At 34.9% G+C, this 144,179-nt stretch overlaps 8 protein-coding genes, 1 long non-coding RNA gene and 3 pseudogenes across 9 annotated transcripts; 4 read left to right on the top strand and 8 right to left on the bottom strand.

Moving 5' to 3' along the window:
• Positions 1-416: 416 nt before the first annotated feature.
• LOC122304040 (cytochrome P450 71AU50-like) lies at positions 417-4,023 on the top strand. Its single transcript, XM_043116068.1, has 3 exons — positions 417-1,445; positions 1,647-1,971; positions 3,554-4,023. Exons 1-3 carry the CDS (start codon positions 555-557, stop codon positions 3,844-3,846), a joined length of 1,509 nt encoding a protein of 502 aa, XP_042972002.1. The 5' UTR covers positions 417-554; the 3' UTR covers positions 3,847-4,023.
• Positions 4,024-8,533: 4,510 nt separating this feature from the next.
• On the top strand, positions 8,534-10,702 carry LOC122304567 (protein FAR1-RELATED SEQUENCE 5-like). Its single transcript, XM_043116829.1, has 4 exons — positions 8,534-8,614; positions 8,841-8,969; positions 9,083-9,960; positions 10,180-10,702. Exons 1-4 carry the CDS (start codon positions 8,534-8,536, stop codon positions 10,700-10,702), a joined length of 1,611 nt encoding a protein of 536 aa, XP_042972763.1.
• Position 10,703: 1 nt separating this feature from the next.
• LOC122305638 lies at positions 10,704-12,581 on the top strand. Its single transcript, XM_043118224.1, has 5 exons — positions 10,704-11,320; positions 11,410-11,484; positions 11,645-11,722; positions 11,811-12,059; positions 12,327-12,581. Exons 1-4 carry the CDS (start codon positions 10,841-10,843, stop codon positions 11,871-11,873), a joined length of 696 nt encoding a protein of 231 aa, XP_042974158.1. The 5' UTR covers positions 10,704-10,840; the 3' UTR covers positions 11,874-12,059; positions 12,327-12,581.
• An 18,089-nt stretch (positions 12,582-30,670) lies between these two features.
• On the top strand, positions 30,671-33,542 carry LOC122305701. The gene is made up of 3 exons (XR_006241208.1): positions 30,671-31,402; positions 32,414-32,528; positions 33,172-33,542. It is a non-coding gene; the product is annotated as an uncharacterized LOC122305701 (long non-coding RNA).
• Positions 33,543-34,749: 1,207 nt separating this feature from the next.
• LOC122303549 (cytochrome P450 71AU50-like) lies at positions 34,750-36,789 on the bottom strand. The gene is made up of 2 exons (XM_043115375.1): positions 35,741-36,789; positions 34,750-35,520 (listed from the first exon to the last, which is right to left on the bottom strand). The coding sequence occupies exons 1-2, from the start codon at positions 36,707-36,709 to the stop codon at positions 34,906-34,908; spliced, it is 1,584 nt and encodes a 527-aa protein (XP_042971309.1). The 5' UTR covers positions 36,710-36,789; the 3' UTR covers positions 34,750-34,905.
• A 12,900-nt stretch (positions 36,790-49,689) lies between these two features.
• Positions 49,690-51,767, bottom strand: LOC122303550 (cytochrome P450 71AU50-like). The gene is made up of 2 exons (XM_043115376.1): positions 50,777-51,767; positions 49,690-50,575 (listed from the first exon to the last, which is right to left on the bottom strand). Exons 1-2 carry the CDS (start codon positions 51,665-51,667, stop codon positions 49,961-49,963), a joined length of 1,506 nt encoding a protein of 501 aa, XP_042971310.1. The 5' UTR covers positions 51,668-51,767; the 3' UTR covers positions 49,690-49,960.
• An 11,562-nt stretch (positions 51,768-63,329) lies between these two features.
• Positions 63,330-68,791, bottom strand: LOC122303551 (annotated as a pseudogene).
• A 4,598-nt stretch (positions 68,792-73,389) lies between these two features.
• On the bottom strand, positions 73,390-75,713 carry LOC122303552 (replication protein A 70 kDa DNA-binding subunit B-like). The gene is made up of 8 exons (XM_043115377.1): positions 75,584-75,713; positions 75,225-75,495; positions 75,049-75,145; positions 74,825-74,949; positions 74,666-74,744; positions 74,425-74,557; positions 73,948-74,105; positions 73,390-73,845 (listed from the first exon to the last, which is right to left on the bottom strand). Exons 1-8 carry the CDS (start codon positions 75,665-75,667, stop codon positions 73,590-73,592), a joined length of 1,203 nt encoding a protein of 400 aa, XP_042971311.1. The 5' UTR covers positions 75,668-75,713; the 3' UTR covers positions 73,390-73,589.
• Positions 75,714-75,988: 275 nt separating this feature from the next.
• LOC122304568 lies at positions 75,989-79,863 on the bottom strand. Its single transcript, XM_043116831.1, has 4 exons — positions 79,302-79,863; positions 78,028-79,220; positions 76,791-77,863; positions 75,989-76,271 (listed from the first exon to the last, which is right to left on the bottom strand). Exons 1-4 carry the CDS (start codon positions 79,861-79,863, stop codon positions 75,989-75,991), a joined length of 3,111 nt encoding a protein of 1,036 aa, XP_042972765.1.
• Positions 79,864-104,493: 24,630 nt separating this feature from the next.
• Positions 104,494-106,561, bottom strand: LOC122303553 (annotated as a pseudogene).
• An 8,171-nt stretch (positions 106,562-114,732) lies between these two features.
• Positions 114,733-118,779, bottom strand: LOC122304569. The gene is made up of 2 exons (XM_043116832.1): positions 115,730-118,779; positions 114,733-115,519 (listed from the first exon to the last, which is right to left on the bottom strand). The coding sequence occupies exons 1-2, from the start codon at positions 118,777-118,779 to the stop codon at positions 114,733-114,735; spliced, it is 3,837 nt and encodes a 1,278-aa protein (XP_042972766.1).
• Positions 118,780-125,092: 6,313 nt separating this feature from the next.
• LOC122305597 lies at positions 125,093-127,179 on the bottom strand (annotated as a pseudogene).
• Between the last annotated feature and the right edge of the window lie 17,000 nt (positions 127,180-144,179).

A 144,179-nucleotide genomic window follows, 5' to 3' on the forward strand; every position in this document is an offset into this window, starting at 1 on the left:
TTTTTAAATGATTAATGAATAGAGGCAAAAAAATAAATTTTAGCAAATATTTTTAGATAATAATAGGTCGGTAAATATGATAATTACATATTTGGATACATTAGAAAACAAACAGATTAGCTAAAAATTAAAGTCAAGATATATTAGAATAACATAGATAAATAAAACTTATCAAAAAAACATAGATAAATAAAAATAATATCATTACCACCACAATAAATATTACTACTATACTAAAAGAATGCATGACCAAGATTTTAACGTCCAAGCATAAAGTAATTAAATAAATATACAAAATAATTACAATCTCTTCGTAAAGTAGAAAGTGCAATAGTATAAAATTAGGAAAAGTCTAAGAACTTATCCACGAATCCACTCGTACGTGGTTCGATTGTCACCGCCTCTACATAACATTACTGTTTGTGAATTCGTGGAATGGTATGAATCTTTTAGGAGTGTTTAATTCGTATATATATCAGGAATGAACAGAGACTCCAGTAGCAGCTGAATCTGCCTCTCCTGAAACTCAGTCGTTTACCGCATCTGAATCAAACATGGCCGCCGTGTCTTGGACATGGAGCATACTCGCCCTTCTTGTGCTCGCACATCTCCTGCGACAATGGGCATTGAAAAGCTGGAACAAGAACAGGAAATTACCACCTGGCCCAAGAGGGTTCCCCATCCTTGGGAGCCTTCTTAGTTTGGGGGAATTCCCTCATCGAAATCTACAGCGACTAGCCCAGAAATATGGACCCATCATGCACTTGCGCTTAGGTTTCGTGCCTGCTATTGTTGTCTCCTCGCCTCAAGCTGCCGAGCTGTTCCTTAAAGCACACGACCTTGTGTTTGCTTGTAGACCACCTATGGAGTCTGCAAAGTACATCTCTTATGAGCAAAGGGGCATGATCTCTGCTCCGTACGGCTCTTATTGGCGCAACATACGCAAGATGTGCACACTCGAATTGCTTAGCAACGTTAAAATCGATTCTTTCAAATCCATGAGAAATGAAGAGATTGGCCTACTGGTGAAGTTTATTCAAGAGGCCGCTAGTAATTGTGTTGCTGTAGATATGAGTGCTCAGGTTACATCTCTGACTGCGGATATGTCGTGCCGTATGGTTTTTGGGAAGAAGTACGAGGACAAAGATCTTGATGAGAAGGGATTCAAGGCTGTAATCCAGGAGACAATGTATCTAGGAGCACTTCCTAACCTAGGCGATTACATTCCTTGCATCCGTCCCTTTGACCTTCAGGGGCTGACACGACGCATGAAGGGTGTTAGTAAGATCTTTGATAATTTTTTTGAGAAGATCATTGATGAGCATATCCAGTCCAAGGATGAAAATAAGACCAACGACGACTTTGTTGATGTCTTGCTGAGGATCATGGGATCAAAAGAATCTGAGTACACAATTGAAAGGTCCAACATCAAAGCCATAATTTTGGTAAGTTTTCATACCACTTGCATTCATGTATTGATTTAGCAAGGAATCAAAGTATAAGTAAAAAGTCAAAAAAGTTTTATAAAAACTGATAGTTTCTTAGGTAGTTGTGTAATACTTAACGTAGTTCAATACTTTCTGTATGCGTAAAGAACAGAATTATGTGTAACTCCACAATTTACCCGATAAAAATTTTGGTGGCAGGACATGCTTGCAGCCTCGATGGACACTTCGGCAACGGCGATTGAGTGGGCACTCTCAGAATTAATGAAGCATCCACGAGTAATGAAGAAACTTCAAAAGGAGTTAGAAAATAAGGTGGGCTTGAAGAGGATGGTAGAGGAAGCAGACTTGGATAGATTGGATTACTTGAGCATGGTTGTAAAGGAAACCTTCAGGCTACATCCAGTTGTACCACTTTTGCTTCCTCATGAGGCCAGGGAAGATTGCACAGTTAATGGTTTCCACATACCTGGAAAGTCCAGAATCATGATAAACGTATGGGCAATCGGTAGAGACCCGAGTGTTTGTGTTGAAGTTGTGCTCCTTTTTGTCTCACATCGGTGAGATTAAAGGAAAGAGCCCAGATCCTTAGCTATAAATAAGAGGCTAAGCCTCTTAGTTTAAGGGCACCAGTTGAAAGCTTATCTAGTAACTTTTGACTTTAGTTAAATTCCTCTATTAACTTTTTGTAAAAGGGAAAGAGGTGTAGAATTAAAGATTTACTAGTGGGGTAGCTTTGTGGGTGTGGTGAGGAGAAAAATTGTGTGATTGTAACAATTTTTTACATAGTAAATTTTCTTCTCTGGGTCTGGTGGTTTTTCTCCTGTTTTGGAGTTTCCACGTAAATTTCTTGTGTTGTTATTATTTCTCTATTTTTCTTGTTATTCCTGCAAATGGTAGATCCTAGGGGGTGAATTTGGAGATCCAAATTTCCAACAATTGGTATCAGAGCCACTAGGTTCTTTTTTGTGGGGTGGAGCTTTGGTGTGGTAGTGTGGATATGTACAGTCTAAGGAGGTTCTGTTTAGGAGATTGGAAATTTTAAGTGTGTCCATTGTGACCCTCCAATCTTTCCTGGGAACTGACTTAGTGAGGTACTATTCATTTCTACGGTAAATTCATCAAAGCAATATCAGGAAGTAGGACTTCAAATCTTGTCAGATTTGAGGTGGAGAAATTGGTTTACACAAGATGTGGAAGGGCATATCAACCCCTGAAGTCAGCAGTGATTCTAGTGACTGGTGAAACGGCTAGTACAAGGAGCGGATTCGGCAAGTGGCTCCAAGTCAGTAAATGGAGATACTGGTATTGATGCTAATGTTGTGTCTCTCTCCATGAAAAAGGAGACATGTACATCTTTATGGCATGTTGCTAATTCTCAAAGTTGCCATGATAGAGGATGTGTTAATATTAGCAAGTCCACAAGTTTGCACACGGGCATTGGTTTGGCATTAATGCAGGGTGTGTGGTGGAAATTCATGTCGATGGCTGATGAACTTCCAGGAAAGCCAAACGTGGAAGTTACACCATAATTTTCAGCAAGGTTGTTTTCGACATGGGCCGAAGTAAAATGCTTGGAATTGATTTATTCTAAGTGGATATGCTTTTATGGTGAAGCATGATAGCAGAAGCTATGAAGATCTTCATTGAGGTGGAGTTTGGCTGTGGGACCAGTCAAAGTCGCAAGGTGGAGATTGTTGAAGTTGTGCTCCTTTTTGTCCCACATCGGTGAGATTAAAGGAAAGAGCCCAGATCCTTAGCTATAAATAAGAGGCTAAGCCTCTTAGTTTAAGGGCACCAGTTGAAAGCTTATCTAGTAACTTTTGACTTTAGTTAAATTCCTCTATTAACCTTTTGTAAAAGGGGAAGAGGTGTAGAGTTAAAGATTTACTAGTGGGGTAGCTTTGTGGGTGTGGTGAGGAGAAAAATTGTGTGATTGTAACAATTTTTCACATAGTGAATTTTCTTCTCTGGGTCTGGTGGTTTTTCTCCTGTTTTGGAGTTTCCACGTAAATTTCTTGTGTTGTTATTATTTCTCTATTTTTCTTGTTATTTCTGCAAAGGGTAAATCCTAGGGGGGTGAATTTGGAGATCCAAATTCCCAACAGTTTGGAGTGATGCAGAGAAGTTCTTCCCGGAGACGTTTGTTGGGAGCAACATAGATCTCAGGGGACGTGACTTCCAACTAATCCCATTTGGTGCCGGCAGAAGAGGCTGCCCAGGAATGCAAATGGGTCTGATTGTGGTCCGGCTTGTGATAGCACAACTTGTGCATTGCTTTGATTGGGTTCTTGCAAACAACATACAGCCAACTGAGTTGGATATGACTAAGGTGTTTGGTCTTACTGTTCCAAGAGCCAAGCATCTACTTGCCATTCCTCGTTATCGCCTTCACCATTGACAAATTTATATTTTCTCTAGTTTTGGTTCCTGATGTCTGTAGACTGTACTTGGAATGCGTAGATTTGTATGCGCGGGAATAATTTAGTTTTGTAGAAGAAAATAGTATATATAACTAAGTTTGCTTGAATTCACTATGTAATAAATAAAATCTAATTGCCAATATTAGAATTTAGCACATTGATTTACAAACTTTGCTTGATTAATGTAGAGTAAGATATTTATTCTGCTAGAGTAATTTTTGTTGTTTTCCCGTTTGTATTCCGTTACTTGTAATTAAGTCCGTTACTTACCCTTCCAGTGCACCCATTACTAAGACCAATCATGCAACGGAGACGTCCATACCCAACGAGAGTGGAGGAGTGGCGCGAAGAATTGGGAGGTGGAGAAGATTATGTCGACAAGGTGGCGGTTGAATACCGAGAGATAGAGAGAGAGTGATGAGAGAGAGATCAACTAATGAAAGAGAGAGAGATTACGGGAGGAAAGAAAGCACGGCATGAGGGAGAGAGGGAACTCATCGTGAGACCGTGTGAGGCGTGCGACGGAGATGAGTGACAGTGGCAAGTAGCTGAAAAATAGAGAGAGAGAGTGATGAGTGGGAGAGCATGGAGAAAGAGAGAAATGCTTTGAGTGGCCGAAACTTACCCAGTGATGGAAGAAGAAGAAATGGTACCGCGCGACGAAGTTTTGAGTTTATGGTACCTCCAAGCTCGGCTAAGAACGGCGGCCAATAAGTTTGAAATCATCGGAGGCTGATCTCTAACAGGTTTGAGTTTATGGTTTGCTCTGTTTCGAGAGTGGGAAAACAGGGGATAACAGGTTGAGGAAAAAGCCGTAAAGTTACTGGGCTGTCCACCGTCATCTAGCCACCATTGGCTAGCCCAGCTCCGTCGCGTCACTCTCCCCACGACGAAGCTGCAGCATCGAGCCGCTGCCGTTGGAAACTTGCACGTCCTGTTCATCACGGAAGCCCAACTGAATACGTCCATCCTGACATGAGCTTCTTTGTGCCTTCAAAGCAGCCAACCACCCCAAGCCTCCTTACACCACCACCCTGCGTAGACCTCTGTAAACCACCTAAGCCCCTGTTTTCCCTACATCAAAACAGAGGAAGCAAAACTCCTCCCCAAGCTTTCAGTTTTCAACCACCTTGGCTCCGTCGCATGGTTCGCTTTCTTCTCGGTAAGTCTATGCCGCATGGCCTATTGTTATTCTTGATTGAAGGTCTGTTGCTTGTATAGGTTAGCTTGCCCTTTTTTTTATAGATTTTTTTGTAGCCTTTCATAAAATACCTACAGACTTACATTATTACCAAATAAATAAAAATAAATGCTATTTTTAAACCACCGTGGTATATTTCTAGTCCTTTTTTTTTTTTCTTAAACGATCCTTGAGACTTATATCTTCTATATATAAAAAGTGTGTATGAAACGGAAAATCTTGTTTTAACGGTTTTTCTTATTTTTCCGTTAAAGTTAACACCGTTTATTTTAACGGTTTGGCACATAAAATGAAGACATAAATGTTGAGAGAGATAACATTCAATGTTGTTATATGATTTATTAATCTCAATAATTATAATACTTAATAGTTTATATAATAATAAGTAATTAAAGATTAGTTATTATATTTTTCTCTTTCTCCTTAACATATACAAGTGTATTAGGTGCATAAGACGTGAATCCCTAAGTATAATATATGTGTATTATACGTTTCATTAACTCAGATTATTGAGTATTCCAAATTTAAAAATCTCATATAATATATAATACAAGTGTGTTTAATCAAAGTGTTTTTTTTTTCCCCACGGTAGTAGGACGTAACTTCCGTTAAGTCATATTCCATACGTGGACTTGCTATGATAGGCACGTGACAAAGGCTGTGATCCTTAAGCTAATCAAGAAAGAGTAAATTCGGCTAACAATTTCAAAATATATTTTATGATTTATATATATGCTATATATAGAAAATATTATACCACAAATTTTATAAAAAGATTATATTTTAACTTTATGTTGTCCCTGATCGACTCAACCAACAGCAAAATAAGAATTTCAATGTTGTCTCTATTGATTGTCTACAGGATGACATAAATTGATGAATTATAATACAAACATCAAACGACACATATTTTAAACTACCGTTTGTGTTAGACTTTTATTAAATTTTTTGTATACATCTTTGCTAAAATTATAGATGTTATAAACATATTTTGGATTATATGATACTTTGAACTAATTTTTTTTATTTTCTCCAATATGCCTTAAATTATTAAGTAACATCAATAATTTTTATAAAATATATATTATTTTTTACAAATAATCATTTCCTAAAATTAGACAAACGTGCTTTGCACGTTACTCCCACCTAGTATATATATATATATGTAATTTATGCCTTAGCTATAAGTCCTGACCAAATATGATTTGCACTTGCGTTGTTTTTATTTAAAGATATATTGAACTTACTTGAAGTGTCAGAATTTATACAAATAATATATATAATTTCGGGTTTTTAAATTATATTACTAAGTGATATTTTCTTTACGACTAAATTCAATAGAATAAGATTGTAATTTTGTTCTAAATGCTTTAAATTCAATTTAAATATATCTTACTAAACGATTTTCCGTTGTTTTAACAAACTGTGTTAAAAATAGTATTTTTATGGTCTTTAATTCCCACAAGTTAGTTTTCAGAGAGGGCTTTTATTTTAAATTGGGTTGGTGAATTTTTTTAGTATAACTGGGTTTGAATTAACTGGTTTATCATTGAAAGCCATATGGTTTGAATTAATTACGTTTGTTTTAATGGTTGCTTATTTGCTAAACTTGCATCAATTTATGGTCTGTTTAATTTTATCAATAGTTCTACGTACAACAAAAGGTGCATAACCATTGCGCACCCAATGCTGAGGTGGCGTTGTCAGGTGGCTAGTGTAAAAAAAAAAAAAAAAAAAAAAAGAGGAAAATCGAAATAGAAAGACATAAGCATAAGTTGTACTGCTTTTCTGCTTTTCGTCCTTGGTTCCTTCTTTTGTACACCGAATCCATTTTGGTGGTTTTTTTGATTTCTCGTTGACGCAGAACTGCTTGTTTCTTTTTCTTTTTTTATTTTTCCTTCATCTCTCCCAAATCTCTTCCTCTACTTGTTGGCCGGTTTGCTCTACAACGACCAAGTCCTCTGCACACGACATTATCTTCTGCTTCATACGGTCTCAGGTAGTGTTTGCTGATTTCTAAGTGAGTAGATATTTGTGTATCATGTATTTCAAGATATCTAGATTTCTCTTTTTTTGTATCCAGCAATCCACTGAATGCATTTGCTTTTGTTTATACTAGATAAAGTCATTAACAGATATAACGGGACCTTGGACCCAACTTCATGAACGAATAGTTCTGAGGTAGTGTTTGTTTCCTACAATATATCTCTATTAAGTGGTCTTAGCCCGAAATAAATATATTTAAAATTTCGTTAAGTTTTAATGTCGATGAAATATTCTCAAAAATGCATGTTCTGAATGTGATTTAGATAAAGTCGTTATTTTTAGGCAAATGATGATTCTTCCACTATTTTTTTTTTTTTGTTCAGAATTTGATTGGTCAATAATTCATTACAGTACAATATAAGTATGAAGAAATAGTTGTTTTAATATTTTTGTCAACTATTCCTAATCGATATTTGATGCTTTTATCTAAGTTATTGTCAAGAGAATAGTTAAGAAGGTCGAGTAGAGTGAAAAACAAACACTACAGACTACACAGTTAGCTAATGGGCTGGGAACTTGACAACCCACCTTTCTTTATGGCATGAAAAACAAAAGAAAAATTATCAATCCCATGTCCAATAAAATGTACTGGTTAGAGAGATGTTGTATTCCAACCACTATGGTTTTGTTAACTTGGATTGTGATGAGCATTGTTTTACTAGATACTAGACTGGTGATTATATATACTTAGGTATTCCATATAAGATAAAACGAATGCCCATGGTTTCTACATCTATCAGACAACTTAGGTAATTTTCTAAGATGTAGGCTTTAGAAGTCTGAAGGCTCTTGCCTACAGTAGTCTTTCACATTCTTCCAAGTGATATCTGTAGACAATCATTCCTCAATTAAGTGGGCAGAGTTTTTCAAGGAGAAATGTCCAATGGGGTTTAAACAGTCTTATACATTAATTAGCTGCCCCTTCCATTATTTTTTAATATTCAGAGTAAGCTACACGAGGAAATTCCTTGCGGAATTGGGAATGATTTCATTTAGGATAGACTTCCGATGGGTGTCTATGTAATATGAATGGCCCACGTTGATGATACTCATCAGTCTACCTAAACTCGAATCTACCAACTGGTGGGTTTGAATGTAGCATAGCTCAGATGCTTAGAACTGAAGAAATTTCTTCAAGTAACCAAGAGAACATGAATCTCAACTGTGAGAAAGACAACTATTTCAGCTCAACAGGCTATCCTAGATGATGAAGCAGCTCTGGATTAATCGAGTGGTAATAATCAGTTGGACAAAAAAAAAAAAACTGAAATGCATGTTCTAACTCATTAAAGTCGTTTTCTTTCTTGATGTTATATATCATGTGAGTAATTTCATTTAATTGAGTTGCTTTTTTTACATATTTTTTGTCACTCTTAAAAGTTATGATTTGTTCTAAAATACAAGTAAATACCATGTAGATGGAGAAAGGGAAAGGGAAAGAGCATGCATCTCCTATAACGCCTCTTGCCACTAATCCATCAATTAATTCATCAACTCAGGTATGTGGAGTTTCTCACCTCTTTCAGTTTTTTTACTCATTATCATGACATGGTTGTTGACATCTTAGGTGATACCAAGACCATTTTATACATATTTGTCAACACCTCCTACCACAAATGCATCTATCAATCCAACAACCTAGGTACTTTAAATATTAATTTGACACTAATGTCTATATTTATTACTACATCTTTACTTAATTTTCATTATTGATCTATATGCTAGGTGATACCAATATCATTTTATCCAGATTTCTCAAGTTATATGCATGGGGGCCATGCACCAATGCCACATGCTCTGTTACCACCTTTCTTACCTTGTCCTAATGCCAACCCATCGTCATGGACTTGTCAGGTGATGAATTAATTTTTCGAACTAGGGTGTGTATTTATAAAAATGTTTATATCGATTTAAATATTGGTTTTTATTGTTATAAACTGTAGGAAAACCTTATGCCAGAATTTTAGTCATCAGCTCCCCCCTCTTTGATTGGTATTCCATCTGCAAGCTCCAGCCGTGTTGAAGAAATTCAAGAGCCCACACCTGACTCGAGGGAGGTTGAAATCTTCTCTACATCCTCTGAATCCGAAGATAACAATGAGGCCGAGATAGAAAATATAGTGCATAATGAGGGGGCCGATATCATTGAGGAGCCGAAGGTGGGGATGGTCTTCAAATCTCAAGACGAGTTAGTGGCATATTATAAAGGTTATGGGAAACAATGCGGTTTTGGGATAATGACTCAAAGGAGTCATAGGTTTGAGGATGGGAGCCTCAGATATATCATGCTTTGTTGTTCTCGTGGTGGGAAGGCACGGAACCGTATGACAAATGTTGCGAGGCCACGTCCGACGTCAAAGACTGACTGTAAGGCAAAGATAAATGTTACGTTCATGGATGGAGTGTTCAAGTTGTTGAGTGTTCACAATTCCCACAATCACGCCGTAAGTCCACAGAAGTCGAGATTCTTTCGCTGTAATAGAGAAGTGAGCGAGTCTGTTAAGAGAGTATTAGATACAAATGATCAAGCTGGCATTAGACTAAACAAGAGTTTTGCAGCACTTGTGCAAGAAGCAGGTGGGTTTGAGAACTTGCCTTTCAGTGAGAAAGATTGCAGAAATTATATTGATAAGGCACGCCACCTTCGACTTGGGAAAGGTGGCGCTGAAGCCCTTCGTCAGTATTTTGCTAGGATGCAGCACAAAAATGATGGATTCTTTTCAGACATCGACCATGATGATGATGGAAGGTTGAAGAATGTCTTCTGGGCAGATGCACGGAGTAGGGTAGCCTATAAATATTGGGGTGATGTTGTGACATTTGACACCACATACCTGACAAATAGGTATGGAATGCCGTTGCACCGTTTGTTGGTGTAAACCACCATGGTCAGTCAATCCTTCTGGGGGCAGGATTGATTTCTAACGAGGATACGGAAACATTTGCATGGCTGTTTCAGACTTGGCTAAACTATATGGATGGGGAAACTCCAAAGGCCATTATCACAGATCAAGATAGAGCTATGAAGAATGCAATTGCTCGTCTTTCCCAATACACGACACAGATATTGTTTGTGGCATATTCTAAAAAAAGTACCTGAGAAACTTGGTTCCCATCATGCATACAAAACTGGGTTGAAAACTAGTTTGATGAAGTGTGTGTATGACTCTCAAACCATAGAGGAGTTTGAAAATAGTTGGAATGTGTTAATTACCACTCACAATTTGCAAGAAAATGCTTGGTTGCATAGTTTATATGATGAGCGTGAGTTTTGGGTACCAATATTCTTGAAAGAAATCTTTTGGGCTGGGATGAGTACAACACAACGAAGCGAGAGCATGAATGCTTTCTTTGATGGCTACGTACACTCAAGGACAAACTTAAAAGAGTTTGTCGATCAATTTGATAATGCATTGCGAAAGAAGATTGAAAATGAAAATGGGGCGGACTTCCATTCATTCCACGTCACAATTCCCGTCGTCTCGATCTCTCCACTTGAAAAGATATGTCAGAACATATACACTAATGCTAAATTTAGAGAAGTTCAAAAAGAGATAATCGGGATGGTTGGTGTTCTTCCAAGTTGACATCGAAAAGATGGTGTAATCGCAACGTATCATGTAGAAGATGAAGTTGCTGTTGATGATTTCATCAAAGAGGTGACCCAAACGGTGTACTTCAATGAGGCTGAATGTGATGTGAAGTGTTCATGCGCACTGTTCGAAATGAGAGGGATATTGTGTCGACATGTATTGGCTATTATGAGAGTTAACAAAGTGAAAAAAGTGCCAGAAAAATACATATTAGATCGATGGAGAAAGGACATTAAAAGGACATACACTCTTATTCGAAGTTCTTATGACTCAGTTGATGCGAGGCTAGAAGTGAGTAGATATTCACGTATCATGAAGGTATGCTACGAGGTTGCCACAAATGCAGCGTCATCTGATAAGAATGCCGAGGATATGATACATAAGTTACGTGAAATGAACCTCAGCTACCTCACCAACAAGTTGCCCCTTCAAACTTCTTTCAACGTTGCAGTTACAACTGTCAATACCACTATAGAGGGGAGGTCAAAAAAAGTACTAAGTCCCCTTCCAGTGAGAGGGAAAGGCAGACCACCATTTCTCAGGAAGAAATCAATGATTGAGCGGGTCAGACCGACAACAAAGAAGGCTACTCAACAGAGAAAACATAAACAGGTCGACTCAATACTCCATGTTGATAATTTCAGTTTTATCTATGTTGGTCAATTGTTTGTTATACTAAACTTATTTTTAATGATTTATAGCCATATGGAGGAGAAACATGCAGAAGTTTATTTGGACATGTAGATATTGGGACTGAAGAGAGTATTCACATTCAGGTATCATACATTTTTAGATATTTATAGCCTCATGCATTTTTAGAGTGTAAGGTGGCGCTCTAAAGTAATCTAGTTTTTTTTTCCTTTTCTATTATTTGCAGCCATTGATTTATTTATATCTTTGTTATAAATTAATCTACTTGTTTGTATCTATTATTAGCAACCACAAAATACTACAGAGGTGTTGGAATATGGTGGAACCCAATTTGGTTTTGCAATGAGTGAGACTCAAGAAAGTGTAACTTTTTTAACTTGGTCACTCTCTTTAAAGTGCCTTATATAGTTACATGTGGATATTTTTTTAACCATTATTTAATGGTTCACAGGTTCATATTGGGGTAGATGGAATCCAATTGGAACCGTTGTCTGGGACACAGCTATGGTTATAAGGACTACTATAGTTGGTGAAAAGTGGGCCAAATATTTTGTTGTAGTGTTGGTTTGTTTTGTGGGTCTGGTTCAGACTTGGCTATGGCGTGGAAGGGGTGGGTTGGCCTATTTTGTGTGGCATACAAAACCATGCATTTTGTTGCATTTAAAACAATGCAGTTTTATGCTTTGGTTGCTTACTAAAGGTGGGATATTTATTTTATATGAATGCATAATTAATACCTTGATTTCTTGTTAGATTACTTTACAAGGAATATATTAATCATTCTAGATGGAATCCAGTTATGTTTTAAGCCTTGACTGAAGTTAAGTTAGATAAGTATGAATGGTTGTTTGGCTTTTGCAGGAATTGGTTTTTGAATAGCATTTTCACCATGGTGTTTTATGCTTTGCTTGCCTACTTCCAGTGGATATTTATTTTCTTGCTTACCATGGTGTTTTATGCTTTGTAGGAGTTGGTATCATAAATATTCTGAATTTATCAACTTCCCCATGTTTATTTGGTCAACCAAGGAGATTGATTTGAAATTCCAGTTGATGAAGATGCATCGGGCCTTTAATGCTCTGTTTTTGTGTATATACGTACATATCTGAAAAGTAGTTTTTGGTCAACAAGAAAGTATGTATTAAACGTTTCTAGGATTGGACGTTAGGTTTGGAGACTGCCATGAGTATATATTTATATGTATATTGTTTGTTGATACATACGGGGGATACAATTTTTTGTAAAATGAATATATGAAGTTTGATACAAAAATGATGGGATCCCAGATGGAAGTTTGTAGCACTTCTTGTATAAATATTTAAGTCTTAATCATGCTACGGAAACTATGCTTTAAATTACAAGCATATGCTTTAAACTACAAATAGATGCTTACTAAATCTGTCACTCAGGGAAGTCAATGGTCCCATTGCCTGAAATATACATCATTGATTACGTGGAGGAGCTCTGCTTCAGTTGGAAAATGGGGCCGAGTGACCTCATCATAGTCCTAAGATGGTGTGGGTAGTGATGCAACCTTCTAATCATTAAGCTCAAATATTAATGGTTCAAATTATCTTGTCAACACCTCAGTTCTCAACGACATAGAGGTTTGGGTACTTGCCAAGTTCTCAATCACCCACACCATTGTCTGAAATATACCTACCATTTTCAACACCTAATAGATGTTTCAACACATAAAACAACAATACAACAAGATGATAAACCACTGTCTGAAAAACATGCAGCAAGAACAAGGCAGATTAGTCTCTTCAAATCTTTCGAACACTGCTATATATAAATAAACCACAATACATACAAATCTGGACAGCTAATCTGTAACTCCACTTACAAAATCCAGTTCCCAGCTACATACAGAAGGTTACAACATACTAAGGTCACTATGGTGACTACATACACATGGATCTAATATATACATTTTCTGAGCTTTTGTCCAACTACATTAATATATATATCAAGTTGCCTTGATCAGTGGGTATTCACTATGATCGTACGAAGTACAATAAAATTAAAATTAAAATCACACAATAGATACGAAGAAGTGTGCGTTCATGTCAGATGTCTGCTCGTTGCTTTTGAATATCTAGTCGATCATTGTGGACTTCCAACTCCCTCCTCAAAATCTCTTCCTCTCTTCTTCGAAGCTCTTGCTCAGTTCTTAACCTCTGAATTTCGATCTTCATACGTTCTATTTCTATTTCCTCACTGATATCTGCCCATTTGAAGTAGTTGCAATGTGGTAATCCCTGATAAAACCAAAAAATTAAGTATGTAAATCAAAGAAACAAACCACATGCTCTGTAAAATAAACAAACTTTCCATAAAACTTTCCACCTGTTTATTATACTTTGGACACCCAAAGAATGATCGTCCTGGATTTTTCATTGTATTTGAAGTTCTAAGTGAAGCGGGTTGGCCACAAGTGCATATTGGGTTGTTCACCAAAATACGATTAACAAGAGAAGATGAAGAAGTTGATGTTGACATCCTATCAACTAAAAGCAAACACAATGAGTGGGCCTTGGCTTTATGAGCTCTGCTGTGTGGACATATGTAAAATTATGTCACTGTATTTTGATATGATATACATGTGCCAATAATAAAAGAGCTGACTTCATTACTTGGGTCAGTTTATTTTATAAATGGCAATTAATGGAATTCCACGAATTCCAGGCAGAAGTGCTGTTTGCAAGCTCTCATGAATGTAAATGTCATAATCAAGGCAGAAGTGCTGTTTGCACTTTGGGCATGAAACACGAAGGCCAGGTTTGTTTCTTGTGTCAAAATTAGGTAATTGAAAATGGGTGAGACGAGAAGTGTAGGACATGCCATACACTCATAGACAAATATAGAACATAAAAACTTCAGGAAAGAAAAAAATAATCAGGGGATTTTTTAAAATTTAATAGCTAGCCACTTCAAAGATTCCAGTAGCTTAGCTCATATTAGTCTATCAGCTCTTTCTTTCCTTTCTTTCTCAAATACAAAATCGTTCCACAACTTGTCCAATCCTAATTCTTGTTTCTATATGTTAGACCTGACCCTTCTGCCCATAGGCTATAGTCTGTGATGCTACAGTACGACAAAACTGGGGAACTACAGCACTATCCTAAGGGTGCAAACTACTTAAGACTTATCTCATCCTTACCATTACCATCTAATTAATGGAATTCCACGTGGTTACCATCTAATTGAGCTTAGGAGTCTGATCGAGATACAAAATGAAATGATTATACACAATATTATAAATGGTAATTAGCCAAAAGCAAACACAAAAAAATGCATTTTGTTTGATATTGAGAATTCAGATGAAACTTCTAATTGTGCACGGCCCAACCTCATTACTCATGTAAAAAACATACTCAACCAACAAGAAAGTTTTAATTATATTAAATTAAAAATTATGAATTCAGACACTTACAATAAGTTCTTCACGTTTTGGGATCTAGTTCTTTCGCTACTCCTTGCTTCAATTGCCTTCAAACTAAGAAATCAACAAATCCACAGGGCAAGGAAAAAAGACAAAATAAACATTAGAACATCATCAAGTAAAGTAAATCCCATCAAGTAGGCATAGTCCGTAGACAAAGGGCAAACTGCACCGTATGTAGCTATGCTTTTACTTGAAATGATGCACTGTAGAGACAAGGCTTTATGCCTTGTTGCGAAGTGGTACAATTTTGCACGTAGCAAAGGAATACTTATAACTCTAATCTCTAATCTTTATCTTTATCTTACAAAATTGTGACACTGACACACATTCAGCTCCACTTCTCCTGCTTCAGAATCTCAACCCCACACGCATGTGAATCTGACGTGAATCTGATGGGTCTCACAAAAACTGCAAAAAAAAAAAAAAAAAAAAACAGATGGGTCTCACAGGATGAGTTAGGGTTTTCCTGAAGGGGATTTAGGAGAATGGTGCGGAATGGATGAAGGAGAAGGTGAAGGGTGTTCGAATGGTTGAAAGAGAAGAGAAATCTAAAGAAAATATATGAAAGGGAAGGATTTTTAGGAAGGAGAAGGGAGGAGAATGAGAAGGAGAAAGGGAAGGGTGCGGGAGGGGGAGAGGAAGGGGAAGGAAGAAGATGATTCCTCAAACTGCACCGTTTTGATATTAATGAATTCAAAATTTTCGCTTACCGCTTATTTGCTGATTTCTCAAACCGCACCGTTTCATTTAAGATGGTCAATACTGACTTTTGACTTGCCACATCATATGGGTGCGCGATGGTTGCGCGGGGATGGTTACGAACAGAATTTTCCTGCGACGGGAAAACACTTTCCAGCTAAAAAATCTACCGACAAAATCTATTGGTTGGAATTTTTAAAGTATTGTTTAATAAATTTATGACTTTTTTTTATAGTTTTTAAAAATATTTAAAATGTTTTAAATTTTATTAAAAAATTAAAAAAAAAAACTTTTAACCGTTGGGTGCACCCCCACCGTAGCAATATACGTTTGTAATAAAATATTAAACTTCATAATAAGAAATCTAATGTGAAAATATAAGAAAAGTTATTTAAAGTTGATAATTTATATAAAAAGTAGTTGAGAAATTTTATCCTTTAAATTTTATTGAGTAAAAAAAAATTATTTAAACTTTGAATTATAGCAATATATATTTAATGTGATATGAAAATATTTAGATTTTATATAAAATTTGATAAAGTAGGTTACATACTAGAGTAAAATATGACAGTTTAAATGATTACTTGATAGATTTCAAGAAGAAAATAAGTTTTAAATATTTTATTCTAAAAATAATAATAGATGAATATTATTTTATATAACAATCTTGTCAGAAATTTGAAATATATATTAAGGGCAGGTATGGGACTTCAAATGAAACACAAAATAAAATTATCATATGATCTCATTTCATCTCATCTTATTTTATTTCCAAACATAATTCAATTGCAAGATCTCTAAACTAATCATTACAACTTTACAAACTTTTAAATAAGAAATAAAAAAATAATTCAAACTTTTTCAAATCTCAAAACAAAAATAATATCATAAAACTATATTCTTACAATATTTTAACTTTATAATATTTTTTTATTTAACTTTTTATTTTTTATTTTTCAAAACCTAAAAAATACTTAACTTAAACTATCTCACTACTTCTATTTAAAAATATATATATATCTTACTACTATTTACAAAATTCTAATCTCATCTCACTCCCCAAACCTCCCATAAGTTGTATTTTTAGAATTTTATATTATGCGTGTATGTAATAAATTATCGAGATCTAATTTTATATGTAGTTATGTTTTTATAATGTTTCAATTTCTTTTTATTTTGAATAAGATAAATGATGTTTGGTGTGAAAAAAATATTTTTTAATAACAGGCAATACTTTTTCAAAGGAAGTGTGCAAAGTTTCCATATTTTAAGACTGTATTCAATATTACTCTTTATATAAATATATCACATAATAGAAAAACTGACCCCCTCAACAAAATTGTTGGTTTCACCACGGGGTGCATACTAAATGTGCACCCCATATACGTACACCAATGCAATTGTAATGTTTTTTTCTTTTGCTTTCAACATTTCTTAAACATCCATAATTATTAAAAATATATATATACAAATTCAATCGTACTCACTTCCTTAAACATTACGTTAAAAAAAAAAAAATACAAGAGGACACATTTGGGGGCATATTGGAGAGTCATCCAAGCATTTTCCTAAAAATAAAATCATGTTATCATATTAAGTCGCCTAGCCTGTACTGTTGGGCGTGCTTTTAGTACAATTGTATTTTTTTAAATATTTAAAAAATATTTTTTAAAAATATATATACAAATACACTATTACTAACATATTTAAACATTTTTAAGAAACTAAAATACACTAACAGTCAAATTCAGAGACCAAAATATGGGGAAACTAGCATTTAAAAAAGAAAAAGAAAAACACTATATGCAGTCACTTGGTGCAAGCGTGGGGTAAACGTGTCTGGCGTGGAAAAATAAAAATACACCGTTTCATCTAGAAACAGAGTGCCCATCCCCCTTCTTCGAGACTTTGATTCCCCATCTCTTTCTTTTTTTCCCTTTTATTTCTAAGAAATCTTCTCCTCTTAGATCATCAAAGCACGATCTCCTCTCCTCAACTAGTGCGCTTCGGATCTGCAAAGTTTATTTTTAAGAAATTGGTTTTAGTTCAGATCATGATTTGCTCAAAGATTCGGCTTTAGATCTAATTTGACCAAGCAGCAGACTTAAAACACGAAACCAATCTCAAGCCTGAAGTGATTTTCGGCTCCTTTGAAAGAGAATCAACATATCATCAAATCAACATAAATGTGAGATTTTGAGGAAGAAAAATAGCTAAAATCTGTTTCTAGTTCTTCCTTAGCAGAAGATTTGAAAACTGTCTAGATTTGCATTATGTCTTCCTCTGTAAATTTATCAACGTCGCTTGCTCAGATTTGCAAAGTTTTCTTCAAAAAAATTCTTTTGTATTCTGGTTGCAGCCTGGATCTTCATCTTAGGGATATCAACTAACTGGAGTTGATCCTTACTGCTACCGACGAGGAAACTCGTTGTGTGATACCTCAAAAAATTGTGCAAACTAGTGCTTGGAAACTCAAATTCGTTGGTTTGGTTATTTTTTTTTTCGATTTTATGGAGTCTATCTTTTTTTTAAATAAATAAATAAATCAGTTGCTATCGTGGCATAATATATTAGGAGACTGCCCTGCGGTTGCATCTCATGACTGTCCGTAGAAGAATTGTAAAAAAATACATTCTAAGCTAGTACAAAAGATCAATGGAAGTTTTCCAAGTTTATCAATGAGCTAAATAGCTAAAGCATGTGCCTAAATGATAATGATTTAATATGATTTTATATGGTATATCAGATTGTAAAATTATTTTTATTATAATGTAGATCAAATATATCATATAAAATTATATTAATTTATAAATTTATTTTTATAAAAATATCATAAAAATATCTCATGACTGCCGGCACCAAATGTTATGCATGATTTGTTTCGAAGATAAGTTCTTGACTTTTCTGAAAGAACAAATTTTGTCTTCATGTGCGTTGGGAAAACACTTTGCAGCATAAAAATCGATCGATAAAATCAATTGATTGGATATTTTTTAATAGTTAAAGAAAGTATATTTTTTAATAATTTATGATTTTTTAAAATATTTAAGAAAATGTTTTACATTTTCTTTTTACGGTGCACTGAGAATCTTTATAGCATTATCTAAAATTATTTATCATCTTAATTATTATCATGTTCTTATCATTCTATGATATAATATTAGATGATGGAAGATTATTTATTATATTTTATTTATTAATTTATTATTTAATATTAGTATTAGATGATTAGAGGATAATAAAAAAGTAAATAATAAATAAATTTTTTCTATTGGAGTATAGGCATAAAAAAAAAAAGTTCAATTTGCATTTAAATAAAAGGACAATGCTAGAAATTAAAGCACACACAGTAGTAGACGAGAGGATAATAAAAAAATAAGTAATAAATAAATTTTTGGGTAATGATATACTTACCACTATTTTACTACTATTTTATCACTTGTAGTGTATTTATTTTTTTATTATTTTTTTGAAGTATTTTTTTAACATTCTAAGCCATTAAGAAAAGATTTTAAAAATATATAATTTTAATGATAGTCACTTACTTAATCATTAAGTAAAAGAAAAATTTTTAAAAAAATTAAAAAATTAAAAAAAGTGGTAAAAGAGTGGTAAGATAGTGGTAAGGCTATAATTATTCAAAAAGTTAATGCTAGAAATTAATGCACAGATAGTATTAGTAGACCCACGATTGGACTGGCGGCTATGGTCCCTTGAGATTTTTTGTTAAAATAATAATAGATGAATATTATTTCATGAAATAATTTTATTAGAAATCTGAAATATATATTAAGTTGTTTTTTTAGAATTTTATTTCTACATATATATATATATAGCAAATTATTGAGATATAATTTTATATGTAGTTATATTTTTATGAATTTTTAATCTCTTTTTATTTTACATAAGAGAAATAATATTTGTTGTTCTAATATATGTAAATCTCACGTGCTCATTTTGAAAAAAGTATGTAAATCTAGAACTCACATAAAAAAATATTTTATAATGATAGATATCACTTTTTTAAAGAAAGTGTATAAAATTTACACGTCTTAAGACTATATTTAATATTACTCTTTATATAAATGTATTATATAGTAGAAAAATTACCCATCGACAAAATTGTTAGTTTTGTCGGTAGATGCACACAAACTGTGAACCCCATATATGCACACCAGTGCAATTGCAATTTTTTTTTTTTTTTTCTTTCATAATTTTTTAAACATCTTTAATCATTAAAAAATATATATACAAATTTACTAGTATTTACTTCATTAACCATTAGGTAAAAAAATACAACGGTCGGGGCAACATTTGGGGGCATGCTGGCGAGTCATCCAACCATTTTCCTTTAAAAAAAAAAGATCATGTTACTATATTATGCTGCCTGCCATATATTGTTGGGCGTGCCCTTAGTATAATTGCATCTTTTTAAAATATTTTTTAAGCATCTTTAAATATTTTTAAAAATATATATTCAAATACACTATTAGTACCATGTTTGAACATTTTTAAAATAAATAAAATACACTAACGGTCAAATTTAGAGAGCAAAATCAGGGTAAACTAGCATTTAAAAATATTGTTCTAAGCTAGTACAAAAGATCAAAGGAAGTTTTCCAAGTTTAGCTCAATGAGCTAAAGCATATGCCTACATGATATGATTTAATATAATTTGATATGGTTGTTAAAATTGTAAAACTATTTTTATTATAAAATAGATTTAACGTATTATATAAACTAATATTAATTTCTAAATTTATTTTTATAAAAAAATCTTATTGATTATAACACTTCTCTTTTAACTTATAGAAGCAGAAAACATACATTGGCATTTGCTCAATAGTATTTCATCAATTGATCGAAACTTTACATCAGCAGAAGGAAAGTAAGGCTAAAAGACCTAGCAATCATGCCTCTGCTAGTAATGTTCTCAAGAAATGGGAACCTCCTCCCTTTAGAGTACTTCAAGATCAAATGGGACATTGCCATATATAAGAACCAAGGATGCATTGGAATTGGTATTATAGTAAGGAATTGGGAAACTAAAGTTATAGCTACTACGAGGAAGAAAAGAATTTTCTTTCCTAATCCCCTATTGGCAGAAGCAAATTGTGCTCTTCAAGCAACCTTGTTTGATTTGGAACTGGGACTCAGTAATATCATCTTGGAGAGTGATTCATTGCAAGTTATTCAAGTTAGTTCTAAGGATGAGGAGAGTTTGACCGGCACGAGATTGCTTATAGCTAGGGAACATCAAGAGTTTTACTCTTCTTGCATCTAATGCAATTGTTGGTTTGGAAAATTTTCCTCCATGTATTCTTTCTTTGCTTTAAAGGAATTGAGTAATAAGATTATCTTCCTTTTTTTTAAAAAAAAAAAAGAAGAAAAAAAGAAAACTAGAATGCTTTTTAATGTCTTGTTGGTATCAATGAAATTGAATACGTAACGTAGGGATTCATTAGTACTACTTTTTTGATAAAGCAAATTCTCATTAAACTAAAATATACCAGTAAGAAGAGACCGTGAGAGTCCCAAAAAAAGTCTCATTATAATATTTGCAATATTAAAAGAAGGAAAATGACAATGGATCGATAGCGTTGTCTTCTTTTGACTTTTTTTTTAAGTCTGATTTGATAATTGAGATAAGATAAGATGAAAAATTTATAAATAATTTAAATTAATATATTTTATAAGATTTTTAGAAATAAAAAAATAAAAAATAAAAAATTATAATATTATTATAATATAATTTTTATTTTGAAAAATGATAAAAGGGGAATTACCCTCCATGAAATATTTATGGGCTTAATCCTTTAAAAAAAATAGAATAAATGCATTTTTTGTAAAATAAAAAAGTAATTAAAATTCTTAGGAATTAGCTAGGTGCATGGTAATAGGCTAGTGCGCCCTCTTTAGGTTCAAGATTCAATCTCTTACGTGCTGATAATTTCTAGACTTATTGGTGAAAAGATGCTTAGCTAATGTAAAATGTATGATGGGTAGGTGTTATAAAGGTTTGGCATCTAATAATGTATGCCTTACATGATGGGTAGGTGTTATAAAGGTTTGGCATCTAATAATGTCAAAGGCATATTACGTACGGGTGTCATGGTCCAGTCCATTCGAGGGGTTATAAATAGAAAATTTCGAACGATCATTTTTGCCATATTGAGCCATTAGTTATCTGTCCAATCAGTTTACGATTTTTTTTTTTTTTTTGACAAAAAAATTAATAAAATGATTAATTAAATTAAAATGAAGTGATATATTTAATATTTATAAATTATTTCATTATATATATAATTAATGGTGATTCCTAAGATGAAACTTATATAATTAACTTATATAATTGTTATCTAAAATAATATATCATATATATAATATTTAAATATATATATATATACACATTCGGTCCAAAAAATGACATCTCGAGACCAACAAATAAGACTTTCGGTCCAATCCAAACTGAAAGTTTTACAGTCTTCATATTACGTTTATATGATTTTTGAGATCCCTTATCTTAGAAAATATTAATAATTAGAGCAATATCAATCAACCACGATAAATAATTACACGTCAGATTGAAATTATATATCTAAACACTGTGCATTTAAGTCAACAGTTGCAATACAACTTGATAAGGTAGAATGTGTTGAAATAAAAAGAGATCTTCTTGCACCCCAAACGGGGCCTAAGGGGTTTTGCTACAAGTAAACTTCATTTTGAACCACTCCAAGTGGCTAGCTATTTCTTTCTACAATTCCGTTATATACAGATGATTTGGTGCAAGAATTCGAGCATCCCAACTGATGTGGCGGCTTGTTTTATTAGAAAACCCACGAAGAGAAGATAGACGAATGCCGACCAGATTTCTCACCCCACACCAGATTTCTCTCACGTACCTCCCCCTAGCATTTGGCTACTCTCTCTCCACTAGTACAACAACTACAACCTCACGTCTATGAGGTATAAATCCAGAAAAGTCATCCCAAAAATAAAACTAAAAACCAAAAAATAATTCCAGAAACTCATCCATAAAAACAACATCATGTCTGAATAATTCAGAAAATCATCCAAAAAATAAAACTAAAAAACCAAAAAACAATTCCTGAAAGTCGTCAAAAGATAATTCCGGATAGTCATCCACGAAAACAATCTCGCGTCTGTGAGGAATACTGCAAACTGTGACCTTGCTAGTACATTTGTTGTAATTTTTTTAGTTCGGTAAAAATAGACCCCAAAGATGATGTTGTTTCTAAGCCAGCCAAATGCAACACTCTAATATCGCAAGTAATATGATCATCTGATGTGTTATACACAAAGCCTCCCGCCTCCGAATTAAACTAACATTGCACCATAATAAATGATTTATACCGTAGAAGATAGATCTATCTACGGAGGATTGCGATGGGATTTGGCTATATATGGGGGATCGGGCTTTGTGTGACGGATCTGGCTGGGGTTTGAGATTGGAGAAGAAAAGAGATTGGCTTCATGCAGGGAATGAAGAAAGCATCTTTACAGTTCAGAGATTAAAGAAGAGAAGATAAGGGGATGCTACGAGACGTGGTTCAGTCAATTGAAGAAGAAGAGAGTAGGAGGTTTGGCTTAGGGAGGAATGAGAGAGAAGGCATGGAACTCAAAGATTAGTCCCACACTAAAATGCAAAATGCAACGTTTTTGTTTTCCTAGCTCACGTTCCATGCGCAAGGGTGTGCCAAAATGCTTGCATTCAGACTTTTCATTCTTTGTAATGGTGTTTATTTTACCTTAGCAATTTTTATCGTATACTGTATATGTAAAATAATCAAGAATTTAGCTTGATTAAGCACTTTTATATGATCCTACTTGATGCAGGTAGATGATTTATTTCATTAGAAATCAAATTATGTCATGTAAATATTTTATTAGACGTGACTACCTTATGAAGAAAGTGCACCTCAGTCTGTTGTGAAAGAAGAGATTTCTGAGCTTTTACATAAGTATGTTAAAGTTTTTGATGAACCTAAAGGGCTGCCTCCACAGAGATCTAGAGATAATCAAATTGAGCTAAAAGAAGAATCAATGCCAATCAGTGTTCGACCTTACAGGTTTCCATATTTTCAAAAGACAGAAATTGAAAAAATAGTTGCAGATATGTTGAAGTTTGGGATCATTAGACCAAGTCAGTCACCATTTTCATCTCCAGTTTTGTTGGTAAGGAAATCAGATGGGTCATGAATAATGTGTATTGACTATAGGGTTTTGAATGAGGCCTCCATTATAGATAAATACCCTATTCTAGTCGTAGATGAGCTATTTGGCTCTATTGTATTTGCCAAGTTAGATCTCAGATCAGGCTACCATAAAATTAGAATGAAAGCTGAAGATGTCCATAAAACAACTTTTAGAAAACATGAGGGACATTATGAGTTCCTTGTCATGCCCTTAGGACTCACTAATGCTCCCTCCACATTTCAAGCACCTATGAATGATGTGTTCAGGCAGTTGTTGAGACATTTTGTCATTGTTTTTTTTTATGACATTTTGGTCTATAATAAAGATTGACAATCTCATTTGTCTTACTTAGCAACTGTGTTGGAAACTTTGGAGAGAAACCAATTGTTTGCAAAGCAATCAAAATGATCGGCTTGCCTCACTAGAGCTTAGCAATGCCCTTCAAAAAATTGTCGCGGGCATTATGGCATGGACAAAGTTGGATGCTAAGATGTACGAGGCATGCAGTCAGAGAACAGTAAAGGCGAGGGTTCAAATCGTGAGTCAGATGCAGCCTTTAGTAGTATTGCATAATGTATGAAGTTTTTGTAAGAAATTACCCCTCTATTACCACCGGACGTTCATCTTCGTGTAGTGAAAGCTTTTATGGATTATAATATTCTAACTGTGTTCTAGCACATGACTCCATAGTTGAGATTACAGTGGGGTTGGTCGCTAGTCTGATTGGGACCCCACCATTTATTTTATCAAAACATTTTAATAAGTTGTAAACTTTGGTGTGTTGCTTGATTTTACTTTTGCTAGTCTAATTTTAGTTATCCTGATTTCCAACACTTATTTCGTGTTTGCTAATTTATGTTCAGACATTGCATATTGCGTTTAATGAAAGTACTTGCTAATTTGATAAAAATATTTATTTCATTGTTTCTAGTATGTTAAATAGATATAATATTTTTTTTCCTAAAATTTTTTGCATGGACATTATTTTCAAAAGCGCAGAATGAACAATGATCGTTGGTGGAATGATGAGGTAAACACTGATATCAACAAAGAGGTAAACATCGAACATAATGAGGTGAGTGAGGAGGGCTTCAATAGTAACTCCTTAAATACATTTGAGGTAAATAGATGGGCGGAATGGGACGCATAGAGAAGTTGTGACGTTGATGTCCATGAACGTGTTGCCCTTCTAACTCTTGCTGCTGTGGATCAGCAACTTAACACCCAACCACTTATGCCCAGGCCACAACATAACATTGGGTTGCGTGGAAGGGAGTACATCATCACAGTCTTGAATGAACATCCTGGCAACTATTATGATATGTTTCGAATCGAGATATATGCATTTCGGGCCTCATGTGATCGGTTAGGTGGAGATGTGGCCTTGCATGATTCATCACGAGAGGTCACGGTTGATGAAGCCTTAGGAATGTTTTGCTACACTGTTGGACTTGGCGTGGTTTAACGAAATGTGGCTAATCTTTTTCAACATTCTGTTGAAGTAAGTAAATCGACATGTTGACATAGTAATGCGAGCATTATATTGCCTATCACCCCAAGTGATTACACCAACTTAGATGATTGGGATGATGCCTTATATCTAAGGAAATCTCGAATATTATCTATGGTTTAGGATATTATTATTATTATTATTATTATTATTTATTTTTTTTTACATTTGCCACTTTCATAGGTTAATCCATGTAGGAAGTGCACTTTACAAATGTCGTTTCCTGTAATCAATACATGATTTTTGAAGCTTATACAAATTTAACTTAAATCTACAGAATTGTCTTGGTGCAATGGATGTGGTAATGATCGATGCAATTGTACCCGCTTTAGTAACTAACGCGTATCTAAATCAGTTTCACTGAATTGTCCAAAATTTCTTGTATGTCTGTGATTACGATATGAAATTCACATTCGCATTCGCCAAGTGGGAGGGTACAGCCCATGAAGCTTGCATTTTAATCGAAGCATTAAGGCTTCCTGGGAACAATTTTCCATGGCATCAAACAATAAGTTGTACACATTATTTAATTTTTATCTTCCAAGTTTGTTGTAATTTCTATATTCCATAGTTATAAAAGATTAATATTCTACTAAATTTTCAAGTTATTATTATTTAGTAGATTTTGTATTTCTCTGTATCGAGGAATTTATGCCATCGTATCCAAGGGTGAGGTACCACATATCATAATGTTATGACAATCATACATTCGAAGGATATAAAGATCTATTTAATTATCGACATTCATTCCTTCAGAATGTCATTGAATGAACTTTCGGTGTGTTGAAGAGAGGCTTCTGAAATTTAAATTTAATGCCCCCATACTTTCCAACTTGGCAATGATATCTGGTTATTGCATGTTGTATGATATATAACTTCGTCCACAAGGTTATACCTGATGATGATGTATTTGCCTAGTATAGCAATCCCGATGATTATCTAGATATGAATGTGGATCATAACACCGGTAAATAATCTCATGTTTCTGACATGTCAACTACCCAGGCATCGGCCATGGCCAATAAGGAATGCTATTGCACTACCTATGTGGGTGCATAGGACTGGACAATGAGGAAACATCTAATTTTCAACGTGATATAACAATGGTTTTGTTCATGTCCGCATTGTTAAATAGATTGTAATTGGGAGGGTGTCGCTTGAGGCACCCCTACCCCTCCCTTAGCGGAGTGCGGGATAGTCCCAAAACTAGCCGACACAACTTCAAAAGAGACCATCTCCTCCGGGAAAACAAAGACTTTGAACCTCCCCAAGTCAACCTAGCAAGACAAGTTAGTGATTTTCAATGAAAATCTATGTCTTGGTTCCAATTTTGCAACACACACAAAAGAGCGACCCCTCTCGCCGAGCATTAGGGTCAACTGGGTGGACCTGGTCATACATACCGCACAAACTCCGCCAAGTATATGGGCGAGCTCAGGATTATGTGTTGCTTGACCCCTCTCGCCTAGCTCGAGGGTCAACAGGGTATGTCCGATCATACATAACGCGCAACCTCTGCCAAAGTATATGGGTTAGCTCAGGCTTACGTGCCACTCGATCCCTCTCGCCGAGCGCGAGGGTCAACGAGTCGAGCTAGGGTTACACACCTCTTGACCTCCACCAAAATTTTTTGAGTGAGGCCGGTTATACATATCGTGATACCGCTTGATCCCTTTCGTTGAGCACGAGGGTTAACAGGGAAGACCTTCACATAACGTCCACAATCTCTTAAACAAAAGAGAGAGAGAGAGAGAGAGAGAGAGAGAGAGAGAGAGAGAGAGAGAGAGAGAGAGAGAGAGAGAGAGAGAGAGAGAGAGAGAGAAATAAGGAAAAGAAGAAACAATAATTGCAAGCAAGATTATTCATGGGAAGCCCTAGGGTCCCTCTCAAGGTTGGTATGGCCCACCACCACAAAACTCCCCAATCTAAGCTCGATGGGGTCTACCTTGGCCTCTTCAAGGCTACCTTCCCCTAAGTCAGCACTAGCTTTGTTCTCAAAAGGATGTCAGGAGGATTGTCGTCCTTAGGCAACAATGCGTTCGAAATCATCTCTTGCCCGATCTCACCGACATGATTAAGAGCGGCCAAATCAAGCTTGAGATTTTTGAATTCAATAGCTCGTAAGTGTGCCTCCAACACCTCGAAACTTTCTTGAGGGTTCAGGATGACTTAGTTGCTCATCCTCTCAAGGCCTTCATGGTACTCGTGAGCCTAAGCATTGTTTTGAACAAAGAGAGCCCTCTCTAACTGTTCGCTCGAGCCAATAGCAACCTCTTGCACCTGCGCCAAGTCACTCTACAGGTCCCTCATAACTACATCCGAGGCAGCTATCCTCTTCTGGGCCACTTCCAACTCAGCCAGTACCTCGTCCTCATGGATCCTAGCCACGGACAACAAGGCCCTTCGTTCCTCCACAAGGGCCGACAAAGTTGAGCGCTCCTCCTCCAGCATCTTGAACTGCTGGGCGTTGAAATCCCTAAGGCCCCTTAGCCTTTCATTCTCTGCTTGGAGTGAGTTGTACGACTCCTAGAGCATGCGCAGTGACTCTTGAGCTTTCACGACCCATTCTCTAGCCATTGCTAGCTCCGCCTCCAAATAGCTTCTCTCCTAACACTTTCCACTGGCATAATGAAAAGTCGTCATCACCATGGACCAAAACTCTAGGTTCTCCCTCTCGATCGCCTCTCGGCCACTCACAATATGCTTAGCCAACCACTCGATCCCCTATGAATTTTGAAAGTAAGAAGAAAAACAAGCAAGGATGAAAAGATAAAAAGAAAGCATGGCTAAGGGAAAAGCATAGAGTGAGAAAAGACCTTTGAGAGAGGCTTCCACAGCGGTCGAGACGCCTGCTCTAAGGCCTCCACTCGCCAAGCTCTACCCTCAAGCCAAGGAGTAACTGGAATAGCCTCGTCCAAATCTTCCAAAAGGTGAGGATCTGCCTCACCTCCCCTAGATTTGCCTGGGACCACCTCGCTCATCTTATGGCTAGAAGAAGTGGGGGTGCCCTCAGACATCAATAGAGGGGTGAACGCGAGAGATGGAAACCCCTCCTCACCACCAAGGCCACACCTGCTTCCCTCCTTGGAATCCCTAATGACCACCGTGGCCTTCTCAAGACTTGGTAGGGTAGGGACAATAGGCTTAACTGCCGTGGCATTCCCAGAACTCGACGGGGTAGGGACAGCTAGCTCAGCTGCCAACTGATCGTCTTCTGTAGCACCAACAGTTGTGTCCATCGACAACCCAACAGCTACAACAACAGGCAAAGCGTCACCAGTAGTGACTCCTTCTCGATGAGATCTTCGGGCAGAAGTGCCCTTTTCAACGGACTCAAGATCCACCACAAGATGATCCAAGACTACCTCGGACGCATATTCCCTAGCCAAAGATCGAGCAATAGACATCGATGAAGGAGACATATGAGCATTCAACTCCAAAGGCGATTCCATCACCCGAGTTTTGATGGGGGCCATGTCTAGAAGAGCACCCCAAAAGTGCATGTGAACCAAGTATCCCCTCTGGGACGCGTCCAGCAAATTAGTAAGAGCACTTGGGCCCCTCAGGCTAGGGATCGCGGCAAGCTCTGCCATTTGAGCCACGGGAGAGTGGTGTGGCAAATGTACCCAGTTTCATAGATTCTCCCTCCCCAAGGTGTCGGGTCGGCCTCGCAAAAGATGAAGAAGGAGCGAGGGGTCACGTAGGCACCATGACATTAGGGCAATTGGTGCCAACGGTCTTCGGGAATGCAAGGTCATCCCCACTTGGCTCAGAGCAGACTTTCTTCCCCTTGCCTTTAAAGGAAAAGTCCAGAGCCCGTTTCCTTGACGAGTCGAAAGATAGGCAGATGAAAATGCCTCGGGCTGAAGGAACAACATGGCCCACCGGATGAAGAAAGGAGGCAAGGCTATCCTTTACAAGGAAAACCTCTGAATGGACAAGAAGATAATGTTGAGTTGCCAAATCCTAAACGATTGCAATACGACACAACTCATCTAGTGTAGCGATTGGATGCACAACCTAACAGGAAACTCAGCACGACCTATCTAAGCAACTGGGAAATCCCACTCATGGCCACATACAAAAAAGAATTTGTCGGTCTAGTTGGAAACCTTACGATACCTTGGCTCTAACACCACGATGGCGCTCATTCCCCTACACACAAATCGGGCCTTGGGTCGAAGGCAGCGACAATCAGTTTTTCCCGCGGACTATTGGGTTTGAGATTGTTGGTAAACCCAACTCTGATACAAGTATTGGGTGGCTTTGAGCCTTTCTCAACCTCAAAAGCTAGTTCAAGATGTGAGAGTTTCCCTCATACTTAGAAACTGACCATCAGCTCCTTCCACAACCGATATGGGATAATCGCAACATACATATATATATATATATATATACTAGGTTAGGAGCACGTTCAAAGCACGTCTGCCTAGTTATGTTAAACAAGTTTTTTTAAAAAATAATATGGTTTTTAAAATGATTAATGAATAATTTAATGCATAGAAACAAAAAAGTAAACTCTAGCAAATAATTTTGGATAATGATAAGTTGGTGAATATATAATTACATATTTGGATATATTAGAAAATAAAAAAATTAGTTTAAAATTAAAGTCAAAATACATTAGAATAACATAGACAAATAAAAATAATATCATTGCCACCATAATAAATATTCCCATCACACTAAAAGAATACATAACCAAGATTTTAACGTCCAAGCATAAATTAATTAAATAAATATACAAAGTAATTACAATCTGTTCATAAAGTAGAAAGTGCAATAGTATAAAATTAAAACAGACCATAAATTGATGCAAGTTTAGCAAATAAGCAACCATTAAAACAAACGCAATTAATTCACCAAATGGATTTCAATGATAAACCAGTTAATTCAAGCCTAGTTGCACTAAAAAAATTCACCAACAAAGCCTACGAAAATACTATTTTTAACACAGTTTGTTAAAACAATCGAAACTCGTTTTGTATGATATATTTAAATCGAATTTAAAGCATTTATAACAAAATTACAATCTTATTCTACTGAATTTAGTCGTAAAGAAAATATCACTTAGTTATATAATTTAAAAACCCCAAATATAATATATATATATATATATATACTTATATATATTTGTATAAATTCTGACAAAGTAAGTTCAATATATAGCTCAACGTAAACACAATGCAAGTCCAAATCATATTCGGTCATGACTTACAGCTAAGGCATAAATAACATATAAAAAATAAAAGTCTCAACGATTGTTTACGAAAAAAAGGACTATAAATACACCATGGTGGTATTAAAATAGCATTTATTTTTATTTATTTGGTCAAAAGTAAGTCGGTAGGTATTTTCTGAAAGGCTAAAAGAAATCTATAAAAAAAAGGCAAGCTAACCTATGCAGGCAACCGACCTTCAATCAAGAATAACAAGAGGCTATGCGGCATAGACTAACCTAGAAGAAAGGGAAGCCTGATGGTGACTAGATGGCGATGGACAACCCAGTAACTTTATGGCCTTTTCCTCAACCCGTTATACCCTGTTTTCCCACTCCCGAAACAGAGCAAACCATAAACTCAAACCTGTTAGAGCACTCGCATCCCATTCTGCATCCGCCCCTCATCCCTATAATTTAGGGAAACTTTTAAGGTTTTCGTGAAAAACCTCCCCCCATCCCAATCTCTAAAATGGGGATGAAGTATAGGGGTGCTACAGAAGTTCCCCATATATGGGGATCGACTGTACATCCCCATCGCTCCTGCCCCAACGATTCTCTCCTTCGTCCCGCGTCTTCTTCTCCCTTCCTTCCCTCGCAACGCAGCACCAACGAGCACCTCTCTTCGCCTAAAAGTGATTCTCAATTCTTTTCCATCATTTATGTTTCTCTCTTCTCAGATCGATAGTCTGTGATTGTAAATCTCAATACAATATTGGGGAGGGCGAAGAGGGAGTTGATGTTGTCGGCACCATGGAGGGGCAAAGAGGAGGCTGTCGAGGAGTTTCAGGATGTAAAGCTCAAAGTCACAAAGTAGCCTGGAGTCGAATAGGTGATGCACGTCCCTCGAAGAAAGAACGACAAGTCCAAACGCCACGACCTCAAAGATGATGATTCGGGATTCCCTTGTCAAGATTGACCCCCAGCTCTGTTACATCTTTCAGCGTAATTCTTAGATATCTCTTTGATAGTTGCTTTTGTGTTGGAATTTATTAATAAACTCGGGTACTTTCGTGCGGTTGTCAAAGGATGTTATATCTATTTGCCTACACAATCGAAAGAGTTCTTGATTACTTGCTTGAAAATGGGTATCTTTTTTTATCGAATTCGTAGACTATTGATTACTTGCTTGCCGCTGCTGAAAGTAGATGTCTTTTTATCATATGAGACCTTTCTGCAGACTATGTAGTTCATACTTCATTATTTTTAAATATAAGCTAAATATGAACAATCAATACTGGGATAACTCTGAATTCTTGATACTCACCTCGATTGGTTTTTTTTTTTTTCCTCCTTTCATGCGAATGCTAATCCCTAGAGCTTTGCTGGTTTTTCTTTTACGAATTGGCCATTTTGTGATTTCCAGAGGGTAGCACAAATCTTAAACTTACAGGGTAGAATGCTTGTTAGTTATATTACACTAAGGGTCTGTCATCTGTAAAGATTTAGACGAGGTTCACTGTCAAGCCATGATCTTATCATGTTCTGAAGTCATAAAATGTGTTGCTTTTCCTGCATTCAATTTGATTTTAGAAATGATGTGCTTTTGTGTCTCTTCAGGCAGAATATTTTTTTGATACTCTAAATGGTTAATTCAACTTAATCTTGTTATAGAAGCATGCGGTGAGGATGATGCATTTTTTTTCTTCCATGATTTAGATCACTGAATTTGATTGGGAAAGCCATTAACTTCCTCAGTGAGTAAAGGCATGTCTATAGGATATATATATCAATTACTTCTTATGTAGTCTAAACATTTTATGTTATGTTTTTCTATCAATTGATACTTTATAGCTTTTCAGGGGCTAGCTACTTGAAGTATGCAGCTTTACACATTTCTTTTTGCTTGGTGATTGATAATATTTTACTCATCATTTCCATCTGCTTTCTTTAAATAGGTTTGTGCCTGAATATGTTCTTACTTCAGTTTGACATGAAATACTCTTGTTTATACAGTTTCTTCAACGGGTATTCAGCATTGACACTGTTGTGAAACCTCTTCCACCTACCATGGCCTATAATATCTCCCGCAACTTGAGCTTCTTCACACCCATTTTCATGCAGTTCTTTGGTAAGTGGATTTCCATGTGCATTTCTTAGTAGTAAGATGGAAATAGTTTAATTTATCTTGTACAATACAACATTTTCAACCTTTTAGTTCCAAGGATTCTTATTATTATTTTTCCTTTTCAGTTACAAAAATTTACCATTTATGTTTCCCCCACCCTCTGGCCTAATCTGTTATCTTTCACTGCACCTAGAATTATGTACTTTTGGTATTTCTGCATCATAACAAGTATGCTTGTGGAAGTAATATAATTATTTTTAATGACATCTGTTTGAAGGACTGAAGTATAAATTCAGGTAGATGGTTCTCTCTCTCTCTCTCTCTCTCTCTCTCTCTCTCACATAAATATATAATAAAAGAATTAGCTAATAAGACGTAAAATGAACTAGCGCAGAGATCTTCAATGTACACTCAAGGTACCTTATCTCATCAAACTTTTAAGCTCAGAATTTGTTGAGGTTACTTCCAAACCAAAATTTTGGTTATTATCCTTTAAAAAGGGAGCTAATGTTGGTCTCATGATTGCACACAAGTTCATTGAAAGTCTGAAGGATTAGGTCTTGTGATCAAGCCCTTGACATTTTCTTATTCCATATTATTAATTTTAAGTATGCTGCAATAGTTTATGAAAATCATTGCATTGCAGATCCAGAAGGCATTGAAAAGGCCCAGAAATCACTTGGGATGGGACAGGAAGAAAAAGCTCGCTGTGTTCAATGAAAAGGGAGGGGAGTCAAGCAAGGCAGTTGAGGGCATGTGGTTTAACTCATGGTTTCTGACAGTGTCAAGAACTGTTTTACAAATAAAAATGGATGATGCGATTTTACGGGACGAATTGTTATTTGATAATCATAGACTAGAAAATTTTGATTTGTTATGTGGTAATGATGTAGTGGAATAGTTGATTATGTGATTTCATATGAGCCAAGGCTTAACGATTTGTTTTCCTTTTGTGTTCTGTTTTGTTGCGGATGAAATGTATATAGATGAAAATATACTGTTTGGTTTCGGATGAAATGCTGGAGATTAAAATTACTAGGTTTGTTTTTGATATAGAAACGATGATGAAAATCTCGCTGCTTTGTGGATGTTTGGATTTCTTCCTGTCATTTTCATTTTAATTCTGTCATCCTTCTAAACGTGATTGAAACTTCAATTCATCACGTGCTTAATTTTATGTTTTTCATTATTTGATACGTAAATATCAAAATGCTTTCGGACTCAGCTGTGACTAGTACGTTTATCCATTGGAGTTTAGGATATCTCTCAGTTTATTTTGCTTCTGATTGGCACTAAAAGTATAAGATTCGTAGTATTTTTTTACTAAAAAGTGAAAATGAAAAGAAGATAATAAGACGAAAGAGTTAGTAGTTAAAATTGTAAATAGAAGAGAGAGAAAAAGTTAATAAAAAATGAATAGAGAAATATTATTTAATAGAATAGAGATAGGGATGGGGAATGAGATGTAGAAGATTTTTAGAAGATGAATAAAATTTAGGGATAAATTTGAAGAAATGTGATTTTGAATTAAATTATAAGGATGGAGATGAAAAACCGGATGAGGATGCTTTAGAGATCGGCCTCTGTTGATTTCAAATCTATTGGCCGCCGTTCTTAGCCAAGCTTGGAGGTACCATAAACTCAACCTCTGTCGCGCGGTACCATTGCTTCTTCTTCCTTCATTGGGTAATTTTTGGCCACCTAGAGCATTTCTCTCTCTCTCTCTCTCTCTCTCTCTCTCTCTCTCATCACTCTCTTTCTCTGTATCGTTCAACCACTTGCCACTATCACTCATCTCCATCGCACGCCTGGCACGGTCTCACGATGAGTTCCCTCTCTCCCTCACGCCGTGCTTTCTTTCCTCCCGTAATCTCTCTCTCTTTCATTAGTTGATGTCTCTCTCATAACTCACTCTCTCTCTCAATATTCAGCCGCCACCTTGCCGACATAATCCTCTTCACCTCCCAGTTTTTCACGCCGCTCCTTCCCTCTCGTTGAGTATGGATGACTCCGTCGCATGGTTGGTCTTAGTAATGGGTGCACTGGAAGGGTATAAGTAACGTACTTAATTACAAGTAACGGAATACAAACGGGAAAACAAGAAAACTAACGGGAAAACAACAAAAATTACTCTAGCAATTAGATAACTACTTATTATAATAGGATAAATATCTTACTCTACATTAATCAAGCAAAGTTTGTAAATCAATGTGCTAAATTCTAATACTGACAATTAGATTTTATTTATTACATAGTGAATTCTAGCAAACTTAGTTACATATACTATTTTCTTCTACAAAACAAAATTATTCACCGGCATACAAATCTACACATTCCAAGTGCAGACATCAGGTCCAAAAACTAGAGAAAATATAAATTTTCAATGGTGAAGGCGATAACGAGGAATGGCAAGTAGATGCTCGGCTCTTGGAACAGTAAGACCAAACACCTCAGTCATATCCAACTCAGTTGGCTGTATGTTGTTTGCAAGAACCCAGTCAAAGCAATGCACAAGTTGTGCTATTACAAGCCGGACCACAATCAGACCCATTTGCATCCCTGGGCAGCCTCTTCTGCCGGCACCAAATGGGATTAGTTGAAAGTCTCGTCCCCTGAGATCAATATTACTCCCAACAAACCTCTCCGGGAAGAACTTCTCCGCTTCACTCCAAACACTTGGGTCTCTACCAATTGCCCATACGTTTATCATGACTCTAGACTTTCCGGGTATGTGGAAACCATTAACTGTGCAATCTTGTCTGGCCTCATGAGGAAGCAGAAGTGGTGCTACTGGATGTAGCCTTAAGGTTTCCTTTACAACCATGTCCAAGTACTCCAACCTATCCAAGTCTGCTTCCTCTACCATCCTCTTCAAGCCCACCACATTTTCCATCTCCTTCTGAAGTTTCTTCATTACTCGTGGATGCCTCAATAATTCTGAGAGTGCCCACTCTATTGCCGTTGCCGAAGTGTCCATCGAGGCTGCGAGCATGTCCTGCCACCAAAATTTTGATCTGGGAAATTAGTGCCATATCTGAATCCAATTGTAGAGTTATACATAATTCTGTTCTTTACGCATGCAGAAAGCATATGACTACATTACATTACACAACTACCTGAGAAACTTTAAGTTTTCATAAAACTTTTTTGACTTTTACTTATACTTTGATTCCTTGCTAAATCAATACATGAATGCAAGTGGTATGAAAACTTACCAAAATTATGGCTTTGATGTTGGACCTTTCAATAGAGTACTCAGATTCTTTTGATCCCATGTGCCTCAGCATGACATCAACAAAGTCGTCGTTGTTCTTATTTTCATCCTTGGACTGGATATGCTCATCAATGATCTTCTCAAAAAAATTATCAAAGATCTTACTAACAGCCTTCATGCGTCGTGTCAGCCCCTGAAGGTCAAAGGGACGGATACAAGGAATGTAATCGCCTAGGTTAGGAACTGCTCCTAGATACATCGCCTCGTGGATTACAGCCTTGAATCCCTTCTCATCAAGATCTTTGTCCTCGTACTTCTTCCCAAAAACCATACGGCATGACATATCCGCATTCAGAGATGTAACCTTGGCACTCAGATCTACAGCAACACAATTACTGGCGGCCTCTTGAATAAACTTCACCAGTAGGCCAATCTCTTCATTTCTCATGGATTTGAAAGAATTGATTTTAACGTTGCTTAGAAATTCGAGTGTGCACATCTTGCGTATGTTGCGCCAATAAGAGCCGTACGGAGCAAAGACCATGCTCCTTTGCTCATAAGAGATGTACTTTGCAGACTCCATAGGTGGTCTACTAGCAAACACAAGGTCGTGTGCTTTAAGGAACAGCTCGGCAGCTTGAGGCGAGGAGACAACAATAGCAGGCACGAAACCTAAGCGCAAGTGCATGATGGGGCCATATTTCTGGGCTAGTCGCTGTAGATCTCGATGAGGGAATTCTCCCAAACTATGAAGGCTCCCAAAGATGGGGAACCCTCTTGGGCCAGGTGGTAATTTCCCATTCTTGTTCCAGCTTTTCAATGCCCATTGTCGCAGGAGATGTGCGAGCAGAAGCAGTGCGAGTATGCTCCATGTCCAAGACACGGTGGCCATGTTTGATTCAGATGCGGTAAATGACCGAGTTTCAGGAGAGGCAGGTGCAGGTGCAACTAGAGTCTCTAAAAGATTCATACTATTCCACAAATTCACAAACTGTAATGTTACGTATGATTTGATTCGAAGATAAGTTCTTGACTTTTCTTAAAGAACAGATTTTGTATTCATATGCGAGGGGAAAACACTACAGCTAAAAAAATCTACAGATAAAATCTATTGATTGGACATTTTTAATAGTTAAAAGAAATTATTATTTTTTGATAAATTTATGATTTTGTTAAAAATATTTTTAAAAAAGGTACATTTGAAGAAAAAATATTTTACGGTTTGTGCACAATTTTTATAACATTATCCGAAAAGTAAAGTTAATTATCATCTTAATTATTATCGTATTCTTATTATTTTATGATATAATATTAAATAATTAAAAATGAATTATTATATTTATTTATAAATTTATTATTTAATACTACAGTATAAAATAATGAGAAATTAATAAAAAAATAAATATTAAATAAAATTTTTCTACTCCAAGATGTGCTAAAGAAAATAAAAGAAAAATAAGGTGCAACTTGCCTAAAAGATAGGATAATGCCAGAAATTAATGAACAGCAGACATTAGTGGACCCACGATTGGACTGGGGGCTATGTTCCCAAGATGTTTTGAAAACTCTCGTATGCCGTTCATAGCTTATCGCTACAGTGTATTAGTATATTTATATTTATTTTTTTAAAATATTGAAATATAATAAAAAAATATAAAAGAAATTAAAAAAAAATTATAAAAGCAACTAGGGATATAAATGAATGGTGCTGCTCAATCGGCAAAATAGCACTGCTCAAACGCAAATACTGCATAAATTTTATACCTGATTCTAAAAATACAGTAGATGTGCTCTTCAAAAAATTTATAATTTTCTTACGGTTTTGTCTCGTTCTTTTTTTTTTCTTATATTTTTAAATTTTAATTTAATTTCTATATATTATCAATTCTTTAGAATGTGATCTCTTCAAAATTATTAAAATTAAATTTAAGAAAAATAATAAATTTATGAATATGGATTTTAAAATTTTTTTGTTATAAAATATTAAACTTTTTAATACGAACTTCAGAGTAAAAATATACGAATAGTCATTTAAATTCGATAATTTATATAAAAGTAGTTGAGAGATTTTATCCTTTAAATTTCATGTAGTAAGAAAAAAAAATTATTTAAACTCTCAATTATAGCAATATATATTTAGTGTGACAAGAAAATATCTAGATTTGTTTTATAAAATCTGATAAAGTAGTTTACATGCTAGAGTAAAAAATGATAATCTAAAAGATTACTTGATAGATTATAAGAAGAAAATAAACTCTGAATATTTCATCACAAAAATAATAATAGGTGAATATTATTTCATGAAACAATCTTGTTAGAAATCTAAAATAAGTTGTCTTTTTAGAATTTTATTTCTACGTATGTGTAGCAAATTCATAGTTATATTTTTATGAATTTTTAATCTCTTTTTATTTTATATAAGAGAAATAATATTTGCCGTCTTAAGATATGTAAATCTCACATAATCCTTCTGAAAAAAAGTAAGTAAATCTAAGACCTATATAAAAAATTTATTTTTTCTTGATAGATCATATTTTTTCAAAAAAAATGTACAAAATTTACATGTATATCCAATATTATTCTTTATATAAATATATCACAGAGTAGAAAAATTAACTCCCTCGACAAAATTGTTAGTTTTGCCAGTAGGTGCACACAAAATATGCAACCCATATATGCACACCAGTGCAACAGAAATTTTCTTTTTCTTTTTCTTTCATAATTTTTTAAACTGCATCCTTAATCATTAAAAAATATATATACAAATTCACTAGTACTAGGTAAAAAAAAAAAAATACAAGGGGGGCACAATTGGGGGCATATTGGGTAGTTACCCATGCATTTTCCTAAAAAAATTAAAAAAAAAAAAGATCATGTTAGTATAGTATGCTGCCTGGCTTATACCGTCGGACGAGTCCATAGTGCAATTGCATTTTTTTAAAATATATATACACAATTACGCTATTAGTAACATGTTTAAACATTTTAAAAAAATTAAAATACACTAATGGTCAAGTACATTAAACAGTTCTGAACAATGAATTATTCTTGCCAGTGAGAGCTGTGGGGCAGAACTCTGCTCAGTTTCTAATGTTAACGGATGGTGTTTTAGGAAATTCCTGCAAAAAAAAGTTGTTGGAATAGCATTTTCTCGAAGAGTAATATTATTTATCATCATATTTTTATTATTTTATGATATAATATTAAATAATTAAATATTATTTATTATATTTTATTTATAAATTTATTATTTAATATTATTATTAGATGATGTGAGAATAATAAATAAATTTTTTCTATCTAAATATATGCAAAAAAAAAAAAAAAAAAAAAAAAAAGGTGCCACTTGCAGTTAAAAACAGGCAATGCTAGAAATTAATGCACAGACACGATTGGACTGGCGATTATGGTCCCTTAAGATTTTTTAAAATAAAAATTTTATATGTAATTATTTTTATATATTTTATTAATATGTTTAATTGAATATAAAAAAATTAATGCTATTAATTATATCAATAAAGTATATAAAAAGTATACAAAAATAATTTTATATAGTATTATTAAAAAATTTATAATTTTCTTATGTTTTTGCCTCTCTCTTTTTTATTTTTCTTATATTTTCAAAATTTTATTTAATTTCTCTATATTATCAGTTTTTAAGAATGTGGACTCTTCACAATTATTTAAACTCTTAATTATAGCAATATATATTTAGTACAACACAAAAATATTTAGATTTTTATGAAATCTGATAAAATAGTTTACATAATAGAATAAAATATGACATTCTAAAAAATTACTTGATAGATTATTAGAAGAAAATAAATTCTAAATATTTCATTATAAAAATAATAATAGATTAATATAATTCCATAAAACAATTTTGTCATAAATTTGAAATATATATTAAGTTGTTTTTTTAGAATTTTATTTCTACGTATACATAGCAAATTATTGAGATATAATTTTATATGTAGTTATGTTTTTATGAATTTTTAATCTCTTTTTATTTTACATAAGAGAAATAATGTTTATTGTCTTAAGAGATGTAAATCTCACGTACTCATTTTGAAAAAAAATAGATAAATCTAGAACCTACATAAAAAAAGTATTTTATAATGGTGGATATTACTTTTTCAAAGAAAATGCACAAAAGTTACACGTCTTAAGATTATATCTAATATTACCCTTTATATAAATGTATTATATAGTGAAAAAATTACCTATTGACAAAATTGTTAGTCTTGTCGGTAGATGCACACAAACTGTGAACCCTATGTATGCACACCAGTGCAATTGCAATTTTTTCTTTTCTTTCATAATCTTTTAAACATCTTTAATCATTAAAAATTATATATACAAATTTACTAGTATTTACTTCATTAACCATTAGGTAAAAAAATACAACGGTCGGGGCAACATTTGGGGGCATACTGGCGAGTCATCCAACCATTTTCCTTTAAAAAAAAAAGAAAAAAAAGAAGATCATGTTACTATATTATGCCGCCTGGTATATATTGTTGGGCGTGCCCTTAGTACAATTGCATCTTTTTAAAATATTTTTAAGCATTTTTAAAAATATATATTCAAATACACTATTAGTAACATGTTTAAACATTTAAAATATAAAATAAAATACACTAAAGGTCAAATTTAGAGAGCAAAATCAGGGTAAATTAGCATTTAAAAAAATTGTTCTAAGCTAGTACAAAAGATCAATGGAAGTTTTCCAAGTTTAGCTCAATGAGCTAAAGCATGTGCCTACATGATATGATTTAATATAATTTGATATGTTTGGTAAAGTCGTAAAATTATTTTTATTATAAAATAGATCTAACGTATCATATAAAATAATATTAATTTTTAAATTTATTTTTATAAAAATATCTTATTCATTATAACATATCTTTTTTAACTTATAGAAGCAGATCAAAACATACGTTGGTATTTGCTCAATAGTATTTCATCAATTGATCGAAACTTTACATCAGCAGAAGGAGAGTAAGGCTAAAAGATCTAGCAATCATGCCTTTGCTAGTAATGTTGTCAAGAAATGGGAACCTGCTCCCTTTAGAGTACTTCAAGATCAAATGGGACATTGCCATATATAAGAACCAAGGATGCATTGGAATTGGTATTATAGTAAGGAACTGGGAAACTAAAGTTATAGCTACTATGAGGAAGAAAAGAACCTTCTTTCCTGTTCCCTTTTTGGCAGAAGGAAATTGTGCTCTTCAATAAGACTGAGCAAAAATTTAAAAATTCGACTCTGACTTCGACTCCGCTCCGGCTCTGCTCTGCCTCCGACAAGTCGGAGTCAGAGTTGGAGGTTTTTCCCGGTGGGAAGTCGAAGTCGGAGTCGGAGGCCAGGCGGATCCGACTCCGACTCCGACTCCATTCCGATTCGACTCCGATGCTCCGACTCCGACTCCGCCTCCAACTCCCTATTTCGACTCCGACTCCGACTCCGCTCCGCTAATGTACATATTTTATAAATAATATATGTGTTTTTCTATATATTAATCATATAAATATAAATATAATAACATGTAATATTAATGTATAAATACTAAAATGCTTAATAACATGTAACATTATAATACTAATGTATAATATAACATATAACACTAATATATAAATAATAAATTTATAATAATATTTAATACTAATGTATAAAAATTAAAATTGATTATATAGATTTTATATAACTATATCTTATATATTAACATCATTAGTTAAATTCAATAATATACTAGTAATTCGCACTAGTTATTAGTTATAAACTTATAGTAAATAAGTTAATAAATATTAATAATTTACTATATACTAATAGACTAATAGTATTAGACTATTAGTATATAGTAAATTACTAATATATATAATAGCATAGTATTAGTTATATATATTAAATTAATATCTTTAAGTTATTATCTATTAGTACTAGACTACTAGTGTAACTAGTGTTATCACATATTATTAGTTACTAGTTATTAGACTATAGTAAATAAGTTAATAATTATTATTAATTTACTATATATTAATAGACTAATAGTATTGGTATTAGTATTAGTATTAGTGTATTACTAATATATTATATATATAATAGTATACTATTAGTTAATATATATTAAATTAATATCTTTAAGTTATTATCTATTAGTACTAGTGTAACTAGTGTTATTACATATTATTAGTTACTAGTTATTACATCTAGTTATTATTAGTTATAGACTATAGTAAATAAGTTAATAAATATTACTAATTTACTATTATACTATATACTAATATACTATTAGTTATATATATATTAAATTAATATCATTAAGTTATTATCTATTAGTACTAGTGTAACTAGTGTTATTACATATTATTAGTTACTAGTTATTACATCTAGTTATTATTAGTTATAGACTATAGTAAATAAGTTAAAAAAAATATATTAGTAACTAGTTATTACATCTAGTTATTTGTTATAGACTATAGTAAATAAGTTAATAAATATTACTAATTTACTATATATTAATAGACTAATAGTATTAGTATTAGTATATTACTAATATATAATATATATAATAGTATACTATTAGTTAATATATATTAAATTAATATCACAATATAATTACATAATTATTAAATATATTCCCTTGGATATAAAAACAATAAAAAAATTTGTCAAATTTCTAATATATAACTAACTCTCTAAGTTAGTAATAATTAATAAAGTAATAATTAACTAGTGATTTTTTTAGTGAGTTAATTAAATAATACACATTAAATTGTTACTTAATTTTATTTTTACTAACTTAAAATATATTTTTACTCACTTATTATTTATTAATTTATTTTTATTGTTTAGAAGTAGAAAGTGGTAAACGACGCCATTATTAGAAACTGGGTTGTGTGAAACGGCGCCGTTTCACGCAACCCTTTACTTTTTTTCAAATATCTGTCATCGAAATGGCATCGTTTGGGGTTAAAATAGCCCCAAACGACACCGTTTTAGTACTTTGTATTAGGTCTTTTTCCCCCCCCTTCTTCCCTCCCCTCCCCCTACGCCGAATCGCTCTCTTACCTCTCATCTCAGTATTAGGTTTTCGTTCCCCCCCCCCTTCCGCCTCGATTCCCTCCCCTCCCCCTGCGCCGAAATTCCGAATCGCTCTCTCTCACCTCTCATCTCAGGTTGTAGGCTACATTAGGTTCCCCTCCCCCCTCCCCCCCCCCCGATTCCCTCCCCTCCCCCGCGTCGAATCGCTCTCTCTCACTCTTCCGAAATCAGAACCCTCACCTCTCATTTGAACCATACGCAACAAGCCGACGTCCCGTAACCCATTGCCATGCCGTCCTTCGACCTCCGTCGCCCATCTTTGCAAAACCGAGGTTGCCTCTCTCTCTCTCTCTCTCTCTCTCTCTCTCCTCCGACTCCGCTCCGACAAGTCGGAGTCGGAGTCAGAGCGGAGTGGGGTGTAAGCGGAGTTGAAGTCGGAGGTCGGATTCAGCCTCCGACAAAGTCGGAATCGGAGTTGGAGGAGGCCAAATCCGACTCCAGTTGAATCGATGCTCAGCCCTACTCTTCAAGCAACCTTGTTTGATTTGGAACTGGGACTCAGTAATATCATCTTGACGAGTGATTCATTGCAAGTTATTCAAGTTAGTTCTAAGGATGAGGAGAGTTTGACCAGCAGAATATTGCTTATATGGGACATCAAGATTTTTACTCTTCTTGCATCCAATGCAATTGTTGGTTTGGAAAATTTTCCTCCATGTATTCTTTCCTTGCTTTAAAGAAATTGAGTAATAAAATTATCTTCTTTTTTTTTTATTTAAAAAAAAAAAGAAGAAAAAAAAAAGAAAAGAAGAAGAAAATTAGAATGATTTTTAACGTCTTGTTGGTATCAATGAAATTGAATACGTAACGTAGGGATTCATTAGTACTACTTTTATGATAAAGCAAATTCTCATTAAACTAAAATAGACTAATAAGAAGAGACCGTGAGCGTCCCAAAAAAAGGTCTCATTATAATGTTTGCAATATTAAAAGAAGGAAAATGACAATGGATCCATAGCGTTGTCATCTTTTGACATTTTTTTTTTTTTTTTTTTTGGTCTGATTTGATAATTGAGATAAGATTAGATTAGAAATTTATAAATAATAATAAAATAATTTAAATTAATATATTTTATAAGATTTATAGAAATAAATAAATAAAAAATAAAAATATTATTATAATATAATTTTTATTTTGAGAAATGATAAAAGGGGAATTACCCCCTCCATGAAATATTTATGAGCTTAATCCTTTTAAAAAAAATTAGAATAAATGCATTTTTTGTAAAATAAAAAAGTAATTAAAATTCTTAGGAGTTAGCTAGGTGCATGGTAATAGGCTAGTGCGCCCTCTTTAGGTTCAAGATTCAAACTCTTTACGTGCTGATAATTTCTAGACTTATTGGTGAAAAGATGTATACCTAATTTGTATGATGGGTAGGTGTTATAAAGGTTTGGCATCTAATAATGTAAAAGGCATATTACGTACGGGTGTCATGGTCCGGTCCATTCGAGGGGTTATAAATAGAAAATTTCGAACGATCATTTTTGCCATATTGAGCCATTAGTTATCTGTCCAATCAGTTTATGAATATTTTTTTTTGACAAAAAAATTAGTAAAATTATTAATTAAATTAAAATGAAGTGATATATTTAACATTTATAAATTATTTCATTATATATATAATTAATGGTGATTTCTAAGATGAAACTTATATAATTAACTTATATAATTGTTATATAAAATAATATATTATATATATAATATCTAAATATATATATATACACACATTCAGTCCAAAAAATCATATCTCGAGACCAACAAATAAGACTTTTGGTCCAATCCAAACTGAAAATTTTATAGTCTTCATATTATGTTTATATGATTTTCGAGATCTCTTATCTTAAAAAATATTAATAATTAGAACAATATCAATTAGTTACGATAAATAATTACACGTCAGATTGAAACGTAAAAATCTAAACATGTGCATTTAAGTCAAGAGTTGCAATACAACCTGATAAGGTAGAATGTGTTGAAATAAAAAGAGATCTTCTTGCACCCCAAACGGAGCCTAAGGGGTTTTGCTACAAGTAAACTTCATTTTGAGCCGCTCCAAGTGGCTAGCTATTTCTTTCTACAATTCTAGCCACTTCTTTCTACAATTCCACTATATACAGATGATTTGGTGCAAGAATTCGAGCATCCCAACTGACGTGGCGGCTTGTTTTATTAGAAAAACCACGACGAGAAGATAGATGAAAGCCGACCACTCTCTCATTCCTTCCCACGCTAGATTTCTCACCCGACGTACCTCCCCCTAGCATTTGGCTACTCTTTCTCCACTAGTACAACAACTACAACCTCACGTCTATGAGGTATAATTCCAGAAAAGTCATCCCAAAAATAAAACTAAAAACGAAAAAATAATTCTAAAACATCCATGAAAACAACATCACGTCTGATTAATTCAGAAGAATAATAATAGCTTTATCACTATTTTATCACTTTTTTATTATTTTTTTAATTTTTTAATTTTTTTAAAAAATTTTTCTTTTACTTAATGATTAAGCAAGTGACTATCATTAAAATTATATATTTTTAAAATTTTTTCTTAATGGCTAAAGATGTTAAAAAAATACTTAAAAGAAAATGATAAAAAAATAAATACACTACAAGAAGTAAAGTAGTGGTAAAATAGTAGTAAGTGTATCATTACCCTAATTCAGAAAATCATCCAAAAAATAAAACTAAAAAACCAAAAAAGAATTCCTAAAAGTCGTCCAAAAAATTAAAATAAAAAACCAAAAAATAATTCCAGATAGTCATCCACGAAAACAATCTCACGTCTTTGAGGAATACTGCAAACTGTGACCTTGCGAGTACATTTGTTGTAATTTTTTTAGTTCGGTCAAAAATAGACCCCAAAGACGATGTTGTTTCTAAGCCAGCCAAATCCAACACTCTAATATCGCAAGTAATATGATCATATGATGTTTTATACACAAAGCCTCCCGCCTACGAATTAAACTAACATTTCACCACAATAAATGATTTATACCATAGACGAGTCAACCATAGGGCGACACTCAAAACTCACAGGTTTGGCAGATTTCTAGACGGCCATTTGGACAGTAAGTGTCTGACGAAGATTAGAGGATGGGAGGAAATAAGGGCAAAGCAAAATAAAAGAGAGGAAGGCAGCAAGAGTGTGGCAGAAGTTATCAGCTCTCGATATGTTATGAGTGCTAAAATAGGAAAAAGGATTTAAAGCCCCGTGCAAGTGTGCGACCACGAAAGAAAGACAATGTCTGACAGCCATCATTATGGAAAAGACAGAAGACCATCATCGAGCATTGGGCTCAAGCCCTCGAGAGCCATATCGAGAACTGCAGAGGGAGAGCCGAGATCGGACACGTGGAACAACCAAACCACTAATATCTTCACTCACTCGGCAGGGCATGAGCGACGAGTGGCAATGTTAAACATAAGCAAAGAAATTACCATCAGCCTAGTCCGATGAGAATTGTTGGGATAACTATTTGAAAAATTTTGGCCAGGGGCCTGTAGCCCACAAAGACCAGCCTAGACCAGGCATCAAAAGGACCCCCATGCCCCAAAAGGCTTGAAAGGCTTGACCCAGGCACGCAGAGTTCCTCATTGGCCCCAAAAGAAGACCCGTGACTTGCGTAAGGCTGGCATGATTGTCCGGGTCAGGATGGGGTGTTGCACAAGGAGTTCGGAAAGCCAAACCAAATGAAAGAGAAGAAAACACCCCAAAGAGAAGAGATAAGACTCTATAGTAGCACCAGGAGATCACGTCGCATTAAATGAGTTCACCCGATAATCATGCCATATTGATGACTTAACCCAGAAGGCCACGCCATATTAAAGACAGAATGGTATGGCCTTCTGACCTTGGAGTCTTAGTATAAAAGGACACTCGAGTCTTCAGGGAAAGGGATCGAGTCCTTCAAACTAAACATTCTTTACTAAGCTAAATTTCCTGTCTCACGTAACACTAAAAAGATCATTGTTGACTTAGATATCAGAGATTTTTTGGGCTGTCCCAAGGCTGCCCTTTCTAACCTTTTCTTTGTCATCACATACCCAATAAATCAAAGACCCAGACCACTAGGAACCTGGCCTTCAAGTGTACGAAACACGTCGTCAACACTCCTTAAATCATAATTTGCTCCTATTTAGTCAAATCATCCGCTCTCATTCATTTAATTAATAATAATTAAATAATATATAATTAATATTAAATGGTTAAATTAATGGACATATATATAATTTCATTAGTAATTTTCATAAGAGAGCCTTATAGTTTCTTATCAAATTTCTTTTTTGCTCTCTCTATTTATACCTTTTTAGCTTTATAACTATCGGATTTATTTTGAGAAACTTCAAGAGCCTATAAATATTACTCTTGATGACAAAGTTACTTTATCACATAATATATATATTTATATATATATATATATATATATATAGATATATTGTTAAGTAGTCTTGAACTTCTCTCAACCTCAACAGTTAGGTCAAAAGGTGAGACTTTCCCTCATACTTATAAACTGACCATCAGCTTCTTTCACAATCGATGTGGGACAACCCTAATAATCTCCTACACACACACATCGGTCCTTGGGTTGGAGGTAGCGATAATCCGTTTTTCCTGCAAATTGTTATGCTTGATACCAATGTTGGGTGGCCTTGGGCCTTTCTCAACCTCAAAAACTAGCTCAAGAGGTGAGACTTTCCCTCACACTTGTAAACTGACCATCAGCCTCTTTCACAACCGATGTGGGATAACTGCAACATACAAACACACACACACACACACATATATATATACACTAAATCAGGAGTACGTGTAAAGCACGTTTGTCTAGTTGGGTTAAACATGATTTTTACAAAAATAATATGGTTTTTTTATTTAAAAAAAATGATTAATGAATAATTTAATGCATAGAGACAAAAAAGCAAATTTTATCAAATATTTTTGGATAATGAAAAGTCGGTAAATATGATAATTACATATTTGGATGCATTAGGAAACAATCAGATTAGCTAAAAATTAAAGTCAAGACATATAAAAATAATATTATTGTTACCACAATAAATACTACTATTATACTAAAAGAATGCATAACCAAGATTTTAACATCCAAGCATAAAGTAATTAAATAAATATACAAAGTAATTACAATCTGTTCATAAAGTAGAAAGTGCAATAGTATAAAGTTAAGCAGACCATAAATTGATGCAAGTCTAGCAAATAAGCAACCATTAAAATAAACGCAATTAATTCAAACCATATGCCTTTTAACGATAAACCAGTTAATTCAATTCCAGTTACACTAAAAAATTTCACCAACCCGATTTAAAATAAAGCCCTTTTTGAAAACTAACTCGTGGGAATTAAAGACCACAAAAATACTATTTTTAACACAGTTTGTTAAAATAACGGAAAATCGTTTATTAAGATATATTTAAATTGAATTTACAGCATTTAGAACAAAATTACAATCTTATTCTATTGAATTTAGTCGTAAAGAAAATATCACTTAGTAATATAATTACCCGAAATTATATATATTATTCGTATAAATTCTGACACTTCAAATAAGTTCAATATATCTCTAAATAAAAACAATGCAAGTGCAAATCATATTTGGTCAGGACTTATAGCTAAGGCATAAATTACATATATATATATATATATATATATAAGTCTCAAGGATTGTTTAAGAAAAAAAAAAAAAAAGACTAGAAATATACCACGGTGGTTTAAAAATAGCATTTATTTTTATTTATTTGGTAATAATGTAAGTCTGTAGGTATTTTATGAAAGGCTACAAAAAAATCTATAAAAAAAAGGGCAAGCTAACCTATACAAGCAACCGACCTTCAATCAAGAATAACAATAGGCCATGCGGCATAGACTTACCGAGAAGAAAGGGAAGCATGCGACGGAGCGCAGGTGGTTGAAAACTGAAAGCTTGGGGAGGAGTTTTGCTTGCTTTGTTTTGATGTAGGGAAAACAGGGGCGTAGGTGGCTTATAGAGGTCTACGCAGGGTGCTGGTGTAAGGAGGTTTGGGGTGGTTGGCTGCTTTGAAGGCACAAAGAAGCTCATGTCAGGATGGACGTATTCAGTTGGGCTTCCGTGATGAACAGGACGTGCAAGTTTCCAACGGCAGCGGCTCGATGTTGCAGCTTCGTCGTTGGGGAAGTGACGCGACGGAGCTGGGCTAGCCAATGGTGGCTAGATGATGGTGGACAGCCCAGTAACTTTACAGCTTTTCCCTCAACCCATTTTCCCCTGTTTTCCCACTCCCGAAACAGAGCAAACCATAAACTCAAACCTGTTAGAGATTAGCCTCCAATGATTTCAAACTTATTGGCCGCCGTTCTTAGCCGAGCTTGGAGGTATCATAAACTCAACCTTCGTCGTGCGGTACCACTGCTTCTTCTTCCATCACTGGGTAAGTTTCGGCCACTCAAAGCATTTCTCTCTCTCTCCATGTTCTCCCACTCATCACTCTCTTTCTCTCTGTTGTTCAGCTACTTGCCACTGTCACTCAACTCCGTCGCACGCCTCACACTGTCTCACGATGAGTTCCCTCTCTCCCTCATGCCGTGCTTTCTTTCCTCCCGTAATCCCTCTCTCTTTCATTAGTTGATCTCTCTCTCATCACTCTCTCTCTATCTCTCGGTATTCAACCGCCACCTTGTCGACATAATCTTCTCCACCTCCCAATTCTTCTCGCCACTCCTCCACTCTCGTTGAGTATGGACGTCTCCGTTGCATGATTGGTCTTAGTAGTGGGTGCCCAGGAAGGGTAAGTAACGGACTTAATTACAAGTAACGGAATACAAACGGGAAAACAAGAAAACTAATGGGAAAACAACAAAAATAACTCTAGCAGTTAGATAGCCACAATAGAATAAATATCTTACTCTACATTAATCAAGCAAAGTTTGTAAATCAATGTGCTAAATTCTAATACTGGCAATTAGATTTTATTTATTACATAGTGAATTCAAGCAAACTTAGTTATATATACTATTTTCTTCTACAAAACTAAATTATTCCCGCGCATACAAATCTACGCATTCCAAGTACAGTCTACAGACATCAGGAACCAAAACTAGAGAAAATATAAATTTGTCAGTGGTGAAGGCGATAACGAGGAATGGCAAGTAGATGCTTGGCTCTTGGAACAGTAAGACCAAACACCTCAGTCATATCCAACTCAGTTGGCTGTATGTTGTTTGCAAGAACCCAATCAAAGCAATGAACAAGTTGTGCTATCACAAGTCGGACCACAATCAGACCCATTTGCATCCCTGGGCAGCCTCTTCTGCCGGCACCAAATGGGATTAGTTGGAAGTCACGTCCCCTGAGATCTATGTTGCTCCCAACAAACCTCTCCGGGAAGAACTTCTCTGCATCACTCCAAACACTCGGGTCTCTACCGATTGCCCATACGTTTATCATGACTCTCGACTTTCCAGGTATGTGGAAACCATTAACTGTGCAATCTTCCCTGGCCTCATGTGGAAGCAAAAGTGGTACAACTGGATGTAGCCGGAAGGTTTCCTTTACAACCATGCTCAAGTAATCCAATCTATCCAAGTCTGCTTCCTCTACCATCCTCTTCAAGCCCACCTTATTTTCTAACTCCTTTTGAAGTTTCTTCATTACTCGTGGATGCTTCATTAATTCTGAGAGTGCCCACTCAATTGCCGTTGCCGAAGTGTCCATCGAGGCTGCAAGGATGTCCTGCCACCAAAATTTTTATCGGGTAAATTGTGGAGCTACACATAATTCTGTTCTTTACGCATACAGAAAGTATTGAGCTACGTTAAGTATTACACAACTACCTAAGAAACTATCAGTTTTTATAGAACTTTTTTGACTTTTTACTTATACTTTGATTCCTTGCTAAATCAATACATGAATGCAAGTGGTATGAAAACTTACCAAAATTATGGCTTTGATGTTGGACCTTTGAATAGTGTACTCAGATTCTTTTGATCCCATGATCCTCAGCAAGACATCAACAAAGTCGTCGTTGGTCTTATTTTCATCCTTGGACTGGATATGCTCATCAATGATCTTCTCAAAAAAATTATCTAAGATCTTACTAACACCCTTCATGCGTCGTGTCAGCCCCTGAAGGTCAAAGGGACGGATACAAGGAATGTAATCGCCTAGGTTAGGAACTGCTCCTAGATACATTACCTCGTGGATTACAGCCTTGAAGCCCTTCTCATCAAGATCTTTGTCCTCGTACTTCTTCCCAAACACCATACGGCATGACATATCCGCATTCAGAGATGTAACCTTGGCACTCAGATCTACAGCAACACAATTACTGGCGGCCTCTTGAGTAAACTTCACCAGTAGGCCAATCTCTTCATTTCTCATGGATTTGAAAGAATCGATTTTAACGTTGCTAAGCAATTCGAGTGTGCACATCTTGCGTATGTTGCGCCAATAAGAGCCGTACTGAGCAAAGATCATGCTCGTTTGCTCAGAAGAGACGTACTTTGCAAACTCCATAGGTGGTCTACTAGCAAACACAAGGTCGTGTGCTTTAAGGAACAGCTCGGCAGCTTGAGGCGAGGAGACAACAATAGCAGGCACGAAACCTAAGCGCAAGTGCATGATGGGGCCATATTTCTGGGCTAGTCGCTGTAGATCTCGATGAGGGAATTCTCCCAAACTATGAAGGCTCCCAAAGATGGGGAACCCTCTTGGGCCAGGTGGTAATTTCCTATTCTTGTTCCAGCTTTTCAATGCCCATTGTCGCAGGAGATGTGCGAGCACAAGCAGTGCGAGTATGCTCCATGTCCAAGACGCGGTGGCCATGTCTGATTCAGATGCGGTAAATGACCGAGTTTCAGGAGAGGCAGGTTCAGCTGCTACTAGAGTCTCTGTTCATTCCTGATATATATATATATACACACGAATCAAACACTCCTAAAAGATTCATACTAATCCACGAATTCAAAAACTGTAATGTTATGCATGATTTGTTTCGAAGATAAGTTCTTGACTTTTCTGAAAGAAGAGATTTTGTCTTCATGTGCGAAGGGAAAACACCTTGCAGCGTAAAAATCGATCGATAAAATTAATTGATTGGGTATTTTTTTAATAGTTAAAGAAAGTATTTTTTTAATAATTTATGATTTTTTAAAATATTTAAGAAAATGTTTTATATGTTATAAACTATTTTGAATTGTATGACCACATTTATTTAGTCGTCAAATACATAGTATATAGTGCTAGCATAGTACTAACATAGTGAGCTGACCGACATATGCATAGTGCATAGTGCTAGCATAGTACTAGCATAGTGAGTTGGCCGACGTATACATAGTATATAGTGCTAACATAGTGCTAGCATAGTGAGCAAGCATAGTCCCTTTTGTACACCTATATATATCGTTGAATTTTTTAAGAAATTCATAAGTTTCATAACCTTTATTAGTTCTATCTCTTTCTCTCTCATTTTAAAAGTTTTATAATACGTTATGACTCTCTCTTTTCTATGATTTCATAACACGTTATCAGCACGAAAGTTCTGACGATTTTGAAGCTAGTAGTCCTCTACTTTAAGTAAGTTTTTCAATATATTTTTATATTCCTGATTTATATATGTAAAAAATGTCAAATCTTACAAAATTGGAAGTCGTTGCTCTTGACATTTCTGGAAAAAATTATTTATCTTGGATCCTTGATGCTGAGATCCATCTGGATGTGATGAACCTGGGAGATACAATTAAAGAAGGAAATCAAGGGTCCCTGCAGGACCGTGCTAAGGCAATGATTTTCCTTCAGCACCATCTTCATGAAGAATTAAAAACTGAGTATTTAACGGTGAAAGATCCACTTATTTTGTGGAATGATTTAAGGGAGAGATATGAACACCAGAAAATTGTAATCCTCCTAAAATCTCGTCATGATTGGATGCACCTGAGGTTGCAAGACTCCAAGAGTGTTAGTGAGTATAACTTTGCATTCTTTAAAATTAGCTTGCTATTGAAATTATGTGGTGAAAAAGTCACTGATGATGACTTGTTACAGAAGACATATACTACTTTTCATGCCTCGAATGTGCTCCTGCAGCAGCAGTATTGAGAGCGAAAGTTCAAAAAATATTCTGAACTTATATCTTGTCTTCTATTAGCTGAGCAAAATAATGAGCTTTTGTTAAGAAATCACCAGTCACGTCCTACTGGTTCTATATCATTCCCTGAAGTGAATGGTACTAGATTTACATCATTCCCAGAAGCGAATGGTGCATCTTTTCAAAGAAAACGAGGGCGTGGACGTGGTAGGAAAAACTATAGAAGTGGAGGTCTTAGAAGTGACCACACTAAAAGGGACAATAATAGATATATACCGTACCACCAGAAGTGGTTCAACTCAAAGAAGGGCAAAGGTCCTCAAAACAAATTTTTAAAGAAAGATGAAGATGGATGCCATAGATGTGGTATGACTGGACATTGGGCTCGTATCTGTCGTACAGATAAGCACTTGGTTGACTTATATCAATCTTCTATAAAAGGAAAAACAAAGAAATTTGAAACAAATTTTGCTGAACCATCATATGCTTTAGATTCTATAGATGAAGAAGATATTACAAGCCTTGATGTTTCTGATTTCTTTGAGGATTCTAGTGTTAGAGTTAATCATGAAAGTGTTCCTTTTTAATTAATATATTTCCTTTATCTTATTATAAAATATTTTTATATTCTGCAATATTTTGTAGTAATGAAAGTTTTATTTATTCTTTTATACTTGTTATAAATTATTGATGATATGATTTATCTGAAAATGTAAATGGAGCATCCCTGAAGGATCGCCCTAAATCAATAATTTTATTGAGTATCTCATATGAGTGATACTTGTACCAAAAGCTCATTATGATTTATGCACCTGAAGTTGCATAATTGAAATTGTGGAAAGAATATATATTTGAATGAACGTCTCGAATGTGCTTCTGAAGTAGCAATATCGAGTATGCTCCTGAAGTAGCAATATGAAATGCAAACGTTCACAATATATTCTAAATTTGTATCAGGTCTTTCAGTGACTGAGCAAAATAATGAGCTTTTGATAAGAATCATTATTCACGTCTTACTAGATCTATATCATTCCCTGAAGTGAATGATAATGAATTTATATCATTCTATTCCCTGAAGTGAAAAGAATGATGCGTTTCATTCAAAGAAACTAAAAGATTGGACGTGATAATGAATATCTTTTCGGGCCAGAAGCTCGTATTGGAAAAGCTGTAAGCTTTCTCTTTGAGATGATATTATACAAATTATTGAATCAAATATTAAGATGCATTAAAAGGTGATATGATTCAAAATATTTGTATCTTTTTATGGTTATCTTAATCATCCAAAATCAATTACGATAAGTCGAATGATTTTCATATGGACGTCCATAAAAGAGCCAGAAGATTCTTTTACTATAAAGTTTTACCACCAGAAGTGGAAAGAAAAATTTGTTTGAAGCAAATAAGATGAAATTATTCGATGTTATTTTGATTATCATATGTGAACCAAAAGTTCAGATGATAATTAAATTTTGGATACAATAAGATAAAAATGTCTCATATTCTAGCTGCTAAAATCTCAGCGAGGATTGAAATCCCTGTAGGACAATTAAGAAATTCAGCAGTCTAAAGACATGTATAAAGGCATGTGAGACTTATCGATACAAAAGATAAAGTATCTCAAAAGAGAAAGGCACAAATAATTTGGTACTCCTGAAGAGGCCATTCCCACAAAACAAGCAATAAAGTCCATCCAAATTCTCTGTATAAAATTCTCCTATATAAACTCTTGAAGAGTGCCTCCTGAAGAGGTTTTTCATGAAAATGTCTTCCCTTGAAGAGGGATAGGTACCTGAAAATAACGAGATCTCATTACATTTCATGAATAATGGAGAAATTATGGATAGAAATAAAATTGTTGTCGACAATATATTTCCATATGAGATGGCAATTGACATTACCAGAAGTAATGATGAAAGTGAATCAAGAATCGTCGAAGAATACGATGTAAAATATTGGCCAAATTTGAAAGAAACAATTCCTGCAGAATTGAATCACTAGTAAAATATGATGTATCGGGACTTATAGTTCAAACACCTAAAGAGGTGATGCTTATTGAATGTCAGTGGATATTTATGGAAATGAAATAAAAATATAAATCACGAGTCAGTTTCTCAATTCTTGCAAAATTGATATCACTAAGTAAAATGTGATAAATATGGACTTGAAGTCCAAACACCTAAAGAGGTGATTTTTGTTAAATATCAGTGGATATTTATATACATGATATAACAAGCCCGAAACTTTTAATATGAAAATGTGATATAAAAATCACAAGTTAGTTTCTCGAAGAAACAATATTGATATGATTTTAAAGTGGTTGAAATCATATTGAGATTTTTATTAGCTTGAAAGTTACCGAGAGTTTGGATATGCATGATTAACTGCATATTTATATGGATCATTGGATCATGATATATATATGAAAATCCCTGAAGGATAGAAAATGTCTGAAACTTCTAATATGAATACATCTGGAAATATGTATTCTATCAAGTTTCAAAGATCCTTATATGATCTAAAGCAATCCAAACGCAAATGGAAACAAGCTATTATTGCAGTTTATATATATGATTTAAATGTCATTGAGACTCCAGAAGAGCTCATAAAAACTGCACATATTTGAAATATAAATCTGAAACCCTTGCGGCTTCAAGGGGAAGATGGATGATGTTATTAGTCATGAAATACCATATTTTAATACAATTAGTATTTCAGATTCATATTATGGGTTTGATATGAAGTGTGCATTATTAAAGAAGAAATAAAAGGGAGCACACAGAATATCTACCAAAAGATAGAAACACAAATATGAATATTTGTGAAATATTATTTTATTATCTTGAAGTAAGAATTACAGAAATTTGAGGCACTTTGCCTCATTCTTTAAACGCTCTTATTCTTCAAGAATCTGCATGGCATCTCTATCTAAAGGGGTGGGTAATCGAAAAGAAGATTTAAGCAATGATTTTAAATTCCTATTCTCTTACTTTATTGATTCTATCTTCATGTTGGACTCCAGAAGAAGTCGCTGAAGTATAGCAATATTCTCGTGGAGATTGTCGACTCTACAAGTTCTGGATTGTAGTCGTTGAGAAAATGCGACAATGGATGATGAGTATCGAGTACCGAGACTCACAAGCTCATAGATAGCTTCATTATCTGACCTATGAGTCATATCATTATATTGCATAATAGCACCTGTGGTAGAAGCAGGTACAGCTGATGAACGAGGTGCAGAGTACCTCATATATTGGCCATGAGAAGATCGCTGAGCCATTGTAGGATAAGAATGCAGAAAGAGATTGCAGAGTAAAAATGCAGTATGATTACAGAAAATTGAAGAAGATGAAATGCGAATGAAGATGAGCTGAATATCTCTTTTATAGAGAAAATTATGATACATCATCTCTCGTGAAGCAAGAGAAAAGAGACGAAATATAACTTCATAGCTCTGCGGCACCTGACAGCATGCCTGACAGCTGCGGTGCCTGACAGCACGCTTGACACCTACAGAGGAGTTGAAAATCCGCGGTGCTTGTCTGATCTTAAAAGGCTGGCCACCATTTTTATTAAAAAATGAGGTTAGCGGTTTAATGTTGATGAATTCTTCACTAACTGTGTTATTTACAAGAACTCCAGAAGAGTACAACTCCAGAAGAGTAGTGATGAGCAGAAAGATCCAGTTGTGATTATTTTATCAAAATGAATCAAGTCCACAGTTAGTTGGATGTACAGATGCGAGTTATCTTTCAGATACACACAAGAAGATCATTGCAATTCATGAGAAGAAAGATGAAATTGATATCAAGAAGGTACGATCAAGTAAAAATCTGGCAGATTTATTTACTAAAGCATTACCAACTGCAACATTTAAGAAGATTATACAGAACATTAGAATGCAGAGGTTTGAAGACCTGTTATCATGCACTATCAACTGCAACATTTAAGAAGATTATGCAGAACATTGGAATGCGGAGGTTTGAAAACCTGTTATCATACACTTTTTAGGGGAAGTAATGTCTTGAAGACTTGTGCTGATTGTACTCTTTTTCTTTCGCTAAGGTTTTATCCCACTGGGTTTTCCTTTACAAAGTTTTAATGAGGCAATCCTAAAGCACTTGGCGATACACATGAATACTGTACTCTTTTTCCTTCGCCATTGGTTTTTTTCTACAGGGTTTTTCCTTGGCAAGGTTTTAACGAGGCATATTCTTTAAATATGGTCGTCCAAAGGGGAAGTGTTATAAACTATCTTGAATTGTATGACCACATTTATCTAGTCGTCAAATGCATAGTGCATAGTGCTAGCATAGTATTAGCATAGTGAGCTGGCCGACATATGCATAGTGCATAGTGCTAGCATAGTACTAGCATAGTGAGTTGGTCGACATATGCATAGTGCTAGCATAGTGAGCAAGCATAGTCTCCTTTGTACGCCTATATATATCGTTGAATTCTTTAAGAAATTCATAAGTTTCATAACCTTTCTGAGTTCTATCTCTTTCTCTCTCCTTTTAAAAGTTTTATAATACGTTATGGCTCTCTCTTTTCTATGATTTCATAACAGTATATATATATATTTTTTTTACGGTGCAGAGAATCTTTATAGTATTATCTAAAATTATTTATCATCTTAATTATTATCATGTTATTTTCATTCTATGATATAATATTAAATAATGGAAGATTATTTATTATATTTTATTTATTAATATATTATTTAATATTATTATTAGATGATTAGAGGAAAATAAAAAAGTAAATAATAAATAAATTTTTTCTATTGAAGTATAGGCATAAAAAAAAAAGTTCAATTTGCATTTCAATAAAAGGACAGTGCTAGAAATTAAAGCGCACACAGTGGTAGAAGAGAGGATAATAAAAAAAGAGTAATGCTGCATATAGTCGTGGAATTGTAAATGTCGCGCAATCGTTTTAAAAAAAAGTGGGGTTCACGATTAAAAAATTAGTTTTTGTTTTCATGTGGCTTCTATATTAATTCATTTTTTTCAAAACAACTGTACGCTACTTACATAACCACGACTGTAAATATCATTTCTCATAAAAAAATAAGTAATAAATAAATTTTTTCTATCTGAATATATGCAAAATAAAAATTAAAAATAAAAAATAAAAAAGTGCAAATTGCAGTTAATTGCTAGAAATTAATGCACAGACAGTAGTAGACCCGCGATTGGACTGGCGGCTATGGTCCCTTGAGATTTTTTGAAATAAAAATTTTCTAATAATTATGTATTCTTTTATATATTTTATTAATATGATTAATTGAATATAAAAAAAATTAATTCAGTTAATTATATCAGTAGAGTATATAAAATGTTTACAAAAATAACTATATGTAGTATTACTAAAAAATTTATAATTTTTTTATGTTTTTGCCTCTCTCTTTTTTATTTTTCTTATATTTTCAAAATTTTATTTAATTTCTCTATATTATCAGTTTTTAAAAATGTGGACTATTCAAAATTATTAAAATTAAGCTTAGAAGAAATTAGAAATTTATTAATATGGGTCGTAAAATTTTTTGTTATAAAATATTAGGCTTCTTAATATAAACTTTAAAGTAAAAATATAAAAAAAGTCATTTAAGGTTGATAATTTATATGAAAAATAGTTATGAAATTTTACCCTCTAGATTTCATGGAGTAAAAAAAAAATTTATTTAAACTCTCAATTGTAGCAGTATATATTTAGTACGAGTCACCACACGAAAATATCTAGATTTTTATGAAATCTAATAAAATAGTTTACATAATAGAGTAAAAGATAACATTCGAAAAAATTACTTGATAGATTATTAGAAGAAAATAAATTTTAAATATTTTATTACAAAAATAATCATAGATTAATATTATTCCATGAAACAATTTTACCAGAAATCAGAAATATATATTAAGTTCTTTTTTTAGAATTTTATTTCTACGTATATGTAGCAAATTATTGAGATATAATTTTATATGTAGTTATGTTTTTATGAATTTTTAATCTCTTTTTATTTTACATAAGAGAAATAATGTTTATTGTCCTAAGATGTATAAATCTTATGTACTCATTTTGAAAAAAGTAGGTAAATCTAGAACCCAAATAAAAAAAATATTTTATAATGGTGGATATCACTTTTTCAAAGAAAGTGCGCAAAATTTACATGTCTTAAGACTATATCTAATATTACTCTTTACATAAATGTTTTATATAGTAAAAAAATTGCCTATTGACAAAATTGTTAGTCTTGTCGGTAGATGCACACAAACTGTGCACCCCATATATGCACACCAGCGCAATTGCAATTTTTTTTTTTCTTTCATAATTTTTTAAACAACTTTAATCATTAAAAAATATATATACAAATTTACTAGAATTTACTTTCTTAACTATTAAGTAAAAAAAATCCAATGGGGGCACATTTGGGAGCATATGGAGAGTCATCCAAGCATTTTCCTTAAAAAAAGACAGAAAAAGATCATGTTACTATATTATGCCGCCTGACATGTATTGTTGGGTGTGTCCTTAGTACAATTGGATCTTTTTAAAATATTTTTTAAGTATTTTTAAATAATTTTTAAAAATATATATTCAAATACACTATTAGTAACATGTTTAAACATTTTAAAATAAAATAAAATATACTAGCGGTCAAATTTAGAGAGCAAAATCACGGTAAACTAGCATTTTAAAAAATTGTTCTAAGCTAGTACAAAAGATAAATGGAATTATTTAATATAATTTGATATGATTGGTAAAGTTGTAAAATTATTTTTATTATGAAATAAATCTAACGTATTATATAAAATAATATTAATTTCTAAATTTATTTTTATAAAAATATCTTATTGATTATAACACTTCTCTTTTAACTTATAAAAGCAGAAAACATACGTTGGTATTTGCTCAATAGTATTTCATCAATTGATCGAAACTTTACATCAGCAGAAGGAGAGTAAGGCTAAAAGATCTAGCAATCATGCCCCTGCTAGTAATGTTGTCAAGAAATGGGAACCTCCTCCCTTCAGATTACTTCAAGATCAAATGGGACATTGCCATATATAAGAACTAAGGATGCATTGGAATTGGTATTATAGTAAGGAATTGGGAAACTAAAGTTATAGCTACTATGAGGAAGAAAAGAACCTTCTTTCCTATTCTTCTTTTAGCAGAAGCAAATTGTGCTCTTCAAGCAACCTTGTTTGATTTGGAACTGGGACTCAGTAATATCATCTTGGAGAGTGATTCATTGCAGGTTATTCAAGTTAGTTCTAAGGATGAGGAGAGTTTCACCAGCACAAGATTGCTTATAGGGGACATCAAGATTTTTACTGTTCTTGCATCTAGTGCAATTGTTGGTTTGGAAAATTTTCCTCCATGTATTCTTTCCTTGCTTTAAAGGAATTGAGTAATAAAATTATCTTCCTTTTTTTTTTTGAAAAAAAAAAAAAGAAGAAGAAGAAGAAGAAAACTAGAATACTTTTCAACGTCTTGTTGGTATCAATGAAGTTGAATACATAACGTAGGGATTCATCAGTACTACTTTTTTGATAAAGCAAATTCTCATTAAACTAAAATAGACGAGTAAGAAGAGACCATGAGCGTCCCAAAAAAACGTCTCATTATAATGTTTGCAATAATAAAAGAAGGAAAATGACAATGGATCCATAGCATTGTCCTTTTTGACTTTTTTTTTTAGGTTTGATTTGATAATTGAGATAAGATAAGATGAAAAATTTATAAATAATAATAAAATGATTTAAACTAATATTTTTTATAAGATTTTAATAAATAAATAAATAAAAAGTTAAAAATTAAAATATTTTTAAAATATAATTTTTATTTGAAAAAATGATAATGGGGGAATTACCCTCCTTGAAATATTTATGGGCTTAATCCTTTAAAAAAATTAGAATAAATGCATTTTTTATAAAATAAAAAAGTAATTAAAATTCTTAGGAGTTAGCTAGGTGCATGGTAATGGTCCAGTACGCGCTCTTTAGGTTCAAGATTCAAACTCTTACGTGCTGATAATTTCTAGACTTATTGGTGAAAAGATGTTTACCTAATTTGTATGATGGGTAGGTGTTATAATTTATAAAGGTTTGGCATCTAATAATGTAAAAGGCATATTACGTACGGGTGTCATGGTCCGGTCCATTCGAGGGGTTATAAATAGAAAATTTCGAACGATCATTTTTGCCATATTGAGCCATTAGTTATCTGTCCAATCAGTTTATGAATAATTTTTTTTGACAAAAAAATTAATAAAATGATTAATTAAATTAATAAAATTAAAATGAAGTGATATATTTAACATTTATAAATTATTTCATTATATATATAATTAATGGTGATTCGTATGATGAAACTTATATAATTAGCTTATATAATTATTATATAAAATAATATATTATATACATAATATTTAAATATATATATATATGTACACATTTGGTCGGTCTCTATTCAATTGAAAAAGTCACATCTCGAGACCAACCAATAAAACTATCGGTCCATTCCAAACCGAAAGTTTTACTATCCTCATATTACGTTCGTATAAATTTGGCTACTCTCTCTCTCCACTAGGACAAGTGGACAACAACTACAACCTCACGTTTCTGAGGTATAATTCCAGAAAAGACATCCCAAAAATAAAACTAAAAATCAAAAAATAATTTCAGAAACTCATCCATGAAAACAAAACCATGTCTGAATAATTCAGAAAATCATCCAAAAAATAAAACTAAAAGACCAAAAAAGAATTCCTGAAAGTCGTCCAAAATATTAAAATAAAAAACTAAAAAATAATTCTAGATAGTCATCCACGAAAACAATCTCAAGTCTGAGGAATACTGCAAATTGTGACCTTGCTAGTACATTTGTTGTAATTTTTTTAGTTCGGTGAAAAATAGACCCCAAAGATGATGTTGTTTCTAAGGCAGCCAAATCCAACACTCTAATATTGCAAGTAATATGATCATTTGATGTATATACACAAAGCCTCCCACCTCCGAATTAAACTAACATTTCACCGCAATAAATGATTTATACCGTAGAAGATAGATTTGTCTACAGAGGCTTGCTATAGGATTTGGCTATGGGGGATCAGGCTTTGTGTGACGGATCTAACTAGTGTTTGAGATTGGAGAAGAAAAGAAAATGGCTTTGTGTAGGGAATGGAGAAAGCGTCTTTACAGTTCAGAGATTGAAAAGAGAAGATAACGAGATGCTACTAGATGTGATTTAGTCAATTGAAGAAGAAGAGAATAGGAGGTTCGGCTTAGGGAGGAATGAGATATAAGGCATGGAACTCAGAGATCAGTCCCACACTAAAATGCAAAATGCAACGTTTTTGTTTTCTTAGCTCACATTTCATGCGCAAGGGGTGTGCCAAAATGCTTGCATTCAGACTTTTTATTCTTTGTAATGGTGTTTATTTTACCTTAGCAATTTTTATCATATACTGTATATGTAAAATGATTGAGAATTTAGCTTGATTAAGCACTTTTATATGATCCTACTTGACGCAGCTAGAAGATTTATTTTATTAGAAATCAAATTATGTCATGTAAATATTTTATTAGATGTGATATGCTCAACATACTAACTTGAGAATTAAATTTTTATTTGTAAGAAGATATTTATAAGCTGAGTAGTTTGGGAATATATCTCTTGTTAATTATCATTTCTAACCCAATGAACAAATCAAGAGAACCTAAAGCCAAGTAGGAATTAATTATCATTTCTAACCCAAGTAAGCACACACAACGGGTTGTAATTCACTATGATATAATAAAAGAATTTAAATTTTCCGCAAATGGAGGTCTAGTATAAAGAGGGGGAGGAAGTAAGGGCAAAGCAAAAAAAATGATAGGAAGGCAATAAGAGCATGGCAGAAGTTATCAACTCTTGATACATTATGAGTGCAAAAAAGGGAAAAAGGATTTAAAGTCCAGTGTGCTTGTGCGACCACGAAAGAAAGAAAACGTCTGATAGCTATTATTATGGAAAAAATGGAACGATCGTCATCAAGCATTGGGCTCAAGCCCCCGAGAGCCACATTAAGAATTGCAATGAGAAAGCCCAGATCGGACATGTGGAACAACCAAACCATCAATGTCTTCACTCACCCAACAGGGTAGGAGTGACAAGTAGCAATGTTAAATTAACTACTTATTATAATAGGATAAATATCTTACTCTACATTAATGAAGCAAAGTTTGTAAATCAATGTGCTAAATTCTAATGGTGACAATTAGATTTCATTTATTACATTTTGAATACAAGCAAACTTAGTTACATATACTATTTTCTTCTAGAAAACTAAATTATTCCCGCGCATACAACTCAGTTGTACGCATTCCAAGTGCAGACAACAGCAACCAAAAATAGAGAAAATATAAATTTGTCAATGGTGAAGGCGATAACGAGGAATGGAAAATAGATGCTCGGCTCTTGGAACAGTAAGACCAAACACCTCAGTCATATCCAACTCAGTTGGCTGTATGTTGTTTGCAAGAACCCAATCAAAGCAATGCACAAGTTGTGCTATTACAAGCCGGACCACAATCAGACCCATTTGCATCCCTGGGCAGCCTCTTCTGCCGGCACCAAATGGGATTAGTCGAAAGTCTCGTCCCTTGAGATCAATGTTACTCCCAACAAACCTCTCCGGGATGAACTTCTCTGCATCACTCCAAACACTTGGATCTCTCCCAATTGCCCATATGTTTATCATGACTCTAGACTTTCTGGGTATGTGGAAACCATTAACTGTGCAATCTTCCCTGGCCTCATGTGGAAGCAGAAGTGGTGCTACTGGATGTAGCCTTAAGGTTTCCTTTACAACCATGTCCAAGTACTCCAACCTATCCAAGTCTGCTTCCTCTACCATCCTCTTCAAGCCCACCACATTTCCAGCTCCTTCTGAAGTTTCTTCATTACTCGTGGATGCTTCATTAATTCGGAGAGTGCCCACTCAATTGCCGTTGCCGAAGAGTCCATCGAGGCTGCGAGCATGTCCTGCCACCAAAATTTTGATCTAGGAAATTAGTGCCATATCATAATCTAATTGTAGAGTATAATTCTTTCTTTACGCATACAGAAAGCATTTGACTACATTACATTACACAACTACTGAGAAACTATAAGTTTTTATAAAACCTTTTTTCACTTTTACTTGTACTTTGATTCCATGCTAAATCAATACTTGAATGCCAGGGGTAGGAAAACTTACCAAAATTATGGCTTTGATGTGTTGTGCCTCTAACCTGTCCGAAAATCACACAAAACAATTTTAAAGCCTACGTCCACTGGAGCCTCTTTTATAGAATTTGTACAAGATTTACAGATAAATCTACAAATTCTCATCTCTCCCTCACGTCCCTCTTTCTTTCTCTTCTCCCACTGCCCTTGATCTCTTACTGCAATGAGGATGAGTTTTTCTGCACACTTAAGCTCTCCTATTTATAGGAGAGCAGATCACTACGTTGCAGCAATTTGCTGCATGATGCTTGGGGAGGTGCCTAACAATACAAAAGCACCGAACGGTGCCTAATAAGCCAAAAGAGAAACGGTGCATGTTTCTCACACACGTAGGGTGGCTTTTTAACAATCACCCCTTCCACCCTGCTTGCAAATTGATTCATTTTTTCAAATGAATGCATCTCTTTCTTTGACATGAGAGATTTCTGCTATCGAATACGCTCCAATGCATCTATAGATACGTCTTCAAATGGATGTCAAAATGCTTCTCCAAATGCATCTTCAAATGCATTAGCATCGTCTACATCTACTGAGCTTGCAAGAGATTTTCTTCAGAGGAGATTTACAAGTGCTTCACTGCACAATCTCAACTCTCTAGGATTCTTCTTTCACTCGAGTCCATGAGTCCGCACTCATGTACACCTTGAGCAAACCGAGCTTCACTCGAGCCATAACCGAGCGAACAATCTACCTGGTGCCTTTACAGCTTTCAAACCAGGCTCCATAATCCTACAATCACACCAATCTCCAACTTGGAGACTAATTTTCAACATGCTAGCCTCTATCTCCAACATGATCCCTTATCATCTATACAATTTTACAGCTCATGTCTTCAAGTCAGAAGACTAACTAAAGTGATGCATAACTTTAGTTCATCAAGTACAGTGCCCTTAATCAACACATACATATAGGGCAACACATCTCCTACCGCACTAGGAATTAATGGTCTCGCACGGACCTTGACACATATCAGAGAACCTGTTGCTGAGGTCTCCTTCTCCGATCTGGGTGACTAAACCTTCATCCTGCTGCTACATTCAGTCGCATGTGCCCATCTTGTGTGCAGTCTCCGACTTGTATAATCTTCCTTCTTGCAAGATTTTTCTTCATACCGTAGTTCACTACCTTCATTCAGCAGGATATATTTCAAGGTAGTAACCACCATGGAAGTCTGATCGTCTTGGCAGCCATGTGATCATTAACTTTAGGTATAGATATCCCCGGAACATCTGACATTTTGTTCCCATCTTTCACACCTGTACTTCATGTCGTGGTCTAGGGAGATTTCTTTAGAAAAGTAAAACTGAGTTCCTTTTACTTTCTCATCTAATTCACACGACCATTACCACGAGCCAAGACCAATGAATCATTCGTGACCTTCCATGCCTTTTTGAGAAAACACTACTGAATGACTGCTGTCTTCAAGCTGTCTTTAACAGCATTGTGCACTGCAAGAAATACAACCCCATGTATTTCTTCAGTCACCATATTCATAGCATTATTCACAACTTTCTCCTGATTTTAGTAGTATCTTGTGGTCTGTCTTGCCACAAACTCGAGATCTTGCCAGAATTTCTTCTGCACACCTCCTCACCTAGGATAAGATCTCTTACATTAAGAAACTTCAACTTCGACTTCTTTGCAGAATTACTCATAGCCATTCTCATGACCTCCCAACCTTTTGACCACAACGCCAAATGCTATTGGGCAACAATAGTACCTTCTGCCTTTTCTGAAATTGAATTGTTTCTTCATGACATTGCTTTAATGAATTTATCGCAGAAATGAATAGTACCTCACTAAGTCAGTTCCCAGGAAAGATTGGAGGGTCACAATGGACACACTTAAAATTTCCAATCTCCTAGACAGAACCTCCTTAGACTGTACGTATTCACACTACCATACCAAAACTTCATCTGCACTTTGTTATTTGCAACTGGCTTTTCAAAAAAAGCCACAATGAGATCCGATGCGGTTCTCCTCTTAATAACAATATGCTCCATGAATTGTATAACTGTCAAAACCTGCTGATATAACAAGTTAATCAGCATCGTCCAATGATCTGAAATTTGTTTCATCAAATTTCACGATCCCAACTGGCTTAAATCAAGCCCAAACGAATTGAGTCCGGCAACATTGGACTCCAGCTGGTTGACATCAAGCCCCAAAACCAAAGAGTCTGGCACGACTCCAACTGGCTGCGATCAAGCCCTAAACACATGAGTCCATCATGACTCCAACCGGCTATGATCAAGCCCAAAACAAATGAGTCCATCATGACTCTGACTGGCTATGATCAAGCCCACAACTGATATGCAACTATGAATAGTTCAGATCGAAAATACTGATGGTGAATCTCAACATTCCCACCGTACCGATGAGTCTGGAATGATCCAAATAGTTTGTCAGCACTATTTGATCATCGCAATGGAACTCCAACTGGCGTGGATCTAGCCCAAAATGATCTACAACATGTGGACGGTTTAGATCAAATGTACCGATGGCGAATCTCAACATTTCCACCGTACGGATGAGTCCGGAATGATCCAAATAGTTTGTCAGCACTATTTGATCATCACAACGGAACTCCAACTGGCGTAGATCTAGCCCAACATGATCTGCAACACATCGACAGTTCAGATCGACAGTACCGATGGAGAATCTCAACATTTTAACTGTACGGATGAGTTCAGAATGATCCAAATAGTTGGAAAGCACTATTTGATCATTGAAATCAGACTCTGAATGGCTTAGATCTAGCCCAAAAAAGATCTGAAAAAACGGACGGTTCAGATCTGTCTGACGCGTGGGATGCACGCGCCGGGGGTAGGGCGTCTGGGGGCGCATTGGCGCGTGGACAACACGCGCTTAGTACCTGTGTGAGCGTGGGGAGCGCGTGAGGCGCGTGGCATTCACGCGCCGAACCTCTGTAGGGCGCGTGAGGCGCATGTCCGTCACGCGTCTTCAACCTCTGGCGTGCGTGAGGGCGCGTGGGCGCGTGTGGCTTAGTCGTCTTCCTCCACCGACGTGCGTGGGGGCGCGTGGATGACAGCAAATGCACGCGTTGACCTTCTAAGGGCGCGTGTGGGCTCGTCCGACCTCCGTTTTCAATGCCGTTTGCGGCAACGGATTCGTCTCGACGCGAGGAACACCCTGGAGGTGTCAAAAATTGATTTTGAGCAACTTGAATTTTTGGACAGATCGAACCAGAGCTCTGATACCATTTGTTGTGCCTCTAACCTGTCCGAAAATCACACAAAATAGTTTTAAAGTGGTTCAGCAAATTGCCTACGTCCACTGGAGCCTCTTTTATAGAATTTGTACAAGATTTACAGATAAATCTACAAATTCTCATCTCTCCCTCACGTCCCTCTTTTTTTCTCTTCTCCCACTGCCCTTGATCTCTCATCGCAGTGAGGATGAGTTTTTCTGCACACTTAAGCTCTCCTATTTATAGGAGAGTAGATCACTACGTTGCAGCAATTTGCTACATGATGGTTGGGGAGGTGCCTAACAATACAAAAGCACCGAACGGTGCCTAATAAGCCAAAAGAGAAACGGTGCATGTTTCTCACACACGTAGGGTGGCTTTTTAACATGATGTTGGACCTTTCAATAGAGTACTCAGATTCTTTTGATCCCATGAGCCTAAGCATGACATCAACAAAGTCGTCGTTGGTCTTACTTTCATCCTTGGACTGGATATGCTCATCAATGATCTTCTCTAAAAAATTATCAAAGATCTTACTAACAGCCTTCATGCGTCCTGTCAAACTCTGAAGGTCAAAGGGACGAATACAAGGAATGTAATCGCCAAGGTTAGGAACTGCTCCTAGATACATTGCCTCGTGCATTACAGCCTTGAATCCCTTCTCATCAAGATCTTTGTCCTCGTACTTCTTCCCAAACACCATACGGCACGACATATCCGCAGTCAGAGATGTAACCTTGGCACTCACATCTACAGCAACACAATTACTAGCGGCCTCTTGAATAAACTTCACCAGTAGGCCAATCTCTTCATTTCTCATGGATTTGAAAGAATCGATTTTAACGTTACTAAGCAATTCGAGTGTGCACATCTTGCGTATGTTGCGCCAATACGAGCCGTACGGAGCAGAGATCATGCTTTTTTGCTCGTAAGCGATGTACTTTGCAGACTCCATAGGTGGTCTACTAGCAAATACAAGGTCGTTTGCTTTAAGGAACAGCTTGGCAGCTTGAGGCGAGGAGACAACAATAGCAGGCACGAAACCTAAGCGTAAGTGCATGATGGGGCCATATTTCTGGGCTAGTCGCTGTAGATCTCGATGAGGGAATTCTCCCAAACTATGAAGGCTCCCAAAGATGGGGAACCCTCTCGGCCCCGGTGGTAATTTCCTATTCTTGTTCCAGCTTTTCAATGCCCATTGTCGCAGGAGATGTGCGAGCACAAACAGTGCGAGTATGCTCCATGTCCAAGACACAGTGGCCATGTTTGATTCAGATCGATGCGGTAAAGGACCGAGTTTCAGGAGAGGCAGATTCAGCTGCAACTGGAGTCTCTTTTCATTCCTGATATATATACGAACAAACATTCCTAAAATATTCATACTATTCCACGAATTCACAAACAGTAATGTTATATAGAGGCGGACCAGCGGTGACAATCGAACCACATACGATTGGATTCGTGGATAAGCTCTTGACTTTTCCGAAAGAACAAATTTTGATTTCATACGTGAAGGGAAAACAATTTCCAGCTAAAAAATCTATCGACAAAATCTATTGGTTGGATTTTTTAAATTATTTTTTAATAAATTTATGGTTTTTTTAATAGTTTTTTAAAATATTTAAAATGTTTTAATATATTTGTTAAAAAATAAAAAAACTTTTTACCGCTGGGTGAACCCAACCGTAGCATATATAAAAAACTTTTTACGTTGGGTGCACCCAACCCGCGTAGCAATATATGTTTGTAATAAAATGTTAAACTTCTTAATATAAAATTTAAAGTAAAAATATAAAAAGCATCATTTAATATTGATGATCTATATAAAAATTAGTTGAGAGATTTTATCATCTAGATCTCATTGAGTAAAAAAAATTATTTAGACTTTCAATTATAACAATATATGTTTAATGTGACATAAAAATATCTAGATGTTATATAAAATATGATAAAGTATGTTACATATTAGAGTAAACTATGATATTCTAAAAGATCACTTGATAAATTTAAAGAAGAAAATAAAATTTAAATATTTCATTACAAAAATAATAATAGATTAATAATATTTCATATAACAATCTTGTCAGAAATTTGGAATATATATTAAGGGCAGGTTTTGGACCTTAGATGAAATATAAAATTCTTTTACGATCTCATTTCATCTCATCTTATTTTATTTTTAAACATAATTTAAATAAAAAATCTTCAAACTAATCATTACAACTTTCACGAACTTTCAAATAAAAAATAAAAAACAATTCAAATTTTTTCAAATTTCAAAACAAAAATAATATTATAAAACTATATTCTTACAATATTTTAACTTTATGATACTTTTTATTTAACTTTTTTTTCTTATTTTTCAAAATCCAAAAAAATACTCAACTTAAACTTCTCATTACTTCTATTAAATTTAAAAAAAAAAAAAAAAAAGACTATCTCATTACTATTCACAAACTATCTTACTACTATTTACAAAAAAACTATATCACTACTATTCACAAACTATCTTAATACTATTTACAAAATTCTCATCTCATTTTACTCCTCAAACCTCCCATAAGTTGTCTTTTTAGAATTTTATTTCTACGTGTATGTAACAAATTATCGTGATTTAATTTTATATACAGTTATATTTTTATGATTTTTCAATTTCTTTTTATTTTGCATAAGAGAAATCATGATGTTTGCTGTCATAAGATGTATAAGTATCATGCACTCATTTTGAAAAAACAAAATGGTAAATCTAGGACCCATATGAAAAAATTATTTTTTAATAGTGGACAACACTTTTCCAAAGGAAGTGCACAAAGTTTGCACATCTTAAAACTGTATTCAGTATTATTCTTTACATAAAGAGTTTTGCTACATACAAATAAAGTCGTGTACTAATCTACGTACCAATACTGATTCTTTCATCCTTAAAGTTTAAATTAGCACTTTTTTTAATAAAATTTACTTTTTGACCAATCACAATAAATTAATACACATATTAGTGCACAAGTGTGCTTGTAACTAGATTTTGCCTTACATAAATATATCACACAGTAGAAAAACTGGGCCCCTCGACAAAGTTTCTGGTTTCGCCACTAGGTACGGTGCACCCCATATATGTACACCAGTGCAATTGCAACAAAAACTTGTTGTGAAATTTTGCAAGTGTAAATTATACCAAATAATATAATGATAAGAAAGATATCGAACTCATGAGGACTATTTGCCTATTAACTATTAAAATTGTTCTAATTCTAAATTATTTGAAAATCAAGAAAAGTGGTAGATTTTGAATTAGAAAAACAGCAATAAATTAAATTAAATCAACAACTAAAAAATTAACCAAATACTTGAAAAGAAGAAGATTTTACTTAAGAAGAAAACACTAAAGCATCCGACTTACCTAACCAATCAAATCCCAAATCTTAACCATACAATCAATTAATTATCATCATATTTGACGGCAAAATATCCTAACTTATCTAAGACCTTCTCTCGAATACTCAACCTACAATAACCTGCAATATGTCTATGCAAAGTGAAAAGTATTTGAGCACATTAAAATTAATAATATTTCACATAAAAGCCGCACAAATCATGTTGGCACATTCCTATTTTCGTTCGATTCATGGCATACATTATACAAAGTTAAACTACATGTATCATCTTTCGAATTAACATGCACAACAAATCATCTAACTATTAACCAAATAATTGAAAGCATTAAACTCAATGATATATACTCAAAAAGAATGATAAAATTATGATCACAATGAAATAAAATTCTAGATTGTTATGGAGAGGCTACATCGTAGCCTTAGCAATAGATTTTTTTTTTCTTTTGCTTTCAAAATTTCTTAAACATCCTTAATTATTACAAAAATATATATACAAATTCACTAGTAATTACTTCCTTAACTATTACATAAAAAAAATTAAAGATTGGGGAGACATCCAGGCATATTGGGGAGACATCCAAGCATTTTCCTAAAAATAAAGATTATGTTACCATATTATGCCGCCTAGTGTGTACTACTGGATGTGTCTTTAGTGTAATTGTATTTTTTTAAATATTTTTTAAAGATATATATATACACACAAATACACTATTAGTAACATATTTAAACATTTTAAAAAATCTAAAATACACGAACGGTCAAATTTAGAGAGCAAAATCTAAACTAGCATTTGAAAAAAAAACATTCTAAGCTAGCACAAAAGATCAATCGAAGTTTTCCAAGTTTCGCTCAATGAGCTAAAGAGCTAAAGTATGTGCCTAAATAATAATGATTTAATATAATTTGATATGGTACGCCAGATTGTAAAACGATTTTTATTATAATTTAAATCAAACATATCATACAAAATTATATTAGTTTATAAATTTATTTTCATAAAAATATCTTATTGATTATAACACCTCTCTTTTAACTTGTAGAACCAGAAAACATACGTTGGTATTTGCTCAATTAGTGTTTCATCAATCGATCCAAGCGTTACAACAGTTGAAGGAGAGTAACGATAAAAGGTATAGCAATCATGTCCCTGCTAGTAATGTTGTTCAAAAGTGGGAACTCCTCCCTCAGTGTACTTAAGATGGAATGGGACATTGCCATAGGTAAGAACCAAGGATGCGTTGGAATTGGTATTATGGTAAGGAACTGGGAAGCTAAAGTTAATTTGTAACTCCTAAAGTTACGAGCAAATTCTCATTAAACTAAAATAGACTAGTAAGAAAAGACCAATGAGCGTCCCAACTAAAGTCTCGTTATAATGCCTGCAATATTAAAAGAAGGAAAATGACAATGGATCAACAGCCTTGTCTTTGTTCTTTTGGCTTTTTTCAAGAAGGGATTGCCTACATCTTATTTGAATATTAAAATGAGTTGATATAAAAAATTTATAAATAATAATTAAATAATTTGAGTTAATATATTTTATAAAATTTTAAAAAATAAAAGAAAAAATGTTAAAAATTAAGATATTATTATAATATAATTTTTATTATAAGAAACGATTATAGGTGAACCACCTTCCTTGAACTATTTATGGGCTTAATCTTTTTAAAAAGTAGAATAAATGCATTTTTTTTAAAGAACAAAGTAATTAAAACTCTTAAGAGTTAGCTCATATGCATGGTGATAGGGTTAGGTTGTATTTGAGTAGTGAGATGATCTAGATATTCTATACTAATACTAGAATAGTAATAAAAAGTATTGAATAATAATACAAAATAATAAAAAAATAAGTAAAAACTAATAATAAAATAATAAATAATAAGAAAGTATTCACAGCCCAACTAGCCTACAGTGGTATGCCCTCTTTAGGTTCAAGATTCAAACTCGTAGGTGAGAATAATATCTAGAGGTAATGTCTTATTGGTGAAAAGATCTTTACCTAATTAGTATGATGGGGAGGTGTTATACAGTTCCGGAATTTAATAATGTAAAAGGCATATTACTTATTGGTGTCATCAGTCCGATCTAGTTTGAAAGGGTCACGGATTAAAAATTTCATACTATCATTTTTGTCGTACCAAACCCTTAGCTATAGGTCTGGTCGGTCTATTCAGTCCATGAACCATTTTTTTCTTCGTTTTTCTTTTTTTTTTTTTTTCTTTATAGAAAAATTAATACAAAAATTATTTAAATTATCAAAATTGAAATTAAGTGATATACTTAAGATTTTATAAATAATTTTATTATATATATGGTCAATAGTGATTCTTAAGATGAAAATTATATAATTAATTCATACAATTACTATATAAAACAATATATTATATATATAATATTTATATATATATATATATATACTAGTAAAGCAGCACGTGCGATGCACGTGTGCCCAGTCGATATTTTTCTTAAGTGTAACAATTTAAAAAATTTTCAATTTAACTATAAATAGACAGAATTTTATCTATATTTTAACAATTTTCTTCCTCTTCATAATAAACATTATATATATATTGTTTGCAAAATATTCATTGCTATAATACAGCACTCTAATAAACATAACTACAACTATACATGAGTACCCTGTACTTATATATTACAATAGTCAAAAGTTTCAGAAGAGAAGTCTGGAAACTCATTCTGCTGTTCCTGGGACGTTATTAACAGATAATACAGTAAGTTTGTTTTGGCGTAACCTCCCAGATTCATTCATCTGCGCACCCAAGACTATGATCCACTCATTATTTTCAATATTGTTTGCAATGTTTTCAATATAAGGCAGATGTTCCTGTAACAATGAAAAAACATATAAAAAGATAATGTATCAAAATTTTTAAACGTATTTAAATGTATAGATTTTATCTCGTCTGTACGGTCTATAAGATCAACAGCTGTGCATCCCAAAATTTCCTCTGCCAAAGATCCAAAAATAACAACGGGTGTCGATGTGGTATCATCATACACATCTAAATAAACTCGACACCTGACAGCAATAAATAAATTATCATTCGTTGATATCAGCAAATAAAATGTTCTAACTACCATGTAAAAATTTTTAATTTCAAAATATGAGGAAAATGTTTACCTTGCCCGTGCAATTGCTGCATTCTTGCAACTATAACATATGAAGTTTTCACCGAGGTCATAGCCAGTTGCCTTGTTACAATTCTCACATGATACGTAGTGGAATGACTGGTGAAAATCAACCATTCTAAATTTGCCTCTAACCAAATATGTGGACCTCTGCATTAAGACAAAATAACTATGTGCACTAATCAACATCTAAACAATACCGTATAGAAGGATTCGAAATTCACCCTTATTACATAAATTAAATCTAACAAACAATCAACATTTCAAATTGAAGCATATGCACAGTTCTGAATCCACAGCACACAATTCACAAATTGCCATCCTCCATCTCCATTTCATTCCAACCAACCTCCAATCTCCATGTCCCAAAAACTTAGAATAAAATTAAACAATTCCAAAGAGTGAAAAAATGAATTGTATTCTTTAAAATAAGAAATTTGGCTTTAAAAAAAAAAAGAGAAAAATATACCGCCATTGCTGGAGCAGATATCAGTTTTTCTGCGATTTCAGATACTTTTATGATTGGATCGGTAGAACTACTTGAAGCTGATCCAAAACTATTTCCAATGATTTCTTCCAGCAATTTATCATTTTGTGCTGCCCTGAAAATTTGAATTAGTAAATAAAGTTAAACATCAATAGAAACAAAGAAAGATTTACAATGAAAAAAATCACATTAAATTTACAGTGTATTTAAATAAGTTATTTACCATGTACGTAATGCAACAGAAGATGAAAGAAGGGGTTCAACAATAAAGACACTCGTCGGTCTTGATGACAGCGATAGGCCTATATTATAAACATGAATGAATAAATATACAAGTATAAGATGTACAATTAACAACAATGTTAATATTAACAGGAAGTACCATTATAAGAAGAAACTTTGATCCGTGTTCCTAAAATAATTGGCTTTGCCAGAATAAGGTCAGAAATTTCGTGGCATTCGTCATGAACAAAGCGATTCCACATTGTTAAACGCAGGAGTTTTAGACTATTAAAAATGATAAATGGTGTTAAATTCATCATAATAAAACAATTATAATATATTAATCTAAAAATTTTACCAATGTGAGACAATATACGTTCATACCCTGGATCAATCAAGTATATCTCTTGGATCAACGATTTTCCATGGTTCGTATTCACTTCATTTGGCGGGTTCATATGAATTGCAAGTGCCAAAATATCTAGTTTAGGAAAAAAGAAATTGTTACTTTGCATTTAAAGGGAACTATATAAAAATATCGACATTTATATAGTAGTTACCTATTTCAGCATCTGTGTCTATGTGTACGCCAAGTTCATTCAAAGGAACAAGGTTATATTCTGGTGGTCTAAGTGCTGGCTCGTCTTCTTCGATCTCTTCAACAATGGTCTTGGAGTTTATTGTCCATTGAAATTGATATGGTCCTCTTTGATGCCTTGGATCCATTGTTCTTACCAAAGCATTTGCGATATAGTATGATTGGTAGATATACAGTGTATCATTACGTAGATCGATGTCTTTCCCAAAGATCACTGCCTGCACGCGATTTCCCTGTAAGAAGACAATGAATAAATTTAATTGTTTAATTTTGAACCATACACAAAATAATGATAAGTAATGAAGAGTAATATTTTAATACCTCAGAATCTAAAAGTACCAAATTTTGGTATTTTGTTGCTGAATTTTGCGCCGTACGTTTTGGTGACTTTTCTGTAACGATCATTTTGATTTTCCAATATCTTGTGGCTGGAGTAATGTCCCTAACAGATGTATATACGGTCCGCATGTTCACTGTAATTAAAAATTAGATGACAAACAAATGTGAATATATAACAAAAAAATTTATAGAATTATAAAATGAAAAAAAAACAGTATATGAATAATAATAACATAAAAGAATTGGAACACTCACATGATATTACAAAAGACATCAAAATAATTAGAACACTTGCATGATATTATAATGAATTTGTTAATCTTAAAAAATTTCTATATACAATGTTTTTTGTATAATTTGTTTCATAAACAGCACTTGTCATTGGTCTTATGTGCATTTTGACCGAATCAGCAGTCTTAGCTCTTGAAAGTGCAACATATAACGTCCATGAGAAAAGACAGGTTCTGGTAAGTATATTCCGACAGAATTTAACGTTTGTTCCTGTGATTTATTTACTGTCATTGCAAAACTTAACCTAACAGGAAATTGTGTCCTCTTAAATGGGAAGCCGTTATTTTCAGTTGTTTCTGGTAAAAATGCAATTCTAGGTATAAAAACTCTTTTACCACTGTGGTGACCAGATGAAATTCGTGCATCGATCAGATTACAACTAAAATTGCAACAAGTTAATCGTGTTCCATTGCAAAGACCTTCTGAAGGATTAATATTTTTAACTAACATAATAGGACAATTTCTTTTAAGTAACAATTCATGTGGTGGCAATCCGTTCGGTGTCAATGTATTTAAAAAATCTTCCATAATACCTTGTTCAGATACATCAATTATTTCATCAAAGCTATAATATCGTACAACGTCGCCAGGGAATTTGTTAATGAGAATAGTATTTATTTCATCAACTGACCGATTTTTTGGAGTTAATACAGCTCGATTTGACATTTCTATTAAATTGTCTGGATAGTTAGAAATATTTCCAAAAACAGCATCTAATAAAGAATTTAGAGAGTCAAGATCATTGGTATAGGGAATGGTCATTTCTTTGGGAATTTCGATATTTTCCTCAATAGTTATGGGTGCGTTACCATTGCCAACTTCAATTAAATAATGCGAGAAATCTGGATCTAATCTGGCTCTCATATTTTTTGTTAATTTTATTTTTTTTAAAATAGACCATAAATAAGAAGAAGCTAAGCTTGAATCAATCTGTTGTTCTTTTCTGCTATTACGAATCACAGGTAATACTTGTCGAAAGTCTCCACCAAAAACAATAACTTTCCCACCAAAAGGGAGATCTGTATCATTAATATCTTGCAACATTTTATCTAATGCTTCTATTGAATGTTTTGTAGACATGGGTGCTTCATCCCATATAATTAATTTTGCAAGTCGTAATAATTTAGCAAGATTTCCCTGTTTACTCACATTACATGTGCTGCTTTTATGTGCATTTAATAGAATCTTAAATCTTGAATGTGCTGTTCGTCCTCCAGGTAAGATGGAGGCAGCAACACCGGATGACACAGTTGCAAGTGCTATCATATTTTTCGATCTAATTTCTGCTAGAAGTGCTCTGTATAGAAAAGTTTTACCAGTACCAGCAGGGCCATCAACGAAAAAAGCATCAGCTTTATTTGATACTAATGTATGCAATATCAAATCATACGCATTTTTTTGTTCAGAATTTAGGACTTGTGATGCAAGTAAATCTTCAGTTGGAATTGTGACTACTCGTTCGTTGTCAATTTCTCTATTTGTAAATTCATCTTGACTGTAAAATATATCGGCAGGAACAAAACGATACATATTTATATCTTTTCCCATAGATTCTAGTGTGGAAGCAATATCTTGTAGAACCATCTTCCTAACAACTGTTGATGACACGTTTCTTATAAGAAAATCTGTAGACATTTCTTTTTCAAATCGCTCCCAAAGTTCTTTTGGGTTCGTAGGATTGCAATACACCAAAATTGTTGAGAAAAGGTGTCTTAAACTACTTGGTATCTGATATAGACAAGCTTCTTCTAAACAATCTTCTAAGCTACTATCTTTGTTTAACAAACCATGAGAAGTAGCTGCTTCACGATACATTGGTAGTACAACACCATTAACTGTTCTTAATTTCTCAAATGACGTTGCTCCTCTGATATGATTCAATAACATCCGTAGATAATATCTTTCACCTTCAAATGGATTGGCTGTAACAATTCGGCCTATAACAGTTTTTTTTTCCTCGGAGTCCAAATTCTACATTGTGAATCCCAAACAAATTTTTCAGGAAATTCTCTATACAACAATTTTCGTGCATTCTCGTCAATTTGGTTTCTATAAAAGAATTCTGTCAACATCGATTTTTTGGATGTATACGAGTTTAACACATTGTTTAGATCTTCGTGTGCACGAAAAGACACCAAATGTTGATCTTCTAGGTGTAGGTGCAAACTATAAACTGATGGATACATTTCGTTAAGCGTGAAACCGTATATTCTCCACATTGCTTCAGGTGGAGTAATCCATCTTCCCGATTGAAATTGTTCGATTTCGTCAATTTGTTGGTTATTTTCTTTGCTAATGATATTGAAAGCAACACGATCATGTCCTTTATAAATATACTTGTATAGATATTTAACAGCTTTAACTGTACAACAAATCTCAACGTTAATATGACAATTATATTTGGAAACAAGATACGGATTGTATGGAACAACCCACCGATTGTCTAAATCTTTTCCTCTAATTCTAGCAATGACTCCATTGTTAGAACGTTTGTATGAAGGGAAACAATCAGTTTCAACAGTTGTATTAGTTGTAAATTCTTTGGGGTATCGATTCTTACAGATGCCGTCTTTGTCCATACATATATTGGCTGGATTTAATATTCCGCAAGGACCACGCATCATGTGTCTAAGGACAACTTTATATAAATGTAAATTTCTCGTTTTGTTAGGTATTTCTGCTGAAACAATTTCGTCAAAAGTTTCAGGTGCATAAATTCTCCAGTCTTTCTGAAGTATAATTAAGAAATGAGCATGTGGTAGACCTCTTTTTTGATATTCGATGGTATAAACATATGCTGCAACCTTACCAAAAATTTCTCGCTTAAACATATCAATCTTCAATTCTTCTAATTTTGCTCTAAAGATTCTTGCAATTAAATCAGGGTGGTTCTGAACTTTTTCATGTGGATTTAGTTGTTCTAAGATTTCTTCCCAATTTGGATTACATGTCATGGTTAGAAATATATCAGGTTTGCCAAAACGTTGAACTAATGCCATTGCTTCCATATATCTCTTCCGCATATCTCTTGGACCTCCAATAAAAGATGAAGGTAGAATAATCCGTTTTCCAATATTGGATGCGCAAGTTTCTCCAACTGAAAGACTATCTACAATACCTTGATACACATATGATCTAATCTCATGTTGTTTCGAGCGAAAATAATCTAGTCTTGACGTTTCAATTTTAATGTACATATCGACAACAAATTGTTGCAGCAAACGACCAGATAGTAACAAAATCGACATGTACATATCTCTTATTTGTAATTTGAAACAATAATATTTACGACATGAAACCGTTGGTACTTTCTTCTTATTCTTCAAAACTGAAAATATGATAAAATATAGTTTAGAAAATTTAGATGAAACTAAAATACATAATTAAATTTACATAAATTTTTTATTACCTTGGCCTTCTTTTCGAAGAAATTCTTCCGCGCTATTTGAATGTTCAATAAAGTGTGATTCTAATGCCTGGGCATTTAACGATATCGTTCCTCTTTCTACTTTTTTGATTCCCTGGTGCCAACCCGAGTCACCGAAAGGAAACAATAATGGGTATTGTAATGGATCATAACATCCAAAATAATACTGAACAATATGACTGCCTCCTGCTTTGTTAAAAACAATAATGTCTCGACCTTTTTGTTCTGTACAGTTGTCAGTTTCTGTCCATATAGCTGCTACTTGCGATACCGACGGAGCATTGTAAACACGTTGGTCTAAATCAATATCTGATCTTATACGAATTGTATGATTTTCAAGACTTGAAATGTTGCTGAGGGTTCTAAAGAAGCGACAATATGGATTAACCTCAAGTATATCCATTAATCGAGCAATGATAGAAGGATCTAATTTTTCTGCGTCATGAATACGATTTTCTAACTCGTGCTCCGTATCGAAGAAATATAGTTGTAAATATGAAGGATGCCCATCTTCAGGAACTAAATCCTCAATATAATGATACATCTGTCCCTGAACTCTAAACGTGTAGATTCCTCTGTTTCGTCTGCATAATTCTTTATCAAATATAACTCCAAATGATGTGAAAGCGAATTTATTATTGTACGTGCGTGCATATGTACAAAACTTTTTAGACTCGACTGAATTAGAAGTGAATAATTGATAAAACTCATCTGAAAATTGATTACGGCTCAACGCTATTGTCCCATCAGCGCAACAAAAGCCGTTTGGTTCATGGTAAAATTTTCTTGCTCCACAATATTGGCACGAAAGCACAAAGGGTAAGTGGTTTGCCTCCAAAATGTCAGTTTGTAATATTCGTCTGAAAGACGTACCAACTGATGAAGTTTTCTGAACACTGCCAGAGTTGCAAGTTTCTATTCTAGATAGAGTAGATGCGGTCCTATGTATAATGTTACCAGAAGTGTTAATATTTGACGAAGATCCGATTTCTCTTGTACAAATAATTTCATAATCGTTTGAATTATAAGATACATTACGTTGAAATCTTGTTTCTGTTTGTTTTTTCTTACTTCTGCATTGTTTCAGTTCCGCATACCTCTGCCGCTTTTTTTGACGTAGTTCTTCTTTCTTCTCCTCTGATTGAGCAGCGTACCAATTTTTTTTTCCAACACCATTTCCAGATTCTTCAAAATTTATTTTTAAAGAATTTTAGATACAAATTAGTGAAGATACAATTTATGAAATTTTAATGTTCTATGTAATAAGATCGGCTTACCAGTTAGCATTCTTAGAACGAATCACAAATTTTGTAGGAATTTGACAGACTAAGAAGACATAAATAACAACTTGTCAAACACGCAGACATACAAAACAGAGAAACGAATATCCAAGGAAAGAAAAAAAAAAAAAACAAGCTTGCAATTATGTATCTCTAAAGCATAAAGAAATATTATATATAAATAATAGCATATGATTAACATTCATATCAAACCAAATATTAAATAACAATCTTATTGATTTGTAAAATAACATAGACAAATGAATTCATAAAATAATACAAAATAAATAGAGGAACATTTATTTATATGGATAATAACAAAACATACCTGGAGATAGAGGACAAATGAAAGATCAGTAGAAAATGAGGAGATCACGACCCAGCAAATCAAGGAGCACAAAGACAACGACACATGCAACAACTTTGCTGTAAATGAATATATTATAAAACATCACACAACCACTCTGATAATATATTATTATTTATTAAATAAGACTATATTAACATATCAAAAATTAATCTGTTAATAACGCACCTCTGTTTTGTAGGCATGATCATCACGTTTATTAATTTGTTAACTTTAGGAACTTTTTTTTGTATAAGTTTTTTAGTGCTTTTTTATTTTTAAGTCAAAAAGTTAATTAGGATGGTCCAATAATCAAAAGCAACCGGATGATCATCATGTTTCTCGTTTATAATTAATTAATAATATATAAATGAGATAGAGGTAGTACTCATGTTCGACGTGGTGAGATATTATATATATATATATATATATATATAGAGAATTAATTTGTGAGCTCGTGACAACACATGCCATACAACTAATTGTATATTCAAACTGTAAACTTCAAACAAATTAAAATCATAAGATCAAGATAGTATTGACAATATATTCTTTTTAAATATATATATATATATATGTATATATATAAATCTCGTGCATCGACGTTTGAACATCCTGGAAATCATATTGTAAATGTTTTGCCAAATTTACTTTATAAAAAAATTATGAAGAATCATAATATTTGTAAAAGATTGTAAAATTAGCTAATGAAAAAGATGATGATCAATTACAAGAAAAATAAGCATTTGTGATTAATTATTTACAATAAAAATATGCTCATTTTAACATGAACATAAGAAATAACTGACTACAAATAAGCATTATTTTTGTAGTGTAAGTGCATGTTTGGAATTATGATGGAAAATATAGTTTATAACTTTAGGACTTATAGCTTATGACTTAAGTAACAAATAATTGGTCGCAAATAAACAGTTTTCTTATAGTGAAACGACGATAATTCGAGTTTTTAAAGATTATCACCATATCGCAAATAAGCAGTTGAAAATTATATAAATATTTTCACCTATTGACAGTTTTTTAAAAATTTAAATTATATTCTAAATTATCTGAAAAAGTGCATTTGAAGAAAGATACTAAAATGATATGTTTCCTCAAACTTACTTTTTAGTTTATTTGAGATTAAAAAGAATTATAATATGTAGCACCCAAACAATCAATTTTTTTTTTTCGTTAAATGACTTTTAAGGCTCTTTAAGTACTTTTTAAAACTCCAAACACAATCCTAAATAGGCCCTAAATGTCAATCATGCTAGCTGGCCTGATCAATCTAATGATAACATAGAATTTCTACAAGAAAAAATAATAGAGATCAGAAATTACTGCCACAAATTAACGCAATGCATGACGTAATGACCTATTTGACGTTGAAAACAAAAACAAAAACAAAAACACACACACATGCACGATATCTCCATGGTTGGCTCTTCACTTGTAGTAAGAGGAGCATCCTATGTAAATGCAACACATGAGCAATGGCAAGGTAGGCCACGTACAATATCATTCAACCTTAGCACGTACCCTTGGTGCTCATGAGAACTCGTTGGATTGAGAGGACGTGAGCTCTAACTATATACAAGATTTATACATGATTCTAAAACTGTATATAACATTACTCTGAGATTTAATAGACAAAGAGTAGGACCATGCTCTTTTGTTTAGTTGTAGCAAATTATAATAATAGAAGACGATGATGGATGTAGACTTTCAAGGCATCCGAGGAACTTTATAAATATCAAAATAGATTAAACAAAGAGATTGATGGTTGTTGTTCGAAACCCATCACATGCTTTCCCACATGGATATTGTCATCGCTCACATGAAACAGACATATATAGATGGTCCCATGCAGCATGGTCATAAAATATTCTTCCAACTAATATCACTCCTTTTATTATATATAGATCAGATCGATCACCTTTCATGATCATTTTGGTATTAAAAACTCAATCTCACCTCTTATAAATAATTTCTTCTATATATATTTATTTATTTTCTGACGTCATAAACAATATTTACTTGTTCATGATCATGTACTTAATTTCAAGTGATATATATATTCAAGTAATTGCTAACAAGTTTTACCTGTTGGGGATAATTATTATTATTATTTGTCAATAAATAAATAATTAAGCTAGGGTGGCTAGTACTCATTAATTTTGTTGACTTTAGTAACTGTGAATAAGAATTTTTAATGACCAAGTATATAACTTATATATGATGACTTTAATTAGGTTAGTGGTTACCATAGAAAGACTAACTTTTGTTGACTTTTATCTCTACCATTCATATTATATATAGTTGCTTGTAATATATGTTTATTATTAACCAGCTTCTTGTATATGAAGAGGGGGATCGAGATGATCGCTCAGCTACGAAAATTATAGTAAGGAATATCAGATCAATAAATGAAGATAAGAAAATAACATATGGAATGAAAAAATACCATGAAAATGGAACTTATAAAAAGCATAGATCGATATCACATATCAAAATTCTTGAATAAAATATTTTTCAAAATTAATTTGCCATTCAAAGCAAGGATCCACAAAAAAATTATAAGTAGAGACCAGCAAAAAGAGATATATAATATATATATATATATATATATAAAAGCACTTACAGGTCTTGAAATGAACAATAGAGAGTCTTTTATATATTTAGATCTCTTGATGAGAACAATTCCTGTTTAGACACAAAAGGCATTGTAAGTTTTAATTGTATTATATATATATATATACACAGGCAGATTATGTGTAGGCAGATTTTCCTTACCATGAAGAAAGAAATAAAACTAAGGAAATACGTACCTTCTGAAACAAAAACCGAATCAGCAATACGAGACGAAGTGAACACAAATGAGCCATTAAGACCGTTTTAAGGTGCCTATTGTCCTCAATCATCCAGACGTCCTATCACGCTGCAAAACTACTGTTGCATGATGTCTGCTCAATTACTTGACACCATTGTTTTCATTACAGAAGACAAAATTTAGTGAAAGATGGTTCGTCTATTATTAGCGTGCATGCATTTTTTCTTGTGTTTGGTATTTTTTTTAAAGTGCGATATGATTCTTGAAAGCAAATAAAATCATATAAAATGTGAAAAATTTCCAAGTGTTGGAAATTTGAAATTGTCCATATCCTAAAAGACTACCACTTACCATCTCAGAAAAGAATCAAGTAGTCTTTTATATTTTTTTTTAATGTTTTTTTATTAATGTGCATACATCATTTTAAATGACTATATATATTTAAGTGATTAATTTACAAATGAGTCACGTCAATAAATAAGACCAAGAATACTTTTATTTAAAAAGATGAAATGACATGCTCAAGTTGCTTGAAGATGGAAGAAGCACGTCTTTTTACTGAGCTTAAAGTCTCTTGTTTTTGTTTGGTTATTGAGTAGTCAGCAGTCTAACCATGTGAGTAGAAGAAAATGACAACACTCATCTCTCTCTCTTGAAGTCTTCCTTTTATCTTTATGTCGATCGTTCGATTTTCTTCTTGATAAGATTGCTAAATTTCTTAATCAATACATTAATAAGAAAGAAAAAAGCGCGTAAGGAACATATAATAAGACTGTTATGAGTTAACTGTCAACCTCCTCTTACCCTTTTTTTTTTTAAAGCGCCCCCTTTGAATGTCAAAATCAGCCTAATTACAGCATCGATCTATGGGTTTCTTTGAATGGGGATCGATATACATATCGCAAACACTTGCATCGATCGACATGACATGATCATGAATTTGATGGCATAACTTAAAAATAAATTGTTGTTAATAATACATATATGCAGATATAATAATTGTAATTATATATGTAACCTGATCATGATGGCCGTTATTGATCATCCCATTAATTAAGTTAGTTAGCTAGCTAGCTAGCGCAGGCCCTAAATGCAAATTGTAAGTGTATTTATGGATGACAAGGATTTGCGAGTATATATCGTCATGCTAGTAGCTTACAAACTCACCAGTTCATGCACAACCAGGATTAAGCAAAAACCCACTTCACCCATCACTACAAGAAAAATAGCTTTTTGTGACCAATTTATAGCTGCGATTAGCATGAGATTTGAGACTTTATCAAAAGTTTTTTATTTTTTATTTTTCAGTAGTGCAGTCAAATTCTGCTTGGAATTTCCTGCTCAACTTCACATTCCATGACACATGTTTGACGACTATGAAGTACTTGCACATTGCTTTAACTTAAACAGTGATCTGTACCTTTTATGTCTGAGAAGAAATTATGCTGCTCAGTGTTTATTGCTGAGCATGCCGCCCTTAGTTTTTTTCTTTCTTTTTTTTTTATATAATTTTTTAATATATTTAAACATTTTTAAAAAATAAAAAAATCTACCAATATATTTAAAATTATTTTCTTAATTATTAAATAAAAAAATTAAAAAAAAAATTGTGACTAATGACCACTTTGAAAAGGCAAATAGAGAAGATATACAAACATTTTCTAATAATAACTTTAGTATAAAATAATAAGATAATGATAGATTTACTCATTGTACAAATTGTGATTTTCATCCAGAGGTTTCTCGGTCGTCCAAGAGTCATGCGGGAAGAAGCGTCGAAGTCCCCAAGTCCTCTTTCTTCCTCCTCCTTATTTTCCTTTTTTCTCAATTTTACACTTTTATCCTTCTTGTCACTTACCGCGTGATTGTTAAGGTTCTTTTTCTTTTTCTTTTTTTTTTACAAAAGAACTTTATGAAAAATGAATTAAATTTTACATTTCACATTTATATAATCCAAGACCAATACTATAAAGCAGGCATTTGCTTTTGAAAAAACTTTAGAAACACAAAACCTGACACAAGCTAATGTACTTAAACAAGTGCAAAACTAATCACCCAGTATAATAAATAAAATTCTTGATTTTTAATATATTTGTTGAGTCTTTTTAAGGTTGAGATCAATTTGAGGAAAATATGCACAATCATCTCAAACTATAACAGTATCTGTTCCAATCATCTCCTAAACTATCAAAAACTTGTAATGGACTCCCTTCTCCCTTTAAAATAGTCCAAATTAGCCCTAACAATTTAAAAAAATATATAATAGTATAAAATAATAAAAAAAAGTAAGGAACCCACAAGAAGGAAGATATGTTTGCTTTGATTACAGAGGACAAGGCGGGACCAACATTGAATAAGGACTTGTCATCTACTTTCCAATGACAATTCGAATCCACACGTCTAATATCAGTTATCCAGTGCACTATCACTATTGATAAAAAAAATTTTAATATACGTAATCCCTGACATCACTTCGGTGGAAAAAATCATTTAGCTCGATTCTTTTTCATCCATGTAATTTGGCACCCTTGAGCTTCCTTTTATTGTTGCATGTGAGACTAAAATGAAGTTTATTGTTTCATCTGCTAAAATGAAGTTTTTGCTATTCTGGGAGCACTAAAACATATCAATAATTTGTAGAAGCAGATAATAGCACAAATTGATTAGGAAATGTGTTGATTACATATAACATAGCAAATTACTTCATTTTAGTACACTGCAGGTAGAATTCCATGCATATTATGCAGTAGTCATCAGTTCATCTTCAATTATGTTATTACTACAATAAATGGCAAAAGTTCAAAATGTCTTAAAATAAAGAACAAAAGAAATAAGTACATCTCATTCAGTATACTGAAGTAACTGAGGTTATTCATGTGAATTAACCTGTTTAGAAGGAGACCAGCAACACTGTCATGATTGTTGATATCTTGATCCACTGGAATTTTTCCAAATAACAAGCAAAGATTTTACAAGTGAATTGTAACTAAAAAATTTGTAAAATGACAAGCTTCAATTGGGATTTAGAGAACATTCATGGAGAAGATGAATGAAATTATTAGATCTAAAATATCATCTCTTAAATACAATTAGTATTTCAGATTCATATTACGGTTTTGTAAGAAATTGTGCATTATTAAAGGAGAAATAAAATGGAACACATAAAAGATCAAACAGAAGATAGAAACACAAATATGAATATTTGTGAAGTATTATTTTATTATCACAAAGCAAAATTACAGAAATTTGAGGCTCTTTGCCTCAATTTTTAAACGCTCTTGCTCTTCAAAAATCTGCATGCCTTTCCTATCTAAAGGAGTAGCCACTCGAAAAGAAGAGTTAAGCAAAGATTTTAAATCTCTGTTCTCTCGCTTTAGTGCTTCCATCTTCATGTTGGACTCTATAAGAAGCAGCTGAAGGATAAAAATATTCTCGTGAAATTTGTCAACCCCACCAGTCCTAGATTGTAGTCACTGAGAATATGCGACAAGGGTTGATGAGTATCGGGTACCGAGACTCACAAGGTCGTAGATAATTTCATTATCTGACTTATTAGTCAGATCATCATTGGATTGCATTATAGTACCTACGGAAGAAGCAGAAACAATTGGTGAAGGAGGTGCAGAATACCTCATATATTGGTAATGAGAAGATTGTCGAGCCATTGCAAAGTGAGAAAGCAGAAAGAGATTACAGAGTAAGAATGCAGACTAAATTTAGAAAAGTGAAGAAGATGAGATGCGAAAGAAGATGAGCTGAATAATTCTTTTATAGAGAAAATTATGACAGAATATCACTCTATTGCTTCATAACATCTTTCATGAAGCATCTCTCTACAAGAGATAAGAGATGTAGCATCATAGTTGCGGCGCCTGACAGATACAGAAGAGCGATGTAGTATCATAGCTGCGGCGCCTGACAGCTACAGAAGACCTGTAAGAATCTTACGGATCAGAGTTGTCTGGTCTAAAATAGAGGGTCACCGTTTTTGTTGAGAGAGAGAGAGAGAGAGAGAGAGAGAGAGAGAGAGAGAGAGAGAGAGAGAGAGAGAGAGAGAGAGAGAGAGAGAGAGAGAGAGAGAGAGGGTTAACAGCTTAATTTTGATGAATTCTTTACTGAGTATGTTATTTAGAAAAACACTTCAAGTATATCATTTATGTTTATCTAAAGCAATTGAGAGTTTACCACTGAAACTGAAGATGTTAGACATGGGTACAGCTGAAAAAATCATGGGAGGTCGAATCCGCACCGTTTTCCATCAGAAAACCCTCCAAACAGAGCAAAAAAGAGAAAACCAAAGAAGACAACGGCCAAAATCTCTTCGTACAGAGCTTTATCAACAAAAACGGAAACCCACATGCAAATTCTATGAGATAAGGCAAAACAAAGTAGAGAAAATAAGTGAGAGGAAAGAGAAGGTGAGGAGCGAAATGATAGGAGTCGGGGTGGGTCAATGGAGAACAGTTTTATTTCGTGAGAGGAATGTGGGAGGTTTGTGTACGTGACAATACACACAAGAGAAACCCACATGCAATGTATCTGTGCTGAGAAATGGATTCTTTCCCACCAAATGAAAACCAGGCGTCCTTAAAGCGGTTTTCGGTTTTACTTTTTGGTGAATTACGACTTGTTTGGATGCTCGACTAAGTATGTCTTCGACCCGTTAGATCCCTAGATTAACTACTCTACTCGCAATACCATCAACATGATATAACATCATATTTAATACATTACACTACCCGTTCATTATTAATCAATTATCGAATTACAGTATTGGTATTTAGTCTTAACAAAAAAAATATAAAAACATTAATTATGATTGATTAAAGATTGCAAAAAATAAAAAATAAAAAATGTGCTTAAACTTCTAAGTTAAAGAAAGAAAATGAGAGAGAAGTAAAAATAATTGAACGGTTTCCATTAATTTTTTGCAATCTTCAATTCAACACGTCAATCAATTTTGGATTCTTTCCCGACAGTCTCACCTATTTTCTAATCAAATCTAACTGCTATCTCACTAAAAGTCTCTACACTCTTTAACTGCTAAATGAGAGTTTTAATCTATCTTTATGAAAATTATAAGACAGCAAGCACCACTTGGATGATCAACCTGATCCTAACTTCGAGCCCCTCACGTCTATGATTCCTGTGGTAGCTTTCGCTTAACAACAAAATTAAGTGGTACCCATATCTTAAATTTTCGTAAAGGGCTCGACTAAGAACAATAATTTTACTTTATTTAGAGAAAATAAATATTTTTAAAAGCCTCTCTCTCGCTCTAAAAAATATTTACTAAATCTGTTCTCTAACAGTAATAATGTTCTCTCCGGCTTTCAAGGAATAAGATATCTTAATTAAATTATCTAAAAAATAAAATAAAAAATCTGTCATCTTTTTACGAATTACAATTTCATGCATTACAATATTAATTCATGAATGGAGTCATTCTTATGTCATGCTTTCATAAAAAAAAAAATTGAAGGAGGCAAGGGAGCGGCGGGGGTGAGGATGATTAAGAGTGATGTAGTAATAGTAGTGGATACTGCATGCTGTTTTGTATTATGGCCTGCTGCACATCCACGAAATTGTCAGGATGCATGCAATTTGGTAAGTAATTGTCCTGTTTTGCAATAAAATAATACAAGTTGATCAAAAGAATCTCCAAAGTGTTGTACCAAGATGTCACTTCATGAACATTGCCTAAACCATCACCTAATCGTATAATAATTATATGCTGGTGTCTGCTCAAAATTCAAAAGCAAGCATCTTGATATTAATTAATTAATTAATTAGTTGTTTATAAAGAATGAATTAACTACGTGATTACTTTTCCATATAATATTAAATATATATATAGCTTTATGATACAACTTTTATCGACCTGCTCCACTTTACCCATGTCGAATTGTAGAAAGATATATATGTATAGTTTTTCAATCAAAAATTTAAAGAATCAAGTAGTCTTGCTCATATTGGACATTTGAAAGTGATCGTATTTAAAACCTTATCCCTTGCCTTCTTCGAAAGACTTTTCCGAGAAAAGAAAAAGCTAAAAGGCATGAGTGAAATGGGTGTGAATGTCGGCGCTAAAGAAGAAGAAAAAAGATCATAAATGTAAAAAAGACTAAAACATCTGTTGACAAAACAGAAATAAAAACAAACTCCCCGTAATTTTGGAATAAAGTTAAGGGTAAAATTGGAAATAAAAATATTAGACGAAAATACTGTAGCTCAAGCTATTGGCACTTATTAATATTAAGATATACAATCGGTCGGTCTCGATCCATTCCAAAAAATTACACCCCGAGACAGACCATTAAGACTATTGGTCTAGTCTGATCAATCCTTTCAGTTTAAACCGATAGTCTTACAACCCTCATATTACATTTATATGATTTCTAGGATCCCTCATCTTAAAAAATAATAATAATTAGAGCAATATTAATCAGCCATGATAAATAATTACACTTAGTCAGATTGAAACATATATATCTAGGCGTTTGGGTAGTTAAGTATTCTTAGCATACTCCATTATTATTTATTATTTTATTATTAATTTTTACTATTTTATACTATTATTTAATATTTTATCATTACTTTTTTATTACTTTTTTCTTTACTATTTATAGAATATTTGAGATCATTTCAGTACTCAAACTATTAAGAGTTGCTATATAATTTGATGACTTCAATTACATGGCACTGTCAGCTTTTTTATATAATTATTATTTAATTATTACAAATTTTCAAAACTTTCAAATAAAATATTAAAAAAATTTTAACTTTTTCAAATTCTAAAATAAAAATCATATTATAACAATATATTAACTTTATAATATTTTTATTTAATTTTTTCTCTCCGATAATTTTCTAAAATCTCGTAAAATATCATAACTTCAATCATTTCACTACTATTTACAAATTTTTCATTTCATCTCATTCCTTTAGAATATAATTTTTATTTTGAGATTTGAAAAAGTTAAATTACTTTTTGAATTTTATTTAAAATTTTAGAAAAATTGTAATGATTACATGAAAATGTTAAATATTTAAAATTAAAAAATATTTGTATTTATAATATTTAAATATTAAGATGAGATAGAGTAAAATGAAATAAGAAGATACCATCTTACAAACCAAACGGGATTAGCGGGTTTTGTTACAAGTAAACTTCTTTTTGATCCACTCCAACTAGCTAGCTATTTCTTAGTACAATTCTGCTATTTACAGATGATTTGGCACACGAATTCGTGCATCCCAGCAGACGTGGCGACTTGTTTTATTATAAAAAACACACAAGAAAAAACACGAAGGGAAGAAAGACGAAAGCCGACTACTCTCTCGTTTCTCATCACGCTAGATTTCTCAGCCCACACTAGATTTCTCTCTCGTTCCTCCCCACAGCATTCGACTACTCTCTCTCCACTAGCACAACAGCAATAACCTCACATCTATGAGGAATAATTCTCTAAATTCATTCAAAAAATAAAACTAAAAAAACCAAAAAATAATTCCTAAAAATCAGCCAAAAAATTAAAATAAAAAACCAAAAAATAATTCCAAAAATTCACCCATGAAAACAATCTCACGTCTACGAGAAATAATGCAAACTGTGACCTTGCTAGTACATTTGTTGTCAAGAATAGACTCCAAAGATTATGCTGTTTCTAAGCCAGCCAAATTCAACACTCTAAATCGTAGATCACCCAACTTGGCAACACCTTCTATTATATCCCAAGTAATATGATCATCCGGTGTATTATACACAAAAGCCTCTCTCCTCCAAATTAAACTAACATTTCACAACAACAAATGATTTATACCATAGAAGATAGATCTGTCTACGGAGGCTTGCTATGGGATTTGGCTATGGGGGATCGGGCTTTATGCGATAGATCTAGCTAGTGTTTGAGATTGGAGAAGAAAAGAGAAGGGCTTTGTACGGGGAATGAAGAAAGCGTCTTTACATTTTAGAGATTGAGAAGAGAAGAGAAGGGGATGCTATCATATGTGGTTCAGTCAATTGGAGAAGAAGAGAATAGGAGATTCGGCTTAGAGGGGAATGAGAGAGAAGGCGTGGAACTCAGAGATTAGTCCCACACCAAAATGCAAAACGCAATGTTTTTGTTTTCCTGGCTTATGTTTCATGCGCAAGAGGTGTTCACATTTCATGTACAAGGGGTGTGCCAAAACACTTGCATTCAGACTTTTCCTTCTTTGTAATGGTGTTTATTTTACCTTGACAATTTTTATCATGTACTGTATGAAAGAATTGAAACAACTCTGGATCAACTTACCAGAGATGTGTATATTTCATTCATATATATAAACGAAGTAGCTTACAAGAGATAAGCTTTACAATAATTTACATACACGTGTAAAAGATAACAACCAGGTGAAGAGAAATAGAGAGATCCCACCAAGAGCCAAATTGCAGTATTTTCAACAATCTATCTATTTTGAATATCACTTGTAACACAGTGATTTTTATCCTTATCATTCCCTCACAAACTAGCAGGAAGATCCGACACAGAGAGTTTGTCCTAGAGGAAGCAGAACCGATTAGCTGTGTGCCCTTAGTGAATATATATGCAGGTTGTAGGGAAGTGGGGATGTATTGGAGAATTATATCTCGGTTGGCCACCTTTTTAGAAACAAAGTGGTACTCCACTTCGATGTGTTTAGATCATGCATGAAAAATTGGATTGGAGGCAACAGCTAAAGCACTAATATTATCACACCAAGCAACTAGAGGAGAATCAAGAGAGACCTTCAGCTCACACAAAAGTATGTGCAACCAATACACCTCAACCGAGAGCTAAACACCATTCAGCTTCAGTACTCGATTTGGACGCTACGGGTTGTTTCCTAGCCGACCAAGAGATAAGGTTGGGTCCAACATAAATACCATAACCACCTGTTGATCGTTTGTCATCAGGGTCACTGGCCCAATCCGAGTCACAATAGGCATTAATGGCAAAGGAACCAGGCTTGTAGTGGAGGCCATAATCATGTATTTTTCTAGTAGCGTAGCGCATGTTTGGCTGCTGTCCATTGAGCCATGGTTGGAGCTTGCATGTGTTGACAAAGTTGATTCACTAAGTAGGCGATGTCGGGGCGTGTGAGAGTAATATACTGTAAGGCACCCACCATTTGCTAATATTCAAATGGATCTTGAAGAATTTCTCCATCAAACTTGGACAGCTTGGAGCCCGAGACTCAAGGAGCACGATACGGTCAGATACCAAGAAGTTACACACGATCCAAAAGATCAATAATGTACCGTGTTTGCCGAAGATGTAATCTAGAAGAATTGTGTGTGGCTTCAATACCTAGAAAATACGTCAACTGGCCGAGGTCCTTCATAGCAAACTCGAGTTGTAGTTTACAAATAAGAGAGAAAATGAAATCCTGATCATTTGAGGTGACAAAAATATCATCCACATACACTAATAAAAATACATGGATTGTCCCAAGATGATAAGTAAATAATGAGGGATCAACTTGTGAACTTTGAAAACCAAGAGCCAAAAGAGCAGTGGATAGTCGATTAAACCAAGCCTGAGGGGCTTGTTTCAACCCATAGAAAGACTTATGAAGTTTACAAACAAACTGTGGGTGCACCGGATCCTCAAAGCCTTTCGGTTGTATCATATAGACCTCCCCTTCTAAAATGCCATGGAGAAAGTGTTAGAAACTTCAAGTTGCTGAATGTCCCAATTGAAAGAAACTACAAGTGCAAGAACCATACAGATGGTAGAAGGTTTGATGACTGAGCTGAACGTATCATGAAAATCAATACCACTTCACTGGAGATAACCAAAAACTACTAATCTAGCCTTGTGACGTTCAACACTGCCATCAAGTCGCCGTTTGAGCTTAAATACCCAATTGCATGGCACCACGTTTTTACCAGAATGACAAGAACATAATGACCAGGTGTCATTCTTTAATGATGCTTGAAACTCACTATCCACTGCCGCATGCCACTCTGGTATAGACACAGCATGCCAACTCAGGTATAGATGTAGCTTGAGCATAGGTTTGAGGCTGAGAGATAACCATACCTGCATGCAAAGCTCGAAGAGGGTGACGAGTAGAATATAATTGGAAACCGGGAAAGCTACGAGGCTTAAGACGACTAGTCCTGGATCTACTGATCATATGAGTGAGAGGCACACAAGTAGAAGTGACACCATCTTAGGGTTCAGGGGGTGTATTGTCTTGGTGAGCAAAAAAGATGGCTAAGGGAAGGTGCCATGGGAGGAGAGAAGGTTACAGGGGTCTCGGGTTGACAGAATTGATAGATGGGATAGATGAGTGAAGATTAGTTTCGGGTGAGGTAGAGTCTTGAAAAATATTTGGTAAAGAAGATTCTGGAGGAGTAGAAGAAATAGGGGAAGAGGTGAAAATATGTGAGGGAGGAGTTAGGAGCAAACCTAGAGAATTACTCGAGGAGTGTACGCAACTGGTAGGATATGTGAGAATGGATTGTACATGAGTAGGAAATTTTTCTTCATCAAAAATTACGTTTTGAGATATATAAACACGTCTGGAGGAAGGGTCGAAGCACCTAAAGTCTTTGTGATCGGAACAGTAACTAATAAAAATACAAGGAGTGGTACGATATGACAATTTATCATTTCTGTAAGGATGAAGACATGGAAAACATTGACAGCCAAATGCTCGAAAATATGTGGAGTCGGGAGGAAGACGAAAAAGACATTCGTAGGATGATAAATAATCAAGAACCTTGGTAGGTAATCGATTAATTATAAAAATAGCGGTTAGGAATGCATCAAACCAAAATTTCTTTGGTAAACCAGATTGAGCGAGAAGAGTAAGTCCTATGTCCATAATATGATGATGTTTCCTTTTGGTGAGGCCATTTTGTTGAGACTTATGAGGGCATGATAGGTGATGAAAAATTCTGTTGGCACTCAAAAATTGCTTAAAATTGGTGGAACAATATTCACCACCATTATCACTATGAAATTGTTTGATGGTAGAATTACATTGTTTTTCCACTAAAAGCTTGGATTTAACAAACGTAGAATAAACATTAGATTTATTTGAAATAGGAAACACCCAACAAAACCGAGTAAAGTCATCAATAAAAATTACATAATAATGACAACCACTGAAAGAAGGAGTGGAAGTGGACCAAACATTGGAATGAATTATTTCAAGAGGAGTAGTTGATTCTCGTGAAGAATCAGAGAATGGAAATTGTTTGGAGTTGCCTAGTTGACAAGACACACAAATAGACTGCTTATTGACTGAATCACTAACTGGAAGAGAAAAATTAGAAATGCCACAATGAAGAACCTCTATGGAAGGATGTCCTAGACAACAATGCCAAGTGGAGGTAGGAGCCTTGACGCCAACAATCATTGTGAGAGCATGATATTTCGAGGAAGAAAGTTGACGAAGGTTGATTGGGTACAATCAATTATCACTTGGTCCCCGTCAATAGAGTGTCCCTGTTTAGGATGTCCTTTACATAAAAATCAGAACCAGTTAGCTCAAAAAGAATATTATTATCTTTACAGAATTTATTGATGGAGAGAAGATGAGTGGAAGCTTGAGGACAATAAGCAACATTATTTAAGGCAAGCGTAGAGTAAGGAGTTTTAATGGAAGCATTGCCAGTGCAAGATATGGTCAAACATGTCCCGTTACCAATGCCCACGGAGTCATCACCTTTATAAGGTTGGGAGGTAGCAAGATTAGCAATATCTGAGGTAACATGAAGATTAGCACCATTATCAGCATACCATTGATGCTGATTTAGATAAGTTGTATTAGCCTCAACAATCATAACAGCTAACTCAGTAGGAGGATGATGTCCCTGAAATGAGTAGTTCATGTGATTAAAATAGCCCAAGGCTTGATTTCCCGCTTGTTTGTAGATTTGACATGGGGATTGAGATCGAGAATCAAAAGGAGCAGGCACAGCTGAAGACGAGATCGACAGGTGAGGTAGTGGTTGCCAAAATTGGGAAGAAGCAAGACTCGAGCCCTTCGATGCTCCTGAGAAGTGAGATTTATTATTGTTGTGACGAGAACCTGGTTTAGAGCCAAGTTTATGTGAGTAGAGAGCATAGGGACCTACCTCAGATTGAAGGGACTGGCTATGAAATTTTTGTGTAAGATCATAGTTCAACAACTCTGCATGGAAATCCAAAAATGGCATAGATTTCTCCTTAGCAAGGAGCATATACGTTGTCACAAAGGAATGAAAAGAAGAATTGAGACCATTGAGAGCAAATAGAATTAAATCCGAATCATCAATAGGTTTCCCAACAGTAGATAATTCATCAGCAAGAGGCTTAACTCCATCTAAAATTTTTTGGCAAGACAAGGAACCTTGATGTAACGATTGCAACTTCCTCTTGAGAAGAGAAATAAGAGATGCTGACAAAGCAACAAAACATGCGCCAAGAGCTTGCCAAGCAAGCCGAGAAGTCTGAGGGCCATAAATGGTGGAGACCACCGCAAGAGACAAAGAAGCGATAATCCAGCCAAGAATCGTTTGGTCCTTATACTGCCAAACCATAAAAGTAGAATTAAGAATACCTTGGGCCTTATGTTTATCGCTAGAAAATTGAGGAGGACATAGGTCGGAACCATCAACGATTCCCATGAGACCATCGCTTCGAAACAGAGGAAGCAATTGTGCACTCTATGTAAGTTAGTTCCATCAAGTTTGATGGAAATAACCTGAGCTGGAAGATGAAATGCAACGGAAGATGACGAAAATTTCGTAGTAGCAGCCATAGGATCGAGAGAAGTGTTAGTTATAGGAGGTTGTGATACCATGAAAGAATTGAAACAACTCCAGATTAACTTACTAGAGACGTGTATATTTCATTCATATAAAGAAGCGAAGTTGTTTACAAGAATTAAATACAAGTGTAAAAGATAACTGTCGAAGAACTAGGTGAAGAGAAACATAGAGATTGCGCCAAGAGCCAAACTGCAGTATTTTCGGCAATCTATCTATTTCGAATATTAGTTGTAACAGAGTGATCTTTATCCCTATCACTGTATATGTAAAATCATCGAGAATTTAGCTTGATTGAGCACTTTTATATGAACCTACATGAGGCAACTGGAGGATTTATTTTATTACAAATCAAATTATGTCATATAAATATTTTATTAGATGTGATATGCTTAACATACTGACTTGAAAATTAAATTTTTATTTGTAAGACGATATTTGTGAGTTGTTGGGGCATATATCTCTTGTAAATAATCATTTCTAACCCAACGAACAAATCAAGAGAACCTAAAGCCAAGTAGGGATTAATTATCATTTCTGACCCAAGTACGCACACACAACGGGTTGTAATTCACTAAGATATAATAAAAAAAGAGTTTTGCAATATATAAGTAAAGTTGCGTACTAATCTGCGTACCTATACTGATTCATTCATATTCAAAATTTAAATTAGTACTATTTTTATTAAAATCTACTTTTTGACCAATCACATTAAATTAGTGGACATATTAGTACGTAGTTGTATTTGTAACTAAAGTTTTCTATAAAAGAATTCAAATTTGCCACGAATGGAGGTCTGGTATAAATGTAGCCGTAGATTGCCTTTTAACGGCTATAATTGGGAAAATTCCCACACATCAGTTCCAGCTTGGGTGTGTTTCAGATATATGAACTGCGCCTGGTTTCCGATCCTCAAGAACCAGATATGATCAAAAAACCCGCAAACTGTAGCATTATTGTCTTTCAGTCGGAGAATCGAATCACACCTGATTTCTTGTAATATTCTTCAACCTGCTCTCTGTCTTTTCCATGCACCGAACCTTTCATAGCAGACTGTAGGTGCCGCGCAGAGGACCTCAAAGCCTTGTCCTTGAAACTCGTCATGGGCCTTTCACAGCCGACTACCAGAGCCGAGCACGGTCCCTGTTGCTCCCGTTTGTCCAAGAGCCTCATAGCTGGCATTGTCAAGAACCTAAACACACGCTGCAAGAGGTTGAGTGAAACAGTGTCAAATCGGGCATCCGAAGCCACCCGTGGAAAGAATCATGAGAATCGAATCAGGGCTCAATGGAGCGGATAGGACCAGATCTGGATTCGCCTCCTACTCGGATTAGAAATACAATCAAAGTTTCTAAGATTGACGCACAGACTTCCTCTCCAAAAACTCGGTTTTGGCCCTTTTATCTTTGGAGACCTGGCGCCATACCATGTGCTCCGGATACTCTTGATCGTTTTAATCCTTCTTGGTATATCTTGGCCTTTTTTTGAAAGAGAGCGCTGCGAAATCCAAAGGATCTCAGAAGGGTTGGTCACTTCGGGCAATCCCGCTCCTCGTCATGCTAATCTTGCATTGGTTGTTGTCATCGGAGATTTCCAAAATTATGTCCAAAGTTGCAGGGCACAATCACAATCGATCCTCACCAAACGACTACTTCCCTTTCTCGTACAAGAAATGGCCATTCACACCTTGGGCTCTAGCCATGTTGACGTTGACTTATGCTATTTTGTTAGTCCCACATCGATGGGATTAATGAAAATGACACAGGACATGTGTTATAAATAAGGAGCTTTGCCTCTTAGTTTAAGTGCACTAGTCAAATGTTTAGCTCGTAACTTTTGACTCTAGTTAAATTTTTCTGTTGTCCATTTTTGTAAAATGGGAAGAGGTGTGAGTTAAAGTTTTACTAGTGGGGAAAACTTTGTGGGTGTGTTTGGGGTGAGGAGAGAAATTATGTGATTATAACAATTTTTCACATAGTGAATTTTCTTCTCTAGGTCTAGTGGTTTTTCTCATGTTTAGAAGTTTCTACATAAAATCTTATGTTATTTTTATTTCTCTATTTTTCTTGTTATGACTGCAAATAGTAGATCCTAGAGGGGTGAATTTGGGAGTCCAAATTCCTAACAATTCATCAAAACAATATCAGGAAGTAGGACTTCAAATCCTATCAGATTTGAATTGGAGAAATTGGTTTACACAAGGCTTTGATGGGTAGACCAACCCCTGAAGTCAGCAGTTATACTAGCGACTGGTGGAACGGCTAGTACAAAGAGCGGATTCGGCAAGTGACTCCAAGTCTGATGCTAATGTTGTGTCTCTCCATGGAAAAAGAAATATGTATATCCTCACGGCATGCCACTAATTCTCAAAATTGCCATGATAGAGGATGTGCTAATATTAGTGGGTCCACAAGTTTGCACACAGACATTGGTTTGGTATTGATGTAGGGTGTGTGGTGAAAATTCATGTCGATGGTTGATGGACTTCCAGGGAGCCAAACGTGAAAGTTACACCATAATTTTCAGCAAGGTCATTTTTTGATATGGGCCAAAGTGAAATGCTTGGAATTGATTTATTCTGAGTGGATATGCTTTTATGGTAAAGAATGATAGCGGAAGTTATGAAGATTTTCATTGAGGTAGAGCTTGGCTGTGGAACTAATCAAAGTCGTAAGGTGGAAATTGTTGACTTATGCTACTTTGTTAGTCCTACATCGGTGGGATTAATGAAAATGGCATAAGCCATGTATTATAAATAAGAGGCTTAGCCTCTTAGTTTAAGTACACCAGTCAAATGCTTAGTTAATAATTTTTTACTCTAGTTAAATTCATCTGTTGTCTATTTTTATAAAATGGGAAGAGGTGTGAGTTAAAGTTTTACTAATGGGGAAAGTTTTACTAATGGGGAAAGTTTTATAGGTGTGTTTGGGATGAGGAGACAAATTATGTGATTGTAACAATTTTTCACATAATAAATTTTCTTCTGAGTCTAGTGGTGTTGATCGTGTTCTTACCTGTAATGGCGCAGTACCAATCCAATATCTGGAGCCTCTGGTTTCTCAAGCGACTTTTTCCCTTCATTTAATTTTTTATGAATTTGACTATTGGTCTAAAAGTGGTATCACAACTGTTAGAAATATGCTCATTTTAGGTTTTCTGCAAAGATTTATTTGTATCTTTTCTAGTTTTGTAAGGTTCAATCAACAGTTCCTTCTCTCTCTCTCTCTCTCTCTCTCTCTCTCTCTCTCTCTCTCTCTCTCTCTCTCTCTCTCTCGTATCCGAATAATATCGAATGAAGATGAAGGAGAAATGCAGCGTGTCCATGATGTTTGACTTTGTAAGTTGTCATACTCCCGCCCAGTTACGAAACTACACTATTGTTATTTGATTATTGAAGTATCAAGTACATTAAACGGTTTTGAACAATGAATTATTGCATGCCAGTGACTGCTATGGAGCAGAGCTCTTCTCTGCTTGTGATGTTAATGGATGGTGTTTTAGGAAATTCCTGCCAAAAATGTTTTTGGAATAAGCACATGGAGGGTATTGTATTTTCTTCTAGTAAAAGAAAAATGCAAAACCTTTTCCTCACTGAAACTACTATGAGACTAGGATTTGTACGTATTGTTAAAAACTAACTCATTTTAACACCTTAATTGATTTAGATTAATCAAGCAAAGTTTGTAAATCAATGTGCTAAATTCTAATACTGACAATTAGATTTTATTTATTAATACATAGTGAATTCAAGCAAACTTAGTTACATATACTATTTTCTTCTACAAAACAAAATTATTCCTCGGCATATAGGGCTGTAAATGAACCAGTCTGTTCAATATCTCGCTCGGTACTTTCTTGGTTAAACTCGGATCGAACTTAACTCGTGAAAAAAAAAGCTCGTTCGTTAAAGCAGATGCTCGCTCGATTTGTAAATGATACATACTCGACAAAACTCGACTCAACTCGACTAAGGCTCGTTTATGCTCGAGTCGACTCGTTAGCTCGACTCGATTAAAACTCATTCATATATTGATAAATATATACATACACCTATGCATATATATATATATATATATATATATATATATATATATATATATATATATATGTATAAGCTAATAATATAAGCATACTACTTTTATAATTAAATATATAATATATATATTCTAATTATTTATATCTATATAGTAAATATACTTCATAGGTATATTTTATAATTTGTATAATAATTAGTTGATAAAATTTAAAAATTTCATATATTAGTATATGGAAACCATATATGTGATAGATATATTCTATTATATTAAGTGTAAGTATTAATAATATATGTAGGCAGAGAGAAAAAGCCGAGAGAGAAAAAAATCAAAAAACCCTATAGAGGGAGGTGGGAGCCTCGGTTGCTCCCCCCTCCCTCTCTCCTTTTTCTTGTTTTTATAGGTGTTTAGGTTTTTAAATAAGGCTTGGGGTGGCTGTCTTATGGTGACTTTAGGGCATTTTCTTATGAAGTGTCTCTCACCTCTTCTTCGGAAATCATGTCTTGGGTTTATCCGAACGTGTGGTTGGCTTTTGTAGTGGATTAAGTGTTGGATTGAGCGTCGGTTTCTCTGGGTTTCCAACAAAGATGAGAGGGACGAAGAAACTCGAATATCGGCAAGGAAAACAGCAAGGCTGTTTCCGCATGTTCGTCTATTTGGTTTTCATTCTCGGAGCCAAATGTTAGAGGAGATGGACATAGGTGCTCTGTTTGCTGCAAGGAAAACAGAGTAGATGCTCTGTTATGGATAGAAGGAGCCGCTTGCGCAGTGAAGCAAAATGAACACAAGTCGGGCTGGAATGGATGGGCTTTTTGCACAGCGGTGGTTTGTGATGCCTGCGGAGGCCGATCTCGTGTGGCGGTGGACTCACGGTGGTAGACACAAGAAGGGAGAGGGGTGGCGGCGCCTACAGAATATGAAGAAACCCTAAGGCTCCCACGTGCTAACAGGATGTCCTTTTGTTTAGATTGGGCCATGTGTTTAGACTGGGCCTACTTGCTATAGCCCTATTGCCAGTGTTTTTGTGATTTTTTTTCTAAGTATTTTGTGTTCTGTTTTGGTTTAATAATAAAAAAGAAATAGGCTATTGGACCAAGTGTCCATAGCTTTTGAGTCCCACTCCTCCTTAGGAGGTATGTGGGTGTTTGTACTCCTCTTCTTTGAGAGGATGGAGTGTGGTTGTACTCCTCTCCTTTGGGAGGATGGAGTCTGTTTGTGCCTCTCTTCTTTAGAAGACAGGTCGGTTAGCTCTTTTTTAACAGAGCGCTTTTTCTATTGACTGTTGTCAAGAGAGAGTTTATAGAAGTTAAGACAATGTCCGTCACAAAGAAATTTGTGGTCGGAGGAGCCCCTAACAGATGTGTAGTTTGGCTGGTAATCTGGGTTTTTCCTTGTATTGATTAGTCACAGCTGTAACTTCGGTTTTATTAAATGAAATGAAGTCTATTTCTACATATACATATATATATATATGTAGGCATATAATATATTGTTATTTTGGATAAATATCAACTGGTTAGATATTAATTATTTATAAATTTTTTAAAATTTTATAATTTAATAGAGGTTCTACTTATAGTTGTATAAATTTAATATTAGTTCTTATTTATTTATTTATTTAATTTATTAATTATTAAATCTTATTAAAAAAAAAAATTCAAACTCGAGCTCGAGGTTGGCTTGACTCGAACTCGTTTGTGGGACGAACTCGAGTTGAGATTTTAGCTTATCGAGTCGAGCTCGAACAAAAAATTAAAAACAATTTCGAGCTCGGGCTCAAGCTCGAGTATTTTGAGTCGAGCCGAGCTTGACAAGCCAAAACTCAGCTCGACTCGGCTCAATTATTGTGACGCCCCCAAAATCCCCACGCCCGAACACGGGAAAATTGAGACATCCGGATGGTGACAACCCGGGTCACCATCCCATCGACGGGTGCCGAGTGTGTGCAAGGCAACAGATGTGTACAGAGAAACACGCAGCGGATAACGAAAGTCATAACTAAGTACCAGAATTTTTCTTAACGTAATACAAGCTGTTTAAAACGTACATAGATAAAATATTACAAAACACAAATACAGTTTTAAACAAATAAAAAGATAGCATCAGCAACCCGGCGGAGCCGCATCCTCGGGCTCAGCCTCTTCCTCTTCGTCCTCTAACTCTGCACCAAAAGCTACGGAACCACGAATGGTACCGCAGGTAAGTAAAATCCAAACACTACCAGATAAAAATACATAAAACTCAAACAAGATGCATGAACCATGCCCAATGCCCAAAGCCCAAAAACGCTAGTTTTCCACACACGCCAAAAACCCTTTTGGCCCAAAAACACATCCTTTCCGAAAAACACGCCAAAAGTCACATTTGGCCGCCAAAAGTCCATTTGGCCCAATATCTCGCCAGAAGTCCATCTGGCCCACGCCAAAAGTCCCATTTGGCCTCATAAACCATTATCCAACTTTAACCGTATGCACCATGACCTCCCCTAGGGGTCATCCGCACACCCTGACTCCAGTGTCACACCGTAGAGTACCACCACGCATGTGACACCTAACGAGCGATGCCCAGTTCCGCGCCCCGCGCGTGCGTAGCCAAGCATCCTCTAGCCCTCGCCAGCGAAGGGCCACGGAGTCGGTGAGTAGGGCGATGCCCGGTTCCGCGCCCAGCGCGTTCGTAGCCAAGCATCCCCTAGCCCCGCTCCCGTCATCTCTCTCGACAACTCAGGGGACATCACTCAGTTTATTCCGCTCCCGAGTGACCAGAGGAGCTCCACCGAGATAATAACCCATCCCGGCTTGGGCTCGTGATACACACGCACCCGTAAAACCACTCACGCCAATACACAGGCTTTTCACACATGAACAAAAACACACGTGCATGCACCATGAAATGCCATATCAATGCATAATAAAATAACCAACCAACATAAATCAATTAAACAGACAACTCCGTCCTCCATCCATCCGACCCCCCCGAAACTCCTCGGACTCAGTCCGGAATCAACAACCAACAACAGAAAATAATTGAATGAGCAATATATATTAAAATCTGAAAATAGAGTTTGGAAAATACTTACAGCGCTATACGGTAATTTTAGAAAACAAGCGGCGTTGCAAACGGCGGAAAAACAGCAACGTCACAGTGAAAATTCACTGTGGCCGTGGGTTTGAAAAACCCACTTTTGAACGGGGACAAACTAGGACACGAGATTGATAGGGAATGGTCTAGGGATGGTTGTGAAGCTATTGGAAGTGGCGGTTGGCCGTGGGTGGCGGCGGAATGGCCGGAAATGGCCGGATTACCCAAAACGGAAACTAAGCTCGTAGGAGCTGTTCCGGTAGTCGTTGGAGGCCGGAAATGGGTGGGTTAGGACGGAAAGGAGTCGGTGATGAAGTGGTGAAGAAATGGTGGCCGGAGGTGAAGCGACGGCGGCGGATCGGAGCAAAATCCGTGCGCCCTTCTTGGAGCTTTTCCGGCCAAACGGCCGGCCGGTTGGGGGTGGGTTTTGGAGGGGTGGTGCACCGGAGGGAGAGGAAGAAAATGGGACCGGTGGGAGGCCGAACGGTGGCCGGACGGCGGCGGTAGGGTAGAGAGAAGGTGACGCCGGCGTGAGGGAGAGGGAGGAGAGAGAGAGAGAGCAGGGGGGGTCCGAACGCGGGAGAAGAAGAGAGAAAAGAAAAAAGAAAAAAGAAAAAAAAGAAAAAGAAGGAAAAAAGGAAAAGAAGGGAAAAAGAAAAAAGGAAAAAGATGTGAAAAGAGATGAGGTCCAATCCTCACTTTGGGAAAACGAAACAAACCGTCAAAAAAGATTAAAACTACAAAACAACTTAAAGAAATAAAACACAACTTCAAATAAATTAAATTAAATTAAAAACCAATTTTAAAAACGCAAATAAATTAAAATAAAATAACTGATATATTAAATAAAATAAAAACAATTATTTCAGCGAAAATACACTTAAAAGCGGGTCATCACAATTATAGCCCTACTGGCATACAAATCTACACATTCCAAGTGCAGACATCAGGTCCCAAAAATAGAGAAAATATAAATTTGTCAATGGTGAAGGCGATAACGGGGAATGGCAAGTAGATGCTTGGCCCTTGGAACAGTGGACCAAACACCTCAGTCATATCCAACTCAGTTGGCTGTATGTTGTTTGCAAGAACCCAATCAAAGCAATGCACAAGTTGTGCTATCACAAGCCGGACCACAATCAGACCCATTTGCATCCCTCGGCAGCCTCTTCTACCAGCACCAAATGGGATTAGTTGGTAGTCACGTCCCCTGAGATCAATATTACTCCCAACAAACCTCTCCGGGAAGAACTTCTCCGCTTCACTCCAAACACTTGGGTCTCTACCAATTGCCCATACGTTTATCATGACTCTAGACTTTCCGGGTATGTGGAAACCATTAACTGTGCAATCTTCTCAGGCCTCATGAGGAAGCAGAAGTGGTGCTACTGGATGTAGCCTTAAGGTTTCCTTTACAACCATGTCCAAGTACTCCAACCTATCCAAGTCTGCTTCCTCTACCATCCTCTTCAAGCCCACCACATTTTCCATCTCCTTCTGAAGTTTCTTCATTACTCGTGGATGCCTCATTAATTCTGAGAGTGCCCACTCTATAGCCGTTGCCGAAGTGTCCATCGAGGCTGCGAGCATGTCCTGCCACCAAAATTTTGATCTGGGAAATTAGTGCCATATCTGAATCCAATTGTAGAGTTACACATAATTCTGTTCTTTACGCATACAGAAAGTGTTTGACTACATTACATTACACAACTACCTGAGAAACCAAGTTTTTACCAAACATTTTTGACTTTTACTTACACTTGATTCCTTGCTGAATCAATGCATGAATGCAAGTGGTATGAAAACTCACCAAAATTATGGCTTTGATGTTGGACCTTTCAATTGAGTACTCAGATTCTTTTGATCCTATGTGCCTCAGCATGACATCAACAAAGTCGTCGTTGGTCTTATTTTCATCCTTGGACTGGATATGCTCATCAATGATCTTCTCAAAAAAATCATCAAAGATCTTACTAACAGCCTTCATGCGTCGTGTCAGCCCCTGAAGGTCAAAGGGACGGATGCAAGGAATGTAATCGCCTAGGTTAGAAACTGCTCCTAGATACATTGCCTCCTGGATTACAGCCTTGAATCCCTTCTCATCAAGATCTTTGTCCTCGTACTTCTTCCCAAAAACCATATGGCATGACATATCCGCATTCAGAGATGTAACCTTGGCACTCAGATCTACAGCAACACAATTACTGGCGGCCTCTTGAATAAACTTCACCAGTAGGCCAATCTCGTCATTTCTCATGTACTTGAAAGAATTGATTTTAACGTTGCTAAGAAATTCGAGTGTGCACATCTTGCGTATGTTGCGCCAATAAGAGCCGTACGGAGCAAAGACCATGCTCCTTTGCTCATAAGAGATGTACTTTGCAGACTCCATAGGTTGTCTACTAGCAAACACAAGGTCGTGTGCTTTAAGGAACAGCTCGGCAGCTTGAGGCGAGGAGACAACAATAGCAGGTACGAAACCTAAGCGCAAGTGCATGATGGGGCCATATTTCTGGGCTAGTCGCTGTAGATCTCGATGAGGGAATTCTCCCAAACTATGAAGGCTCCCAAAGATGGGGAACCCTCTTGGGCCAGGTGGTAATTTCCCATTCTTGTTCCAGCTTTTCAATGCCCATTGTCGCAGGAGATGTGCGAGCAGAAGCAGTGCGAGTATGCTCCATGTCCAAGACACGGTGGCCATGTTTGATTCAGATGCGGTAAATGACCGAGTTTCAGGAGAAGCAGGTGCAGCTGCAACTAGAGTCTCTAAAAGATTCATACTATTCCACAAATTCACAAACTGTAATGTTACGTATGATTTGATTCGAAGATAAGTTCTTGACTTTTCTTAAAGAACAGATTTTGTATTCATATGCGAGGGGAAAACACTACAGCTAAAAAAATCTACAGATAAAATATTGATTGGACATTTTTAATAGTTAAAAGAAATTATTATTTTTTGATAAATTTATGATTTTGTTAAAAATATTTTAAAAAAAAATACATTTGAAGAAAAATATTTTACGGTTTGTGCACAATTTTTATAACATTATCCGAAAAGTAAAGTTAATTATCATCTTAATTATTATCATATTCTTATTATTTTATGATATAATATTAAATAATTAAAAATTAATTATTATATTTTATTTATAAGTCTATTATTTAATACTACAGTATAAAGTAATGAGAAATTAATGAAAAAATAAATATTAAATAAAATTTTTCTACTCCAAGATGTGCTAAAGAAAATAAAAGAAAAATAAGGTGCAACTTGCCTAAAAGATAGGATAATGCCAGAAATTAATGAACAGCAGACATTAGTGGACCCACGATTGGACTGGGGGCTATGTTCCCAATACGTTTCGAAAACTCTCCTATGCCGTTCATAGCTTATCGCTACAGTGTATTAGTATATTTATTTTTATTTTTAAAAATATTGAAATATAATAAATAAATATAAAAAGAAATTAAAAAAATTATAAAAACAGCTAGTGATATAAATGAACGGTGCTGCTCAATCGGCAAAATAGCCCTGCTCAGAGTATTGGCAATGACCTAGCCATTTGCCATGCAAGTCTAAATTGAAAACAAATGTGAGAAAAAATAGCTGCATTGGTCTAGCTAAATCTCTCAGGTTTGAGATTTCTGCTACAGCATATGTTAGCCGCTTGCCAGACTTGGCGAGGTCCTGTTCTGGGATCAAAACATGTTTTATTATTTGTCTTTCCTCTCATTATTTCTTTCCCTCGTTTATTTTCTCTCTCTCCTTCCAAAGCCTCCACATTTCCTCTTTCTCTTCCTTATTTCTCCAGACTCCATTTTCTCTTCTTCGACCCAGCCAACTGCCTTATCTCCGTCATTCTTTTCTTCTTCAACCCGCAAGACCCATTCTCACTGTCTCGCTCTTCTTCAGCCCCATTCTCGCATACGTGCCTCGTTCTTCTTCAACCCAGAAGCATCCCCTTCCCTCCAGTGGTCATCTTCTTTGCTGTCATCTAGTTTTTCTCAACCGTAAGTCTCTCTATCTCGCTCTTCTCTCCCTCTTCTATGTGCATTCTTTGTGCCATCGTCTTCCTCACTCTTCTCTCCCACTTCTCCGATTCTCATTTTCTGGTTTATTGAGTGATTAAATCACCATGTGTTTTGCGATTCTAATGTTGAACACTGGTCTTGTTCTCGATTATCACAGGCCAATCGATTCTCTCTTTGTTGTCTCCAACTCAGAAGACTTAGGGTTCCAGTTCCCCTCTCAACCGTTAAAGTAAGCATTTTTCATGCTATCGATATATACAATCATTTCTCATTCTCGTTTTTAGATGAATGCAGGCTGTGTAATTGTTTAGGAAATATATATATATTTTTTTAATTTTTAGAGCTTCGCTTTTTAAGTTTTGGTTGATGGAAGAATTCAGCTTGTTGCAGTTGATTAGTTTATTTCTATACATCATGCTCTCCTCTCTGTTTTGCTTGCTGTTCTATACTCTACTTTCTTCAGTTTTCATTTTGACTTTGGCTATATTCAAGTATTGTTTCAAAGCTTAAAGATCTATCACTAAATTTATGTAGTTAATTTATATATAAATCAAACTAGAGTGAAGGGATGATTAAACTAGTTTGTTAATTCTTTACCATAGATGGGTAAAACTAGGGGTGGCAATATGTTACACGACCCGTTAACCCAACACAAACACGACATGATAATAGCGGGTTAAGGTTTAGTCTTAACGGGTTTGGGTCAAAACGGGTTGACCCATTAAGACAAGATTGCTTAACGGGTTGATAACGGGTCAACCCGTTTTGACACGTTATAACCTGTTATGACATGTTAAGAAAGACAAATTTACAATTATACCTTTCTACCTAAAAGTAAAATTGTTAGAATTTTAATTTTGATATTTTTATTGTTTGGATTGTAATTTTAAACTTATAGTTAATTTTATAATTGTTATAGATATTGTGATTTTAATATTTATATAAAATTATACTAAATTTAATCAGGTCAAACGGGTTAATTTCGGGCATATTCAACCCATTTTACATAAATAGTTTGAAACGGGTCGTATTGTGTCATACTAACCTATTTCATAATACTCACTAATATGTCAAAACGGGTTGACACGACACGACACGTTATGTTAATGGGTCGTGTTAGGATTTAAGATTTTGATACGATAAGCTTAATGGGTCGGGTTAGGGTTTACCTATATAGTATAATATACATGCTTTGACACGACACGAACACGACCCGTTAACATGATTTGACACCCCTAGGTAAAACTGATTTGATCTACGATGGGCATAGATTTGGGAATTGAGATGCAGGAAACTTTGTGATGCATTTTTCTACTGTTTATGATGTTTGCTTCCTTCATGCAATGTTTAATGAATTGCATAAAAAAATCCAATTACTTTGCAAAAATAAAGCATCGAGCTATTTACAATTAAAATATCAAATCACTAAGTTGTAAGCATATTACAAACAGAGTAGAAGCCTTAAAGATGGCATTAGAGTTGTTGATGAAGCCTTAAAGAACAGAGCTACAAATTGCTTGTTTTTTTCTTCTAGTTGCTTCATGTTTGCTTTGTTCTATACATTCACAACCAAGTTGACACATTATTTATATACATATATATGTCAGTGTGAGTCGTGACAGTTAGTATTGAAAATTAAATCATGGTGTCTTCACTAAGAATGTATTGGTTTGTACTGTTTTTAATGCAAATAGAGTTTTAGTGTACTCTTATGAAATGTTGATACTGAAATGTAATGTGCACTTTTATTAATGGACCCTTGTTGAATTGATAGTTGATTGCTAGAGTCATATTTTTCTATATCATATGCAAGCCATGTATTTTCAGCAAGCTTATATTCTGAAGTATATAAGTTCAAAAATGAGTTTTGTACTATACTTCTGAGCAATATTGTTGGGTAGAACATATCAATAAATTTATACTTTGATTTAGTGACATTGTTTTTTTTTTTTCTCCAATTATTCTGAAAATTGGACTTGCTGGTTTATTTGTATATTTTGCACTGTTACTACTAAAATGTTGATGTTGAACTATACTGTTAGTGCATGGAGTTGATGTTTTGTATTGCTAGAAAGGGAGTTGCTGGTGTATTAATGGATCCTAAATTATTTGCATGGAGTTGGTGTTTTGTATTGCCATTGCATGGACTTGCTCCCTACTATGTTTTGTACTGGTTTATTTGTATGTTTTGAAGAAATAATGTACTGTTGTGCATTGTTTTGCTGGTTTGGAAATGTTGGTGGAAATGTTTAGTAGAAACTAGCAGGCCCATCTTGGTGGTCAAACATCCACCAAATTCATGTTGAAGGACCTTAAATATATTGATGTTAATGTTGGTATACGTGAGCTTGCACCAACACCATGCATATCCCCAAGAAGGTAGGATCTGGAAATGTGAACATTGTGTTACATTAACGTAAACATTTTTATTTTTTTATTTTTAATTTGTTATGTTCTTGGTTGTGAAGTTGGTTTGTATGACCTGCTAGATGTGTAAATGTGGACAAACAATATTACTGAAGTTTTCTTCATTAGCAGTGAAGTGTCATTTAGTAAATCTTAGTAGTCATATGAGGTTTTGGAGATTGCTTAAGCAAGTCTAGATTTGGATAAGGATCAAACTATACTTGGATAATGTTCAGTATACATGTATTTGGTTCAAACACACTTATATATTTCATGCCTTTTCTTTTCCCTATTTCTTTATACTTGTATTTTTTTCTATATGTTTCTGAATCCCTCATTGATGTTTGTAATTTTATCATGTTTTTGGTAGGATTGTGGACTGTTTTGACTGATTAATGGACTGTTTTGTAAATTTCTAGACTTTCTTGGTAGGATTGTGGACTGTTTTGACTGATTAATAGAGTGTTTTGTAAATTTCTAGACTGTTTTTGGTAGGATTGTGGACTGTTTTGGGGTATATTAGTGAACTATATTTCTAATTTGTGGACTATTTTGATAATAGTGGACTGTTTTGGTTATAAAGAACTGTTTTGATAATATTATAAAAAAATAATATTATATTATTTTTTAGACTTTGGGATAGTTAGTCTAATGTGGACTAATTTAGCTAGAACTCCATATTATAGCCAAAACACAATATTCTAACTAAATTTTAGACTAGCCATACTCTCAAACGCAAATACTGTATAAATTTTATACCTGATTCTAAAAATATAGTAGATGTGCTCTTCAAAAAATTTATAATTTTCTTATGTTTTTGTCTCGTTCTTTTTTTATTTCCTTATATTTTCAAATTTTAATTTAATTTCTATATATTATCAATTTTTAAGAATGTGATCTCTTCAAAATTATTAAAATTAAATTTAAGAAAAATAAAAAATTTATTAATATAGATCTTAAAATTTTTTGTTATAAAATATTAGATTTCTTAATATGAACTCTGAAGTAAAAATATAAGAATAGTCATTTAAGGTCGATAATCTATATAAAAGTAGTGGAGAGATTTTACCCTCTAGACTTTATGGAGTAAGAAATAAATTTACTTAAACTCTCAATTATAGCAATATATATAATACTGTTTGGCCAACTGAATTTTTCATCTTAAACACAAAATTCTCATCTCATCATTACAACTTTTTCAAATCTACATACAAAATATAATAAATAATTCAACTTTTTCTTAACTTTTTCAAATTCTAAAATAATAATAATATTAAAATATAATGTGATAAGAAAATATCTAGATTTCTTTGTGAAATCTGATAAAGTAGTTTACATGCTAGAGTTAAAGATGACAATCTAAAATATTACTTGATAGATTATAAGAAGAAAATAAATTCTAAATCTTTCATTACAAAAATAATAATAGTTGAATATTATTCCATGAAACAATCTTGTCACAAATCTGAAATAAGCTATCTTTTTAGAATTTTATTTCTATGCGTGTGTAACAAATTATCGAGATCTAATTTTATATGTAATTATATTTTTATGAATTTTCAGTCTTTTTATTTTATTTTATATAAGAGAAATAATATTTGCCAGTCTTAAAATGTGTAAATCTCACATATTTCTTTTGAAAAAAATAGATAAATTTAGGACGTATATAAAAAATTTATTTTTTCTTGTGGATCACACCTTTTCAAAAGAAGTGCACAAAATTTGCATATATATCCAATATTATTTTTTACATAAATGTATTACAGAGTAGAAAAATTGACTCCCTTGGCAAAATTGTTGGTTTCGCCAATAAGTGCACACAAAATATGCACCCCATATATGCACACCAGCTCAACTGCAATTTTTTTTTTCTTTTTCTTTCATAAATTTTTAAACTGCATCCTTAATCATTAAAAAATATATATACAAATTCACTGGTACCCATTTTCTTAACTATTAGGTAAAAAAACAAAATACAGGGGGGCACAATTGGGGGCATATTGGGTAACTATCCAAGCATTTTCCTAAAAAAAATTAAAAAAAAAAAGATAATGTTGCTATAGCTAGTATGCTGCCTGGCTTATACCGTCGGACGACTCCTTGGTGTAATTGTATTTTTTTAAAAGAATTTTACTATATATAAATACAGTCACACATTAATTTATGTATTAATATTAATTTATTTATATTTAAAATTTAAATTAACATTATTTTTAATAAAAATTATTTTTTGACTAATCACATCACATTAATATATAGATTAATATATAATTATATTTGTAATTATATATATATTTTTTTAAAATATATATACACAATTACGCTATTAGTAACATGTTTAAACATTTTAAAAAAATTAAAATACACTAATGGTCAAGTACATTAAACAGTTCTGAACAATGAATTATTTCTTGCCAGTGAGAGCTGTGGGGCAGAGCTCTGCTCAGTTTCTAATGTTAACGGATGGTGTTTTAGGAAATTCGTGTAAAAAATGTTGTTGGAATAGCATTTTCTCGAAGAGTAATATTATTTATCATCATATTTTTATTATTTTATGATATAATATTAGATGATTAAATATTATTTATTATATTTTATTTATGAATTTATTATTTAATATTATTATTAGATGATGTGAGAATAATAAAAAAATAAATAATAAATAAATTTTTTCTATTGGAGTATATGCAAAAAAAAAAAAAAAGTGCAATTTGCAATTAAATAAAAGGACAATGCTAGAAATTAATGCACCCACAGTCGTGGACGAGAGGATAATAAAAAAATAAATAATAAATAATTTTTTTCTATCTAAATATATGCAAAAATAAAAAAATAAAAAAAAAAAAAAGGTGCCACTTGCAGTTAAAAACAGACAATGCTAGAAATTAATGCACAGACACGATTGGACTGGCGACTATGGTCCCTTAAGATTTTTTAAAATAAAAATTTTATATGTAATTATTTTTATATATTCTTTTATATATTTTATTAATATATTTGATTGAATATATAAAAAATTAATGCTATTAATTATATCAGTAAAGTTTATAAGAAGTATACAAAAATAACTGTATATAGTATTATTAAAAAATTTATAATTTTCTTATGTTTTTGCCTCTCTCTTTTTTATTTTTCTTATATTTTCAAAATTTTATTTAATTTCTCTATATTATCAGTTTTTAAGAATGTGGATTCTTCAAAATTATTGAAATTAAGTTTAGAAGAAATAATAAATTTATTAATATGGATCCTAAAATTTTTTGTTATAAAAGATTAAGCTTCTTAATATAAACTTTAAAGTGAAAATATAAAAAAAAATTCATTTAAGATCAATGATTTATATAAAAAATAGTTATGAGATTTTACCCTCTATACTTCATGGAGTAAAAGAAAAATTTATTTAAACTCTTAATTATAGCAATACATATTTAGTTCGACATGAAAATATTTAAATTTTTATGAAATTTGATAAAATAGTTTACATAATAGAATAAAAGATGACATTTTAAAAAATTACTTAATAGATTATTAGAAAAAAATAAATTATAAATATTTCATTACAAAAATAATAATACATGAATATAATTCCATAAAACAATTTTGTCATAAATTTGAAATATATATTAAGTTTTTTTGTTTTAGAATTTTATTTCTACGTATATATAACAAATTATTGAGATATAATTTTATATATAGTTATGTTTTTATGAATTTTTAATATCTGTTTATTTTACATAAGAGAAATAATGTTTGTTGTCCTAAAATGTATAAATTCCACGTACTCATTTTGAAAAAAGTAGGTAAATATAGGACTCACATAAAAAAATTATTTTTATAATAGTGGACAACACTTTTTTAAAAGAGAAATGATATTTGCAGTCGTGGTTGTATAAGTATCGTGTAGTCTCTTTAAAAAAATGAATTAATATAAGACCCACATGAAAAAAAAAAAAATTTTAATCATGAACTCCACTCTTTTTCAAAATGATTGTGCAGCATTTGTATAATCTACGACTGTATATAACATTACTCTTTTTAAAAAAAGTATCTAAAATTTACACGTTTTAAAACTATATCTAATATTACTTTTTATATAAATATATTATATAGTAGAAAAATTAGCCCCTCGACAAAATTGTTGGTTTTGTCGGTAGATTCAGGCAAAATATGCACACCAGTGAAATTCCAACTAATGAAATAGAGAAAATAGCTAACTGTGCTGGAATGTTCTTGTATATTTCATAGAAAATGATACGCTCTCTTCGAGGGGAGCATCGTCCATAGATGAAAAACAGAAATAACAAAAGTTCTCAGGTTCTAGATAATTCCCCATTCGGTTATTGCTCTAGATATACTGTAAATGTAAAATACTTAATTGCCCTCAGGCTTAACAGAATGCAAAAGAAATGAAGAAAAATTAAAGTGTATTCTGATAGGCCCATATAAGGCCCAATACGAGAACCCACAGTCTGTTGATGCTTGGCCCGTGGTTCAAAGCCAGCCCATGTAAAGATCCCACCCGATTCACTAGTTCCCTGTCTGGAACCCTAAGTGCCAACTTCCTCTCTTACTTCAGTTCTGTTCCGTGTGAACCGGTGTGTAACAATCCCCCCCACTTCAAAACACATTGCCCACAAGGTGTGGGTAATCGGTGCATAGCTGCGTATACGACTCCCATGAAGCCTCCTCGTGTGTCTGTCCAGTCCAGCGGACCAAAAGCTCCATCACAGGTAAGTTTTTTACCTTTTTCAGTCGGCGTTGAAGAATTTCTTCCGGTTCTGGTTTTACGGCGCCATCCTTGTCAGTTGGTGGTAAGGTTGAAAATATACTGACTTGATTTCCCAGTTTTTTCTTTAATTGTGAGATGTGGAACACATTGTGAATCTGAGATGGAGGGGGAAGCTGAATACGATATGCGACTTCACCAATTTTTTGAAGCACCTGGAAGGGTCCGTAAAATCGAGGTGATAATTTCAGATTATGGTGATGCCGAAGAGAGGATTGTTTATATGGTTGAAGTTTCAGGTACACCCACTCACCGACTTCCAACTGTAGTTCTTTTATGTTTTTATCAGCATACCGTTTCATTCGTTCTTGTGACTTCACCAAGTTGTGTTTCAACAGGGCCCAAAGTTGGTCTCTTTCCCGTAAGGTAAGCTCCACCTCCTCTAATCTTGTTGTTCCTGGTGTGTAACTTGCGAGTTTCGGAGGAGGGTAACCATACAATGCCTGAAAGGGGGTTACTTTACTCGAAGCATGTTGGTTTGAATTATAACACCATTCGGCCAAAGGTATCCACTTAGACCACTCCTTAGGTCTATCACCCACATAAGACCTTAAGTAATTTTCCACCCATTTGTTCACTGCTTCGGACTGCCCATCTGTCTGTGGATGATAGGCTATGCTGAAGGCCAGCTAAACCTCTTGTAGTGCCAGGAATTCTTGCCAAAATTTACTAGTGAAGGTTGGGTCACGATCCGAGATAATAGAGTTGGGCATCCCATGGAGCTTGAAAATATGTTTGAGGAAGAGTTGGGCTATAGTTTTAGTTGTATAAGGGTGTGAGATAGGGGTGAAGTGAGAATATTTGGTGAATCTGTCAACAACGACCCACGGGGCATTAAATCCATTGGAGTCGGGTAAACCTTCTACAAAGTCCATGGTAATATTAGTCCATGGTATTGAGGGTACAGGCAGTGGTTGGAGCAGCCCACTAGGAAGTGTATTATCGACCTTAACAGTTTGGCAAATGTCACAACCCTTTAGGAAATTTCGAACATCCCTTTTTTGGCCAGGCCAGTAAAAATCCTTCTTCACTCGAAATAGGGTTTTGTCAAAGCCCAAGTGACCCCCTAAGGGACTTCCATGTAAAAAATCCAGTAGTTTATGAATGAAGTAAGGCATGGGGGGAATATAAACTCTGCCTTTGTAGAACAAGATGCCATTCTTTGCTGTATAAGGTGCCTGCAGTTGACCTTGGGTGTGTTTCTCCCACAAAGCTTTGACTCTACCATCCCTTGAATACAGGGATTGTATTTCATGCATCCAATCCCAATTTGGAACTAAAATTAGAGATAGAGACACTTCCAAGTCCACCCCTTGCCGAGATAAGGCATCCGCCACCACATTGTCTTTGCCCTTCTTGTATTCCACCACAAAGTCATAGTCCATCAATTTAGCAATCCATTTTTGCTGCATCACAGTGCCCACTCTTTGGTCTAGTAAGAACTTCAAACTTTGATGATCTGTCTTGACAATAAACTGCTGGCCCAATAGATAATGGCGCCATTTTTGGACTGCTGAAACTAAGGCCAGAAATTCCTTTTCATAGGTAGAGAGTCGAAGGGACCTCCCTTTCAAAGCTTGACTAAAAAACGCGATGGGCCTCCCTGCTTGCATGAGTACGGCCCCTATGGCTTCCCCGGAAGCATCACATTCAATAACAAAGGGTTTTAAGAAATTGGGTAGAGCCAAGACGGGAGGTTCAGACATGGCTGTCTTGAGTTTGTCAAAGGCTGCTTGGGCTGTCTCATCCCAAGTAAAGCTGTCTTTTTTGAGTAGATTAGTCAAGGTTGCTGTTATAGCTTCATATCCTTTCACAAATCTGCGGTAATAGCCTGTGAGGCCCAAGAAACCGCGCAACGCCTTAAGTGATTGAGGTGGAGGCCAATTCAACATGGCTTTAATCTTCTCAGGGTCAGCCCGCACTCCCTGGCCAGAAATCAAATGGCCTAAATATGCAACCTCCAGGCAGGCAAATGCACATTTACTCAGCTTAGCATATAGCTGGTTGGCTCTCAAAATATCAAAAGTGAGTTGTAAGTGCAGTAGGTGAGCCTCTTCATCCCTACTATAGATCAAAATATCATAAAAAAAAACTAATATAAACTTCCGTAAATGAGGCTTAAAAACCCGGTTCATCAAGCTCTGAAAAGTGGAGGGTGCATTGGTTAAGCCGAAAGGCATCACCAAAAATTCATAGTGTCCCTCGTGTGTCTTGAATGCTGTCTTAGGAATATCTTCAGGTTTCACTCGAATTTGATGGTAACCGGACCTTAAGTCCAGCTTAGAAAACACTTGTGCTCCATGAAGTTCATCCATTAATTCCTCCACCACTGGAATGAGATATTTATCCTTCACCGTGACATTATTTAGGGCACAGTAGTCTACACATAAGCGCCATGTGCCATCGGCCTTCCTTACCAACAGAACCGGCGATGAATAAGGGCTTTGGCTGGGTCGAACAACACCTGATTCCAACAACTCCTTAATGATTTTTTCAATTTCATCCTTCTGAAAATAGGGGTAGCGATAGGGTCGCACAGAAATTGGTTGAGTGCCAGGTATTAAGGGAATACTATGGTCTTGGGATCGGTGTGGGGGGAGGCTAGTCGGTGAGGTAAAGAGATCTGGGTATAGGTCTAGGAGATGCTGGATGGGTGGAGATATCGAGGAGGGTGAGTGGGTTTGGGTAGGTTTTTCAATAAGTTGGAGGAGCGCACCCTTTTTTTCCAAAGTGGTAGGTCTGTTAAAGAGTCCTTCTTCCATTAAACTGCTGCCCTTCAGCCCGTTCAAAATAATAGGAGAATCATGGTAAGTGAACTGCATAGTCAGATTATGGAAATTCCATAATATTGACCCAAGCCCTTGTAACCATTGAACTCCAAGCACTATATCACATCCCACTAGCACAAGTAAGTACAAATCCACAGAAAATCTCAGATTTTGGACAACCAATGCCACATGTTTAAGGCTGCCCTCACTCTGAATTTGGTCCCCATTTGCAATTTTCACCTTAACCTTATCTGTAGTGAACACTGGGAGGGAAAGTTTGGAAAGTAGGGAGGGATCTATGAAGTTGTGAGTACTTCCGGAATCAATGAGGATAGTCACGGGTTGGTTACCAATTTTGCCCACCACTCTCATAGTCTTAGGATTCAAGGATCCTATAATGGCATGCAAGGTGATAGCTGGGGTTTCAGCTGAAACTGAAGTGTTTGGGTTAGCCTCCTGCATCTCTTCCTTCTTATTGTCAATGTCTACGACCACATAACTCTTCTCTATTTCTTCAATCAAATAAAGTTTGGGGCTGGAACACTTGTGCCCTGGGGCCCATTTAGAATCACATGAATAACAGAGGCCTTTGGCTCTACGCTCTCTCATCTCACTTTGGCTCACTTTATGGACTGGAACTATGGCTTTGGGTTGATTGGGCTGGTTATGTGTAGGCTGAATATGTGTTGGATTTTTGAGATAAGGTGGTTGAGGGTTTTGGGAGGTTGAATGGGTTGAAAAGTTTCGGTATGAGCCCTTTTTCCTCAGAAAATTTTTTTCCTCTTGCATTTTTGCAAGACCATAAGCTGTGAGTAGATCAGTGGGGAAGAACATTTTTACTGACACCCTTATATCATCCCGAAGGCCACTGAGGAAGCAACTCAGCTTAAAATCCTCAGATAACCCACGCAGCCTGTTAGATAAGGCTTCAAAATCAGTTTTGTAACCATCCACAGTCCCCTTTTGACTCAATTTAGCCAACTGTTCCATTGGATCATCGTAAGTGGTTGGACCGAATCTCATAAGTAAGGCCTTAACAAATGCTTCCCATGTGTTTAGTTTACCAGACTCCTCCAAATCTTGAAACCATACTAAAGCTTTCCCTTCCATATGGAGGGCGACCAAACGCAACTTATGCTGAGGAAAAATATTATGGTATGTGAAGAAATGGTTTACCTTAAAGAGCCATCCATGTGGGTTATCCCCTTGAAAAAGAGGAAAATCCAAACGTACTGATCTTGGATGCAGTTCGGCATTGTGATGTACCATTTGAGCCTCGGAGTTTTGCTCATGTTGATTATTCTGGGGTGGGGGTTGAGGCGCACTTGCTAATGCTGTTTTCACACTCTGCAGGTCTACTGCCATTCCAGAAAATTACTTCAGCATCAGTTCCATTTGACGTCGCATAGCCAGCATCTCCACACTAATAGTATTGAACTGGTTGTCCGTATTTTTAATGTGCTGCTCGGTAGTCTTCTTCTGGGCATGAGGCCCTCCTGGAGATCCTTCATACGGGTGTTTTCAGCTATCGTAACAGGGCAAGAAAGGGGCTCTGGATACCACTTGTAATAGATCCAACTAATGAAATAGAGAAAATAGCTAACTGTGCTGGAATGTTCTTGTATATTTCATAGAAAATGATACGCTCTCTTCAAGGGGAGCATCCTCCATAGATGAAAAACAGAAATAACAAAAGTTCTCAGGTTCTAGATAATTCCCCATTCGGTTATTGCTCTAGATATACTGTAAATGTAAAAGACTTAATTGCCCTCAGGCTTAACAGAATGCAAAAGAAAGGAAGAAAAATTAAAGTGTATTCTGATAGGCCCATACAAGGCCCAATACGAGAACCCACAGTCTGTTGATGCTTGGCCCGTGGTTCAAAGCCAGCCCATGTAAAGATCCCACCCGATTCACTAGTTCCCTGTCTGGAACCCTAAGTGCCAACTTCCTCTCTTACTTCAGTTCTGTTCCGTGTGAACCGGTGTGTAACAAAGTGCTTTCGTTTGCAGCTAAGTTGATTTTGGGTTTTTTTTTTTTTTTAAATATGTTTTCGTTTTTAAAATTATTACTTTTTGCTAATAATTGGGTTGTTCTACCATTTTTTCTCCATCTCTCTTTGTTTTGCTAGATCTGTTCTCTTTGTTTTTAAACGTGGGGGTATTTTTTATGGGTCTTTTTTTTCTATGATCAATGCTTTTGAACAAATCTGATGTGGGTGTAAAAGTATATGTTGTTATTTTGCTAGATCTGCTCTTTTATGTAATATTATCGCTCCATCTAATTCCAGATTTTTCACTTCACCTCTGATATGATTATGTATGTATGTACATGTACTCATGCTTATATGAGTTATATGGATGTGGATATGTTACTGTGTTTATGTTGGACGATGGCTGTTAAGATTTCTGTGTGTAGAAGCATTGTTTGATGAAATGTTTCAATGAATGTAGGTTTATGCAAGGAATAGTTCTGTTAGATTTGGGGATGAAGATTTTGTAGGTTCAGCTTTTCTGATATTGTTATTTGTATAAAGAGACACAATTTTCAAGTCCCTGTGCTTTCTTTCATTTACATTTGCAACTTTGTTGACAGAAGACTTTGAAGTCAATGAGGCTGGTGGAGGAGCCAGAACCTTCTTTACAGCTACTCTAAAGGTCCCAATCATCTTGCCAGTCTTGACATCACCGTTTCTTAGGCCACTTTTACCTCCTGTGGAATTTGGAAAGGACCTTGGCATCACTGTCAGAGATTGTGGCTTCAAAGAAGTAGCATGCTTCATGGACAAGTTTAAATCTTTAGCCTTTGCTGAACCTTTTCTTGAAAAAGCTTTCACCTTTTCAATAGATGACACTTCCTGCTTCGTAGTTTTGGGGTTATGAGATATATGGGTTTTTGAAGAGGGTGAAGTTTTAAACTTCACCCTTGATTTCTTTTTCCTCTCAACCAGAAGTTTACTTTCTGCTTGATTTTGACTGTCAGGTGATTGTTTTGATACTTCACGCTTAATGGTCTAAGGGGTATCAGATGAATAGAATTTGGACTCATGTGAAGGTGCTTTTGAATAAGATAAAGACTTAATCTCGACCCCTGCTTTCTTTTTCCTATCAACCAGAACATCCCTTTCTGCTGGATTTTGACTGTCAAATAAATGTAGGTTTATGCAAGGGATAGTTCTATTATTATTGGGCTTCTTAAGAGCAATGTCAATCTTTGTAATCTTTTGGGTGTAGTCGTAGGAGGAATGTTCTTACAAAATTTGTTCATGTTTGTGTTAAGTATTGGAGTTTAATTAAAACAATGTATGTGTTTTGTAATATTCTAAACAAATCAGTTCAAACAATGTAATATATAGTGGATTTTTTTTCCTTTTTAGGTTAATTAGTTGCTTCTAACGTTAGCTTATATGTATGTGTTAATTATATAATTAGTTGATACTTTTATCATCATGGGTAATGATATAAAAACTATAAGCTTTTATATAACAAAAAATTTTGCATTTCAACAATATTTCTTGAAAAAATTGCAATAAATATTGGATTTTTGGTAAACATATTTTCAACAAAAAAAATAATAATAACAGAAATGTTACAGTATTAAAAAAAAACCCCCCGGTTTTGATCCTGAACTTGGATTTTTGGGTTGTAAAAATCCAGATTAATCCGGGTTACAGACTGGGTCATAACCCGGATATGACTGGGCCGGAACCCGGTCCGGATTTTGTTGAACACCCCTAATTCGGTTAGTCACTATTCAATCCAAAAAATTACATCTCGAGACTAACCAATATGACTATTAATTCAGTTCATATAGAAAGTTTAACAACCCTCATATTATGTTTATATGATTTTCGATATCCCTCATCTTAAAAATATTAATAATTAGAGTAATATCAATCAGTCACGCTAAATAATTACATGTCAGATTGAAACATATATATCTAAATACTGTGCATTTAGGTCAATGCAAGAGTTGCAATACAATCTGATAAGATAGAATAATGTGATGAAATAAAAAGAGATCATCTTAAAATCCAAACGGGGCATAAGGGGTATTGTTACAAGTAAACTTCATTTTGAGCCACTCCAAGTAGCTAGCTATTTCTTTCTACAATTTCACTATATACAGATGATTTGGTGCAAGAATTCGAGCATCTCAGCTGACGTGGCGGCTTGTTTTTTTAGAAAAACCACGAAGAGAAGAAAGATGAAAGCTGACTACTCTCGTTCCTCCTCACCCTAGATTTCTCACCCCACCCCAGATTTCTCTCTCGAACCTCCCCCTAGCATTCGGCTACTCTCTCTCCACTAGTACAACAACTACAATATCCCGTCTATGAGGTATAATTCCAGAAAGTCATCCCAAAAATAAAACTAAAAACCAAAAAATAATTCTAGAAACTCATCCATGAAAACAACATCATGTCTGAATAATTCAGAAAATCATCCAAAAAATAAAACTAAAAATCCAAAAAAGAATTCCTGAAAGTCGTCCAAAAAATTAAAATAAAAAACCAAAAAATAATTCCAGATAGTCATCCACGAAAACAATCTCACGTCTTTGAGGAATACTACAAACTGTGATCTTGCTAGTACATTTGTTGTAATTTTTCTAGTTCGGTCAAAAATAGACCCCAAACATGATGTTGTTTCTAAGCCAGCCAAATCCCAACACTCTAAATCATAGATCACCCAACTTGGCAACACATTCTCTTATCTCGCAAGTAATATGATCATCTGTTGTATTATACACAAAACCCTCCCTCCTCCGAATTAAACTAACATTTCACCATGATTAATGATTTATACCGTAGAAGATAGATCTGTCAACGGAGGCTTGCTATGGGATTTGGCTATGGAGGATCGGGTTTTGTGTGACCGATCTGGCTAGGATTTGAGATTGGAGAAGAAAAGAGAATGGCTTTGTGTAGGGAATGGAGAAAGTGTCTTTACAGTTCAGAGATTGAGAAGAGAGGAGAAGGAGATGCTATGAGACGTGGTTCAGTCAATTGAAGAAAAAGAGAATAGGAGGTTCGGCTTAGGGGGGAATGAGAGAGAAGGCATTGAACTCAGAGATCAGTCCCACACTAAAATGCAAAATGCAACGTTTTTGTTTCCCTAGCTCACGTTTCATGCACAAGGGATGTGCCAAAATGCTTGCATTTAGACTTTTCATTCTTTGTAATGGAGTTTATTTTACCTTAGCAATTTTTATCATATACTGTATATGTAAAATAATCGAGAATTTAGCTTGATTAAGCACTTTTATATTATCCCACTTGACGCAGCTAGAGGATTTATTTTATTATAAATCAAATTATGTCATGTAAATATTTTATTAGATGTGATATACTCAACATATCGACTTGAGAATTAAATTTTTATTTGTAAGAAGATATTTATAAGCTGAGTAGTTTGGGAATATATCTCTTGTTAATTATCATTTCTAACCCAACAAACAAATTAAGAGAACCTAAAGCTAAGTAGGAATTAATTATCATTTCTGACCGATGTACACACACACAAGAGTTGTAATTCACTAAGATATAATAAAAGAATTTAATTTTTCCGCGAATGGATGTCTAGTATAAAGAGCAGGAGGAAGTAAGGGCAAAGCGAAAAAAAATGATAGGAAGGCAACAAGAGTATGGCAGAAGTTATCAACTCTCGATACATTATGAGTGCATAAAGAGGAAAAAGGATTTAAAGTCCAGCATGCTTGCATGACCACGAAAGAAAGAGAATGTCTGATTGCCATCATTATGAAAAAAATGGAACGACTGTCATCAAGCATTGCGCTCAAGCCCCAGAGAGCCACATCGAGAACTGCAATGGGACAGCCAAGATCGGACATGTGGAACAACCAAACCATCAATGTCTTCACTCACCCAGCAGGGTAGGAGCAACAAGTAGCAATCTTAAATATAAGCAAAGAAATTCCCTTCGGCCTAGTCCGATAAGAATTGACAGAATAACTGTTGGGGGGATTTGTGCCAGGGCTTGTAGCCTACAAAGATCGGCCCAGACTAGGCATCTGAAGGGCCCTCTATCCCTAGAAAGCCTGTAAGGCTTGACGTAGGCCCACAGAGTCCTTCACTACCCCTAGAGAAGACCCATGACCTGCGTAAGTCAGGCATGATTGTCCAGGTCAGGATGAGACGTTACACAGGGAGCGCTAGAAGCCAAACCAGAGGAAAGGGAACGAAATATGCCAAAGAGAAGAGACGAGACTCTATAGTAGTATCAAGAGATCATGCCACATAAATAACTTAACCTATAGGGCCACGCCACATTAAAGGCAGCATGGTGGAGAGAGCTCCAAGGGGACATCCCTTCCACCACCACCCCCCCCCCCCCCCCGGGCCTCTAGATCGTAGGGGTATGGCCTTTTGACCCTAGGGACTTGGTATATAAGGACCCCCGGGCTTACAGGTAAAGGGATCGAATCCTTCCAACTAAGCATTGTTTACTAAGCTAAATTTCCTGTCTCACGAAACACAAAAAGGATCATTACTGACTAAGGTATCGGAGGTTTTCCAGGCTGTCCCAAGGCCACCATTTCTAACCTTTTCTTTGTCATCACAAGCCCACTATATTAAAGACCAAGACCACTCAGAACCTAGCCCTCAAGTGTATGAAATACGCCGTTACCACTCTTTTTTTTCTTTTTTTCTTTTTTTTTTTTATATTTAAAAGAGAGGATAATCACATGTCACTGTCAACACTCCTTAAATGATATTTTGATCTTGTTTAGTCAAATCATCCACTCTCATTCATTTCATTAATAATAATTAAATAATATATAATTAATAATAAAATGGTTAAATTAATGGATATATATATATATAATATCATTAGTAACTTTCATGTGAGAGCCTTATATTTTCTTATTAAATTTCTTTTTAGCTCTCTCTATTTATACCTTTTTAGCTTTATAACTATCGGATTCATAAAGTTCACTAAATTTTGAGAAACTTCAAGAGCCTATAATTATTAGTTTTGATGACAAAGTTATTTGACCAATATATATATTGTTGGGTAGTTTTGAGTCTCTCTTAACTTCAAAAGCTAACTCAAGATGTGAGACTTTACCTCACACTTATAAACTGACCAGCAGCCCTTTCTACAACCGATGTTGAATAATCCTAACAATCTCCCCCTCACACATCGAGTTTTGAGTCGGAGGCAGTGATAACCCGTTTCTCCCACAAACTGTTAATAAACCTGGCTTTGATACCAGTGTTGGGTGGTTTTGCCCCTCTCTCAACCTCAAAAATTAGCTCAAGAGGTGAAACTTTCATTCACACTTATAAATTGACTATCAGCCTATTCCATAATTAATGTGGGACAACTCCAACGTGCGTGTATATATATATATATATATATATATATATATATCTTACTCTACATTAATGAAGCAAAGGTTGTAAATCAATGTGCTAAATTCTAATGGTGACAATTAGATTTTATTTATTACATAGTGAATTCAAGCAAACTTAGTTACATATACTATTTTCTTCCACAAAACTAAATTGTTCCCGCGCATACAAATCTACGCATTCCAAGTGCAGACATCAGCAACCAAAAATAGGGAAAGCATAAATTTGTCAATGGCGAAGGCGATAACGAGGAATGGCGAATAGATGCTTGGCTCTTGGAACAGTAAGACCAAACACCTCAGTCATATCCAACTCAGTTGACTGTATGTTGTTTGCAAGAACCCAATCAAAGCAATGCACAAGTTGTGCTATTACAAGCCGGACCACAATCAGACCCATTTGCATCCCTGGGCAGCCTCTTCTGCCGGCACCAAATGGGATTAGTCGAAACTCTCGTCCCCTGAGATCAATGTTACTCCCAACAAACCTCTCCGGGATGAACTTCTCTGCATCACTCCAAACACTTGGGTCTCTCCCAATTGCCCATACGTTTATCATGACTCTAGACTTTCCGGGTATGTGGAAACCATTAACTGTGCAATCTTCCCTGGCCTCATGTGAAAGCAGAAGTGGTGCTACTGGATGTAGCCTTAAGGTTTCCTTTACAACCATGTCCATGTACTCCAACCTATCCAAGTCTGCTTCCTCTACCATCCTCTTCAGGCCCACCACATTTTCCAGCTCCTTCTGAAGTTTCTTCATTACTCGTGGATGCTTCATTAATTCTGAGAGTGCCACTCAATTGCCGTTGCCGAAGTGTCCATCGAGGCTGCGAGCATGTCCTGCCACCAAAATTTTGATCTGGAAAATTAGTGCCATATCTGAATTCAGTTGTAGAGTATAATTCTGTTCTTTACGCATACAGAAAGCGTTTGACTACATTACATTACACAACTACCTGAGAAACTATGAGTTTTAATAAAACCTTTTTTCACTTTTACTTGTACTTTGATTCCTTGCTAAATCAATACATGAATGCAAGTGGTATGAAAACTTACCAAAATTATGGCTTTGATGTTGGACCTTTCAATAGAGTACTCAGATTCTTTTGATCCCATGAGCCTCAGCATGACATCAACAAAGTCGTCGTTGGTCTTATTTTCATCCTTGGACTGGATATGCTCATCAATGATCTTCTCAAAAAAATTATCAAAGATCTTACTAACAGCCTTCATGCGTCGTGTCAGCCCCGAAGGTCAAAGGGACGAATACAAGGAATGTAAGAGCCTAGGTTAGGAACTGCTCCTAGATACATTACCTCCTGCATTACAGCCTTGAATCCCTTCTCATCAAGATCTTTGTCCTCGTACTTCTTCCCAAAAACCATACGGCATGACATATCCGCATTCAGAGATGTAACCTTGGCACTCAGATCTACAGCAACACAATTACTAGCGGCCTCTTGAATAAACTTCACCAGTAGGCCAGTCTCTTCATTTTTCATGGATTTGAAAGAATCGATTTTAACGTTGCTAAGCAATTCGAGTGTACACATCTTGCGTATGTTGCGCCAATAAGAGCCGTACTGAGCTAAGATCATGCTCCTTTGCTCATAGGAGACGTACTTTGCAAACTCGAAGGTGGTCTACTAGCAAACACAAGATCGTGTGCTTTAAGGAACAGCTCGGCAGCTTGAGGCGAGGAGACAACGATAACAGGCACGAAACCTAAGCGCAAGTGCATGATGGGGCCATATTTCTGGGCTAGTCGCTGTAGATTTCGATGAGGGAATTCCCCCAAACTATGAAGGCTCCCAAGGATGGGGAACCCTCTTGGGCCAGGTGGTAATTTCCTATTCTTGTTCCAGCTTTTCAATGCCCATTGTCGTAGGAGATGTGCGAGCACAAGCAGGGCGAGTATGCTCCATGTCCAAGACACGGTGGCCATGTTTGATTCAGATGCGGTAAACGACCGAGTTTCAGGAGAGGCAGATTCAGCTGCTACTGGAGTCTCTGTTCATTCCTGATATATATACGAATTGAACACTCCTAAAAGATTCATACCATTCCACGAATTCACAAACGGTAATGTTATGTAGAGGCGGTGACAATCGAACCACGTACGATTGGATCCGTGGTTCGATTGGATTCGCGGATAAGCTCTTAACTTTTCCGTATGCGAAGGGAAAACACTTTCCAGCTAAAAAATCTACCGACAAAATCTATTGGTTGAAATTTTTAAAGTATTATTTAGTAAATGAGGTTTGCTACGGTTAAGTCCGTATCACCTTACGTGTAAAATTATTATTTTTTATTTTTATTTTTTTAACACAAATCCAACGTTTATCCCTTATCCGATTTTCTCTCTCAACTCACCCAATCCCACCGTACACTACCTGTAGTGCCACCGACTACCTCATTGGTTCTCTCTCATACCGAAAACCCTCCAATCACCTTCGACCGTCCACAACAGTCCCCATGTGTAGCCCCTCTCTCCTCTTTCGAAATGGGTCTTACATGAATTTAGCCACCATGCCGCCTCTGTACGCCAGTCTAGCCACCACCATCGAGTCCCACGATTTCCAAGCAACCCCCACCGTCGAACCCAAGTCACGACAACCCTCTCCTCCCTCTCCATCACATCTCACAATTCGAAATGGGTCTCTTCCTTTCTCGCCACTATGCCCCCGTCGTACGCCAGCCCAGTCACCACCATCGAGCCCCCCGACCTCCCAACAACCCCCACCGTTGAACCTAAGTCACGGCAACCCCCTCCTCCCTCTCCATCGTAGCACATGGCTGTTGGGGACTGGTCGGAGACAGAGATGAAACTAAATGAAAGGAGAGACAAAATTTAACGTGGTTCGGCAATTGCCTATGTCCACAGCTGCTGTGATTTCACTACGAAATGATTTTTACAACAAATTCTCTCTCTCTGTAAACTCTCTCTTCTCACCCACTTGCATTCACTCTTCTTTCTTCTGCACACACCCTTCTCTTCTCAATATGTTCTGCACAATTAAGCTCTCCTATTTATAGGAGAGCAATCCGTAATTGGTGCAGCAATTTGCTGCATCAATTACGGAAGTGGGTTTAATAAACTAGGAAAATACAATGGGTGGGTGCCTTTAGGTGCATTAGATATATGTAGTGCACAACCCACTAAGCCACTAGTTATTGTCTAGTGCACAACCCACTAAGCCATTAGATATTGTCTCCAATCATAACAATCTCCCACTTGGAGACAAATGAGTCTACATATCTTCATAGCAACCATCACAGCAACTTCAAGTCATGCCTTTAAGTACGGAGGCCAACTGAAGCTACACACAGCTTCAGTTTGTCAGCAGTAACTCCTTTTGTGAGCATGTCTGCTGGGTTCTCTGCTCCTCGAATCTTCTCAAGTATCAGTTGTCCACTATCGAGAAGAGATTGTATAAAATGGTATCGCAACTGTATGTGTTTCGTTCTGGAATGAAAGGCTGGATTCTTTGCAAGAAAAATAGCACTCTGACTGTCACTGTGCAGAATACCTTTTTCATTCTTCTTTCCCAATTCTTCCAAGAATGACTGCAACCAAACCATTTCCTTCCCTGCTTCAATTATAGCAACGTATTCCGCTTCTGTAGTTGAGAGAGCAACAATCTTCTGTAACTTAGAAGCCCATGATACAGCTGTACCAGCCAGCGTATACACAAATCCAGTAGTACTTTTCCTACTGTCAACGTCACCTGCTAAATCAGCATCTACATATCCTTGTAGTTTTAAACCTGCTTTCGTAAAGCATAGTGACGTATCTGAAGAGCCTTGCAGATATCTCAAAATCCACTTGACTGCTTCCCAATGCTGCTTTCCTGGATTACTCATGTACCTGCTCACAGCTCCCACTGCTTGTGCAATATCTGGCCTTGTACAGACCATGGCGTACATAAGACTACCAATAGCAGATGCATAGGGTATTCTGTTCATGCATTCTTGCTCTTCCTCCGTCTTTGGCGACTAATCCTTAGTTAGTCGAAAGTAACTAGCTAAGGGTGTGCTCACTGGTTTTGCTTTGTCCATGTTAAACCTTCTGAGCACCTTCCTCACATACTCCTCCTGCGAGAGCTTAAGAGAATTATTAGTCCTGTCTCTAATAATTCTCATACCAAGGATTTGTTTTGCAGCACCCAAATCCTTCATCTCAAACTGCTTTGACAACTGCTTCTTCAGTTTATTGATCTCCTCGATGCTTGATCCTGCAACGAGCATATCATCCACATACAACAGTAGGATAATATAAGAGTTGTCAAAATTCTTCATATAGCAACAATGGTCAGCCTGTAGTCTTGTAAATCCATTACTGCACATGAAGTTGTCAAACTTTTGGTACCACTGTCGCGGAGCTTGTTTTAGGCCATACAAGCTCTTCTTCAGTTTGCAAACTAGATTCTCTTTTCCCTTCACTGAGAATCCTTGTGGCTGGTGCATATAGATGTCTTCCTCCAAATCACCATGAAGGAATGCAGTCTTCACATCTAACTGCTCAAGATGTAGATTCTCTGCAGCCACAATTGCCAACACTAGCCTGATCGTGGTCAACTTTACAACTGGGGAGAAAATATCTGTATAGTCGACACCTTCCTTTTGTTGAAACCCCTTCACGACCATTCTGGCTTTGTAGCGCTTGCTACCATTGTGCTCTTCTTTAATTCTGTACACCCATTTATTGTGCAAAGCCTTCTTGCCTTTTGGAAGCTTGGTTAGCTCCCATGTCTGATTTGACATCAGTGACTCCATTTCATCTTGCATGGCTTTCTCCCACTTGATCGAATCTTCAATTTGTAGAGCTTCATCATAACTTTCCGGTTCACCACTATCTGTTAGCAAGATGTAGTATAGAGATGGTGAGAACCGCTGTGGTGGCCTAATTGTCCTTGAAGATCTTCGAATAACAGTGAGTGGTGTACGTTGTTCGATCTGTGGATCATCATTCTCTTGATCCTCGTTCTGATCAGTGTTGACTCGAGTAACATCAAAGTCAACAACCTCAGGTTTCTTTGGCTGCTCCTCAGGTTCAGCTTGTGACCTAGCTTTGTACAGAATCTGCTCATTGAAAATCACATTTCTACTTCTGATGATTTTGCGATTTTTATCATCCCAAAATCGATAGCCAAATTCTTCATCACCATAACCGATGAAAAAACATTTTCTGGATTTGGCTTCTAACTTATTACGATCAGTAGAATCTATGTGAACATATGATACACAGCCAAAAACTTTCAAATGGGAAAGATTTACCTTCTTTCCGCTCCAGACTTCCTCTGGTAGATCGAACTTTAAGGGAACTGAAGGTCCCCGGTTAATCAAATAGGCTGTAGTGTTAACTGCATCAGCTCAAAAACATTCAGGCAATCCTGAATTCAGCCTCATGCTTCTGGCACGCTCGTTGAGAGTTCTGTTCATGCGTTCAGCTACGCCATTCTGCTGCGGTGTCCTGGGAATAGTCTTTTCAAATCTAATCCCATTTGCAGCACAGAATTCTTTGAACCCTCCATTGATGTACTCTCTGCCATTGTCTGACCTCAGACATTTCAACTTCAAGCCTGTTTCATTTTCAACCATGGCTCTCCACTTCTTGAAAGTGTCAAATGTGTCAGATTTATTTTTCAAAAAATAAACCCATACTTTCCTGCTTGAGTCATCAATAAAAGAAACATAGTACCGCGATCCTCCAAGAGAAGCGACTGGGGATGGCCCCCACAAATCTGTGTGCACCAACTCCAACTTTGTAGATTTTGGAGTTCTGTCATTTTTCAAGAAACTAACATTTTTCTGTTTCCCAAAAATGCAACCTTCACACATGTCGAAATCAGTTGATTCCAACTTTGGTAACTTCCCCTTGGATAATAGTACTTTCATTCCTTTCTCACTTATGTGACCAAGCCTTTGATGCCATAGGTTGGCATTTGCGTCAACAATTGCAACAGTATCTCTAATGCTTGAAGTCATGTATAGAGTACCTGTTTTTGTGCCTCGAGCTACTACCATAGCTCCTTTTGTTATCTTCCATGTGCCACCGGTAAATAGTACCGAGTGCCCATCAGTATCAAGTTGTCCTATAGAAATCAGGTTCCTCATGAGCTTGGGAACATGTCGCACCTTCTGTAGCAACCATGCACTTCCATTGGGCAGATTGATTTGTACATCTCCCATGCCTTCGATTTCCAACGCTTCACCATCTGCTAAGTACACCTTTCCGAAATCACCAGTGACATAATTCTGCATGATTTCTCGGTGTGCTGTAGTGTGGAATGAGGCTCCTGAATCTAACACCCAAGATTCAATTTGGTTGTCGATTGAAAGGAGTAAGACATCTTGGAGATCTTCTGTTGTGGCATTAGCAGAGTCATGCTCAATCTTCTTCTTTGCTTCCTTGCAATTATTTCTGAAGTGGCCAATCTTGCCACAATTCCAGCACTGTACTTGTTTTTCGGACCTTGATTTACTTCTGCCTCTTCGGGACTTTGACCTGCCCCAATTTGAACTTCTACTAGCTCCTCTACCTCTTGTCTCGAGGTTTAAGGCAGAACTGGAAGTTGATGCTTCTCCTGTATCTCTCCGGCGAACTTCCTCGCTAAGAATATGGTCCCGGATTTCTTGATATTTCATCTTTGTTTTGCCATAAGAATTGCTAACAGCTGTTCTCATGGCCTCCCAGCTTTTTGGCAATTGAGCCAAAGCAATCAGTGCACGTACTTCATCATCAAATTCAATCCCCACTGAAGCTAATTGATTGATGATGGTGTTGAACTCATTCAGATGCTGAATAACTGGAGTTCCTTCTGCCATTCTCAAGTAGAATAGCTTGTACATCAAATGCACTTTGTTATTGGCTGATGGTTGCTCGTACATGTCTGATAGAGCTTTCATCAAATCTGCCGTGGTCTTTTCCTTTCCCACATTGTGTGCAACTGATCTTGACAGTGTTAGTCGAATGACTCCCAACACTTGTCTATCAAGGAGACTCCAATCTTCAATGCTCATGTCATCTGGCTTTCTTCTTAGGAGTGGAAGATGTAGTTTCTTCCCATAGAGATAATCCTCTATCTGCATTCTCCAGTAGCCATAGTCTGTACCGTCAAATTTCTCGATACCAGCACCTTTAGCTTCTTCTCCAGCCATAACTTTACAAATGAATTCAAATTTGAATAAACAAAGATCACCGTTGCGTCCGAAACACTCGAATTAGTTGAAAACGAGTCCGGAATCGTCAAAATTGGATCAAAATTGAGTTTAAATAGGCCAAAACAGTTTCGGCCAACCAGAGTGCGACAAGTGGCAGTCAAATGGCTCGGTTCAGTCAAACGGCTCGGCTCCAGTCAAACGGCTCGGCTCAGTCAAACGACTCGACTCCAGTCAAATGACTCGGCTCCAGTCAAACGGCTCGGCTCAGTTAAACGGCTCGGCTCCAGTCAAATGGCTCGACTCAGTCAAACGGCTCGGCTCCAGTCAAACGACTCGGCTCGGCTCGGCTTGGCTCGGCTCAGCCTTGGGTGCGCGTGGGGACACGTGAGTTGCAGTATATGCACGCGCCAATCTTCTCGGGGCGCGTGTGGGCTCCTCCGACCTCCGTTTCCGATTCCGTTTGCGGCAACGGATTCGTCTTGATGCAAGGAACACCCTGGAGTTGTCAAAAATTGATTTTGAGCAACTTGAATTTTTACCGTAGAAATGAATAGTACCTCACTAAGTAAGTTCCCAGGAAAGATTGGAGGGTCACAATGGACACACTTAAAATTTCCAATCTCCTAGACAGAACCTCCTTAGACTGTACGTATTCACACTACCACACCAAAACTCCACCCCACAAAAAGAACCTAGTGGCTCTGATACCAGTTGTTGGGGACTAGTCGGAGACAGAGATGAAACTAAATGAAAGGAGAGACAAAATTTAACGTGGTTCGGCAATTCCCTACGTCCACAGCTGCTGTGATTTCACTACGAAATGATTTTTACAACAAATTCTCTCTCTCTGTAAACTCTCTCTTCTCACCCACTTGCATTCACTCTTCTTTCTTCCGCACACACCCTTCTCTTCTCAATATGTTCTGCACAATTAAGCTCTCCTATTTATAAGAGAGCAATCCGTAATTGGTGCAGCAATTTGCTGCATCAATTACGGAAGTGGGTTTAATAAACTAGGAAAATACAATGGGTGGGTGCCTTTAGGTGCATTAGATATATGTAGTGCACAACCCACTAAGCCACTAGTTATTGTCTAGTGCACAACCCACTAAGCCATTAGATATTGTCTCCAATCATAACAATGGCCACCCGCTAAGTCACGGTAGTTTGCCATTTTTAGGAGTGGGGGGCTTCAGGGTCTTGGGGAATTTAGGGAGAAATTGAAAAATTTGCTTAGGGATAAGTTGGTCAATATACTTAGCCATGTAAAGTGTGTTTTGGCGGATGCCAAATAGTGGTTGATGCCAATACTTTTTTCTTAATAAATTTATAATTTTTTTTATATTTTTTAAAAATATTTAAAATGTTGTTAAAAAATAAAAAAACTTTTTACCATATACGTTTGTAATAAAATATTAAATTTCATAATAAGAAATCTAAAGTGAAAATATAAGAAAAGTTATTTAAGGTTGATGATCGATATAAAAAGCAGTTGAGATATTTTATCCTTTAAATTTCATTGAGTAAAAAAAAATTATTTAAATTTTCAATTATAGCAATATATATTTAATGTGATATGAGAATATTTAGATTTTATATAAAATCTGATAAGGTAGGTTATATACTAGAGAAAAATATGACAGTTTAAAAGATTACTTGATAGATTTCAAGAAGAAAATAAGTTTTAAATAGTTTATTATAAAAATAATAATAGATGAATATTATTTTATATAACAATCTTGTCAGAAATTTGAAATATATATTAAGGGCAGGTTTGAGACTTCAGATGAAACATAAAATAAAATTATCATATGATCTCATTTTATCTCATTTTATTTTATTTCCAAACGTAATTCAATTGCAAGATCTCCAAACTAATCAGTACAACTTTACAAACTTTCAAATAAGAAATAAAAAAAAATTCAAACTTTTTCAAATCTCAAAATAAAAATAATATCATAAAACTATATTCTTACAATATTTATTTAGTTAACTTTTTCTTTCTTATTTTTCAAAACCCAAAAAATATTTAACTTAAACTATCCCACTACTTCTATTTAAAAAAAAAAAAAAAACTATCTTACTACTATTTACAAACTATTCACAAAATTCTTATCTTATCTTACTCGCCAAACCTCCCATAAGTTGTATTCTTAGAATTTTATTTCTGCGTGTATGTTATAAATTATCAAGATCTAATTTTATATTTTGTTATGTTTTTATAATGTTTTAATTTCTTTTTATTTTGAATAAGATAAATGATGTTTGGTGTGAGCCTCATGCATTCATTTTGAAAAAAAAAAAAAGTTGGTAAATCTAATAGCCACATGAAAAAGTTATTTTTTAATGGTAGACAATACTTTTTCAAAAGAAGTATACAAAGTTTGCATATTTTAAAACTGTATTCAATATTACTCTTTACATAAATATATCACATAATAGAAATACTGACCCCCTTGACAAAATTGCTGGTTTCACCACAGGGCGCATACTAAATGTGCACCCCATATACGTACACCAATGCAATTGCAATTTTTTTTTTTTTTTTTTTTTACTTTTACTTTCAAAATTTCTTAAACATCCTTAATTATTAAAAATAAATATATACAAATTCAATCATACTCACTTCCTTAAACATTATGCTAAAAATAAATAAATAAATAAAAATACAAGGGGACACATTTGGGGGCATATTGGGGAGTCATCCAAGCCTTTTCCTAAAAATAAAGATCATGTTACCATATTAAGTCGCCTAGCGTGTACTGTTGAGCGTGCTTTTAGTACAATTGTATTTTTTAAAATATTTAAAAATATTTTTCAAAAATATATATACAAATACACTATTAATAACATTTTTAAACATTTTTAAAAAACTAAAATACACTAATAGTCAAATTTAGAGACCAAAATATGGGGTAACTAGCATTTAAAAAAGAAAGAAAGAAAAACACTATATGCAGTCACCTGGTGCAAGCGCGGGGTAAATGTGTCTGACGTGGATAAAAATGCACCGTTTCATCTAGAAACAAAGTCCCCAGTCCCCCTTCTCCAAGACTTTGATTCCCCATCTCTTTCTCCCTTTCCCTTCTATTTCTAACAAATGATCTTCTCCTCTTAGATCATCAAAGCATGATCTCCTCTCCTCAACTGGTGCACTACGGATCTGCAAATTTTATTTTCAAGAAATTGGTTTTACTTCAGATCACGATTTGCTCAAAGATTCGACTTTAGATCTAATTTGACCAAGTAGCAAACCTAAAATACGAAACCAATCTTAATCCTAAAGTGATTTTCGACTCCTTTGAAAGAGAATCAACATATCATCAAATCAACATAAATGTGAGATTTTGAGGAAGAAAAATAGCTAAAATCTGTTTCTAGTTCTTCCTTAGCAGAAGATTTGAAGACTGTCTAGATTTGCACTATGTCTTCCTCTGTAAATTTATTAACGTCGCTTGCCTAGATTTGCAAAGTTTTCTTCAAAAAAATTCCTTTGTATTCTGGTTTCAGCCTGGATCTTCTTCTTAGGGATATCAACTAACTGGAGTTGATCCTTATTGCTACCGACGAGGAAACTCATTGTGTGATACCTCAAAAAACTGTGCAACCTAGTGCTTGGGAACTCAAATTCGTTGGTTTGGTTGTCTTTTTTCTATTTTATAGAGACCAAACTAGTTGGTTTTACAGAGACCAAACTCGTTGGTTTGGTTGTTTTTTTTTTTTTTTCGATTTTATGGAGTTTGTCTTTTTAAAAAAAAAATAAATAAATCAACTACTGCCGTGGCATAATATATTAGGAGTCTGCCTTGCGGTTGCATCCCATAACTGTCCGTAGAAGAATTGTAAAAAAATACATTCTAAGCTAGTACAAAAGATCAATGGAAGTTTTCCAAGTTTAGCTCAATGAGCTAAAGAGCTCAAGCATGTGCCTAAATGATAATGATTTAATATAATTTGATATTGTATACCAGATTATAAAACTATTTTTATTATAATGTACATCAAACATATGATATAAAATTATATTAATTTATAAATTTATTTTTATAAACATATCTTATTGATTATAACGCTTCTCTTTTAACTTGTAGAACCAGAAAACATACGTTTGTATTTGCTCAATTAGTGTTTCATCAATGGATCCAAGCTTTACAACAGCCGAAGGAGAGTAAGGACAAAAGATATAGCAATCATGGCCCTGCTAGTAATGTTGTTCAGAAATGGGAGCCTGCTCCCTCATAGTACTTAAGATAGAATGGGACATTGCCATAGATAAGAACCAAGGATGCATTGGAATTGGTAATATAGTAAGGAACTGGGAAGCTAAAGTTAACTTATAACTACTAAAGTTATAAGCAATTTCTCATTAAGCTAAAATAGACTAGTAAGAAGAGACCAATGGGCGTCCCAACTAATGTCTCATTATAATGTTTGCAATATTAAAAGAAGGAAAATGACAATGGATCAATAGCTTGTCGGCCTTGTTCTTTTGACTTTTTTCAAGAAGGGACGGCTTAAATTCTAATATTGAAATGAGATGATATAAAGAATTTATGAATAATAGTTAAATAATTTGAGTAAATATATTTTATGAGATTTTAAAAAATAAAAAGAAAATATTAAAAATTAAACTATTTTTATAATATAATTTTTATTATAAGAAATGATTATAGGTGAACCACCCTCCTTGAACTATTTATGGGCATAATCTTTTAAAAAAGTAGAATAAATGCATTATTTTTAAATAAAAAAGTAATTAAAATTCTTAGGAATTAACTCATGTGCATGGTGATAGGTTTTGAGTTGTGTTTGGATAATGAGGTAATTTTAGATACTCTGTAATAGTATTGAAAAGATAATAAAAAGTATTTAATAATAATACAAAATAATAAAAAATAAATATAAATTAATAATAAAATAATAAATAGTTACGAAGTATTCACCCAACTAGCCCGTAGTGGTATGCCCTCTTTAGGTTCAAGATTCAAACTCGTAGGAGCGAATAATATCTAGAGGTAATGTCTTATTGGTGAAAAGGTCTTTACCTAATTTGTATGATGGTAGGGGTGTGCATCCGGATCCGGATCCGGGTATCCGGCCATAACCGGATCCGGATCTGGATTTTGAAATCCGGGAGATTATCCGCCCGGATTGAACCCGGACTCAATCCGGGCGGATAACCGGATTCAATCCGGATATCCGGATTGTAACCGGATATCCGGAATTTTTTTTTTTTTTGGTCTTTAATCCCGGATATCCGGGTTATACCCGGATTCAATCCGGATTTTGAAAAAAAAAAAAAAAAATTCTGAAAAAATCTTTATAACTTTAATGATGGGGAGGTGTTATAAAGTTCCAGAATTTAATAATGTAAAAGGCATATTACTTATTGGTGTCATCAGTCTGATCTAATCTGAGAAGGCCACAGATTGAAAATTTCATACTATCATTTTTGTTAGAACAGACCGTTAGCTATAGGTTTGGTCTGTCTATTTAGTCCATGAACTATTTTTTTCCTTTTTTCTTCTTTTTTTTGATAGAAAAATTAATATAAAAATTAATTAAATTAACAAAATTGAAATTAAATGATATCTTTAACATTTTATAAATAATTTCATTGTATAAATGGTCATGATGATTCCTAAGATGAAAATTATATCATTAATTCATAAAATTATTATATAAAATAATATATTATATATATAAATATTTTAAAATATATATACAATCGGTCGATCTCAGTCCAGTCCAAAAAAATCACAACCTGAGACTGACCATTAGGACTATTGGTCCAATCTGATCAATTTTTCCAGTCCAAACTGATAGTCTTACAACCCTCATATTACATTTATATGATTTTCGATATCCCTCATATTAAAAAATAATAATAATTAGAGCAATATTAATCAGCCACAATAAATAATTACACCTAGTCAGATCGATACATATATATACTAGGTGTTTGGGTAGTGGAGTATTCTTAGCATACTTCACTATTATTTATTATTTTATTATTATTTTTTACTATTTTGTATTATTTAATATTTTATTATTATTTTTTCCTTACTATTCACAAAATATTTGAGATCACCTTAGTACCCAAACGATTAAGAGTTGCTATACAATTTGATGACTTCAATTACATGGCAGTGTCAACTTTTTTATATAATTATTATTTAATCATTACAATTTTTCAAAACATTCAAATAAAAAAAAATTCAACTTTTTCAAATTCTAAAATAAAAATAATATTATAACAATATCTTAACTTTATAATATTTTTATTTAACTTTTTCTCTCTCATTTTCTATAACCTCATAAAATAGCATAACTTCAATCATTTCACTACTATTCACAGATTTTCCATTTCATCTCATTCCCTAAACATCGCCTTGGAATATAATTTTTGTTTTGATATTTGAAAAAGTTAAATTATTTTTTATATTTTGTTTAAAAGTTTAGAAAAATTATAATGATTACATAAAAATATTGAAAATTAAAAATTAAAAAATATTTATATTTGTAGTGTTTAAATATTGAGATGAAATATAATAAAATGAAATAAGAGAAGACCATCCTGCAATTCAAACGGGCGGATGGGGTTTTGTTACAAGTAAACTTCATTTTGAACCACTCCAACTAGCTAGCTATTTCTTTGTTCAATTCCTCTATATGCAGATGATTTGGCACACGAATTCGCGTATCCCAGCTAGCGTGGCGGCTTGTTTTATTATAAAAAACACACAAAAAAAAACAAGAAGAGAAGAAAGACGAAAGCCGACTACTCTCCCGTTCCTTATCACGCTAGATTTCTCACCTCACACTAGATTTCTCTCTTGTTCCTCCCCACAGCATTCGACTACTCTCTCTCCACTAGCACAATAGCAATAACCTCACATCTATGAGGAATAATTCCTGAAAGTCATTCAAAAAATAAAACTAAAAAAACCAAAAAATAATTCCTGAAAGTCAGCCAAAAATTTAAAATAAAAATCCAAAAACTAATGTCGAAAATTCATCCATGAAAACAATCTCACGTCTATGAGGAATACTGCAAACTCTGACCTTACTAGTACATTTGTTGTCAAGAGTAGACCCCAAAGATGATGCTGTTTCTAAGCCAGCCAAATCCAACACTCTAAATCGTAGATCACCCAACTTGGCAACACCTTCTCTTATATCCCAATTAATATGATCATCCAGTGTATTATACACAAAAGCCTCTCTCCTCCAAATTAAACTAACATTTCACAACAATAAATGATTTATACCATAGAAGATAGATCTGTCTACGGAGGCTTGCTATGGGATTTGGCCATGGGGGATCGGGCTTTATGCAACAGATCTGGCTAGTGTTTGAGATTGGAGAAGAAAAGAGAAGGGCTTTGTACGGGGAATGGAGAAAGCGTCATTACAATTTAGAGATGGAGAAGAGAAGAGAAAGGGATACTATCATATGTGGTTCAGTCAATTGGAGAAGAAGAGAATAGGAGGTTCAGCTTAGGGGGGAATGAGTGAGAAGGTGTGGAACTCAGAGCTTAGTCTCACACCAAAATGCAAAACGCAACGTTTTTGTTTTCCTAGCTCATGTTTCATGCACAAGGGGTGCTCACATTTCATGTGCAAGGGGTGTGCCAAAATGCTTGCATTCAGACTTTTCCTTCTTTGTAATGGTATTTATTTTACCTTAGCAATTTTTATCATGTACCATATGAAAGAATTGAAACGACTCTGGATTAACTTACCAGAGATGTGTATATTTCATTCATCTATACAAATGAAGTTGCTTACAAGAAATAAGCTTTACAAGAATTTATATACAAGTGTAAAAGATAACTGCCGAAGAACCAGGTGAAGAGAAACAGAGAGATCCCACCAAGAGCCAAACTGCAATATTTTCAACAATCTATCTATTTTGAATATCAGTTGTAACAGAGTGATCTTTATCCTTATCATTCCCTCACAAACTAGCAGGGAGATCCGACACAGAGATTTTGTCCTGGAGAAAGCAGAATCGATTAGCCGTGTGTCCCTTGGTGAATATATCTGCAGGTTGTAGGGAAGTGAGGATGTGTTGGAGAAGTATATCTCAGTTGGCCACCTTTTCACAAACAAAGTGGTACTCCACTTCAATCTGTTTAAATCGTGCATGAAAATTTGGATTAGAAGCAAGAGCTAAAGCACTAATATTATCACACCAAGCAACTAGAGCATAATCAAGAGAGACCTTCAGCTCACACAAAAGCATGCGCAACCAATACACCTCAGCCGTAATGAGAGCTAAATACCATTCAACTTCAGTACTCGATTTGGACACTACGGGTTGTTTCTTAGCCGACCAAGAGATGAGGTTGGGTCCAACATAAATACCATAACCACCTATTGATCGTTTGTCCTCAGGGTCACGGGTCCAATCCGAGTCACAATAAGCATTAATGGCAAAGGAACCAGGCTTGTAGAGGAGGCCATAATCAAGTGTATTTTTCAAGTAGCATAGCACATATTTGGCTGACGTCCATTGAGCTGTGGTTGGAGCTTGCATGTGTTGACAGAGTTGATTCACTGAGTAGGCAATGTCAAGGCGTGTAAGAGTAACATATTGTAAGGCATCCACCATTTGTCAATATTCAAATGGATCTTGAAGAATTTTTCTATCAAACTTGGAAAGCTTGGAGCCCGAGACACAAGAAGCACGATACGATCAGATACCAAGAAGTTACACATGATCCAAAAGATCAATAATGTACCGTGTATGCCAAAGATGTAATCTAGAAGAATTGTGTGTGGCTTTAATACCCAGAAAATACGTCAACTGGCCGAGGTTCTTCATAGCAAACTCGAGTTGTAGTTTAGAAATAAGAGAGAAAATGAAATCCTGATCATTTGAGGTGACAAAAATATCATCCACATACACTAATAAAAATACCTGGATTGTCCTAAGATGATAAGTAAATAATGAGGGATTAACTTGTGAAATTTGAAAACCAAGAGCCAAAAGAGAAGTGGATAGTCATTTAAACCAAACCTGAAGGGCTTGTTTCAACCCATAGAAAGACTTATGAAGCTTACAAACAAGCTGTGGGTGCACCGGATCCTCAAAGCCTTTCGGTTGTGTCATATAGACATCCTCTTCTAAAATGCCATGGAGAAAGTGTTAGAAACTTCAAGTTCCCGATTGTCCCAGTTGAAAGCAAGAACCATATAGATGGTAGAAGGTTTGATGACCGGGCTGAACGTATTATGAAAATCAATACCACTTCACTAGAGATAACCAACAGCTACTAATCTAGCCTTGTCACATTCAACGCTATCATCAAGTCGTCGTTTGAGCTTAAATTTGTAGAACAATATTCACCATCATTATCAGTATGAAATTGTTTGATGGTAGAATTAAATTGTTTTTCCACTAAAAGCTTGCATTTAAAAACTTAGAATAAACATAAGATTTATTTGAAATTGGAAACACCCAACAAAACCGAGTAAAATCTTCAATGAAAATTACATAATAACGACAGCCACTCAAAGAAGGAGTGGAAGTAGACCAAACATCGGAATGAATTATTTCAAGAGGAGCAGTTGATTCTCGTGATGAATCAGAGAATGGAAACTGTTTAGACTTGACTAGTTGACAAGACACACAAATAGACTGCTTATTGACTAAATCACAAAACTGGAAGAGAAAAATTAGAAATGCCACAATGAAGAATCTCTGTGGAAGGATGTCCCAGACGATAATGCCAAGTGGAGGTAGGAGCCTTGACACCAACAATCATTGTGAGAGCATGATATTTCGAGGAAGAAAGTTGATGAAGGTTGATCAGGTATAATCCATTATCACTAGGTCCCGTCAATAGAGTGTCCCCGGTCAGGATGTCCTTCACAGAAAAATCAGAACCAGATAGCTCAAAAAGAACATTATTATCATTACAGAATTTATTGATGAAGAGAAGATGAGTGGAAGCTTGAGGACAATAAGCAACATTATTTAAGGCAAGTGTAGAAGAAGGAGTTTTAATGGAAGCATTGCCAGTGCAAGATATGATCAAACTTGTTCTGTTAGCTACGCCCACGGAGTCATCACCTTTATAAGGTTGGGAGGTAGCAAGATTAGCAATATCTGAGGTAGCATGAAGATTAGCATAGCTATCAGCATACGATTGATGCTTATTTATATAAGTCGTATTAGCCTCAACAATCATAGCAGCTAACTCAATAGGAGGATGACGTCCCTGAAACAAGTAGTTCATGCGATTAAAATAGTCTAAGGCCTGATGTCCCCCTCGTTTGTAGATTTGACATGGAGATTGAGATCGAGAATCAAAAGGAGCAGGCGCAGCTGAAGACGAGATCGACAGGTGAGGTAGTGGCTGCCAAAACTAGGAAGAAGCAAGACTCGAGCACTTCGATGCCCCTGAGAAGTGAGATTTATTATTGTTGTGATGAGAACTTGGTTTAAAGCTAGGTTTATGCGAGTAGAGAGCATAGGAACCTACCTCAGATTAAAGGGACTGGCTATGAAATTTTTGTATAAAATCATAATTCAACAACTCTGCATGAAAATTCGAAAATGGCATAGATTTCTCCTTAGCAAGGAGCATATACGTTGTCACAAAGGAATGAAAAGAAGAATTGAGACCATTGAGAACAAATAGAATTAGATCCGAATCATCAATAGGTTTCCCAACAGCAGATAATTCATCAGCAAGAGGCTTAACTCCATCTAAAAAATTTTGGCAAGACAAGAAACCTTGCTATAACGATTGCAACTTCCTCTTGATAAGAGAAATAAGAGATGTTGACGGAGCAACAAAACGTGTGCCAAGAGCTTGCCAAGCAAGCCAAGAAGTCTTAAGGCCATAAATGGTGGAGACCACCACAGGAGACAAAGAAGCGATAATCTAGCCAAGAATCGTTTGGTCCTTATACTGCCAAACCATAAAAGCAGAATTAAGAATACCTTGGGCCTTATGTTTATCGCTGGAAAATTGTGGAGGACATAGGTCAGAACCATCAACGATTCCTATGAGACCATAGCTCTGAAACAGAGGAAGCAATTGTGCACTTCAAGTAAGGAAGTTAGTTCCATCAAGTTTGATGGAAATAACATGAGCTGGAAGATGAAATGCAACAGAAGATGACAAAAAGTCCGTAGTAGCAGCCATAGGATCGATGGAAGTGTTAGCTATAGGAGGCTGTGATGCCATGAAAGAATTGAAACAACTCTAGATTAACTTACTAGAGAAGTGCATATTTCATTCATATAAAGAAACGAAGTTGTTTACAAGAGATAAGCTTTACAAGAATTTAAATACAAGTGTAAAAGATAATTGCCGAAGAACCAGGTGAAGAGAAACAGAGAGATCACGCCAAGAGCCAAACTGCAATATTTTTGACAATCTATCTATTTCAAATATTAGTTGTAACAAAGTGATCTTTATCCTTATCACTGTATATGTAAAATCATCAAGAATTTAGCTTGATTGAGCACTTTTATATGATCCTATATGAGGGAACCGAAGGATTTATTTTATTATAAATCAAATTATGTCATATAAATATTTTATTAGATGTGATATGCTTAACATACCTACTTGAAAATTAAATTTTTATTTGTAAGACAATATTTATAAGCTGAGTAGTTGGGGCATATATCTCTTGTAAATAATCATTTCTAACCCAACGAACAAATCAAGAGAACCTAAAGTCAAGTAGGGATTAATTATCATTTCTGACCCCAGTACGCGCACACAACGGGTTGTAATTCACTAAGAATAAAAGAAGAATTTTACTACATATAAGTAAAGTCGTTTACTAATTTACGTACCAATACTGATTCCTTCATATTCAAAAATTAAATTAGCACTATGTTTATAGAAAAATCTAGTACAAGCACAACTATGCATTAATATATATACCAATTAAATGTGATTGGTCAAAAAGTTGATTTGATTGAAAATAGTAGGCCT

Source organism: Carya illinoinensis, chromosome 3, assembly GCF_018687715.1.
Source record: "Carya illinoinensis cultivar Pawnee chromosome 3, C.illinoinensisPawnee_v1, whole genome shotgun sequence".
Classification (NCBI taxonomy): Eukaryota; Viridiplantae; Streptophyta; class Magnoliopsida; order Fagales; family Juglandaceae; genus Carya; species Carya illinoinensis.

What these genes read in the sequence shown, in the direction of transcription:
- LOC122304568 (XM_043116831.1), bottom strand. Translation starts at nt 79,863, where the DNA reads ATGTATCATTATATTGAGGATTTAGTTCCTGAAGATGGGCATCCTTCA. An exon ending in TCTTCGAAAAGAAGGCCAAG is followed by an intron (nt 79,221 to 79,301) that starts GTAATAAAAAAT and finishes TCATATTTTCAG; the next exon opens with TTTTGAAGAATAAGAAGAAA. An exon ending in TTAGCTTCTTCTTATTTATG is followed by an intron (nt 76,272 to 76,790) that starts GTCTATTTTAAA and finishes TTGCAATTTTAG; the next exon opens with TTGTAATCTGATCGATGCAC.
- LOC122305638 (XM_043118224.1), top strand. Translation starts at nt 10,841, where the DNA reads ATGAGAGGGATATTGTGTCGACATGTATTGGCTATTATGAGAGTTAAC. An exon ending in AACAGAGAAAACATAAACAG is followed by an intron (nt 11,321 to 11,409) that starts GTCGACTCAATA and finishes AATGATTTATAG; the next exon opens with CCATATGGAGGAGAAACATG. An exon ending in TGAGTGAGACTCAAGAAAGT is followed by an intron (nt 11,723 to 11,810) that starts GTAACTTTTTTA and finishes AATGGTTCACAG; the next exon opens with GTTCATATTGGGGTAGATGG.
- LOC122303550 (XM_043115376.1), bottom strand. Translation starts at nt 51,667, where the DNA reads ATGGCCACCGCGTCTTGGACATGGAGCATACTCGCACTGCTTGTGCTC. An exon ending in ACATCAAAGCCATAATTTTG is followed by an intron (nt 50,576 to 50,776) that starts GTAAGTTTTCAT and finishes TTTTGGTGGCAG; the next exon opens with GACATCCTTGCAGCCTCGAT.
- LOC122303549 (XM_043115375.1), bottom strand. Translation starts at nt 36,709, where the DNA reads ATGAATCTTTTAGAGACTCTAGTTGCACCTGCACCTGCCTCTCCTGAA. An exon ending in ACATCAAAGCCATAATTTTG is followed by an intron (nt 35,521 to 35,740) that starts GTAAGTTTTCAT and finishes TTTTGGTGGCAG; the next exon opens with GACATGCTCGCAGCCTCGAT.
- LOC122303552 (XM_043115377.1), bottom strand. Translation starts at nt 75,667, where the DNA reads ATGATCGTTACAGAAAAGTCACCAAAACGTACGGCGCAAAATTCAGCA. An exon ending in TGGTACTTTTAGATTCTGAG is followed by an intron (nt 75,496 to 75,583) that starts GTATTAAAATAT and finishes GTCTTCTTACAG; the next exon opens with GGAAATCGCGTGCAGGCAGT. An exon ending in TCTGTTGCATTACGTACATG is followed by an intron (nt 74,558 to 74,665) that starts GTAAATAACTTA and finishes TCAAATTTTCAG; the next exon opens with GGCAGCACAAAATGATAAAT.
- LOC122304569 (XM_043116832.1), bottom strand. Translation starts at nt 118,779, where the DNA reads ATGGAAGGGAAAGCTTTAGTATGGTTTCAAGATTTGGAGGAGTCTGGT. An exon ending in TCCAATGGATTTAATGCCCC is followed by an intron (nt 115,520 to 115,729) that starts GTGGGTCGTTGT and finishes GCTGGCCTTCAG; the next exon opens with CATAGCCTATCATCCACAGA.
- LOC122304040 (XM_043116068.1), top strand. Translation starts at nt 555, where the DNA reads ATGGCCGCCGTGTCTTGGACATGGAGCATACTCGCCCTTCTTGTGCTC. An exon ending in ACATCAAAGCCATAATTTTG is followed by an intron (nt 1,446 to 1,646) that starts GTAAGTTTTCAT and finishes TTTTGGTGGCAG; the next exon opens with GACATGCTTGCAGCCTCGAT. An exon ending in CGGTAGAGACCCGAGTGTTT is followed by an intron (nt 1,972 to 3,553) that starts GTGTTGAAGTTG and finishes AATTCCCAACAG; the next exon opens with TTTGGAGTGATGCAGAGAAG.
- LOC122304567 (XM_043116829.1), top strand. Translation starts at nt 8,534, where the DNA reads ATGGAGAAAGGGAAAGGGAAAGAGCATGCATCTCCTATAACGCCTCTT. An exon ending in CATCGTCATGGACTTGTCAG is followed by an intron (nt 8,970 to 9,082) that starts GTGATGAATTAA and finishes CCAGAATTTTAG; the next exon opens with TCATCAGCTCCCCCCTCTTT. An exon ending in ACCACATACCTGACAAATAG is followed by an intron (nt 9,961 to 10,179) that starts GTATGGAATGCC and finishes TACACGACACAG; the next exon opens with ATATTGTTTGTGGCATATTC.